The 144,179-nt window shown below is 40.0% G+C and overlaps 2 protein-coding genes and 1 long non-coding RNA gene across 8 annotated transcripts; 1 reads left to right on the top strand and 2 right to left on the bottom strand.

The window, feature by feature from the left end:
• Positions 1-25,992: 25,992 nt before the first annotated feature.
• parg (poly(ADP-ribose) glycohydrolase) lies at positions 25,993-120,400 on the bottom strand. Of its 4 annotated transcripts, none has more exons than XM_033012893.1 (18): positions 120,263-120,400; positions 116,431-116,497; positions 114,434-115,480; positions 108,966-109,125; positions 108,321-108,443; positions 106,676-106,759; positions 105,093-105,167; positions 82,710-82,802; positions 76,476-76,633; positions 66,778-66,857; positions 64,652-64,712; positions 59,554-59,629; positions 55,634-55,781; positions 45,982-46,060; positions 42,430-42,538; positions 28,996-29,101; positions 27,490-27,618; positions 25,993-26,927 (listed from the first exon to the last, which is right to left on the bottom strand). In XM_033012893.1, the coding sequence occupies exons 2-18, from the start codon at positions 116,484-116,486 to the stop codon at positions 26,785-26,787; spliced, it is 2,727 nt and encodes a 908-aa protein (XP_032868784.1). In that variant the 5' UTR covers positions 116,487-116,497; positions 120,263-120,400; the 3' UTR covers positions 25,993-26,784. The 4 variants fall into 4 exon arrangements, with proteins under 4 accessions (XP_032868784.1, XP_032868785.1, XP_032868783.1 ...); XM_033012894.1 differs by having other exon boundaries at positions 120,259-120,362; XM_033012892.1 differs by lacking the exon at positions 120,263-120,400 and adding an exon at positions 119,851-120,100.
• A 1,567-nt stretch (positions 120,401-121,967) lies between these two features.
• On the top strand, positions 121,968-128,916 carry rps24 (ribosomal protein S24). Of its 3 annotated transcripts, XM_033012924.1 has the most exons (8): positions 121,968-122,089; positions 123,350-123,415; positions 124,772-124,981; positions 125,071-125,181; positions 125,714-125,716; positions 126,468-126,487; positions 128,583-128,611; positions 128,835-128,910. In XM_033012924.1, exons 1-6 carry the CDS (start codon positions 122,087-122,089, stop codon positions 126,471-126,473), a joined length of 399 nt encoding a protein of 132 aa, XP_032868815.1. In that variant the 5' UTR covers positions 121,968-122,086; the 3' UTR covers positions 126,474-126,487; positions 128,583-128,611; positions 128,835-128,910. The 3 variants fall into 3 exon arrangements, with proteins under 3 accessions (XP_032868815.1, XP_032868816.1, XP_032868817.1); XM_033012925.1 differs by lacking the exon at positions 125,714-125,716; XM_033012926.1 differs by lacking the exons at positions 125,714-125,716; positions 126,468-126,487 and having other exon boundaries at positions 128,835-128,916.
• LOC116966552 lies at positions 123,633-136,476 on the bottom strand. Its single transcript, XR_004410050.1, has 3 exons — positions 136,466-136,476; positions 135,618-135,621; positions 123,633-123,759 (listed from the first exon to the last, which is right to left on the bottom strand). It is a non-coding gene; the product is annotated as an uncharacterized LOC116966552 (long non-coding RNA).
• Positions 136,477-144,179: the final 7,703 nt, after the last annotated feature.

The following is a 144,179-nucleotide window of genomic DNA, read 5'->3' as shown; positions in this document are numbered from 1 at the left end:
TATCTCTAATCTTAACTAAATGTATCCCATTGAAATTTTCTCAAGGAAAGGAAATTTCAATGGGAATATAAATTATTCCCTAAAGGAGAAGGCATTTGCAGTGTAAAATACTCATTTAAATCTTTCCCACTACTTTGAAACTAGTTTCCCACTGTTTGTTCACCAGCTCTCCCTTCCAATTTTCACAATTTGTTTCGTTCAGATTTCAGATCCTATTACAACATGTTAAAAGTAACAAATCTCGCAGAGAAAAGATATTAACACCACAAATAGCAAAATTACTTTTGAACATTGGATGTGGCCAGTTTGCTGACATATATGAGGAATGACAAATCTCCCATTCCGTAATAATAAATTATGGAGGAAGGTGATGGACAGCATGCTTGACCCATGGAATGATTTGCAGTGACTTCTATTCACATTATGGGTTCCATTAAAAGAAATTTGAAAAAAATGCTATCGTTTAGTTCTATTTCAGACAGGGATATAAAGGAATTCATAAGTGATAGGAGCAGAATTATGCCATTCGACCCATCAAGTCTACTCCGGCATTCAATCATGGCTGATCTATCTCTCCCTCCGAACCCCATTCTCCTGCCTTCTCCCCATAATCCCTGACACCTGTACTAATCAACATATCTATTATTAGTTCCCATGAGCTGATTTAATATACTTGGCACATCAGCTCATTTGCAACATAAAAAATGATGCTGCATTTAGCTAGTTATTACAGAACAAGCATTTATATAATGACATTAGCCTGTGTGAATAAAATTTCAACTCTAGACTATTTTCAATGAAAACATCTTTCTAACAGGCTGAGGCATAACAATAGACAATCGAGCTGTCTGACCATCACTGTGACTTATAAGCAAAGCCACAGAGTTTTATTTAACTGTTGACTTTCAAAGAGAAGTCAACGAACTTTCAAAGACAATGCTCTGAACTGGTAGGGAAGACCAAAGTATAAAGTAGTTCTCATAAAAATAATTCATTCCCGGTTAGACATGTTGCTTGATACAGATAGGAATAATTCCACTGATAATTTATTTACATCAGCTATGCTCCGGGGTAATTGCTTTGGCCTGATATACAGATTGAAGACTATTACACCCAGATTGAGTGGACAAGTACTCAGGAAAAGCCATGGCCTGCATCAGCCAAGGATCAATAGTTAAATCTCAGCAGAACACGCTAGTTCAACTTCATTACAGTGCTTTGGTATGTTGCCACCAAACAAATTCATTAGAAAAAAATCTCAAGAGTTAGCTAGCTATCGCAAATAAATGTTCTTCCTCCAGGATGTACCTTCTGGTTCTGTTGTTGTAGCTGATGCACTACTTTTTGCCAAACTTAATAAATACATAAATATTGGGAACAATTTCAAAATTAACAAATATTTCTAATATTAGTATTATTCTTGCTGTGGATGTTTCTAGTATTATTTTATTGGGGAAACCACAAAATAAAGAAATGTGATAAGTCAATAAATTGTAGAATCTTGTGGGTGAAAACCAACCATGAAAATTCAGCGGTAACCACTCCCAACAATCTGTTGATCATCAGATATCATACAAGATAAAAAGCTATTTGGCTGTCTGATCATGTTTAATATTCCTTTCAGGCAGCCGGTGTCTTCACCCTTGTTCCCTCATTTATTTAGTCAGATTGTGTGAGGGTGGGGTGGGCGGGGAGCTGTGCATTGTTGTCAAGGCCAGCAATGATTGAACTTTGTGTTCTGATGGGTCACTTCACTGTTGTTTAAGAGCCAACATTGGTGGGGTAAACACGGCCTGACACATTTCTTCTCCTGAGGAAGAAGGTAGGAAAATCTCAGTACAATCCTGTAGTTTTTATGGTTACCAACAAGTTTCAGGTCTATAGTAACCATTATAAGCAACCCTCTCTCTCCATCCCACCACCACCCCCCACCTCCCAGTTCTCCAACAAGTCTGACGGTCCCCGATTACATTTTATCTATGCTTTGTTGTTACCTTCTCAACTAACAATGATCTATTCTACATTTTCCTTGATCTCCACACCCTTTGATGTCTCGTTTTCACACCTTACACTTCCTTGTCTCTGTACGTCCCTCTCCCCTGACTGTCAGTCTGAAGAAGGGTCTTGACCCGAAAGGTCACCCATTCCTTCTCTCCAGAGATGCTGCCTGTCCTGCTGAGTTACTCCAGCATTTTGTGACTATCTTCAATTTAATTATCGGAAAATTAGAGAAATCAATATTCATACCGCTGGGCATACTCTATGACTCAGTATACAGAGCCTTCTGAGCGGAGAATTCGCAAGCCTCCAAGAAAAGAAATCCTTCCTCATCCTTCATCTTAGGAAATATTGCAGTAGAATTAATAAGTGATGTGTTCTAAGCATCACACCCCACACCAACCAACATAGCTGCATGCCCTCATTCCAAGTGTTAACTCCTCTCTCTCTCAGCTAATGCAGGTTTGACCTTAATCATTAAGTAACCAGCTTGTAGTTAGTAACTGCAATAGAGGCTGAGTGAGATCCTATTAAATTAGATTAATGTCTCGTTGTATGAAATTAGTATTTGGTTAGACAACAAGAGTCTCCATTATCAAGCGTTGACAGACTTGATTGTAAAATCAATAATGGAACACCTATACCAGTAAATCAAATGTACTTCTAAAGCTGATATGTGTAAGAAAGAACTGCAAATTAAATCGAAGGTTGATACATAATACTGGAGTAACTCAGCGGGAAGGAATGGGTGACATTTCGGGTCGAGACCCTTCTTCAGACTGATTCTTTGGTGTTGATCAGAAGATTGCAAGATAATGTATTGCTGTTTCAAATTAATTTCATATTTCTAATTTTATAAATGACAATAGATTTTGAGCCATGCATATGTTTTCATTCTATATCATTGTATACTTTTTAAATAGACATTCTTCCAGATAGAGTCAAAAGTGTTTAATTGTCATATGAACCAACACCAGAACAATGACATTGTTAGTTGGAGCAGCTTCACATGCTCATAATAGCAATGCACACTGATAAATGTAAAATATTTACAATAACTATATATATAACTTAATATATTTATAATGTAACTGAACTTCTATAGACTGTCCTTGGTTGCACTATGGAGTTAGTTTTATTTTTGATCTAGTGTTATGGTTATTAATTATTCAATTTGTTATAATAAAAATATTCAATAAATGTGAAAAAGAAACCTAGGACAAAATCCAGAGAAGTTCATAGTTGCTGAAGCAAGTGTGTTGTGTTCAAGAGCCTGATTGGAGCTGGGGAGAAGCTGTTTTTGAGCCTTTCCGGCTTCTTCCTGATGCTAGGAACAAAATGAGAGCATGACCAGGGTGGTGTGGGTTTTTGGTGATATTGGCTGCCATTTTCAGACAGCATCTCCTGGAGATCCCTTCAACGGTGGAAGGTTTACTTTATAAATTCTATCATTTATATTTGATTATTATCACAGAAAGTTCTGAGTGACTTTCTTCCATTCCACTGCCCACAACCAGTAGGTCGTTCAGTCTAATGCTAATTGCTCTCAGATTGATAGAATTTTAGAAGGGTTTGAGGTAGTGTAGGGCTGTACTACTGTGGTGAAAGATCAGTCATGATCTTATTAAACAATGTAAAAGACACAAAGGAGTAGCAATCATTGTGCTTCATTTCTTATGCTTTTATATCCTCAGGAGATCTGCCTCCCCATTTATGATTTATGAAGATGTCTACAGTAAATGGAACAAATGGCCATTATTTACTCTGAATAGATGGCCCACAATGAGGAATAAATGAGCTAAATTAGGGTGGAAGAAAGAAACGATCATTCCACCCCTTGTGGTACTTCAAGGATCGTATCGAGATTTATGTGGATGTTGCCAGGTCTCGAGGGTCTGAGCTCTATAGGCAGAGGTTGAGTAGACAGGGACTATTCATAGGAGTGCAGGAGGATAAGAGGTGATCTTATAGAGGTGTATAAAACAATGAGAGGAATAGATCGGGTAGATGCACAGAGTCTCTTGCCCAGAGTAGGGGAATCGAGAACTAGAGGACATAGGTTTAAGGCGAAGGGGGAAAGATTTAATATAAATCTAATGGGTAGATTTTTTCACACAAAGGATGGTGGGTGTATGGAAGGAGCTGCCAGAGGAGGTAGTTGAGGCAGGGGCTATTGCAGTGCTTAAGAAACAATTGGACAGGTACATGGAAAGGACAGGTTTGGAGGGATATGGGCCAAACGCTGGCAGGTAGGACAAGTGTAGATGGGACATGTTGGGCAAGTTGGGCCGAAGGGCCTGTTTCCACGCTGTATGACTATATTAAGGCAAATGGCAAAGCTCAGCAGGTTAGATCGCTGGAAGTGTAAGGCTCTGCCCAGAAACCAGTGTAACTAGATGTAAATCAGACATAGAAGGAGACATTTGGATGGGTGAACAGTTAGCTTTGCATACAGAACTGGAGGAAACTATAGTTTATCACAGAAACTAAATTAACGTGTACAATGGTTCTAAAAGATTCCGCTCTCAACTAAATTGTGCTCCACATATTCATTCTACACGTGCACCACCCAATATTCCCGGCCAAATTCACAAACAGGGCTTTCATCATAAATGGCTTCAGGGGTTGCTGACTTCAGAGAAGACTTGATATGAATATCTAAATGACGATTCAGCTTACAAAACCTGGGTACCTGGGCTGCCTTTATGAAACTCCTGATCTCGATCCAGGGACAGGACTGGGTAGGTAAGGATTGGACTTGTTCCTGTATCATTCCCACACGAGCTTAAGATAGTTAAAATCCCCCAATAAGATAGTAATTCTTCCTCACCATCTGAAGTTGTTGAATGCCGGCTTATTGCAAATACTTCTGTTCAGATTATGAACTATATCATGAAATTTAAATTCTGGACAGTAATCAAGAATGCCAATTATGTCTAAAGAACACAGTGTTAGAGTAACTCAGCGGGTCAGGCAGCATCTCTGGAGAACATGGATAGGTGACGTTTTGGGATGGAATTCTTCAGACTGACGAAGGCTGATCCATTGACATTCTCCATAGATGCTGCTTGACCCGCTGAATTACTCCAGTAGTTTGTGTCCTTTTGAGTCACCAGTATCTGCAGTTCCTTGTTTCTACATGCTGAAAATCTTTCTTATTCCACTGGTTTTTGTTCCTTCAGCCATGGGTACCATGTAATCCCGTGCTACCTGCTCCATGGTTGGATAGTCGACGACTAAACCATCACCCCCTCCTGGTTTGCCAGGTGAGGAGGGGGCTGTGGACCCCCAGCAGGACTAAAAACAAGACCTGTCAAAAGGGTGGATGAGCTCCTAGCGAGCCACAACTCAGTAGAAGTTGTCATACATAGCATTGCCGGGCACTATGCCCATTGATATTCTCAACGATGATGATGATGATAATTTTGTTCACCATCCCACCAACAGCTGGTGATACCTGTGTTAATTCATAGATCACTCAGAATTTTAGTGACCCTGCTGCAGGAAAGCTGCCATTGAGCTTGAAAGAATGCAGAGATTTATCAGGACGTTGCCAGGACTCGAGAGCTTGAGCTATAGGGAGAGGTTGGGCAGCCTAGTTCTTCTTTCCTTGGAGTGCAGGAGGGTGATAAGTGACCTTATAACAGTGTACAAAATCATGAGGGGAATAGATAGGGAAATGCACAGTCTTTTCCCAAGGTAGATGAATTAAGGACTAGAGAGGATAGGTGTAAGATGAGAGGGGAAGCATTTAATAAGAACGTGAGGGGCAACTTTGTCCCACAGATGGTGATGGGTGTAATGGAACAAGCTGCCAGAGGAACTAGTTGAGGCAGATACTATAACGACATGTAAAAGATATTCAGACAGGTACATGGATTGGAAAGGTTTAGTGATCAAGCAGAGGCAAGAATTTCATTGTCCTATACAGGGACACATGACAATAAACTCACTTGAACTTGAACTTGAACTTGACTAGCTTCGCTGGGCCAACTTGGTCAATGTGGAAGTTGGACTGAGGGCCTATTTCCATGTTGTAGGACTCGATGATTCTATAATATGGTGGCCTATAACTATGAATGCAAAATAAAGGAATGGAATATATTTATGAATAAAGTATGCAACACCTGTGCGGCTGTGATATTTAAGGAATTTTAGCACAGTTTTGATATTGAAGCGTTTCCCAATGTTCTTAAAGGCAAGTTTATTTCTTGCTTTCTGGAGTTTTATAATAGTCAACCTGATAAGCTGACAGTTGAAATTACTTGAATATATTACATGGAACCAGAGCAATTTCTAAACAACTGGTGAATTACCTTTAGGCCAGGATAAGTAACGTTGAGATTATAATTACATAATTTATCATCTGAGGGACTAGTTTCATTAAACCTGTGATGTATGGCTGATAGACACAGTAAAATATGTGTTCTATTAAGATTTGTCTGAAACTCTAAATTATAGTTAAGTATACCTTCATAAAGCAAACCCAAATGTTTATTTTAAACCATATTAGAGTAGGTACAGAGAGAGATTATATACTTGATATTACTTATTGATGATATTGAACTGCTAGGCTTTAGTGACATGCTAGGGGAACCTCTATTTTAAGTGATGAAGTTAAACCAGGATTTGCAAAGGTTTTCAAAAAGGCATTTACTAGTATGAAAATCCTAAAGTGAAAGATTTCATGTCTTTGTGCTTCCATAAAGGGTGCTATCTTCATTTGGAAAAATAATTTATGTATTTGATGTGACAAGGGACAGGAACATTTTGGATCATTTTGTCATGATATTGTCACATGTCACCAGTGCACTGAGGTGTTTCAATGCAATTAAAGTCACCATGTCAAGCATTTGTAGGGAAAATAACTTTACGATATGATTTTAATGAAGATTGCAATCCTTTTATACAATGACACATTTTGAATTCCTATTCTGGTATTCTGCATATTTTTCATCTAGGTCCATTACGGGTAATAATTTCAAAACTTGTCGAGATCAAGGTCACAACCATAACACAATCGAATTTATGACCCATTCTGATCGAAATGAAGACTAATTCAAACTTGGGCGGCATAGAACATCGAACAACACAGCACAGGAAACAGGTCCTTCAGCCCACAATGTCCGAGCCAAACATGATGACAAGTTTTGATGGAGCATGGATATGGGCTCTTTTGTCCGTTGAGACCACACCAATCATCGATCACCCGTTCACACGAGTTCTATGTTATCCCACTTTCTCATCCATTTCCTGCACTCGAGGAGCAATTTACAAGAGGTCAATTAACTTACAAACCTGCACGTCTTTGGGATGTCCCGGGAAACCGGAGCAACCGGGGGGTACCAGGAGAAAGTGCAAACTCCACACAGTCAGCACTCGAGGTGAGGATCGAACCTTCTGGCGCCGTGAGGCAGTAGCTCTACCAGCTCCACCCTCTATGTTGATTGTCAGAGGAGTTAATTTAATCTCCTCTGCCAATTTTCATGTTGTAAATTAAAAAAAACTCCCAGGCACAGATTATCTGTTACCATCTTTTCAACGTGGAATAATTAAAACAGTAGAAATTCCGCTCTTGTTTTGGGAGCAGGTGTAAGAAACATTCAAAGCAGCTTTTGTATCAGTAGGGTGTCTGTGGCTGGCTGTTTTGTAAGCTTATGCTTCTTTCATGGGTTTGTCAGTGAAGATGTCGGAGTGCACGAGGTATCCCACAGGGGCAATGTCGGTGGCAGCAGAAGTCTGCATGATTGACGGCTCTAATGCAAACCTCTTCAAGCTCCAGACTATGAGCACAGGTTATCTGTCACCAAGGTTATTATTGCAGGTGTGAGCTCAGCCAGTATTGTTGACAACACCCCAGTTGGATTGTGACACCGTAGTGAACCAAGAACAAAGGCTGATGTATCGTTGGTTCAGGCTGGGTGAAGGGTTACAGTGCATGTTTCAATCTGCTGAGCTCTGAATGGACAAACCTTTAGAAAGGAGATGTGGAGAAAATGTCTTTAGTCAGAGGGCGGTGAATCTGTGGAATCTATTGCCACAGAGGACTGTGGAGGCCAAGTCAATGAATATTTTTAAGGTGGAACCCGATAGGTTCACCGGACAAACAGCTAACAATGGCCTGTTTCCTTTATCATCATATCTTTCATTCATTGTTCTTTATCTCTCCACATCTCTCCTTTTCCTTACCCTAGCCAGTCTGAAGAAGGGTCTCGACCCGAAACGTCAACCATTCCTTCTCTCCAGAGATGCTGCCTGTCCTGCTGAGTTACTCCAGCTTTTTGTGTCTATCATTGGTTTAAACCAGCATCTACAGTTGCTGCAGGACTATAAGGCTGTATGACTATGATTATTAATTATTATTTAGCATCCCCATTGACTCCCAGCTGAATTTCCCTCGTATCCATGTACACTAGGGGGCATCCATGTCCATTAGAGGGGCACGTGTCCTCTGTGGACAATTGAAATACCAACATTTCTTTGGGATGTGGGAGAAAGCTGGAGCATCAGGGGGAAATCCACACGGCCACAGGGAGAATTCCTCATGGACAGACAGCTTCCAAGGTTCCTGGAACTGTGAGGCAGTAACACTAATGTCTGCGCCATTGTGTCACTCAGGGTTATTGAAAGAAGGGTCTTGACCCGAAACGTCACCTGTTCCTTCGCTCCATAGATGCTGCCTCACCCGCAGAGTTTCTCCAGCATTTTTGTCAACCTTCGATTTTTCCAGCATTTGCAGTTCTTTCTTAAACAGGGTTATGGAAATGATTGCCCTTTGCTGCAATTGCTCTCTGAAGCCAACAGCAACTTGAAGACTTCCTCACTGATTAATTTGGACGTCTGTTCAGTGCCGTTGCAGCCGCTAACTGTTTGTAGTCATCACCGCAGAAATCAACAGAAATCACTTAAATGGACAAGAAGCCATTTAGAAACTGTAAAGGAGTCTGTAAAATACTCTGAAGTATTTTGCTTTAGTTCACAATGTCATAATGTGTTTCAAAATGTTACAGTTTGGTTTCTGCTCCTTTCCATATTTACCCATTCACACTTGACCACATAATGGAAGATGGACTTCTGTTAAAGAAGGGAAGAGATGCCTTTTCTTTTCTGCACTTACGTAGACTTACGGAGTAGGCTTGATGGGCTGAATGGCCTACTTCTGCTCCCACGGCCCATGAACTTACTCCACAAATGTGATAAAAATTTAGCTCAGATTTTCCAAAAGAGCTTTGTCTCTCCTTCAGTTCTACACTTTGCAGCTGAAATAAATCTTTGCATGAAAACTCTTTGTACAAGGGGATGCGTAATCTGGCCTTAGATCAGGTAATTCATTTCAAAGTCTGTGGCTTACAGCCCTCCCCCTGTCCACACTGCACTGATTCTCTGAACAGGATGATGCTCCTTTCCCATCGTGCCACTGATGCTCAAAGAGCTTGAATGAGACCCTCGGCTCTTTCATCTCCTCACACCACAGCTGCCACCCTTGCCTCTGAGGATTAGAGCGACGAAATGTCTTTGATGAGGTAACATCATTAGGAGAAGCTTGAAACTAAGTCAATTGACCCGGTTAATTTGGCTTGTGTTTCTCTGATCTTAATGTGCCCTCAAGGAATCTGTGTGTTTGCCTTTTGTTTGTGTACACGTGCACATGCCTGTGTGCATGTATACTTGTGTCTGTGCGAGCCAGTCTGTCTGTGTGTCGGTTTGGGTTAGTGTGTGTGGTTGCGTGTGTGGTTGCGTGTGTGGTTGCGGGTGTGGTTGCGTGTGTGTGTGTGTGTGTGTGTGTAGGAAGAAACTGCTGATGCTGGTTTACACCGTAGACACAAAATGCTGGAGTAACTCACCGGGACAGGCAGGATCTCTGGAGAGAAGGAATGGGTGACGTTTCAGGTCGAGACCCTTCTTCAGATGAAACGTCACCCATTCCTTCTCTCCAGAGATGCAGCCTGTCCCACTAAGTTACTCCAGCACTTTGATTCTTTTTAATGTAAACGCAATGTCTGCAGTTCCTTGTTTTTACTTTCCACATACACTCTCATTTAAGAGCCAGCAAGCTGTTGCAATGGCTGGGGTTAGCAGATGACGCAAAGGAACCCACCTCATGAAAGATTGGTACGTCTGATTGCCTGCTAAAAATATTAAATAATCTGTTTAGCTCATGTCAGGTTGAACAAATACACAATTAGAATGCAATTATAATTCTAACTATAAATCACAACATTATTATTCCATTAGATATAAAATATTAATAAGTCAGTCCCTTTAAGGATATTTCTGAAAATCCATGTCCACCAAAATAGTTAACCAGGGCCTCAGGTAAATATCCTTTATAAATGATTAAACCTATATTAGTTCAAGAACATTATTTTACAATTTAGCCAAACCAATCCTGTTAGCATATAGAAAAGGCAGATTTGCTCAGAGGTTCAAAGCAAAGTGGTAAAATCATCGTGCCTCTTGTGTTCAAGCAGTGTTTTATCGCCATGGAATGGGAGTAATGTTCTGTTTAATACCTCCGCTTTATCCTTCCACAAAGTCAATTTGGTCAAAAGCAGCCAAGTTCTATGAAAGATATATATGAACCACAAGGCAAACTGTGATCAGATTTAACAAGGAGGCAACAGTCCAGAACAGTTGCTGCCTTACAGCGCTTGCAGCGTAGGAGACCCGGGTTCGATCCCGACTACGGGTGCTGTCTGTACGGAGCTTGTACGTTCTCCCCGTAACCGCGTGGGTTTTCTCTGAGATCTTCGATTCCCTCCCACACTCCAAAGACGTGCAGGTTAATTGGCTTTGTATAAGTGTAAATTGTTCCTAGTGTGTGTAGGTTAGTGTTAATGTGTGGGGATCGCTGGTCGGTGCAGACTCGGTGGGCCGAAGGGCCTGTTTCTGCATTGTATCTCTAAACTAAAGGGCATTAATGCTGACGATCACCAAGTTATTGTGCCATTGCATAGCAGACTTTCTAACCGTGAAATGCAAAGATTTATTTCACCAGAGAGGAAGTCACCCATGAAATAAAACACGATATTCTTAAATGTCTGATATCACCATTTATTCCAACCGTATCCATAAAGAAGCTGCAGGAAGATTAAGAAATGGAAGAAGAAATGTTGTAATCACTCTGTTTTATTGCATGGTTTGTTAACTCAGCAAACAGTGCCATTATTTTTAACAGTCGCTGTGGACTGCAGTCAACATTGCTCAAGTTTACTTCAAAGCAAAGTCCCTCAATGAGAGCAATTATTTATTTTTAAAAATGTAGTTAGTGGAAAAAAGGTACTTGATAAAACTTGTTATACAAACAGAAAATAATGGAAATACTCAGCCAGTCAGGCTGCATCTGTGGGAAGAGGAACAAAGTCAAAAAATATTTCACACTGAAGACCCTTCGGCAGAACTGGAAGAAAAAGAACTTAGAATAGATGACACAAAGTGCTGGAGTAACTCAGCATCTGTGGAGAATATGGACAGGTGACGTATTGGTTTGGGACTGTTCTTCAGATTGATTGTGTGGGGGGGGGGGGGGGGATGTTGGTGGAGGGGAGGAAGCTGGAAGAGAGAAGAGGGGCAGGACAATGATACTGGTGAGGGAGGTTTTTGATGGGCAAATGGTTGGACAAAGGCCAGAGATAAAAAAGGTTGAAGAATTGAGAATTGTGAAGCTACAGAAATGAATGTAGGTGGAAGGGGAGGGGGGAAATATGTGCAAGTCCAGGTGGGGCCCAAGGAGATGTGTGAAAGGTGGCGGAGTGTAAAGGAAGAACAGAGAGGGGGAGCTTTTGTAGTTACCTAAAATTGGAGCATTCAATGTTTATACCGTTGTGTTATAAAATACCTGGGCAGTGGGCAGGTGCTATAGACCTGCACAGGAAGGTAGACGCTCCCGCCCCCATGAGTCTCGGGCAGATGGGGCTCGTCAGCCTGGGAAGGCAGTCCATCTAGGAGAGGGAAAACTCTGATTCAAAACCTCCACTGCCTTGTGGCCATATCCAGTCATGGAAAAGGCTCCTGGAGTAAACCTCAAGAAAATCCGGAATCGGAGCCCCTAAAGCAGTTCGTCGTTGTCTATAACCTCGCTCTGGCAGCTCCTGCACATACACACCTTTGGAGTGTGGGAGGAAACCAGAGCACCCGGAGAAAATCCACGTGGTCACAGGGAGAACGTATAAAACCTATACAGACAGCATCCGTAGTCAGGATCAAACCTGGGTCTCGGGCTCTGCAAGCTTCCGTTACGCCACAAGCTAAAAGGAGAAGGGGAGAAAATATCTACAGGAGGTAAAAGAAAAATGAACAGAATCATCCAAGCGAGACAAAGAATTATATTCTACAAAATTCCCTCCATTGATTACACAGTAGAAGATGACGAAACGTAGAGGAAAATCTTCACCCTGAACCATGTTGAGATTGAAACCTCAGCCTTGCCGCTTTGACTTGACTTTGTAATTTTCCAAATTGTTCAATGCCACAAACAAAATAAAAACCATTCTCAAGTCGGTAATGAAGGATCATCATTTCATCATTGTAATTGGACTGCCGGAATAGATTGAGGCCCTACGATTGAATGCTGGCCCGTCTCTGATGAAGACAGGTAATTTCTGCTGCCAACACATGATTGTCACAAGTCAAAGGAGCTACAATTAGGATCGGACGTGGTCTAATCAATATTGGATTGAGTCTCAAAGTGAGAAATTTCTCAGGCGTTGTTAATTCAACATGAAAGTGCTGTTGGTTCCAATACTGTGGTTAAATTATGACCTTTCAATAAACTACAGTTTTGGGGGTCAGAGCTCCTTACAGCACAGTCACAAGCACTTCTTCAATTTAGCACAATGGAAACTGTAAAACACAAGAACAATCACAGTGCAACAGTCTTTCCACATCTGAAGTAATTAACTGTTTCTAAAGCATTGCAGTATAAATCCAAGTTGTAAAAGGGACTAAGCAAATGCACATTTTCTTTTTAATAAGTAGCATTAATCAGTCCTGCAATAAAAGATTGTGGGGAGACGGCAAAGCTTCAATGATTTCATTGTCACTTTGTTGTCCCGTGTACTGAGGTACAGTGAGATGCTTTGTTTTGTGTACAATCATACAGCAGACCTCACCTCGGGAGTCACGGGGAGAACGTACAAACTCCGTACAGACAGCACCCGTAGTCAGGATCGAACCCGGGTCTCCGGCGCTGCAAACGCTGTAAGGCAGCAACTCTACCGCTGCACCAGCGTGCAGCCATAATCACACGCACTTGGAAAACTGGCCTTCAGTTCATGCTTTTGTGCATTGTAAAGTTTTCACAAGTAATGTCATTTCTCATTGGAGAAGTATATATGTTGTTAAACTGCGTGGGTAATTACATCTCGACCCCAAATGTCACCCATTCCTTCTCTCCCGAGATGCTGCCTGTCCCGCTGAGTTACTCCAGCATTTTGTGTCTACTTCTGATTTAAACCAGCATCTGCAGTTCTTTCCTACACATGCTCAAGTTCAAGTTCAAGTTAGTTTATTGTCATGTGTCCCTGTATAGGACAATGAAATTCTTGCTTTGCTTAAGCACACAGAAAATAGTAGGCATTTACTACAAAACAGATAAATGTGTCCATATACCATGATATAAATATATACACACATGAATAAATAAACTGATAGTGCAAATAACAGAAAGTGGTTGGTAATAATCAGAGTTTTGTCCGAGCCAGGTTTAATAGCCTGATGGCTGAGGGGAAGTAACTATTCCTGAACCTGGTTGTTGCAGTCTTCAGGCTCCTGTACCTTCTACCTGAAGGTAGCAGGGAGATGATACATATATATATAAATGATTAAAATATCCGACCAAAATAAAATGCATTCAGACTTCTCAAGATGGAACTTATTCCACTGAAATAGCACACAGGCAGGGAACCAGCACAGGGGGACCATCAATGCCCAGAGAGCTTTTACAGATGAAGTTGCAATCATGTCTCATAGTAACGATTTGCAGCAAAATATATAATTGCAAGCAGACAAACCTGCGCACACGTTTGATTTTGCAAAATAAAAAGCAGAGTAAATGTTAACATCAGTGTGCAGGAGGATGGGAGAGGATAGATACTTTACTCCAGAGCAATCTACGATGAAGAATTGGTATTGGCACTGATTTATAGTTGTCACCTGTGCCAAGTCACAATGAAACATTTTGTTTGTGTGCTATCCAGTCAAATCATACCATGCATCAGGTAATGTAAAAATAAAAATACAGAAAATAGAAAGGGTACGTACATACAGTGTTGCAGATATAAAGAAGGTGTAGTAAAAAAATGTATAAAGGCTGAAACTCGGTAGATGAGAATATTGGGAATTCAACTTAAGCACATGACACATCTGCTCATCATTGGGGAAGAAGCTGTTTTTGAATCCGGTGGTAGGATCTCTCCAGCTTTGACATCTGTTGCCCAACGGGAGAAGAGGGGACGATTGGGATGTGAGTGGACTTGATTATACTGACTGATATCCCAAGGCATGGGAGGGGAGGGGGCTGGGGGAAAAGGGAGGCTGGTTTGTATGATGGACTGTTTAAGAAGGAACTGCAGATGCTGGAAAATCGAAGGTACACAAAAATGCTGGAGAAACTCAGCGGGGTCTGAAGAAGGGTTTCGGCCCGAAACGTTGCCTATTTCCTTCGCTCCCTAGATGCTGCTGCACCCGCTGAGTTTCTCCAGCATTTTTGTCTACCTTGTATGATGGACTGGGCTGATGGTGTAAGTGCAGAAATCAAAGTTATGGACAGATGGTGAGGATACCTGTCAATGCAAGATGCAGCCAGATTATAACCAGGTAACATGAGCTTTCTGCAGACGTCATTTGTCGGATGCTGGTACATTTCACGTATTATGTTCAATAAAGAATGGTCACATTCGGAATCAGATTAATTTATTATTGTACGAACCAGGCTGCAAAATGCTTGGTTCATCAGAAGCTCACCGAGAGGTTGGTACAAGAACTTGTTGACAACGAAGGAGCAATTAGCACAGACCCAAAACTACAGGTGTATAATAAATGATTCTGGACTCGAGGAATTGTTCACCATTGATACATCATTTAAAAAATTAATATCCTATATTTTACAGTCATTCTAATGGACTAAGTAGGCAGGTATCCCAAGATTACATCAGTCATGGGGATTTCAATGCAACATAGAAAAATAGGTGCAGCAGTAGGCCATTCGGCCCTCTCGAGCCAGCACCGTCATTCAATATGATCATGGCTGATCATCTAAAATCAGTACCCCGTTCCTGCTTTTTCCCCATATCCCTTGATTCCTTTAGCCCTAAGAGCTAAATCTAACTGTCTCTCTTGAAAACATCCAGTGCATTGGCCTCCACCACCTTCTGTGGCTCTGCAACCTCAGGTATCTCTGGCAGTAAGCTCAGATGTTCAGCTTTAACTGCATCTACAGATACAGAAGCTGCTGCTGCTGCTGGATTTCAGGGATAATGTTGAGAGCATTGGTAATATTACAGCAAATATGAGTGGCAGCGACAGACAAACAAGGCTTCCAGAGTGCGCTGGGTTGCCTCAGTATTGCCTCTGAGTTACAACTTGATTTTTAGTTTGTCTTCAAGCATTGAACTGGAAGTGTGTGTGTGTGTGTGTGTGTGTGTGTGCGTGTGTGTGTGCATGTGCGCGCGTGTGCGTGTGTGTGCGTGTGTGTGTGCATGTGCGCGCGTGTGTGTGTGTGTGTGTGTGTGTGTGTGTGTGTATGTGTGTGCGTGCATGTGCGTGCGTGTGCGTGTGTGCATGTGTGAGTGCGTGTGCATGTGTGTGCGTGTGTGTGTGTGTAGGCGTGTGCATGTGTGTGTGTGTGCATGTGTGTGTGTAGGCGTGTGCATGTGTGTGTGTGTGTAGGCGTGTGCATGTGTGTGCGTGTGCATGTGTGTGTGCGTGTGTGCATGTGTGTGTGTGTGTAGGCGTGTGCATGTGTGTGTATGTGTGTGCGTGTGCATGTGTGTGCGTGTGTGCATGTGTGTGTGTGTGTGTGTGTGCGCATGTGTAGGCGTGTGCATGTGTGTGTATGTGTGTGTGTGTGCGTGTGCATGTGTGTGCGTGTGTGCATGTGTGTGTGTGTGTAGGGGTGTGCATGTGTGTGCGTGTGTGTAGGGGTGTGCATGTGTGTGTGTGTGTGTGCGCATGTGTAGGCGTGTGCATGTGTGTATGTGTGTGTGTGTGCGTGTGCATGTGTGTGCGTGTGTGCATGTGTGTAGGGGTGTGCATGTGTGTGCGTGTGTGTAGGGGTGTGCATGTGTGTGTGTGTGTGTGCGCATGTGTAGGCGTGTGCATGTGTGTGTGTGTGTGTGTGCGTGTGCATGTGTGTGCGTGTGTGCATGTGTGTGTGTGTGTGTGTGTGTGCGTGTGCATGTGTGTGCGTGTGTGCATGTGTGTGTGTGTGTAGGGGTGTGCATGTGTGTGCGTGTGTGCATGTGTGTGTGTGTGTGTGTGTGTGTGTGCGTGTGCATGTGTGTGCGTGTGTGCATGTGTGTGTGTGTGTAGGGGTGTGCATGTGTGTGTGTGTGTGTGCACGGGGGGAGGGGTTTGGACAATTTTAATTGAAAATGACTTTTTCTTTGTCGGATTCTTATTTTTGACAAAGATGAAGTAAGAGCTTCTCATATTTGGCATCTTATTAATACTATTCATCTTAAATGCCCTGAAGCAAACATGAACGCAGTGATTTATGGAATTGGACATTTTACAACATAATTACCTTGCAATGTTACATGTGGAAGTTAGCCCACTGTTTCTTAATGTTATTCTACTTATTATTTGTTTAAAGCCGCTGATATGATATCGTGTATTACCATGTCCCCAATTTCATCTCAAATGCTCATCTTGGCCAGTGAGTGGTCTGGGCATAAACCGCCCAAATTAATTTTGTTAAGGAATGCCGATAACATAATCAGATTCCAGCCGTCCAATTAATTTGTTGAAGATTCATTCTGAGTCTTTGTACCTTTTCCATAGCAAGGATTTCATATTCAGTGCTCAACAGATTAAGCATAAGAGGAACAAGACACAACATTATGGAGTCATAGAATCATAGAGTTTTAAAGCGTGGAAACAGGCCCTTCACCGCATGTGGGTTTATTTGCCCACGCTGGTTAACATGTCCCAGCTACATTAGTCCACCTACCTGTGTGTGGCCCATATCCCTCGAAGCCTGTCCTACCCATGTACCTGTCTAAATGTTTCTTAAAAATTGCGATAGTCCCAGCCTCAACTACCTCCTCTGGCAGCTCGTTCCATACACCCACCACCCTTAGCGTCAAAAAGTAACCCCTCCAATTCTTATTAAATCTTTCTCCCCTCATCTTAAAACTATGACCTCTGGTTCTCGATTCCCCTACTCTGGGCAAGAGACAGTGTGTCCACCCTATCTATTCCTCTCATGATCTTGTACACCTCTATAAAATCACCCCCTCATCCACCTGCACTCCAAGGAGTAGAGTCTGAGCCTGTTCAACCTCTCCCGATAACTCAGACCCTGGCTACATCCTCGTAAATCTTCTCTGCACCCTTTCCAGCTTGACATAATTCCTATAACATGGTGCCCAAAACAGAACACAATACTCTAAATGCGTCTCAGCAATGTCTTATACAACTGCAACATGACCTCTCAACTTCTATACTCCCTATACTTCCCTCTTTGTATTCCTAAAATAAACTTTATTCATTAAACATATGTAGAAGAAATACTAAAGAGTATGTAGCTTTCTTTCCTTCAACATTGTTGCCAATTCTATATATTCACAGTATATCTCTATATCCTGTATACTTTAGCAACCCGTCACCCAGTGCCTGCATCATCAGACTCAGCAAACCATGGGTGAGAAACCAAAAGATACTGGACATGTGATTCAACAACGTTAAGTTTGTGATATCTTTTACTCAAGGGCAATGCACTGTGCGTAGCCTGGATTTGTTCCACAAGAAGGCCATTATTTCAGGGGACAAAGAAGCTCGCATTCATAATGTCATGTATTTCCTTCTTTCTCCTCTAATAAAAACAGTTGCTGTCCTAACAACTTTGGTCTGCAACCCATTACAGATGTTCCATCTACGATAGTCACAAAATACTGGGGTAACTCAGCGGGACAGGCAGCATGTCTGGAGAGAAGGAATGGGTGATGTTTCGGGTCGACACCCTTCTTGAATATCACCCATTCCTGCTCTCCAGAGATGCTGCCTGACCTGCTGAGTTACTCCAGCATTTTGTGTCTATCTTCGGTGGAAAGCAGCATCTGCAGTCCCTTCCTACGCAGATGTCCCATCTGTTCTCTCCACCCCTCTCCCTCTGTTTGTTTGTTTCCTGTCCTGATGGAAGACTCCTGATCTGAAACACCAACCGTTTCTCCCTCCATCGCCGCTGCTTGTCCTGCTGAGAACCTCCAGTGTTTTCTGATTCTACTTGAAATTTCCAATGTCTACATTTCTATGCTTCAACTCTTGCCATTGAAGGAGTCCAGCGTAGGTTCACAATGTTAATTCCCGGGATGGCGGGACTGTCATATGTTTATAGAATATAATGGCTATGTATACTCTGGAATTTAGAAGGATGAGAGGGAATCTTATTGAAACATATAAGATTATTAAGGGTTTGGACACTCTAGAGGCAGGAAACATGTTCCCGATGTTGGGGGAGTCCAGAACCAGGGGCCACAGTTTAAAAATAAGAGGTAAGCCCTTTAGAACGGAGATGAGGAAATACTTTTTCACACAGAGTGTTGTGAGTCTGTGGAATTCTCTGCCTTAGAGGGCAGTGGAGGCCAGTTCTCTGGATACTTTCAAGAGAGAGTTAGATAGAGCTCTTAAAGATAGCGGAGTGAATGGATAAGGGGAGAAGGCAGGATCGGGGTACTGATTGTGGATGATCAGCCATGATCACATTGAAGGGCCGAGTGGCCTACTCCTATTGTCTATAATTCCTGAAGTTTGCACCCTTTTTATATGTGGAGAAACCAAGATGTTGCCTGGGTTGCAATGAACAAGTCAAATTAAATCACCAAGATAAATCAAGTGACTATCTCATACATGTTTTAAGAGCTTGTAAATTGCAACTATTTTATGTGCATATTTATCTTAAAACGTTAACTAACCCCAGTGAGATGTCACACTATATAACACTAGTCTGGATCGAACATTCTCCCTCCAATGACGTACAGAGCTGACCAGGTTTTGCGTATTCTGTGGTACTCAAGAAGAGATAAAATGTGCAAAATGTCGGTGAGAATATGTCAGGGGGAACAGGAGCATTAGTAGGAATAAATGCCAAAGGTAGATAAAGAATTACAAGTGGACGTTGAGGTGGACACAATTTTTAAATTATATTTGCTTTGTGCACCAGTAATGTTCCCCTCATTGGACTTTCCACATAATTCACAAGACTGGATATGTATTATCATCTGTAAACCTTTGGAATATCGGTAGGAATTTGTCATGGATGTTCTATTTCTTGCTAACCCTCAGGGCAAACAGAATCATACATTGAATTTATTAACATTTTAAGTAACGCAAGTCTCCAAATTAGAAAATATTGATGTAGTGTTAATTAAACAAAAAAAAATCCATTCAGAAAAGCAGAAGGGGCATTCTTTCCATCATTTGTAACCTATTGATGGGCTCCCAGGAAAATGTAGTTTTGAGCTACGAGCTGTGTAAAATTACACATGCAGTGGGATTGCATTAACATACGAAAGTCGTTGTATGTCAGCTTGAAAAGTACTTTACAGCTGAGGTATTGATCCAGATTTCAAATGGAAGAACTATAGTATCACAATGCTGATCCCTGGCAGACCTGCTGTAATAACGGCTTGACTTGATTTATTTGAGCTTTCCATAAAGGATAATCTTTTTTTTACCTCTGATGGTCTCTTCCTCAAATTGGCAAAGTATTTTGTCCTTCAAAAGGGAGCGGTGAAAATTCTGACTGAAGCTCGTATCCGTTAATGCTCCACACTCGGGCAAATTGCATTTTGCGGTTCTGATGGAGAATTAAGTCTGATTAAGGGTCTCGACCCAAAACGTCACCCATTCCATCTATTCAGAGATGCTGCCTATCCCGCTGAGTTGCTCCAGCATTTTGTGTCTATCCTCGGTAGAAATCAGCATCTGCAGTTCTTTCCTACACACTTATGGAGACATTGTCCCACACCTACTGTTAATCGCGTAATGGGCATTACATTAACATTAGCCCCAAGAGCTGAAGAAGAAATATTAATGATTCCATGTTATGATAAGTGGAAAGTAGAACAGACCAGCCACTGAAGTTCAACTCTCAGATGGTAAACTTCTCACTTGCCGGAATCCAGTGAGCAGAGGCCCAACCTGATCAGCCAACCCTCATAAGCTGAACTTCTTATCACAGAAGACAATCTGGTGATCTTCCTCTGAAACACCTTCAACAACACTTTACTTGTTCATAGCACAGTGGTGCAGCGGGTAGTCATAAAATCATACAGCGTGGAAAGTCCCTTCAGCCTAATTTGCCCACACCGACCAACATGTCCCATCTATACTAGTCCCATCACGTAAAGCAATACACACAACCATACAGACCTGCCACGCAGAGCAATACACACAACGCTACCAGTTTGGTGTGTAAAGTTTTAAATAACGCCCTGTCGGCTGCAGTGCTATGAGTTCTAAATCTAGCACTGCCGGCAACAGCACTATGGGCTTTGAACAATTGACTGCTCGGGCAAGATTCTCGTATAACACATGATGTACGCTTTTCAACTCTTATTTTCCACCACACATACCAGGTCTACGTCTTTCTGCAACTTTGTGCGCAGTTCCAAATGTATTTGGACACCCTCTTCCCTTTCTGAACTTGTATCAAAGATCTGATCACAGTCCATCACCATTGTGTTTACTGCCTGGTCCCCGTCTGATTACAGGGCTTTTCTCACTCCTGCCCTTCCCACTATCTAGTTCGCATTTCCAGTCAGAATACATCTTCTAATACTTACCTTGAAGCCCAAACAACCGAAAATCACTCTTATGGATCGAGGAATTAGTTACTGCGGAAGGAATGTTGGGGTACAATAAATTATCAAGGCAGTTTGGATGCTGCACGAAATATAACACTTAAAGGTGCAATAAATGAAGAGGAACCTTGCTGATAAAATTGCCAGTTGCCTTATTCCTGAAGACATGCCCTCTGCTAACAGTCTGTCAGATGTCATTAGCAGATCCCATTATATTTCACCTGCAGCCTGATGTCGTTCATCATGGACATGTCAAGAGTTCAAGTAATATCCCAACAGCAAACTGGCGGCTCAATTAACTCGAAATCGGCAGCAAGCTAAAGTGATGAAGCAATCTGAAACAGCCCCCTGTCATCTGGGGTTCTCTCTTATTCACCTAATGGTCCCTGCCTTCTCTCATTCCAGTCTTTCACATTTACTGATTTACTGCCCTGCACATCCTCAACAGCTGTGTGTCATTCTGGCTGACGCATTCACTGGTGATTCTAGTTCAGTTGAAGGGGATTCCTCCAGCCGTCAGAAATCAGTGCATTTCACCAGCATTCTTATTTTTAGTTTAGTTTAGATACAGAACGGAAACAGGCCCTTCAGAAAACACACCTGTTCTACATTATCCCACTTTCCCATTCACATCTACAAACCCGCACGTCTTTGGGATGTGGGAGGAAACCGGAGCACCCGGAGGAAACCCTCGGGGTCACAGGGAGAATGAGAAAACTCCACACACAGCACCCAAGGTCAGGATCGAACCCAGGTCTCTGGCACTGAGGGGTAGCAGCTCGACCAGCTGCGCCACCCTGTTGATTTGTAAATTCCCTGTCACTTTACAGCAGAAATAGTAATTGAAACATTCTTCTGCTTAGACCACTACATACAGTATATAAAAACGTTGGCGTTAAATATTTAGCAGCAATATACAACTGCAAGTTTAATAGGACAACTTTAGTAGCATTTACCTTGGCAGGTGGAGCAAGAAAGATTTCAGAAGAAAGCAAATGTCTACACAACAATTGTTAACGTACAGCACTCAGCCACCTCCTCATACCAACCCCTTGACCATGACCCCACAAACACCGGGCCATCATCTCCCAGACCATTACTGACCTGACTGCCTCTGGCAATCTCCCCTCCACAGCCTCGAACCTTATCCTTCCCCAGCCCCGCACTGCCCACTTTTATCTCCTTCCCAAAATCCACAAAAAGGACCTCCCTGGCAGGTCGTGTTGTTTAAGGAAGAACTGCAGATGAAGGCAAAATTGAAGGTAGACAAAAATGCTGGAGAAACTCAGCGGGTGAGCGAAGGAATAGGTGACGTATCGGGTAGATGCTGCCTAACCCGCTGAGTTTCTCCAGCATTTTTGCCTCCCTGGCAGATCCATTGTATGTGCCTGCTCCTGCCCCACAGAACTCATCTCCACATACCTTGATTCCATCCTATCCTCCCCTTATCCTGTCCCTTCTGAAACACATCCGAGACACCTCTCTCACCCTTCAACAACATTCAATATCTTTACTGTGGATGTTCTGTCCATGTACACCTCCATCCCCCACCTGGAAGGTCTCAAGTCCCTCCAGTTCCACCTGCCCCTCCTCTCTTCTCCCCGCACCATCAGTCTGAAGAAGGGTCCCAATCCGAAATATCGCCTATCCCTATCGGCTATCCCTATCGGGTCCCAACCCGAAATATCGCCTATATGTGGGCGGCGCGACTTTCGTCAGCAGCGGCCTCTGCAGTCCGTCTGCGTTTTTATTATTTTATGTCTATGTTTTTATGTAGTTTTTGTTATTTTTTGTTGGGGTATGTGTGTGGGGGGGGTGGGGGTGGGGGTGGTGTGGGGGGGGAGGAGGTAACTTTTAAATCTCTCCCTGCACGGGAGACCCGACCTTTTCTTTGTCGGGTCTCCGTTGTCGTTGGGGCTGCAACGAGGAGCGGCCTCCAACAGGAAGACCGGGGGCTGTGGTGCCGACTACTCACCTCACCGTTGCGGAGCTGGCCGAGTCCAGAGCGGGTGGAGCTGTGGTGGACGCTGCTGCGGCCCGACCTCTGGAGATTCGGTGGCTGCAACTGCGGGTCTGGCGGACAGTGACACCGGGAGCCCGCGGGTCCCTGGAGGGAGACCGCTTTTCGGGGCTTCCGCAATGGCGACTTCTCCCGCCCGAGTTGCGGGGTTGAAGAGCTCCTGGAGCGGGGCCTTACAGCACCGCCCCGCGCGGCTTGGAATGGCGGCGGGACTGCGAGCGCACGCCGGGGGCTCTAACACCAAGACCCGGTGTGCGACCTTGCATCACCCGGCGTGGCTTTAATGGCCACGGGACAATCGCCATCGCCCGCCGGGGGCTTTGGCTTTGACTCTGACATCGGGGGGGGGGGGGGGGGGAGTGTAGTGGAGAGATAAGTTTTTTTGGCCTTCCATCACTTCCAGCAATGTGATGGATGTTTATGTAAATTATGTTGTGTCTTGGGTCTATTTGTTTGTAATGTATGGCTGCAGAAACGACATTTCGTTTGGACCTCAAGGGGTCCAAATGACAATAAATTGAATTGAATTGAATCCATGTTCCCCAGAGATGTTGCCTGACCTGCTGAAGTACTCCAGCACTTTGTGCCTTTTTAATGTACTTCAAAATAGCTGCGAAGAACTTTGACACTACAGGTATTTTGAAAGATAACTTAATCATTGAACACTTTTTTATATCAATGGTTGTTATTTTTCAGCTCATTCTTGTGAATGCCATCATTCTATATTGAACAGGCTGACTATAAAAGCCGTTTCCTTGCGTTTAGCCATACTGGCAGCCCTTGTTGCTAAATCCCTATTTATCTACACTGTGCACATTATACGCTGAGAATTATCACAACATAAACAGCACAGAACTAGAAGTGTTCGACTAATTGCTCCTTTGATCTGTAAATTCCCTGTCAATTTAATGTAGGTATGGAAAAGTAGAGTCTTTTGCCCACAAATATGTAACAAATATCTAACAGCAATATACAAGGCAACTGCATGTTTAATAAAACAACTTTAGCAGCGTTTTACTTCAGTAGGCAGAGCAAGGAAGCAAATTCTACAATGGACTTTCCCAGTGCGCTTAGAACAGCTGGCAGCTTAATCTTTGAGCTGTGTAAGAAAGCTTCAAACTCTTTGAAAACGCTTGAGAATTGTGCTCACGATACCATAGATTTATAATGTAATAAATCACAGTACTAACAATCCCCGCAATGACTCAGTTGTACATTTATTCGAAAGAGGACTTGAGGAGATTACTGCCCACTTTATGAAGGTTCTCCTTGAGAAGGTTGGCACCAACAGGAGACAGTGACTCAGACACAGAAGGTGATGAGTGTGCAATTTAATGCAGGCCAAGGCTATCACAGATACAGATGACTGATAGCAGGGAAAAAAGATCGGAGAAATATTGCAAAACTGCATTGGGGAATATTATGGAAAATGGATCGATGGTTTGGAAATATTGATCCTGCTATATTTAGGCAGTTTTCAATACCTGGGATTTAAATAGCAATTATTTTGATAGAATACGAATACGACCAGATTTACAAAAGCAGGCGGACTTCCCTAAAGGTCACAGCAAGCAAAGAGCTGCTCCCCCGTGCTCTGGTTCCTGGTCACATGCTGCAATGCTGTGAACATAATTCATGGGATATGCCTTTGATGTCAGTTAACTTTAAAGAGTTGTTTTTACTTAGCTCTGCGGGAAGATCTGAATTCACCTATGCTGCCCAAGCTTTAAAGTGTTCTAGTTGCCAAGGGTGAATGGGAATCAAAGCAATTAAAGGCAGAATTATTTTCCGATCTGCAGGGGCTTTTGGATTTACTCAGCAACCAAAACGTTGATTATATTGTAGAATAAATGACGATTTGATAGTATAGTCATAAGGAAGGATTTTATATCGGAAAGGTTTATGGGGATAACTCAAGCAGAGCAACCAAAATAAAATGGAACATTAGAAAACTAACACACCAGTTTAGAGAAAAAGCGTGGTAACAGATCCTTCCGCCCCTTCATCGAGTCCGCGCCGACCAGTGATCCCCGCACACTAACACTATCCACACACACTAGGGAAAATGTTTAATTATACCAAGGCAATTAGCCTATAAACCTGTAAATCTTTGTAGTGTGAGAGGAAACCACAGCACCCGGAGAAAACCCACGCAGGTCACGGGGCGAACGTACAAACTCCGTACAGATAAGCTCCCGTGATCAGGATCGAACCCGGGTCTCTAGCTCTGTAAGGCAGCAACTCTACCGCTGCACCACTGTGCTGACTGACCCGCTGAGTACTCCAGCACTTGGGGTCTGTTTTGGTAAGCAACATCCGCAGTTCCTTTGACGACATTTCACCAACAATACCCCGTGTCTACGACAGCCAAGCTACTTTTGGAATCGAATTTCAAGTTGATGCTGGGATCGTGCCAGCATGGCTCCACATTTGGCAGATCAGCCCAATTGCTTTGGCAATGTTAGTCGTCTAAAGAGGCCCAGGAACAGAAGGAATTTAGCAGATCTAAGTTTTGATGTTTTTGTGCGTTCTGTGCATATCTGCTTGATGTAGATGCCAACCGCAAATTTTCCAGAATGTCGGGCCCATCCAACGTTTTTTTTCCATTTTGGAAATGGACCTTTCCAATACCCACTCCATAAAAAATATATATATTTGCAAGTTCGGAGATGAGTCAACTTTTAACAAGTTAATTGACTGATTGAAATGTCACAAACAGGCACAGATTCTGGATACATTTCGGTTTCACTAACGGTATGAACATAGCAATATGAATGTAACAATAGATATCAAGATATCTAAGAAGATCATGAAATAGACAAATTCCTTTTAATCTTTTGATCAGCACAAAATCATTAATTTCAACAATTTATCCTTTTATTATTTTATATTTTTCTTTGCTGCTGCTGCTTGCATTATATAATACCTATGAAGGTAAAGAAATCCCCAAAATCTTGGACTCAACAGAAGACCTTTATTTGGAAAAATTAAAAAAAAAAAAAAATCTTTACATGTCCATACAGAATTCCCCTCTATGACTGACAGCAATCCATTAGACAGCAGCTAATATTCCTGAATATGTTCAGCATTGTGTACCACAGTCTAAAAGAATACACAATTGATGTATGAAATTTTAGGGATTTTTTAAACAAGGAAAATAAAACACCCATATTAATTTTTTGCTCACAATACAAGCCAAAGAGGATGATGTACTTCCTCCTGCAATGTACATTTGACACACTTTCTTGCTAAAATTATCAAAGGCATGCCGTAAGCATGCTGGGATTTTGACTTTGATTTAAATCATTTAGGCAGAGATTATTCCAAAAATAATAGATAACTGGTTTATTCCTTCAGAATATTTGCATTCCTCTTAATTTATATTGGTAACTATTCTTCAATAATAATAGCATAATATGTACTATATAGAATAGGTATATATTGACCTGGTTAGCCTCTGGTTAACAGGTTCATACCATTACTCTCCCCTGAATTTCCACTTTAGGTTTGACTGCTTGCTTTGACAAGCATCTTACCATTCATACCCTCATTCTGATAAGCATGTTACTGCAGTCAATATTCACCGCCAGAATAATGGGCCATGTTATGCAAGATTTTTTACAGCAGTGTGGGGCTACAGCATTAAGAACCTGTGGGAGGATTACAGTGGTGATGAGCCACAAAGCTCAGCCATCTCACTAATTTAAAGACAGCCTTTACATTATCATTGATCTTGAATTGTTATCAATCATCATCTTCATCTGTTGAATCTAGGTACAAACCTACAGAATCGTGAATGAAGCTGTAGAGTTTAATGTTTGGTCTTGAAAAAGAACAGGTTCTGCACACCTCACACCAATATCGTTCCAAAAGTTTGTATATTTGACCTGGAAAAGAAAAGGCCAAGAAAAGTAGATTACTACTTGGTTTGCTTTAAAAAAAAAAAAGATTTGAACAATTGTATCAGACTTTATTCTGCAAATTCCTTATAATATCTACTGCTCTAAAGTGTCACGATGATTACAAGGCAGATATTTTAAGACAAAGGAATACAATACAACACAAAGAAGTTGCACTTTTACCATGTACCGAATTTAAACTCTTTATCAAGGTGTGTTAAAGGGCCTGTTTGCATGCTGTATACTTTGTTTGCTTCATTGAAACATACAGCATGAAAACAGGCCTTTTGGCCCACTGAGTCTACGTCAACTATCAATCACCAATCCACACGAGTTCTATATTATCCCCCTTTCTCACCCACTCCCTACAACTAGGGGCAATTGACTGAGAAACCCACGTGTCATTGGGACTATGACTTGACCTCCGAGTCCATGCAAAGGATCTATTACAATAACCCAGGAGATGTTGCTGCCACTAACAATCTGCTGCGACAAAGCTGGAGTGTAGAGGGTGACAATCTGTAGTGCGTTACAAATGAGATTCGCTTACCGACAGTCTGCTCTTTCTCGCTCAGGAACTTGTGCATATCGTGTATCTCGGTCATTAATTCCTGGTCCCCGAAGGTGAAATAAACCACATCGCGCCCAGCTTCTGCGGCAGCCATCATCTGCAACAAGGCTGTAATACAATCACACGTTGGTCAGTGGCCCTGCTTCTGGTTGCTGAACAAAGAATCTATCCTCAATGCAGACTTCTCCAAATCATCACCCACTTGCTTTCAAATGCTGACTGACCTTTCATGGATTTATATCAGACAGCATATTTAAATATAAATTTTAAAGCTATCTTCTGTCTTGCATTTGACATTATCACTCAGTGTTTGCAGTAAATGTACTTTCAACACTTTCACTCTTTTTTAAAGTATAACATCGCACCAGTTAATCCACGAGGTGTATAAATATTACACTATCATTGTTCGGATCGGCAATTAAATAAATATCGTCCCAAATATACTCATTATCAAGCAAAGTTTAGCACTATAATGAGTCCCCAAAGACCAGGGCTGAACTCTGACATAACATTACTACTGTCAAACTACACATACTGTATAATGAACATTGTATTTCCATTGCTACTTGTAGGTGTTTGCTCCATGGGTGTGGGTGTGACTTTGGCTTGACCTTGTTCCGAGCTTGCCAAACCTAAATGTCTTGCAAAGTTACGTGCTGCTGTTATTTAATGAAAGTCAATGAACCAAAGACACTGTTCCTCTGCATTAATTTTCTGTGTCTAAAAGTGAGCTATATTCATCTGTTATTTTAATGAATCTATTAATTCTTTACATAAGTCATGGCTGTGACATTCATTCTCACTAGGGGCATGTGTGCGGTAGAGTTGCTGCCTCACAGCGCCAGAGACCCAGGTTCGATCCTGACTACATGTGCTGTCTGTACAGAGTTTGTATGTTCTCCCTGTGACCGTGTGGGTTTTCTCTGGGTGCCTCCCACATCTCCAAAGATGTACAGGTTTGTAGGTTAATTGGCTTTGGTAATTGTGTGTGTGTGTACGATAGTGTTAGTGTACGAGGAACGCTGGTCGACATGGTCACGGTGGGCCGAAGGGCCTGTTTACACGTTGTATCTCTAAACCCCAAACACTGTATGATTTAAAAAGTAGATATTTTCAGGATGGCCTTAGAACATTTTGGTTCAAAAATAACTCATGCAATGCTATTTTAGACAATAGACAATAGGTGCAGGAGTAGGCCATTCGGCCCTTCGAGCCATTCAATGTGATCATGGCTGATCATCCACAATCCGAACCCCGTCCCTGCCTTCTCTCCATATCCCTTAACTCCGCTATCCCTAAGAGCTCTATCTAACTATCTTGAAAGCATCCAGAGAACCAGCCTCCACCGCCCTCTGAGGCAAAGAAAATAGACATTTTGTATGCAAGGTTTCCACAAAAAGAGGTGGGATGAATCACCAAAAGATCTTTGGATCATGGCACCTTATAAGATTGCATGTTTGTAAAATTTAACACTGGCATACTCACATTTTAACTTGGCATCACCACCAAATGCTCCACACCCCCAGTTCCCTGTGGCTACAGCCGAAAGATTCCTGGGATCAAAGCCCGGGCGTACAAACCCACAAAAGGCCTAGAAAACAGTTAAAAGGAAATATTTAACCGGCAACATTAGCAAAGAAGAACATATGTTTTTAAACCGTTTTAATTTTGATAATCCCAATGTGTTGTTAAGAAAAATTCTGCAGTGTCAGTGCAATCAAAATATTACTACTTCATTGGTGCTGGTTTCATTAGCTTTATATAGTGTTAATGTGCGGGGATCGCTGGTCGGCATGGACCCGGTGGGCCGTACGGGTCTGTTTCCCCGCTGTATCTCTAAACTAAACTACAGATGCCAACATTTGGCATACTTGGTTCCTGAATGGATTTTTATTCCAGAACCATTCTTTTTCTTGTACTCTCAGGAAAGCACAGTAACTTTCTCATTTTACTTACAGAGATCCTGTTGAGAGCTTTGGGGATTATAGATTTTTGAGTAAACATTTACACAGCAGCACAGCTGCATTTACAATGCTTGGAAGCACACTGGCTTTATGTGCAGATTTTAGCACTCTCAAAGGGTTTCATTCTTACACTTCGGAAATTTGCTTTCTTTAGTTAGATTTTTAAATCCTCTTCTTGTAGTTTGTATATCTTTCAACTTGTACTTCCACAACAACTTGACTAAAATATTGGCAATTCATCACCATGGGAGAAATAACCCCAGCGTCCCAGTGGAAGGACATGGAGAAGAGTCACTGTCGGGAGATGCCTTTTTCACTCGCTATCTGCATTATATATTCAGCATACAGGATGGACACAACATACTGGAACTCAGTAACTCAGCAGGTCAGGCAGCATCTCTGGAGAAAAGGAATAGGTGATGTTTCGGGTGGGAACCCTTCTTCAGACTGTCTTCAGGGGAGAGGGAAACTAGAGGTGTGAAAAGGCTCAGAACAAATCACATGCTGGCACCAATGGCCAGGGAAAGATGGAGCCCACAATGGTCCATTGTTGGCTGTGGAATAGGTGACAACGAAGGGATATATGGATGCAAACAGTGGAACTAGCAGGGTGACTAAGGTGGTGGAGGGGCAGAGAGAGAGATAATGCAAAGGCTACTTGAAATGAGAGAAATCAATATTCATACCACTGGGTTATAAACTGTCCAAGTGAAATACGAGGTGCTGTTCTTCTAATGTGCATGTGGCTTCACTCTGACAGTGGAGGAGACCCAGGATAGTATGGGACTGAGTTAAAATGTTTGGCAAACAAATGGATTGAAAAACCTGCTCTCCTTAGTTGTGCATTGGACATAATGTGAAGGTGGAGAAAGGTAATTGGATTCATAGAGTGACATAGAGTGGAGCTCATTCAATCTCAAACCGTGTAGTTTTTCTAAAAAATATCAAAACAATCAACTCCTGGAGAATCTATATATTAGATAGTTAACAGCTCATTGATTTTTTTTGTGATAGCTATGTGGTTTTCCATGTTATTGTTTCCTCTGTACTATCATTAAACATTTAAACACGGCCTGAGAGCCCCCATGTTAGAGCTTGCAACATTTAAAACATAAATTTAATTCCACCTATCATTTTACTTCAACCTTATTGCATAGCATGCATCACTGACATTTGATAAGAAAATGAATTACATAACATTGCAATATCACATATATTTAAATTAAATTTATAAAGTGCATGGAGGAGGGGTAGACCTCACAGTCTTCGACAACAGCACATTGAACTGGCTACAGAGCCTCGAGGGTTGTTACATAACCTCTGCTGCCTCAAACGCAAGAAGAATATACAGTATATATAGTTAGTTTGTTTCTATAGCTATACACTGCGGTATATGTCAATGGAGATCTGTTTTGATGGTAGTAATGGCTGCCTTGCCAACAGTCTGTCTGTCCCTTCCTTCTTTGTTTTTTATTGTATGTGTTAAATGTATGTTTTTGGTGTACTTTAGCTTGTTTTATGTGGGATGTGGGGGGGGGGGGGGTGTGGAGAATTTTTAAAAATCTCTTGCCTCCATAGAGATGCGATTTTTTTCCGTATCGTATCTCCATCCGCACTGCGGCCTAACATCGAGGAGTTGGCGGCCTTTGCTGGAGGCCGACTTTGGGAGCTCGAACTGCGGGACTTGCCATCACGGAGCTTGCGATCCCTGTCGGGGATCGACCTTGGAGCTCCAACTGCGGGAACTTGGGGACTTAACATCGTGGAGCTTGCGACCCCTTTGCCAGGGATCGACCTCAGAACTCCAACCACGGGAGCCTGCGGGACTTACCATGGTGAAGCTCGCGGTCCCTGGCTAAAGACCGACTTCGGGAGCTCCAAGCCGCAGGAGCTACGACCGTCCCGACGCGGGGGCTTCGATCGTCCCGACGCGGGGGCTTCGATCGTCCCGACGCTGGGGCTTCGATCGTCCCGACGCGGGGGCTTCGATCGTCCCGACGCGGGGGCTTCGATCGTCCCGACGCGGGGGCTTCGATCGTCCCGACGCGGGGGCTTCGATCGTCGACTACGGGAGCTTCGATTGTCCTGACTGCGGATGGTTCGACTGTCCCAACCGCGGGAGAAAAATGAGGGAAGAAGATTACACTTTATTTCCTTCCATCACAGTGAGGAATGTGGGGAATTCGCTGCGGTGGATGTTTATGTTAACTTTTATGTAGTTGTGTGTCTTGTTGCTTTTTTTTTTAGTTTGGCTGTATGGTAATACGAATATCACTGTGCCTTAATTGGTACACGTGACAATAAATATATACCGGAATACAGGAAACGTCCCATTCTTAATCTAAGATCTGGCATCTTTAACAGTGCAGCATCTCCTATGTATTGCTCTGAAGTGTCAACAATACCAGTTTCAGTTGTTGGTTGTAAATAATATGTCTGAAGTTGACAGAAATTCTGTATGAAAACATATTGTTCTTGAATTTTGTAACAGGAAGGCATTGCAAATATTTCAATTGGTACATTTTGATTGAGTTATTAATCAGAATTCTCATTCACTGTTAAAGTGAACATAAAATAAGTCCCGTATTTGATTAAGGATGGATAACAGAACAATATCTATTGCAAGCAGCAGAGATCCATTGGTTAGTTAACTTGTTTTTGTTTGTGGGACCTCTCCATTGGCTCCTCTCTTTGTCCATATTTTATTCGTGGGCTATGCGGCCCTTTGAACACTTCCTGAAGCTCTCCAATATGTTGGCTTCTTTTTTAATTTGATATAATTTTTTAACCAAGTTTGCAAATGAAATGTAAAGACAGAGAGGAACTTTGATGGGGGCATATTCAGGAATCTAACAGATGGTGGAGAAAAATGATAGATGCCAGGGTGAGTAAGAGACCCTCGCAGATGATGAGAGCCCTGAAATAAGATTCTTACATTTTCTAAAAATAATTAATATCAATGGTTTTCACTGCATGATGCAAAGAACAGATTAAAAGTCACAAATTTTAAATTGGAGAATCTCATGATTTACAAAGAGAAAGCCTTGAAGATTACATTTACAGCAAAATAAGCAATACTTTATCACTGCATTGTCCAAAATTACACCTAAACAAGACTTCATTAACTCACATGCTTTTAATTTTTAGCATGTTCTTGAAACCTTTAGCAAGACACTCCGGACTACCAGATTCATTCAGCTGAATTAAAACATTTTCAAAATATTTTTTTCCATTACTGAAATAAACATACATTTTATTCACTTTGCATAATTTAAATATCATGCATTATTCAACATTTGTGCAAAAACTGCATAGAAATCCAATAAACTACACAAGCAACAATAGATCATCTTGCAGTGGGAGTATCATTTTATTGTGATATGTAGGTGTAATGCAATCTATTTTATGCCAGGCTTATCTCTCGCTAAAATTAGTTGTCATATTTGTTCCACTGCAAATGTACAATGTTGTAATAGGTTAACATCAGTGTGTGCCCCAGTCTGACTCAATTACCAAAGAGATGTGTGAGCTTAATAGCCAGCTGAACAGGGCGTTGTGTGCAGTGGCGATATCTCACAGGAGTAATTCAATCCAGGTAAGCTACATTGCCCTTTGGTTAGAGCAACAGCAGTCACTAAATCATAGCATTTTCTAAACCTACACAAAATTAGGGTTATAGGCAATACAAATAGCACATTGTTAAATACATTGTGCTAACATTAGCGCTAATTTTGGTGTTAACAAGATTGTAGAAATACAAAACTCAAATGAATATTAAATATTAAAATGGAACAGTACAATGAAAGATATTTTTGGTGGCAGTAAAGCACAGGAAATATTTAAGTTGGTTAGCCTGTAGTTGGTATTATCTGTGAACAAAAAAGACCGATTATGGTGAATACCAAAAGATTGAGGGTAAGGGGTGACTTTAGAGATACAGTGCAGAAACAAGATGTTCAGCCCACCGGGTCCGCGCCGACCAGCGGTCACCCCGTACACTAGCATTATCCTACAATTTTACAATATACAGCAGCTGATTAACCTAGAAACCTGTACATCTTTGGAGTGTGGGAGGAAATTGGAGTACCTGGAGAAAACCCAATGGGTCACAGGGAGAACATACAAACTCCATACAGACAGCACTCGTAGTCAGGATTGTTCTCGGGCCACTGGCGCTGTGAGGCAGCAACTATACCGCTGCAGCACTATGCCGCCCCTTTGCTGGGAGTGAAGAGAGAGGTGAGGGGAGCATGAAAGAGAGGAGGAAAAGTGGGAGAGAGTATGATTTATTCTGTGCAGAGAAGGAATATCAAGGAGTTGAAGCCAGCAAAGTTCAGCCATGTTCTTATTGCATAGCAGTGCAGGCTCTGGGCCGAGTGGCCTGTTCCTATATTCCGTTGTTCTTTTTCTTGTTCTTGCGTATGGCGTGCACAGCCTAAAGTTGTAGGACAACTTGTTCTGTTTGATCTTATTTGATTGTCCACACCAGGTTGATTGCATTCGTTGAAACAGGGCGGACCACGTGAAGGTTGCAATCTCCCACCCCCTTTGTCCTTCTAATGAATCAAAACAATAACAATCACGGATATTTTGGAAATGATCACTTAAAATATGACGCGTTTTGACGGTACTTAATCTGATGTTTATTAGTTGATGATTGTTGTGTGGTATTTATACTAGTCAGTTAAAGTGAGATCTGGAATATTGTTCATAAGTTTGCGGTGTAAGGAGACACAATATGCAGCCATACCGGGTTAAACAGAATAATTAGGTTTTCTCGTGCTATCACAAGCCCCATTGGATTCTCCTGTTCTATTTTTGCTAATGAATACAAAGACATAAACTGATGACAGACACATAAAGCTGTATCCATTAACTAATGCTGGTTTGATCCTTCAAATATAGAATAAATGCTTTGATAAGAGGTCTGTTTGCAGTAGCCATATCTTTCATTTGCAACAGACATTTTTATTCTGCTCCTTCAAACTACCATCCCATTCTCTCTTTCCATTCTGAGCTTTTTGAACTGAAATTCTGTGGGGTTTGATCATCTCCAGAATATCAGCGCATAAGAGAAAGTATTTCATTTTAACAGGCACCTGATTACAATTCACGGAAGTGACTGTGTTTCAGAAAAAAAGTGTTAATCTAGTCATCTGTTAATCTAATGACATCTAGTGGCAGGCTTTTTGCACAGCCAAGTTTTCACTGCAATTAAACTTGAACTTCTGTAGTGTACATTGCAGGGTGCCTGCTGCACCACACCAGCAAACCTGCAACACCTGAATGAAGAAACGGGTCTCAGTTACGCAGAACAGGAATTGTGCGAGGCAGTCTGACTGCTTTCTCAAAATATTTTTAAGTGGAGTAACTTTGGAGCATTGTGGATGTCAACATATTAAAAGGAGCCATTTTAGATAAGAAAACCACCTTCCAGCAATAAAATTCAACTAATTTGTGCAGCAGTTAGAAAACCTAATTTTTTTAAAATGAGGTGACTGACAATTGTTGATCAGTTGAACATAAGAACATTTAGCTGGTGAGACAGTTATGGGTGCTTACGCATCATTCCTTGCTAATTCAAATTAAGGTATCAGCTGATGCGTTAAATTGGGTAAGGTATTTCAGACAATGCACATTTCATAATAATGCAGAATAAAAGGACACCTGAAGTTGTATCAGCCGCCGCAGCTGAAATTCAGCACTGCTGAGGGGGAGGTCCGAGCTTGACATCTATGATTTGTGCACAAGGGACATAACCTATTGCCAAACACACTATAAGAAATTAAAAACATTACTTTGACCAAACATTGGCCTTTTTGACTGGTAGAGTTACAGCTGAAATGAATTAATGGCTGCAGAGCAGCCAAACCGAGACTGCCGAGTTCCAATGTTCTGAAAAATTGTGATGATTTACTAAACTCAGCTTTGCATTAATGGAATGCAAATTCTTCAGACTCAGCACTTTCCCGAACTTGATGAAATACTGACAAATAATTTATAAAATTGTGAACAAATCCGAGATACTAGAAGCATTCATCTATTTGCAAATGAAACTTTGTCATTCGTAAACCTATCTTAATACAGATGAAAATGCTCGTTATATGATTGAACACTTTGTCAACAAAAAAAGTGGTGGGGCTGCCAATACAGTTTTCCAATTAAACTGCCACCAAACGTTACTACATTCATTTATTGTGCATCCGGACCTTCCATTTTCACCAATAAGGAGTGTGATATTTATCCTTGTTATTTGAAAAAACTGCCAAGTCTCCAGAAAGTACAACCTGAAATTAAAAATATATATTTTGTCGGTCCCATTTTTTTTAACCATATATTCAATTTGGGACATTCAACAATTTGTAATGGCAAAGATTTCTACAATCAGAGAAATAAATGTTTAAAATATAATCTGAACCAAGGTAAAATTCCTGATGTATTAAACAAATGCACCCACTATTAACATCTATCACCAATGGTTAATTCAGCTGTTTTTTAAATTTAAAACAGTATTTGCGTGGTGGAATTAGGCAGTTTATCAGCTTTGATGTATTGCTTCTATTGGTGCTATCAATCACCAGTCTTTAGGCTCCATTTAAAATGGAATTTGTGCCTGTGCAATACATCCTTAATGTAGATTTTTAAATGTGTTAATTTTAATTTGCAACTCAGGAGTCATAGATTTATAAAGCACGGACACAGGGTATTTGGCCCAACAAGTCCATGCTGAGCAAAGTGCCATCTAGTCATCACAGCTTGGTTTCCTGCCACTGAGACAATTTTGGTTCAAATTTGTCACCAATCCCTCAGTCTTTTACTTTTTTGACCAGCCTTCCACAGGTGACCTTGTTAAAAGCCTTACTAAATGCTACATAATCTGCTTCAAACATACTGTCCTCCTCAAAGTATTCAATCAAATTAGTTAGACACGAGCTTCCCTTAATAAATCCATGCTGACTGTACCCAATTAATCACTCCTGTGCTAAATGAAGGTTTATTTTGGAATTCATTTGAGGGCCAGTAATTTGCCCATCATTGCAGTTCTACTAACTGGCCCGCATTTTAAAACGAGAATAAGACACAAACAAGTAATGCAATGTTACATAGAAACATAGAAAATAGGGCAGGAGGAGGCCATTCGGCCCTTCGGCCATTCATTGTGCTCATGGCTGATCGTCCCCAATCAATAACCCGTGCCTGCCTTCTCCCCATATGTTGACAGAGGATTGAGAAAATGTACTCCGTGCCTCTGCAGTTTCTATCTTTGATTCTTTTAACAATTTGGAATACATTTGGACTTGGTAATTAATTTAGTTTCAAAAATGATATACCCCTTAATAACACCTAAAAACCTACCTTTATCCCATGCAATGTTTCACAATGTTAATTACAACATGGGCATTCTCCCATTTTTACAAAACATAATCTCACAATATTCATCACAAACCATACCCACGCCCACTGTCTCCCCAAAGGCTACCTTTGTAGTTCTTAATAAGCTTCTGTAGTTATCTTCCTATTCTTCATGTGCTCACAAAATATATTTTATCTCATGTGACTGAACATCTTCTGTGCAGGTTCCGAAGTTGCCACTCAGCAATTACAATGAATTCTTTAAAGCATTAAATTGCCGACTGAAAATGCATGGAAGCCATGGATACAAGAACAACAGCTTGTTACAGTAACAGCAGGAAGGATGGAGAACAATTAAAATTTCAAAAGAACATTTGAGGTTTTTTTTAAGTAACAGTATGACAGCCAGGGCAAATAATTTATTTTTCAGGAAGAGGTCAAAATCCAATTTTCATGCCTGGAACCTTTTAAAGTGGATCTATTGTGTCCAGGCAAAAATATTGCAACATTAAAAAAATTGATCTGCAGAACATAGAACTAAGCCAGGTTACATATCCTGGTATCAATACCACCAGGTTAACATTCAGGTTATAAAACATTGAACATACAACAGTACAGCTCGAAACACGCCTACAATGTCTGTGTTGCACATGATGCCAACATCATCTAACTGCACATAATCCATATCCCTCCATTCCCTGCATATCCATGTGCCTACCCAAGAGTCCCTTAAATGCCACTATCGCATCTGCCTCAAACAATACCCATGGCAGCGCGTTCCAGCACTCACCAGACCCTTTGCATACACATCTCCTTTAAACGTTGCCCCTCTCACCTTCAAATTATGCCCTCAAGTATTTGATTATTCCATCCTGGGAAAAAGGTTCTGTCTACCCTGTCTCTGCCTCTCGCAACTTAATATACTTCTATCAGATCTTCCTGCATCCTCTGGTGTTCCAGAGAAAACAATCCAAGTCTGTCTAACTGCTCCCTGTAGCTAATACCCCATAATCCACGCATCGTCCTGGTAAACCTTCTGTGCGTCCTCTCCAAAGTCTGTACATCCTTCCCAATGGGGCAACCAGGACTGTAAGCAATACTCCAAATGCGGCTTAACCAAAGTTCTATAAAGCGATTCTAATGACTTCCTGACTCTTATACTCAATACCCTACCATTCATTGCGGATAATTTGTCTTGTTGAAAATTAACCTGCATTTTAAATGTGAAAGGCAATAGTTCATATTATAGCAAATAAAACTGGAATGCAAACACAAAACTGGATTGAAAACAAAGCATGATTATTTGGGGCAGTACAACTTCCTTCCATTAGATTCACATTACGAGTAATTAGTGATCTCACTCATGTTTAGGAAATTTCCAAAACCAGAAAGCTGCAGTAAATTTTGCAACAACACATCACTTGCTACGTTGATGGAAGTCTGGTTTTCCTTCAACTAACAATTTAGACACTGGTGTTGTTTGTAAAATTCTGAGTTGTCAGCAAACCAGTCAGTGAGGTCATTAGCAAATCTGTACGATTTGCCATCATTAAAAATCTTCAATGTGATTGAATATCTTATCTATTATGAATGGATTACAGTTAAAAAATGATGCCAATTTATTTTTCATCCAATTTAATTGCAAAATTTGTAGTTCTTAAAGCTACTGCAGTTTGAAGTATTTCACTGACTGTAAAATACGCTGAAGGATTTACCCTATTCCCTTTCTTTTGCTAGCTCAGTATCGATTCAGTAGGCATCATGTCCAGGTGCGCATTTATTTCCCCAATTGTTTCAGGAATTCCTGAAGATTCCAGGCCAGATTAAATTAGATGTTAGATTCCCATTCTCAATTCCTCTTCATATCCTCAGGTGCCAAAAGGAGGACAAGTTTGGATCCACAGAGCCGAAACTATCTCGATCTTTAAATTATTAGAATTTTGGGGGGGAAATCCTTTCACTGTTGCATTTGGAGAAATATAACAACATGCTAATTGTGGGCTGAAGGGCCTGTTCTTGTGCTGTACTATGTTCTATGTTCTATGAATTTGTTTTCTCTGTGTCTTATAACATTTCACGACAAAGCAGCAAAATGCACAACAGCAGAACAAGGTTCAACTAAACTGTGAATATGTGACTAAAGTTGTACAAGTTAACATTACAGTAAAGCTCATTTGACATCTCCCCGACACTGTAATGACCATTATAATATATTTATGAGAATGTAGTTTCAAATTTCCATTTTTATGGGAAAGGAAATTGAATTGAACAGTACACTCGATGTATTTTTTTCAATCATTTCTGAATCAAGTGATGCAGGAAGGTTAACTTGGACTGTACACTGTAGAAAGTCAAAAATAAGGCAACAACATTATTTTCATCATCTAAAAAATGTAACTTCTCTTTTCAGTGATGAGCAGACCATCTCATTAAATCGAGGTTATATTTTATTTTCTCTCGGCATGGAAGCAAATTACATTGAGAAACAGGAACAAGACAGCAATCATTAAATTCAGTTGGCTAAGTCACTATAATGATATAATGCTACCATGTTAATGTCCCTAACATCCTAACACATGGTGAAACGTTGATTGGAAGAGTACTTCTGGAGAAAATGTTGTTGTGGAAAAGTGTGCTAATAGCCCTGTCCCACGGTACGATTTCATTCCAAGAGCTCTCCCGAGTTTGCCCTAATTCGAACTCGGAGATTTACGGTAATGGCCACTCGTCGGTACTCGTGGCTCTCGTGGACATTTTTCAACTTGTTGAAAAATCTTCATGAGTCTTCCCGTGCTTACCTGCCGTTAGCGAGTCTTCCCGAGTACCCGCCGTTAGCGTAACGAGCCGCTAAGAGACGTCCCCGAGCTACGACATACCCGCTACGTTCATTCTCCTTACCACGAGATTGTTTTTTTTTTAAACTCGGGAGAGCACTTGAATGAACTCGCACCGTGGGACAGGGCTAATACTCTCCAAGAAACAAAGTATCAAAAGTCAGAATTTGCCAATTTATTCTTTGCCTGCATGTGGCCAAGGATAATGCTTCAATATTAAGGAAAGCAAAACACTCAAAACTTTGCTGGGCAGCTGGAAAAACTGCTGCCTAGCAGCTCCAGTCCCAGGTTCAATCTGGACCTCAGGTGCTGCCTATGTAGAGTTTTCACAGTGTGGACTTCTCCCTGTGACTATGTGCGTTTCTACTGGGTGCTCCAGTTTCCTCCCACATCCCAAAAGTTGGTAGGTCAATTGGCTTCTGTAAATTGTCTCCAATGTGTCAGGAGTGGATGCAAAAGCAGGATAAAGTAGAATTAGTGGGGAAAGGGTGATTGATAATGAGTGTGGTCTCGGTGGGCCAAAGGGCCTGTTTCCATGCTGTATATTTTTAAAATCAATCAATTAATCAATCAACTAACTGATTTTCGCAAATGTTGATGCATTACTATTATATCCCCTTTTGAATTGCTAAACACAGTTTAGCACAGTTAAAAGCCACAGCATGACAGGATACAAATAATGGGCTTGATTGCTGTGGCTTCAGTAGTTACATTGAGATGGATTGGAAGGCTTTGAACCAGAAGCTGTGCAAGTGGAGATGAATATCTAAGCCACTGCCACGACTTTAGAAAGAATGATAACATTTCACTAGCGGCCAGTGTTCAGAAATGTTGCCACTGTGGAGGATAGTTTTAGCATCACCCTGGTTCAGAGATATAATTCAAAGTAAGTCTACCTCAGAGACTTGACACTTGATACTTCCAGGAACACTGAACAATATTCTGCCAACCAGTGGCGTCGTTGGCAAAATGGTAAAATAAGGCCTTGGATGGACAATTATCCTCTTGCGTGGACTATTTAATACACTGCAAAATGGAAACCTTTCAATATATTGTTGAGTCTGATGTTTACAGTAAATAGTTTAGGTTGCATGTTGCAGAATTCATAATTAAAGAACCATTTTTATCGATAAAAATGGAAAACCTTTGTAAATTTAAAACAAAAAAGAATTCTTCCACGTTATGTTGTAGTTATCAAAGGGCAGACTTCGATTTATGTTTTTTAAATTAGAAACATAGAAAGCCATTGAATTATTTCTAAAAATAATTGTTAAGTGGCTCAAGTTTTGAAAGAACTATTTAAATGCCAAAAGGGGGAGCTCACTATTTGTAAGGGGAATGAACATTTATAATGGAAATATACATTGAAAAGTTTAAAACCCTCAGATCTGATAAGGTTGATTATATACAAGCATATACACAGAAATATGTAGCACTATAATCAATATTTTCACAATTTTTAAGCAAAAGTTTGGGGCTTTGTTATTGATTTAAATTGTTTTGATGTTTCTCTTTAAACTAATTTTAACAATTCAAACTCATAACCTGAGGCAGTAATTATACATAATTGTTGATACTACAAACATTCATTTTGGTTCATTTAGCAATGTTACAACATTTTGAGATTTTAAAAATCAAGCCTTTAATTTATCCCATCAGATAAAGCATAAAAAGAAGTTTAATTTGACACCTAATTCACTTTCATATCTTCAGTATTAAAAAAGTTATGGCCATTTTCATACTCGGAAATTGGCATCTTGTTCCCTATTGCTTTTTCATTGACTTAACACAAAAGCTGTGATAGAGAACATTTAAAAGCCGATAACCTTCTTAAAATTTAAGAGAACTGAAAGACATTTTCAGTTATTATAGATTGAAGCATTCTGAAACAAATATGAAACAATCTTACATAGATGACTTGAAATTAAAGCATATAATTAGTTAGTTACCTCATTGCAATTACTAGATCTAAACATCTATCCATTTCTTAAGAATAGATTAACATTTTTAAATAGCCTAAGTGTCCAAATAACATTCACACAAGAATTCAGAATATAACATAATTTTTAAATCTCATTGTCATGGGTTTATAGGCCAAATGGAAGGAATTTAATGTTTAATACCTGTAAATTAATGGCCATTTAAATCATTGCGAGTGGGATTTTCTGGAACGGGACCATTTAGAACATTGAGGTTGCCGTGTTTTTAGTCCCCCATATCGGCAGCAAATACACTGCCAGTTCTTCCGGGGAAAATATCACCGTTTCGCAACTTAAAATGTGAATTAAATACATCTTAAGAAACACTTTTATACATAAAAAGAAACTACTTTCTTTTACCTGGTCCTCCATAAAATCCGTCCCTGTTGTCGGCATTGACGGCTTCAGAAAGTGATTTTAAAATCATTCCAGCGATTAACTTGTCGGGTGATTTAAAAAAAACCACACAGAACGGCTGTAGGAAGGAGTCTTTAGCAAAAACTTGCACTCCAACAAATATAATTCAGGACCAGGTCGGGAAAAAACCCCGTTTTAATCCCGCCCCCCCCCCTCAAACGCGCCAAAATCGCGCACACGGCCAGTTGCAGAATGACAGCGCCGCTGAAGGTAAGTTTTGTAACATACCTAGTTCATTCATTATAAAAATTATAATTTTACATTCTCATATCAGGATGCAGTGTTCAAAAGTACAAAGGTGATGCAAGATAAAACAAGAGTCATTAATTGAGTAAAATCAGAAAGTATAAATAATCAGATTTAAACACTCACCTTATTCATTTCTCTCTTTAAATTATTTGGGGAAAATTGATCGAGATAATGCTTGAAAGGTAATGCATCTATGGCCACAATCTCTGTGCTGTGTCTCTGCCAGGCGTCCCTGCATGTCAAGGAAGAAAGACTTTTAAAAAGAGTAATCTAAGTTTGTATGACAAATCCATATAGCTACCAAAGTCAGCTAACACGAACAAGTAGGGAATAAGAAATTCTTATTTCTTAAAAAACAGATTAAAATGGGACATAGCAATTGATAAAATTATGCTGCCCGTGTGTAATGTAATGATGGAATTTCAATGTTATATAGCAGGACATTCTCAGGGGATTATAGAATACACATTTTTTCTCTTGTCCAAAATTTAAATTGCAAGAAAAAGCATATCTTATGAACTCAGGAGATTCGATTGATTAGAGATCAGATTGATTGATTGATTGATGTATCTTATTATGGAAGCACGAAAGGCATTTAATGAATAATCAAAGCCACCCACACAGCCAAGGAGGAGCAACATGAGGGAAAAGGTTTCAGAATGTGACATAATGTTGCAAGAACTAGCATTATTAAAATTGATCATATTTAGTGCTTAATCAGAACTTGATATCAATGGTTCAATTTTCTCTAAATCAGCTGCTACTAAGCATTGAGATTTGTTTCTCCATAGTGTCTCTTCACTGTATAAAGACAGTCAGATAAACTTAAACTACTCATTAAAACCAATCATCCAGACCTGGGCGCAAAAGAATGCCCATTTCCCTTGGGTATGTTGAGAGGAGACAACAGAAGATTATGTTCATTACAGAGATCTTCTGAGCACGATATAGTGCAGCTGGATATCTCATTTTCTGAAAGGAGTGATTGCTGATGTACAAGAGCAGCCATTTGCAGATTAAATGACACCGTGACCTGTTCCTGCATCCCTAATGTATAGAGTTTGGGAGTGTTCTTGGGAAATAAGAAAGCAATGAAATGTAGGAAGGAACTGCAGATGCTGGTTTATATGGAAGATAGACACAAAAAGTTGGGGTAACTCAGTGGGTCGGGCAGCATCTCTGGAGAAAAGGAATAGGTGATGTTTCAGGTCGAGACCCTTCTTCTGACTGAGTGCCAGGGGAGAGCTAAACGTGAGATGTGAAAAGATACACAGAACAAATGAATGAAAGGTCTTTGATTTGTCCTTTTGCATACCTTTCATTCATTTGTTCTCTGTACCTGTTCTCTGTAAGAAGAATCTCGACCTGAAATGTCACCTATTCCTTTTCTCCAGAGATGCTGCCTGACCCACTGAGTTACTCCAGCTTTTTGTGTCTATCATCAATGAAAATATATGTCTGCTTGCAAACATTTACCTGCACTGATCTCCAAGATCTGGTGCAGGGTCATAGGGCTGAAATAGCTTTCCTCTCTACTCCACTGTTATTTGCCATGCATTGTAGATATCCTTACAAATAAATAGCCTAGAATGACATGGTCTCGTGCCTCTGTTTTGATTGGGATATTTAGCTGAGATATCTGCCAATTATTAAACTTCAGATTTTTATAATACACAAGATTAATACCATGCTGCCATGGTGACCTTGATAGTCCAGTCCCAGTATCACTGTCCCACAACTTGGTTTTCTAATCTAGTATCAAAATTCCTCCACTACTGTAACACTGAAACATATCTGTTTAATGGAAGTTGGCGGAGCCATTCATGCTGAGGCTAGTTACTGTTAGTATATTTTATTATTTTGTCTAGATATTTCTTGCAGAATTATTATGAACATTTGAAGGTGGGCTTTTGCTACGTAGATGAACGTTACATATAGCGTAACCACAGGGAGTGGTCAAATCAGACTGGAGTGGGCACGGGAGAAAGAATAATTAGAAGGTGTGGTAAATTGGATTAGTAAGTATGCAGATGATACCAAGATAGGGGGTGTTGTGGATAATGAAGAGGATTTCCAAAGTCCACAGAGTGATTTAGGCCATTTGGAAGAATGGGCTGAAAGATGGCAGATGGAGTTTAATGCTGATAAATGTGAGGTGCTACACCTTGGCAGGACAAATCAAAATAGGACGTACATGGTAAATGGTAGGGAATTGAAGAATACAGTTGAACAGAGGGATCTGGGAATAACCGTGCATAGATCCTTGAAGGTGGAATCTCATATAGATAGGGTGGTAAAGAAAGCTTTTGGTATGCTAGCCTTTATAAATCAGAGCATTGAGTATAGAAGCTGGGATGTAATGTTAAAATTGTACAAGGCATTGGTGACCCCAAATCTGGAGTATGGTGTACAATTTTGGTCGCCCAATTATAGGAAGGATGTCAACAAAATAGAGAGAGTACAGAGGAGATTTACTGGAATGTTGCCTGGGTTTCAACAACTAAGTTACAGAGAAAGGTTGAATAAGTTAGGTCTTTATTCTCTGGAGCGCAGAAGGTTAAGGGGGGGACTTGATAGGGGTCTTTAAAATGATGAGAGGGATAGACAGAGTTGATGTGGATCAGCTTTTCCCTTTGAGAATAGGGAAGATTCAAACAAGAGGACATGACTTCAGAATTAAGGGACAGAAGTTTAGGGGTAACATGAGGGGGAACTTCTTTACTCAGAGAGTGGTAGCGGTGTGGAATGAGCTTCCAGTGGAAGTGGTGGAGGCAGGTTCGTTGGTATCATTTAAAAATAAATTGGATAGGCATATGGATGAGAAGGGAATGGAGGGTTATGGTATGAGTGCAGGCAGGTGGGACTAAGGGAAAAAAGATGTTCGGCACGGACTTGTAGGGCCGAGATGGCCTGTTTCCGTGCTGTAATTGTTATATGGTTATAAGATTGAGGGGGGATCTTATAGAAACTTACAAAATTCTTAAGGGGTTGGACAGGCTAGATGCAGGAAGATTATTCCCAATGTTGGGGAAGTCCAGAACAAAGGGTCACAGTTTAAGGATAAGAGGGAAGTCGTTTAGGACCGAGATGAGAAAATCATTTTTTACACAGAGAGTGGTGAATCTCTGGAATTCTCTGCCACAGAAAGTAGTTGAGGCCAGTTCATTGGCTATATTTAAGAGGGAGTTAGATGTGGCCCTTGTGGCTAAAGGGATCAGGGGGTATGGAGAGAAGGCAGGTACAGGATGCTGAGTTGGATGATCAGCCATGATCATATTGAATGGTGGTGCAGGCTCGAAGGGCCGAATGGCCTACTCCTGCACCTATTTTCTATGTTTCTAATACAGTTTTTACCAGATCACATAGTAAGAATGGAAAGCTACCATTTGAATATGAATAAAGAGGATCTGGTATGTTCACTTCTTTGTTTGTACAACTACTTCAATAAAGAATTAATTAAACTGGAAAGAATGACTGGAGGATTTGTTTTTGTTATCATCTGCATACGTTCTACTCCCCCCTGCCTGGCAATGAAGCTTGGAAAAGTTTGAAATTGCCATTACAGAAGCGATTCATACATTATCTTATACGTTAAGGAAAACACTGAAGCTTTTTTAGGAAATGAGACATAATTTCTGCAGTACTATCTAAAGATAAATATTCTTTATATAATACCTTGGAATCTGATCGTTGCAGCACCCCACCCATCTGTAAGTATCTGCGTAGCCTTCATAGACGCTGTACTGCTCCGTACCTGAAAATGGAAAGATTGTTTGTAACAAATTATCGTTCTTTTAAATCAATCAGCAGAGATCTGGATGTTATTTTTGAAATGCCAGAAAATTGTCCCCATGGAGCAGAATGATTCCATCATTTGCTGTGATAGGTCTACTTTGTTCACAGAATTATTTTAAATAATAGTGAAAGGCTTGTATAGAGCGGATATGGAGAGGATGGTTCCACTGGTGGGGAGAGTCTAGGACAAGAGGTAATAGCCTCAGAATAAAAGGACGTTTCTTTAGGAAGGAGATGAGGGGGAATTTCTTTAGTCAGAGAGTGGTGAATCTGTGGAATACATTGCCATAGAAAGGATGGATATTTTTAAGGCAGAGATAGATAGATTCTTGATTAATACGGGTGTCAGAGGTTATTGAGAGAAGGCAAGAGAATGGGGTGAAGAGGCGAAGATAGTTCAGCCATGATTGAATGGCGGATTAGACTTGATGGGCCGAATGGCCTAATTCTGCTCATATCACATAAACATGAAAATAGATAGTTTAAATAAAGGCACGGATAATGGAATAAGAGTAACATTTTGGATAATTGGCCTACACATGTGCGTTTCAGTAAAGCTCATTCAGAACTATCCTGCATTTTAATATTAATGAAACAAATTAAAGCAGATTTTTGTGTTTATTAGTGAAAGGTGATAAAGGTCCTTCTGGCGAGAGATATTGCCAAGAGCACGAGTACATTGGTTACTTTCAATGACTTTCCCTCAATCATCAACAAGGAGGTGCCCCATTTATACCCTCGCCTTAAAAAAATAGTTTGCAAATTCGGAGATGAGTCAACTTTTAACAAGTTAATTGACTGACTGAAATGTCACAAACAGGCACAAATTCTGGATAAATTTCAGTTTCATTAATGGTATGAATATAGCAATATGAATGTAACAATAGTAACAGTATAGATATCAATTGTGTAATTGGGGCCAGCATGGAATAGACAAATTCCTTTTGATAACACAAAATCCTTCATTTCAACAATTTATCCTATTATTTTATACTTTTCTTTGCTGCTGCTTGCATTATATCACACTGTTGACATGATGTCATTTTAATAATGGCTGTCTATTTTGTTGACTATGCTGCAGCCGTATAGAATGGAAAATACCTATGTCACTCAAGCTTGTTGCCCATGTGGCTGTTCGAAAGAGATAGATTCATACACAGAATTTATGAGCAACTGTCTTCCATCAACTATCTTTTTCTTAGAAAAGAGGAATTATGATGTTGCTGTACGTTGAACAGTTTGCTGCAAATCATCTGGTTCTTCCTGTCTAACGCAGTGGGATGTTGTCAATAAATAATGTTAAATAATTTCATGGCCTGGCTTTTCCCTGAAATGACCATGAAAAATAAATCCTGCCTATAAAGCTCTTTTGATTTCTAATTAGGCGCTATGACAAGGAATCTGTCACATGAACAATGATCTAGTTAAGATGGTCTGGTAACTAACAGGCTGAAAAAAATGTAATTGGCAGTATAATGAGAAGTAAAAAGCAGTGATATTACTTAATTTAAAACCGTTTTACACAAAGCAAAAATATGGTTATTAAACAAACATGGAATTAAACTAATCATCGAAATAACATTCTGATTTAAAAAAAAGTCTTAAATTTAAAATCAAGTAAATTTGAAGATCTCTTGTTGGTGTGAACATTTAGATGGGAGGCAGTTGTACAGTAAATAGAAGCCTTCTGAAATTATTGGTCACTATATATGAGTAAACTTTCACATTAAGGGTCAACTGCAAGAAACATCACTGCCTAATCCAATTGTGATCTGATGTTTCGATATTCTCAGAAGTCCGGTAACTGGTTAACAATTAGGATGATTTAACCTGGCTTAACTCCCCTTATTAAATAATAAGACTTGCAACCTTCTCTTCAAAGTGTTTTTTTAGTCTCATGAGCTGTGCAATATCACTCAAATATATGTGCACCATCTAAAAACAAAATTGTTTATTAAAATATCATTTTAAAATTCATAATCACAAAATAAAAAATAATCTACAATTATTATTAGCAACACAAGTTGATGTAATTGATTCTGATGTTCACCATGAACTGTGTAGGTGCTATCCTCTTGCTATTCATGATCTTGTTTCAAGTCTGAGATTAGATTACCGTTTTGCAACCCTATTAGTTTTGAGTTGCTGAAAACAATGTAAAATAATACAACTCCAAATGTAAACACCATCTGTCTGCAAAAGAAAAGCGCTGTAGCTTTCTGTTTTAGCAGTTGACATCAAATTGCACTTGGTGATAATGTTTCCGTCAGGATGTTCCCCAGTGATCCAGCTATATAATCTACTCCCGTCAGTCTGCACTGAACTTGACAAAGAATTAAAAAACACAAAAAGATAATTGGCAAACCTTTATGCGATAGTTCCCTTTTAAGTGAATGATAATTAGTAAATCACATTAAATTGAAGCCTCATGCTGCAACGGCGAAGTAGTCAAATTGTTGACAGCTACAAATACAATAAATCTTCAACTCTACATTTGATTCCTGACCATCGGGATATAATAGATAGAAGTTTATAACAATCAAATGGTTTGGTATATTCAAAAGTCTGCATGTTTAAAACCACAGTAATTTAGCCAAGCTATTATGGTATATGACTGGCAAAACAGATTGCTGCTGTTGGAAAGGCCCACTTTAGCCCCCTCTTCTGTTGAGACTCAAAACTGCTCTTACTTAATGCAACTTTGTTCCAGTTTGAACAAAGACAGCCAAGCTAGTCGTTTTGTATGTCACTTGTTGAAAACACGTCTAATAGGAACCATAGATTTGGTAAAATTTTCCTCAAATAACTCCCTGTAGATCTGACCGTTTTGTTGAGAATGAGATTGAAACACATAATTTCACCATCTTGGACATATTACGTTGAAGATTCTTTGGCAGAGCACCATCAGCTGATTGATGTTCAGAAGAGAAAGGCAAACCAGACTGCATGAAGCAAAGTGAAGATATCAGGAAAAATTATTTGCTGCAAGTATTTCCAAATGCAAAACTGTTGAGACCACTTTCATAATGAATGACAACTCATTTAAATTAATCTGTTACCAAATGTAAGTAATTCTGAACTGCATCACAGAGCTGAACTACTTCTGTAGTAATGTAGACACTAGTAATGGAGAGGAGCCATCTCATGTACTGCAACATCCTAGAAGTAATTTTTCAAGTAAATGACATAGCGTTGTCAATATTTACAGGGGGACAGATGTCTGTAAAATCATATGACATTTTCTAGTCTTATTGAACTAGTACCATCTGTATAATCACATGTGAGGGCAGGTAAAGCAAAGTTCAACGGCTCAATCACAAAACAGTTCAATCTCATTACAGTTCTTCTACCACAGTGTCTGACTGGTCAATCCCTGGTATGTGGATGGAACCCACAATTTCCTATGTGGAACCCTAAAGTATTAATAACATCACAGATGGCTGCATATACTCATGTTATTTTAAATGGCTCAATATAAATAAATTAAAATATCAAGTTGATCCAATTAACGGGAGCACAAAAATCCATTAACATGATGCAATGCACTCTGCAACTAGAAACATATACAGATGACAGGAGATGGTCATTTGGCCCATTATGTCTGCACCAGCTCTCTACCGAAGCAATTCATTCCTGCCATCCACTCCTACCCCCTTCTCAGTACCCTTCCATATTTTAACTTGTTTCGTACCATATAGTAATCTAGTTTCAGCTTGAAGTTACAATGGGACCAGTTTCCACTAAATCTGAAAACAGTGAATTCCAGATTCTAACCGCATGCTGCATTAAAGATTTTCCCCGTGACATTCTTAATTCTCCCCCATTTTATATCTGTTGCCCCCAAATCCTTAATCCTTCCACCGATAGGAGTAGCCCTCATCGTTCTCCAAGTCTCAGTCCCTATAATCCATCCTTACAACTGTAGCTTCTCTGTCCTGGGAATCATTTTTGTAAAATTATTTTCTTGTCACTTCTGGCACTTCTCCGAATTATACTTTACAGGATTTATGTCTGCTATTCCACCAGGTTTTATCCTTTTGCAATTTAATCACTGTCTTGCTTACAGTTCACAATCATAATCATACTTTGTTAGACAAGTATGTTTTGCAACATATTACCAAACTCTGCATAACCTGTAAATTTAGGAAATGTGGCTTGCACCCATACATCTAGGTCAATAATAAAAATAAAAAGCAATGGTCCCAACACATATCTTTCAGGAACACCATTATTCACCATCCTGTAATCTGGAAAATGGTAATTCACAACGGTTTCCGTACTCAGTTGCTGTGCCAACTTCGTACATATACTATTAATGTCCCTTTTATTCCTTGTTCTTCAACGTTTATTGATAAGCCCGTTGTACGACACATCTTCAAAGGCCTTCTGAAGGTCCATGTCGACTGCATTACCCCTATCCGTTACAGTAGAAGTCAATCACTCAATAGGATGCTCATCGAGCCAGAAGTCACTTTGGGGAACTGAAATGCAAACAGGAAAATACCACTCTGGCCAAACCCAATTGATGGAGTCACGGCTAGACCAAGGGCAGGCCACAAGAGGACTAGTACGCTCTTTCCAGTTTAAAACAATTTTTTGCTTAATTTAGTTTAGAGGTAACAGGCCCTTCGGCCCACCGAGTCCGCACCAACTAGCGATCCCCGCACATTAACACTATCCTACACACACTAAGGACAATTATACCAGGCCAACAACCTACAAACCTGCACATCTTTGGAGCGTTGGAGGAAACCGAAAATCTCGGAGGTCACGGGGAGATCGTACAAACTCCTCACAGACAGCATCCGTCGGCGGGTTCGAACCCGGGTCTCCGGCGTAACAAGCGCAGTAAGGCAGCAATTCTACCGTTGCCCCACCCAATTGTTCGGGTCCTCGAGCAATAAACCAAAACTTTGACAACTGGCAATGGAAATCCTGCACTAATTCTCTCATCTTTTCCAAAATCAATGACCCGATGTTGGGGTTAAACAATTTTCCCATAATTGACCCACCATTTAGGAGAGGCACCTCATGGTGCAGTACTGCCATTTGGAGGTTGGCATCTGTGTTCCCACTTTGCTCCACACAACTCCTAAAGTCAAATGGACAAATCTAGCTGAGGAAGCAGAGGGAAGCTTAACAGTGCAAAAGCTGCACTGCTTTGGATAGTAACCGTACAATAATATCCCAAATACACTTCAGGCCTTGGTTCTGCTATGCTGCACCCGGTTCCCTGCACCTAATTCTGTGCAGTATGTCTACGGATTGGTCTTCAGAGAAAGAGTAGTAAAAATTAGATAAATGGAAATTCTGCATCAGATTAGTCAATGACTTGATGTGCAGACTTAAACATGGCAATTGATTTTCATAAACTTCAATTTTGGCTAACCATACGAAGGTAAACATAACTTTAAGAGTTGCACATTTTATGTGACAGGACATTCTTAGAAATTGATATCTTTGTTATAAACAATATATTAAAGCAGGAAGCATGGAAATACAATTATTTCAGGAATAGGATTAAGTTTAATATGCTGAACAATGATTTTCTGTTTCCTTGCCCACTGTCTGCGTTTTATTAAACCATTTAATACAGATATATTACCTGTATTTCCATACATAATATTCAAAATGACAATCAGGCAATGTCTGTAAGCTGACAGACAAAAAGAAAATGCATTTTAATCATGACAGAAAGATCCTGATATCAGCTTCATGTTTATTTACTGCTGTGGGCAGTGAACTTCAAACACCAGCAGCTCCTTACTACTAAAAATTCTGACAAACTGACAAGCTGGAAAGGAACGTCTCTGTTAAGTGAACAGTAACAAAAGCAAGAAAAAAAAAGTGTGACCTTTTTGTCTGCTCTCCAAGGACAAACTCAGAATTAAAGTGTAATGAAATTTAAAAATTGTTTTGCAATTAACGAGTTGAACAATGTTTTCAGCTCCTTGCAACTTGTTAAATACATAACTTAAAAATATTTTAAATTGTCACACAATAAAATGTGCTAATTTAGCCCTAAAGTCAGCTATAACATACCTTCCAAGGAAATCCAGTTGAGATTGACCTCCAAGGACAGTTCAATTAAAGCCCCTTTCTATTTGTCTTCAAATAAATACTTATTTAATAAAATCTACAATCTAACTTCAGCATAATGATCATGTTCCTAATATCACCTCCATTCCCCCAAAATAATAATCTGCTGCTTCTTGATGCAATACAAATGTATCACCAGACAAGAAAATTATTTCTGTGTAAGAAAGAACAGCAGATGCTGGTTTAAATCGAAGGTAGACACAAAATGCTGGAGTAACTCAGCGGGACAGGCAGCATCTCTGGAGAGAAGGAATGGGTGACGTTTCGGGTCGAGACCCTTCTTCAGAATGAGAAGTCTTTCCATTACTTTCAAGCACGGTATTAGTGCGGGAAAAAATAATTGTGTGCTTTTGAAATGCTCAGTCCCTTCTTAAAAGGTAGCAACTTGATTGCACCTATTAAGCCTTTGGCAAGATTTATCGCAGTTAAATATAATGAAAATATCAGGCAGACGTGACAGGAAGGAGACTTGGTTAAAGCAGGTAGAGAAATAAATATGCTGCACTTTGAATAACAAGTGCAATGAAATATTCCTCTCCATTAAAGTGACCACAAGCATAACTGTTGATAACTGCATAATAACACTAAGTGGCCCTTAACTAAATCCCTGAAAATGGCAAATCAACTCGCTGAACGCGAGCCATCACAACCCATGGCCATTTGGTTTAAAACACAAGCTGCTTGAAGGATGATCAATATGATTTCCATACCAGTTCCAAATCATTTGTTTGTTATCAATTAGACTTCCAAGTAGAATTTCATGTACAGCCATAAAGCTAAACACAAAATTATGCCCACTCCTATGCCAATTTTTGCCAAAGACCATCTATATCTAAATTTACTGTCAAACACATGTCTAAAATTGCATAACAAGTAGGAGAATATGTTCCAAACTCAATCCATATAATTCCATTATAAAACAAAAATTAAACATTCAAGGGGATAGGGAACAGCACAATTAAGATCACGCAGCCCTGGCACTTACTGAATTTATAACTGGATGTACTAATGTTTAACAAAATGCATTTACCTAAATAGTAAAATTAATTGCAAAGTTTGGGAAGGATAAAGTGAAAACAGACAAAGAAGAAACGAGAAAGTGTTGTGCCAAAATTATGGCCTTATATTTGCAGCTGTTTTGAACCAACGTACTTGCAGGAATGTTTTTGTCTCGTAAGGGAGGCAAAATGATGACTTGAATTATCAATGCTGACCAAATAATCTGAAGGGAAGTCACAGAAAACATTCCAAGTACTGAGTGGAACAAGCTGAATTCTGAATTCAGTCTGAAGAAGGGTCTCGACCCGAAACGTCACCCATTCCTTCCCTCCAGAGATGCTGCCTTTCCCGTTGTTACTCCAGCATTTTGTGTCTTCCTTCGATTTAAACCAGCATCTGCAGTTCTTTCCTACATACATTAATATAATAATTAATTTCTGGTTAGTGGATGTAGATTTTTTGTTTTGCAACATTGCATGGGCAATGAAAGATCTACAGAGGCTGATCATTAAGGACGAGTGCATTTAATAATATGCTAACACTTAGTCCTTGTCTAAGTCTTGCAATGAGTAACTGTTTCCAATATATCCCAAGTATTTTTCACCTCCCAACAATTATTTAGCTTTCTATCTCAATTTTATTTTGAACTACACAATCAAAGAAGATGCATTTCCTATTAAAATAAATAATAGAGCCTTGAGCAAGGATTACTGTTTAACATCCTTCAAGTGAAGAGGAATAAACTGTTTATTTCTTTTTTAAAAAACAGATGGTGCTTATTCTGTTATCAGAACAAAGGTAAATTGGATTTGTTTTATGAATGACTAATCAGCAAATCTAAGCAAAATATTTGCAAGAACTATTATCATTATTTTTTGCATATCCTCCATTCATTTGTCTGAAGTACTGTCTATATCTCTTGTTCCGCTTTCCCCAGACTCTCAGTCTGAAGAAGGTTCGCGCCCCAAAACGTCACCTATTCCTTTTCCCCAGAGATGCTGCCTGGCTCGCTGAGTTACTCCAGCTTTCTGTGTCTGTCCGGTTTAAACCAGCATCTGCAGTTCCTCCCTACACATATTTGCAAAAACCTTGGAGTTGGATTTAAAATATTTTGCCAATGTAGTCCTGGTGTCTACATGTATGCAGTGGACATGTGGCTTTGTCCGTTCACCACCTCTCGCAAGGCATCCATTGAGCAGATCGAAGCTACTGTATTTGATTTCTTGACCTTCGTATAACCTTTATTGTTATTGAAAAGAGCACAAAATTCCCCCCAGCAATCAAAAGTGCTTCCTTGTACCACCACAATCATATTGCACACTTCCACTGCTAGGCTTGCCCCTCTGATGCCCTTGCATGGGCATGTGCCTTTCATCTCTGAACCCAACACTCTTATGGCCTTCTGTTAGCCTCTGAGTTTCAACATAAACATCACTTGGTCCAACCTCAGTAGAATATACTACCCACACAAAGCTCTGCTTGTTTATCACTGGCATCTATTTGGTTCAATACCAAATTTGTAATTTGGAAATTTTGTTTAATTGTTTAATTGCGGCCATTCTATTACTGCTGCATTATCTACTGCGATGGACACTGCCCGGCCCATCGCGGGTACTGACCTGTCCACCATCAAACACATCTATAGGAGATGTTGCCTCAAAAAGGCAGCTAGCAACATCAAGGACTGACGCTCTCATTTCACTCCTGCCATCGGGAAGTAGGTACAGGAGTCTGAGACCTCCATGTTCAGGAATAACAACTTTTAACAGACATTTGCAGAGATACATGGATAGGAAAGGTTTAGAGGGATATGGACCAAACACAGGCAGGTGGAAGTAGCATAGAGGGGTATCTTGGTTGGCAAGGACAAGTTGGGCTGAAGGGCCTGTTTCCGTGCTGTATGACTCTCTGAGATGCTCGTCAACAAATATTCGGCAATGTCGGAGGTCAAAACAGAGAAGGTCAGAATGGGAATTGCAGTAAAGTTAGTTTATCAATTTTGGGGAAGGATTACTCCTGCCCTTTTTTTTCTTCACAACATTGCTAACAGATATTACCAACTTCCATTAGAAACATTGTTCTATGGTGTAGAAATGCAAAATATGAAAAAGGGAATCACTACACAATGAAGCAATCTAGAGAAAGCGATCTACAGAACTATCTCATTGACTGTGGTGCAAAAAATGTATTAAAAGGTTTAAATCAATTCTTTCCAAAAACATCAACTAAACTATATTTGAAGTAGAATTAATATTCAGAAATATACCAAGTTCTAACAAGATTTATTATATCTAGTTACAATTATGAAAAAACAAAGGCAAGTAGTTTTGTTAGCTTTAAATGATGCCTCTTTACATTATTAAACAAAATAATTAGATACAATTTGCAACGTTATAAAATATTATATTAACAACTCCAAGAACAGAAAACCAACCGGTAATGATGAGACATTCATTGTGGTCCAAGGCTTCTGTAAACAGTCGTGAAACAATGAGTTCCGGGTTTATTAAAAAACGTATTTCTTCCTGCACAAGGCCACTCCGTGTGACACCACCTCCGACAAATTTATTTGCAAAGTCCACCTGCAAAGAAAGATAGATTACATGTTTAATCTTTCGATTTTGGGGTAAAGCACTCCATGCAATGCCAACTTCCTACAAACATCGGTACACCATAGCATAGATGGAGCATCTTGGTCTGCATGGACAAGTTGGACCGAAGGGCCTGTTTCCATGCTCTATAACCATGACACATGGGTGAGTATTCTGGGTTTGGAATGTCCATTAGGGTTATTATAAAACAGCAGATGTTTGTATAAATGAGAATATTACCTGTGCTTAGATTGAGTGAAAATGCAGTGGAATGATGAGAAGGAATTGAATTCCAATGCCTTGTTATCAAGCTTGGAGTTATGATCTTTCCAAATGGCTTCTTCAAGTGTAAATTTTATCCAATTTCAATGAATAATTTCAACTTCACTTGGGTTATTATCAAATTATTGCCCAGGCTGATGAAATAGTTTGTTCACTTGCACAAATTACATAAGAACAAAATAAAACAGGGGTAGGGGTAAGCCACTCAGCCCCTCAATAACCCCGCAATTTCTCCGCAATCCCAATGATCCAGCCTCTATGCTCCTTGATGTTGAGAATTCCTGAAATTCTACCAACAGAGGATGGCAGAGTTTCTGCATACCTCACTTTTAACTGGCCATCCGCCCTTCTCATTCTGGATTCTGCCATGAGTGGAAACATCTCAGCGTCAACCTCGTCCTGCCGCCTCAGGATCTAGTATTTCAATAAGATGACCCCCTCATCCTTCCAAACTCCAAAGAATATAGATCTTGTAAGTGGAACAGCACACGTTAATTAACAATACCCATTACGGAATCACTTTGTCCGTGCCCTGCATTTCACAAATTCAGTCCAGTTGATAAACCTCACAACTAACCAATGTGAACAACAACAAAGCAACATGCGACTGGCTAATGGTTTAAGTCAACACAAATCAGCCAAAACTGGGAGCTAATTGGTTTCCAATTATACTCTGCAGCTTTGTTAATTTATATTAATTTACTTCTTACCCTCTCCATTGAATGTCTGGCTTATTGAACACTTTTGCTTTGTAATGCATTTAGCTCTAATAGATACTTAAAAATAACCTATTAAAGACAAACCGAATGAAAACCATTTCTACACCCCAATAGGGACTCTTAAAAGTTTTGATAAAAAGTGCAATCATTATTCAACACATTATTTCCTGGAAATATTCTTCTAGCATGATAAATAAGATCACCAAGCCTAGAGTACAACTACACTCACAGTCAGCAGGATCTGTTGGGCTCTGTTCCACGCTAGATGCAGGAAACATGTTCCCGATGTTGGGGGAGTCCAGAACCAGGGGCCACAGTTTAAGAATAAGAGGTGGGCCATTTAGAACAGGGATGAGGAAAAACTTTTTCACACAGAGTTGTAAATTTGTAGAATTCACTGCCTCAGAAGGCAGTGGAGGCCGATTCACTGGATGCATTCAAGAGAGAGTTGGATTGTCTTCTATCACTTATGACCCAGTCATATTCAGTAATCAGAATTTAATAATGGATGAGATTGAACTAAATTTGAAATAAACAGAAGTAAAAATGTTGCTGTTCAAAAAAACATGTGTTTCATTTGCTCATGTTTTCCATAGGTTTCTAATATTCAGCATTATAGAGTCATGTAGTCATACAGCTTGGAAACAGGCCCCTCGGCCCAACACATCCTTGCAATTTAAATTTACCCACCTTTGGGCCATAGTGCTCTCAATTGTAGGTGAATTTCTCTGCGGTATAACAGTTTTTCAAAAACATACTATTGACGTATAATTATATGTCATATTCAATAGACTCAACCACGGGTCCCAAATAAGCACTATTTTCAATTTTGTTCCCCAATGCATTGTCTACTGTCCATAAGCTAAGAGTGAAAATGCCTTCCTCCCCCCCCCCCCCCCCATGTCACACAAATGAATATAGGACGATGTAGGGAAAGAAGGACTGCATACTCCATGCTGTCACTGTTTGGCATCAATATAATCTGAAGTGAAAGATTAAAGACAAATCGGTCTTCTCATATTTAATGCCAAATCAATAAAGCTCCCAATTTCAGGCTGTAAGGGTTAATTGGCAGACTCACACTTCTGGGCTTCAGATTAAATCTGCACTTCTGCAAATCAGTTCTGATGCTGTCATGTTGAGAGCAGAGTCCTTTAAAAGCTCTCTGCACATTCAAAGAAAAAAAGGGAGCAAACTGATATGAGGCTATGATCCCATCACAGCTTTGCTCTGGTCTGCGACTTGCCAGATGACAGCTGCCATTGCAGTTCCTTCAAGCATGCTAAAATGAAGTGTTGAAATGATGGAGATTGCCGAGGGCCTAACATTTTTCAATGACCAGTGGCATCTTCAATTTTTTTGCAATTCATTCAAATTTGCGGCAAGCATACAATGCACTTTTAAAAGGCATTGCATTATTCAGATTCTAATCTGTATCCCTCGGCAACTCGAGAAGCACTTTTCATTTCTCATCTCTGATCATCACATTAAACTGGACAGGCTAAAAAGTTACACAAACCACTTAATTCTTGATAACTTGATATTTTGTTACCAAATTGTGCATTTCTTGAAATAATATCTTACGAGAACAGGGGGTCTGGAATTACAACAATATTGCACTAAATTCTTAAGGCTTTACAAATATTGTAACAGACTATCTACCTTTTTGATGCTACCAAAGACTACTAGACGTCAGACTTTGATCTATATTAAAAAGTTAATCCTCGGTGCAGTATGATAAATCATTTGCAGTACTTCATGGAATAGAAGACACAATTCTCTTGACTGCATTTGGTTCAATTCCCTTGTGTTACATGTCTATGCATTATCCTATTAGGCATATCTCTCTAGCTCTATGAAAATCAAATACAATATATCCAGCTGTTTTCTTTTTCCTGTCCATCTTTTCCCCACCAGGAGAGAAAAAATTAGGCTGATGGTTTCAACCACCTGGTGGTGGAATAGCTGACACCTGTCTTTAAGCTTTGCCTCAGTGAATAGTGAACTCTGAGGAATAGTAGAAACAGCAGACTTATCACAGTAGTTGGTAGACCCATAAACCAACCACAAGCTACAGGCAACAGGACATCATTCAGACTGCAATAATAATTCAACAGCAAAAAAAGACTACGGCAGCAATTTAAAATCAGCCTCCCTATGTACAGATCTACTGCCATTTAATAAGAAAAAATGGGTTACAAGAAAGAGTTGTGAATCTAAGTTCACAATTTAAATTTCAATTGCCCTCCACATGATACCTTTGATCAAGAAGTGTCATGGGTGAATTCACACATAGATGGGTTAAAGGCACAACATCAGTCGATAAATGTTTGAGAAAGGACTGTATATATATCACTGGAACTCAAAGAAACAGTTGTATCTAAATGAAGATACAAGGAACAGCAGATGCTGGAATCTGGAGCAAAAAACAAAGTGCTGGAGGAACTCTGTTGGTTCAATGAGTCTGAAGAGGGGTTCTGACCTGAAATGTTGTCTTTCTATTTCCCTCCATAGATGCTGCCTGACCCACTGAGTAATGACAGAATCTAATTACAAATGGTCTACATGTAAAGTGAAATATTAAACTAACATTTGCTTTGTAATTAAGATTTGCATTGATCTTTGCCTATACTCTTACAAGCAATAATGTACAATGAAATATTAAAATATTATTGCTTGAATAAATACGGACAAAGACCAATGCAATTTTGGTGATCAATTACATTTATCATTTATTGTATGTATAATTATTATATTTCTACCTGTAACATCCCACGTCCATTGTCTTCAATTGTACCTTCACACGTTATGTGTAGTCTCATCAACTTCTTTGTAGACCTGTCGGAAAAAAATATCTTATTCATTCAATCAGGTCACCAAGGAGTGGTCACGCTGCTTAAAATTTATAACTAGGGATCTTTGGCCACTCTGGATACTTATCGATATTGGTTTAGTATTATTAATGTCACACGCATCAGGATACAGTGAAAAATATGCAGCGTGCTGTCCAGGCAAATCATGCCATACAATAAACAAGAGTGCAGAATATAGAGAAAGTGTTTGATTAAAAATAAATGCAAAGGCTGTAACGAGAGATAGAACAGGCCCTTCGGCCCACAATGTCTGTGCCCAACATGATGGCCAGACCCAATCTTTTATGCCTGCACATGATCCATTCCTGCCATATCCATATACCCCAATCATCGCCCTGGGCAGCGTGTTCCAGGCACTCACTGTTCTCTGTGTAAAAAACACTTGCCCCGCACATCTCCTTTAAAGTTTGCCCCCCTCTCCTTTAAAGCTATGGGCTCCAGTATTTGATTTTTCCATGCTACGAAAATGTTCATAGCCTACCTTCTCTATGCCCCTCATAATTATATATACCTCTATTAAGTCTCCCTGCATTCCAGAGAAAACTATCTAAGTCTGTCCAACGCCCCCCTGTAGCTAATACCCCTGAATTCAGGCATCATTCTGGTAAACCTCCTCTGTAACCTTCCCAAAGCTTCCACGTCCTTCCTTTCATGGAGTAACCAGAACTGCACGCAATACTCCAAATGCGACCTAACCAAGGTCCTATAAAGCTGCACCTTGACTTCCTGACTCTTATACTCAGTGCCCTGACGAATGAGGACAAGCGTTCCATATAGAAACATAGAAAATAGGTGCAGGAGTAGGCCATTCGGCCCTTCGAGCCAGTACTGCCTTTCAATATGATCATGGCTGATCACCCAAAATCAGTTCCTGCTTTTTCCCTTTATTCCTTGATTCCTTTATCCCTAAGAGCTAAATCTTACTCTCTCTTGAAAACAACGTTAATTGTCCTCCACTGCCTTAAAAAAAAAAAATTTGTCCTCCACTGCCTTCTGTGGTAGAGAATTCCATAGATTCACAACTCTCTGCGTGAAAATGTTTTTCCTCATCTCAGTCCTACATGGCCGATCCCTTATTCTTAAACTGTGACCCCTGGTTCTGGACTCCTCCAATATCGGGAACATTTTTCCTACATCTAGCCTGTCCAATCCTTTAAGAATTTTATATGCTTCTATAAGATCCCCTCTCATCCTAAATTCCAGAGTATACAAGCCCAGTCGACCTATTCTTTCAACATATGTCAGTCCGTTCATCCCGGAAATTAACCTTGTAAACCTACGCTGCACTCCCTCAATAGCAATAATGTCCTTCCTCAAATTAGGAGACAAAAACTGCACACAATACTCCGGGTGCGGTTTCACCAGGGCCCTGCAGTAGGACCTCCTTGTTCCTAAACTCAAATCCTCTCGCAATGAAGGCCAACATGCCATTAGCTTTCTTCTCTGCCTGCTGAACCTGCATACTTACTTTCCGTGACTGATGTACAAGGACACCCAGGTCTCGTTGTACCTCCCTTTTTCCTAATCTGACTGTGACTGTGTGTGTCTGTGTCTGTGTCTGCGTGCGTGTGGAGGCTGGTTTGCACGATGGGCTGGGCTGCATTTATAACTCTTTGCATTTTCTTATGGTCGGGTGCAACAGTTACCGTACCAAACTGTGATGCATCCAGATATTTTATATGCTGGATCGTTTCGCCGAACACCTCCGCTCAGTCCGCAATAACCAACCTGACCTCCCGGTGGCTCAGCACTTCAACTCCCCCTCCCATTCCCAATCCGACCTCTCTGTCCTGGGTCTCCTCCATTGCCAGAGTGAGCAACAGCGGAAATTGGAGGAACAGCACCTCATATTCCGTCTGGGGACCTTGCGTCCGGATGGCATTAACATTGAATTCTCCCAATTTTGCTAGTCCTTGCTGTCTCCTCCCCTTCCTCAACCCTCTAGCTGTCTCCTCCCACCCTCCCATCCGCCCGCCCTCGGGCTCCTCCTCCTCCTCCCCTTTTCCTTCCTTCTCCCCCCCACCCCCCATCAGTCTGAAGAAGGGTTTCGGCCCGAAACGTCGCCTATTTCCTTCGCTCCATAGATGCTGCTGCACCCGCTGAGTTTCTCCAGCAATTTTGTGTACCTTGCATCCAGATACGATGCTTTCTTTGCTGCATCTGTAATCTGATATTCAAGCATTTTACTAGAATCTACTAATCTTATTTTCTGCTTTTTGCTTTAATCTGCCATTTGTTCCTGTCTAATATTTTATTGATAGTGACTGCAAATTTATATTCAAAGTAAATTAGCTTACAGTAGAATTCCAAGTCAGCCTTTTTTGCTAACATAAATGCAATGATATTTTTCTTATTCATCTCAAACTATATCTTGGAACTGGTTAGACAGAAATTACCTCTTTCAAAAAAAGGCACCATAAAGGAAATGAAGAAACTTTCAAATGATTAACATGACAATCTGAAATAAAAACCTGGCCAATTATAAACAGAGTAAACAGCGGACAATAGCTTGGTTCTAAAATTAAGCACGGCATTAAAACAATTTGCACAAATCAAAACATAATTACATTGCTGTTAATCACATTACCTTTTCCGAGAACAAAATATGGAAAAAATATCCAAGTATATCCTTCCAAAGCCCCATGTCCGTATTTAGATTGTCATGCTGAATGCATTTTTAAGTACACTAAAGGTATGACTTTTCATTAAGTATGGACAAATTAATTCCTTTAAAGGAGATTGAAGCTGGTTATACCCAGGGAAATAAGTGCTGGAAAACCTTGATCTTTGTGCACTTATAAATTACATCGGGATCACACATGCAAATACATTCAGCGTTATTCCTTTCAGAAATGAATTTTCAAAAGGCAAGTTATTGAACTCAAACTCAAAACAACAGATTGAGTGCCACAATTGAAGATAATGGGTGGATAATGCAAGAGAAGCACTATAAGAAATAATCCTGAGACATAGAGTCAAACCGTGGAAACAGCCCCTTTGGCTCAACTTGCCCACACCGGCCAATGTTCCATCTATACTCGTCCCACCTGCCTGCATTTGGCCGATATCCCTCTAAACCTGTCCTATCCATGTAGCTGTCTAAATGTTTCTTAAACATTGCAATAGTACCTGCCTCAACTACCTCCTCTGGCAGCTTGTTCCACATACCCACTATCTTTTATGTGAAAAAGTCACCCCTCGGGTTCTTATTAAATCTTTCCCTCCTCACCTTAAACCTATGTCCTCTGTTTCTCGATTCCCCTACTCTGGGCAAGAGACTCTGTGTGTCATCCCGATCTATTCCTCTCATGATTTTGTACACCTCTATAAGATTACCCCTCATCCTCCTGTGCTCCAAGGAATAGAGTCCTAGCCTGCTCAACCTCTCCCTATAGCTCAAGCCTTCGAGTCCTGGCAACATCCTTGTAAATCTTCTCTGCACCCTTTCCAGCTTGACGACATTAATAAACTAAACTAGATAAACGTACATAAACTATTGTACTAAAGCAGTACCCACTGAATGGAAAGAGCAAGTTAAAAACCAAGCAGCTAATAATAGGTTACCTAATTAATATGTTTTACATTAGGACTCAAAAGTAGGTGACTGCAATTTCTTTGAAATGCTAATTTCGTCAATGGGTACATTCGGATTTACATCATAAAGTGAGTTAGAAAAGTAGGGTGATCCACTTTTCTCAGTTTCTTTCCTCATCTTGTAAGTGAACAGTTCCCACTTTTAACAGGTGGATATCTCACATCTCATCTCCGCTTAGATCCTCTCACTCTACCTTCTATGTTTTAGTTATTTTCTGTAGTTCATAATACGAGAACATTGTCAGACCAAAGATTTAACATTGGCAATGTAATATTACATTTTTTCTACAAAAATTTAAAACTAGGCAGATTTTGTTCAGGAAAAGTTAACTTTACAAAAGGGTTACAGCATACTATAGCCCATGTGCAACGCATTACTATACATCAGTAATTCTATTTCATCTATTTCTTAATATATATTATTAGCAGACTACCCTCAAGTAGAAAAGTATTTCACATCAGGACTTCTTTGAAGCGTAGAAATTGAACATATATAATGGAACGGTGCTAAATGCACTGCAGGAATTGTACTGGCTTTCTTTGCTTACTACTTAGCAATCCCATCCTTTGTCTATTCCTCTGAGACCTTTTAACTGATGTGAATGCTTGTGTTTCATTGCTCATACTTGCAATGGAACCCTGAAGGTACATGTCTCTGGTGCACTTTAGTGAATTAAATACACAGTCTAACAACGCTGCAGGAGTGAGATGCTGCCTCTCAACGTGTCTTCTTTAAATCACATTGCTCTTAAGTAAACTCCAAAATCACCTCCTTAAGGCTATCCATTTGTCAAGCACTAACAGCAACTAAACAAAAACAAATTCTTGCAACATTCTGATTTATGACATTAGTCCTTTTTATTCTATATTTCAATGCCAAATCACAGCAGATGTCAGTTAAAAAAATTACATATATTTAATGTGTAGGAAGGAACTGCAGATGCTGGTTTACACCGAAGATAGACACAAAATGCCAGAATAACTCAGCGGGTCAGGCAGCATCTTTCTGCCTTCTGGATCCTGAATCTTTCTCTCCAGGGATGCTGCCTGTCCCAGCATTTTGTGTACATATATTTAGTGTATGTCTTTTAAGTAGCCAGTTTCTTTATATGTTAGTTTCTTGTGAAATTTTACTTTTGTCTACTAACAAGGAAAATAAACAACTGTGCTCTTTCATTAATGCTTAATCTAAACCACAATTGATAGCTATCTAATGACAAACATCCTGAGACTTGGAAAATTATAACCATTAAGCGTGATTGGATTAATGACAGTAACTTTCCACAACAGAATTACACTGAATACAGTCACACCATGCTAATATGTAAGCTTAGATAATGGTAGGTGGGTTGAAATTGCCCGTACAAAAATGTTGATAAAGCTAGTTTATTACCGTTCCCATTCCGGAAAGTTCTGTAGACACTGTCTCTGAAAAGTTACTAGACCAGTGGGCTCTATGAGAATTAAAAAAATAATTAAAGTGACATAAAAATGATACATACAAATAAATATTCTCATTAAAGTGTAGCATTGTTTGATATGTATATTTTAACCTACCAACATAATTCACCAAACAGAAAATTATCATTACAATTATTGTTCAAATCCCCTTTTCAAAGGTGCTGGCCCAGAATTTGGTGCTCAAAAAATTGTTGATCGGAGAAAACCCACGCAGGTCCCGGGGAGAACGTACAAACTCTGTACAGACAGCACCCGTAGTCGGGATGAATGCCAGGTCTCCGGAGCTGCAAGTGCTGCAAGGCAGCAACTCTACCACTGCGCCACCGTGCCGCCCTGAGTAACTTGTCAATAACTATGTAATGGCAAGGAACTGTAGATGCTGGTTTACCAAAGAAACACACAAAATGCTGGAGTAACTCAACAGGTCAGGCAGCATCTCTGGAGAATATGGATAGGTGATGTTTCGGATCTGAACCTCTCTTCAGACTGAACTTCAGAATGTGCAAGTTTTGTTGTCCATAGAGCAGATATGGAGGAGCCAAATGGCCTAATATGCCTCTACTTCTTATCTTATGTTCTCATATTACCTGGTCGTTATATGGCTTTATGTCATCATTAGGATGTATAGATCTGTATGGACACAAAAAGATGGAGTAACTCAGCAGGTCAGGCAGCATCTCTGGAGAAAAGGAATGGATGACATTTCGGGTCGAGACCCTAAGAAGGGCCTCGACCCGAAACGTCACCTATTCCTTTTCTCCAGAGATGCTCTCTGACCTGCTGACTCCAGTTTTTTGTCTATTTTCAGTTTAAAGCAGCATCTGCAGTTCCTTCCGACACATCCTATAAATCTGTTAACATAGACCAGACTGGATAGACTTGGTTTATACTCTCTAGAATTTAGTAGATTAGGAGATTGAGAGGGGATCTTATAGAAACTTACAAAATTCTTAAGGGGTTGGACAGGCTAGATGCAGGAAGATTGCTCCCGATGTTGGGGAAGTCCAGGACAAGGGGTCACAGCTTAAGGATAAGGGGGAATTCCTTTAAAACCGAGATGAGAAGAACTTTTTTCACACAGAGAGTGGTGAATCTCTGGAACTCCCTGCCACAGAGGGTAGTCGAGGCCAGTTCATTGGCTATATTTAAGAGGGAGTTAGATGTGGCCCTTGTGGCTAAGGGGATCAGAGGGTATGGAGAGAAGGCAGGTACGGGATACTGAGTTGGATGATCAGCCATGATCATATTGAATGGCGGTGCAGGCTCGAAGGGCCGAATGGCCTACTCCTGCACCTAATTTCTATGTTTCTATGTTTCTAGGATGGTATATCAGAAAAAATGATGTTTCTCCAAACCGACATCATATTTTAAACTCAAACGATTTATTTTAAAACATCCGAGCGTTATTAGCGAGAGGTCATATTTTTATTTTGCCTCACTTTAAATACTTTTTTTGCATTGGCCTTTTTCCCTCAGATGTATCAAAAGACTTATTATGCAGAAAGCGCCTTAAACATGCACTTAACCACGGATGTAGGTAGCCTGCCTTCGGGAAGAGATTTGAGACCTAGCTGATTGAAGGATTGAATACTCAACCCAACATTCAAAATTCCATTTATAAATTGTAGTTTTATAGTCAATCTTAGTTATTTTAAAAACTAACAAGATTTTGAAAGGATGCTTTCTTAATCGAAAATCTAACATTATGTTCCTTGTGTTTGCTTTTATAACCCAATGTCACTCTCAAAACAAGTGGTCAGAAGCATGATGCAAGAGGAACTGGGGCTGTTTCTGGATTCATGGTCAGGACAAAGACATTGATTTCTCCTCGCAACCTTTATATAAAGGCTAAGTTGAGAATTTCAGACATGCAGACTCAAGAAAATGAAACATTTCATTACTGTATGGCCTTCAATTTCTATATATTTAAATCCTATTGCCATCTTTATAGGATTTCACCTGTGATTGTGAATTAATGTCTCTATCTTTCAACTTTATTTTATTTGCAAAAACATTAATGAATAATATTATTGCTTAATCTTAGCAACTTGAACTTACTTTTCTCTGTGACTTTTCTGAAATAACAAAATAGTGTTTTGAGCTTTTCAGCTTTCTTGTGTGAAGATCCTTCAAACAATCTGAGAAGATAATTAAGGCAATATTTAAGAAAATGAATAGCTTACAGAAAAGAAAAAGAAAAAACCCAAAAAGATTAAAATTTGCCTAGATGGCTCAATGCTCATGACAAACACGAAGCTGGCTCTATAAATGACTTTTGCTGCAATAACCTTCAATATTGTAATGAAACGTAAGTATTTGAACTGTAACAAAGAACTACACGTTAATTCTCATCATATGTTGAAAAGTTTTTAAAACATGAACATTCTGAATGAATTGTGCACTTTCATGCTTATTAAATTTTGTATTAATGCCTCCTCCCTCATGCAAAATAACCAAATACTCCATCTGAAAACCTTGAATGTCTTCTGTGTCTGATCCCAAGTAAATGCTAATCTTGTATATGGCAAGCATTTCCTCCATCGTGCAGCGGCACAGGTTATTTGGTTGCTTTCTGCATCATGTCATTGTTCCGAGATATAAATATCACTCTCAGGACCTTTCAAATAACAAGGCTGGGAATTAAATTGCTAAATCTAGGCTGATGCAGTAAAAGCCCTTCAGGCTAGAGATATAATTTCCAAAAGCTGATTCCAATATACGACAGATTTCATTGCCAAACTAAAGTGACATGATGTTTTTCATCAGGTGAGTGAATTGCTGCATGCCTTATGGACAAGCCATTTCCTCTGATAGAAGATGGCCTTCAGGACAATGAAACTTCCAGAGTAATCCCTACTCCAATTACTTGCAGTTGGTAGTGACAGCATTATTTAAAACTGGTAACAGAATATTACACCTCATTTCTGGTGTTACTTATAATAAATTCACGATGTGCTAAAATGATTACGTTATTTCCAATTTGCTTACTCATATATTTAACGTATCCATGCTTTCCTCAAGACCTGTATACTCCAATGCTCTTTCAATTAATTATACTGCTATATAAGCAAGCTATTTTCAAGTAGCAATTCTCAAGATTGGTTTTCATATTTTCATTCTTTATTGCAAGAATATCTATCGGGAATATTTTAATGCTGCTAATTGTTCCGTTTACTATGTGTTGCTCAAATGTAATTGTTCAAGGGAACTTTTACCTTTTAAAATTAACCTAAAATTCATGATTAGGTTTTGTACCTGGTAATTTTTTTCATATTTTTATGCGTCAATGTATAACAATTGAAATCCCACTTAGGGCACACGGCCTGTTGCACACATCCATTTTTCTTCAAAGTAGAAACCATTTGGGGTGCAATTATACTGTGATTTGTCTTCCAATGTAAAACAATTTAATTAGAGAAATGTGTCAAACAGAAGTTAATATCTTTCCAAAATGCATTTTGAAAACTCCTTGGGGAAGTGCTTGCATACTTTAGTGTCTTTGGGATCTGACACTCTGTGAAATTAGTTTGGGGGCTATTGTATTGACTCCATATTGGGTTTTCCCATGATGAGAATGCATTCACTGTCTGTGTTCCCAAAGTAAAAATGTTCAGATTCAGATTAGTTTATTGTCATATCCAACAAGGTGCAATAACATGTATTGTTTGCATTAAGTTCACAGAGTAAATACAATATATATATACAGTAATGATAAATACAACACTAAATACAGTGAGTGCAAAACAGCAGAAAGGTGCAAGATTATGGCGCGCAAAAAAAGTGTAGTAACAGAATAACCAAATGTGGTAGAATAAAGAGAGACTATAGGGCCTGTCCCACGATGCAAGTTTACCCAAGAGCTCTCCCGAACTCGTGGTAAGTACGTAGAATGTACGTAGCGGGTAAGTCGGAGCTCGTGGATGCCTCGTACCGGCTCGTAATGCTAACGGCAGGTATTCGAGAAACGCGGAAACTCGTGAAGTTTTTTCAACAGTGTGAAAAATTCCAGGAGTAGATACTCGTGATGAAGTACCACGAGTTTGATTTTTTTTTTAAACTCGGGAGAGCTCTTGGGTGAACAAGCATCGTGGGACAGGCCCTTATGGCAGCATCTCCAGGAAGGGGATATGAAAGTGGTGATGAGTTCAGGATCATGGACAGCAGTGGGGAAGAAGCTGTTCTTAAAGTCTGGACATTCAAGCTTTCAACCTTCTGTATCTTCTCTCAGAAGGTAGAAGAGAGAAAGGAGGATGGACAGGGTGGCAGGCATCCTTGACAATACCTCAAGCTTTCCTAAATTGTGGGATCGGGACTTTAGCAAAGATTGAATCTCCTAGTCATTCAAAGTTGGTCATAGTACTAGATTGATGATCCAAAGGCAGCAAACAGATAGCCACACCAAACTGAAATTAATGTAATAATTCTGACAGTGTTGATGTTGTCACCAGAAAATAAAAGGAATATATAGCAGGATTATTCTAAAATCCAAAAACAAAAGTCATGGAAGGGAATCTGTCAGGTTTAGCATGCATATAATGGTGGTGATCCATGCATGCTGAAATGCCACAATTTATGGAAACATCTATACACTATGCGACAAAACTGGTACGACTGGTTATGGGTACGAAGGAATTGCAGGTGCTGGTTTAAACCGAAGATAAACACAAAATGCTGCAGTATCTCTGGAGAGAAGGAATGGGTGATATTTCGGGTCGAAATCCTTCTTCGACCCGAAACATCACCCATTCCTTCTCTCCAGAGATGTTGCCCGTCCCACTAAGTTACCCCAGCATTTTGTGTCTATCGACTGGTTATGGAATGCCTTCAAATTTCAAACAGGACAGTACAACCACAGGCCAAAGGTCCCTTGGAATTTTGAATAGCGGTGTTTACTACAGTGGTCTTAATATAAATCAGATGGAAGCCCCAAGTGAAGAAGGGTCTCAACCTGAAACATCACCCATTCCTTCTCTCCAGAGATGCTGCCTGTCCCGCTGAGTTACTCCAGCATTTTGTGTCTATAAGTCAGATGGAGTTGGTTCATTAAACGGTGGGGAGACCAGGCTTTATCTTATTGACGGTCCATATCAACATTTTGATTAGTTTTACAAAATTTCCCTAATGGCAATAAAATTAACGAACTAACACCATTATTATTCTTAAGAATCACAAAGTGACTGGTTAATGATATGCAGTATCTTGTCTCCTGGGTAACAACAGTCCTGCTTTTACCCCAGATGCTTCCTGTCTTATGATTACCAACATTTACTATTTTCTCATTTCAGATTTCCATCATCTGCTGTATTATACCTTTCTATTATAAATGTGGGTTGTGTGTGATCACCGATTCCCCCTATGGACATTTTTAGTTGTAACTATTTTTTGTGAAGAGTCACGCTTCTAGATAAGCCTAAAATAAAATCATTGTGATGATTAATTTAGGGCTGGGCTTACAAGTCACATATCGCAGCACCAGTAGATTTACAAAATCAATTTACACAGATGTCATGGGCAGCAAATATAGCACTGTGTGGAGGGTTCCCAAATTTGATACAGTGCAAAACTCCAGGTTACTTTGCTGAACAACAGTGTTCCATTTCTCACTGCTTCCCCAGGCATGTTTTTTTATCCACTGCAGATTTGAGGATATAGAGCTGTTAATCATTCAAGATAGACACAAAATGCTGGAGTAACTCAGCGGGACGGGCAGCATCTTTGGATAGTAGGAATAGGTGACGTTTTGGGCCGAGACCCGTCTAAGTCCGCGAGCATAGCCACTTTTCATTTCACTGCACATCTCGTATGTGTATGTGACGAATAAACTTGACTTGACTTGACTATACAAGTCTTCGAGATCATTGGCACTTATAGGAGCAAAGACAGTAGAAACTAGCTTGAATATTTAACACAAACAAAAATTAGCCTGATAAGTAATCGGGATAACTGTTTAAATGTGAAAGCACTCAAATAATTACAGGTACCATATATCAAGAATGCTTGTTCCAATACATTCAATTTTGAAGATTTCTTTTAAGAAATGTAGTTATTTTTGGAGTCACTAATGTCTTTTTGGCACTGCTTTACATCAGAGTACTATACATCTAATCCAATTAGCTGCCGAAGAACACCATGAAGGCCACCCCATCTCGTCTCTGACCTTTTCACTGTCAGTGTGGAGCCACTGCATCAATGCTAATCAAATATATTCCTTTACTTGGATAATCAGAGTCTGATGCAGACAGGACAATGACATCAAATACAACATTGTTAGTCATTAGTATGAAAAGCACAAACTGAGCAGAAGAAACAATAAAAACAGTACAAGACTGTGTAACAATATTCAGAATTAGCATTCAAATCTTTTAGTTATTACGGTATCATTTTTGTTTAGTAAAAATAGTAGGGTGTGTATGTGCGTGTGTATGATAGAAATGTACTAGGGTTCATGGACCATCAAAGATTAATTATATATTATTCAGTAATAACGGGAATGTGATTCAAAAGCTGTTTTTAATCTGTAGTTATGGTGGTGACTGTTTATTTTAGATTAGTAAATCCTTAAAGAATCATCATTCAGACAATATGGACGATCAGTTCATTCAAAAATAACAATGACAAAAGAAAACAAATCCTCAATTATATTTGTATTTGATCAGTTAATTAATACAATATCCCACTTATTGGCTGGATGTATAGTTCATCAGTCAATACATTCCAGCACTTTTTGTTGAATTTTAAAAAAAACTTAATTTTAGATTCTGCAACTTGATGTCTTTTTCCAAACCCCTGAATAATTTCCAACAAAACAAAAGCATACTTTAAGACATTAATACACACCGATTGTTTTATTCAAAACCAGATAAGTCAGTCCTAGGTTATGGAACGATTCCATTCCTGAGAAGTGTCTATAATCTGATTTCTCCAAGTCAGAAACATCCATTTTGCATTGCTACCCACATCATATCACTCGGCATATATTTGCTCTGATTCCTTTATTGCATTGAAAATTCACTCTAACACACCCCAAATTAACGAATGGAATTATAGATTGTATCTTATCATTAATGAATAAGATATGTTTACTATTGCTATCTTGAAAAATGTTTTAAAAATGTATTGGAGTACTTGCATAAAGTTACATTTCTACAAGTCATGTCATCTGTACCCCAAGAAAAAACATGTATCCTTAATTTTCTTCCATTTGAGGCCTGCATAGGTGCTAGCATGTTGCATGCCTCTAGTTAAAATGCTAACCTCTAGAATGGGAGGTCTGAATTTGTGTATAACGACACATGCATAAGCACTTTCTTGGGCCAGAAATTATAAAATGCCTTGCAAAAACAGACTTGTCAGGCCTGCTGGTAGCTGCATTATAATTGCACCCTTACGGAAAGATTTGTTCTCTGGCTGGAGTATATTTATCCATAAACACACAGGGAGCAGCTGCCTAATAAAAGCCAGGAAGCTAAGACGGCTATATTTGAACACTTTATGGGCCTTCAACAAAAATTATAATAAGACATTACTCTGTTACTTTATAACTATGTTAGATTAATTGAATTGGTTAATTTACTCTTAAGAATCACCAGATGATGCTCATTACCGCCATAATTAATGTTGTTCTTGGTAATACGTCTTTTATAATCATTTCGTAATACAAAATTGAAAATTATTCTTGATACAACATGTTTAATTACCTTTCCTTCAGGCAAACATGAACGGAAGTGTCTTATGAATGGAATACTCATGCTTATTTGCTTCTCATTCATAACAGAATGTTTTTTACCTCTTCTTCAATGCCACAAATAAAGCTGCTTATTGTAAATGGCAAAACATGCATCGAAAAAAAAAATATACCTTGAGCTATTTTTCATTTACATACTGATTTTATCACTAGTTTTAATTTATTAGGAATGTAACCAATATTGCATGCCAAAGTAGTGATGTGTGTTGGTTATATTTTTAAATGGCCTATTATAGATGCATCACTTAAAGTTAGCCTACATCAAGCCGAGCAATGACCTCTTCCACCAGGAGAAGCTACAAAACTTGCAAGCCCTCAGGCACACTCCATCTACTTGCCTATCGTAACTGTGAGATGTTCCCAAGATTCCATTCCCGAGATGAAAACAGATGAAAACAGAAGCTGGAGCAGTTTGAAGCAGATCCATAAGATCATGACTGATTTTCTTGTCTTAGTACCACTTCCCTCAATTCCCCTAATATCTAAAAATCAATGATACTTTCATTGAGAACGCTCCACAGCGAGTTACCAGAGCCATTTTGGGATGAACATTTAGGGATGAACATCTCAACATTACTATAGCCATTCTCATCTCAGTCCTGAAAGGCCGATCCTTAATGTCACACAGCGATTTCTAGTCCTCAGCACTGGAGCTAAAAAAAACTATCATTTCCTCATTTACTGTCACATCTTAAGACATATTTAATAACTTCAGGTGGAATCTTGTCAAGACCTCCAAATTGGTACACGTGACAATAAACAAACCGTTGAAACTTAAAAATGTTAGTAATAGCTCGTTGTCTTATCTTTAGACAACGTTTCCCAATTCCACAGCCAACACGCATCACATGCCTTCGTTATTTGTGTTAGTAAGATTTATGATTCCGATTTCAGATTGATCTAAATGATTTCTCATTTTTATTTAAAATTCTATCACATCATACTCACAGTTCCCTACAGATTCCTTAATTATCAGAACACCAATTAATTATTTCACTGCACAATGCCAGGTCCAAAATAGCCTGTTCCCTTGTTGGTTCTGCAACATACCCATCTAAACAAAAAACTTTCATACTTTCCGCCATTAATATTGCAATTAACATTTCTGATATACTGAAGCATTTAAATAGTGCCAGTGGTCGTTGTTAGCTCCTGCTCCGTGGACATTCAGTGACACAAGTTCCAGGGAGGACATTAACAGGCACACCGCACTGTGAAATAGCAGCAACAACGTTTTGGATCCGCCTGTTCTGCACATATCATCACCAGAAATGTTCCACTTACTGTTAACCTTACTAAGATGCACACAAGGACACAGAGTGCTGGAGTAGCTCAGCAGGTCAGGTAGCATCTCTGGAGAACATGGATAGGTGATGTTTCCGGTCGAGACCCTTCTTCAGACTGTAGTCTGACATACTTTGTGACAGAGGAGTATGTGCATGGGGCATAAATGCAACTGCCCCCTCCCAAGAAAAGGTGCCAACAAGTCTATTTTCTCTTTTTTGGTTCTAGACTATCTTGGGGATTATTTTCATACATAGCACTAAAATATATCAAAGTTAGAGCATGCAGTATAGAACATATTAATCAGGGATCATGTCACTACTTGCTTTCCTTTCCAGAAACTAGTTGCAAATCAACATGGTTAAAGTGTGTTATTTTCAAATGAGCCAACTGTGTGGATTAATGGAATTTTATTGTAAGAACAAATTGATACCATTGTATTCAAGAGATCAAATCTGCATCATTTTGTTCAGAATATAAATAACCATTGCATACTCCTTAGAAGTATTTAGTTGAGGTCGCCTGAAGACACCAGCATCAGAGCTGCACTGTTTAATCTTGCAGGTCTCTTTAAGGCCTGAAGACTATGTGAATCAGAAGATAAATCTTGTGTTTACCCACCCAATGGCTCCCTGTGGGGAAGCCTGCATGTAGACTCACATTGTGTCTATTTGATACGATTCTTGGTTATTGAATTTTCTTTTAAAGACATGCTGTGTTTATCTGTCTTCCATGCACTCAGCTGTGACCAGATGCGTTTTCTTTATGAGCATCATATCTATGCCAATTGGTTTCAAAACATAGATCAATACAATTATTCCATACCAGGAAAAGGGCCTTAAATTGGTGCGCAATACAACATTACACAATAAAGCACACACAAAGATTTAACCTCATCTCCAAAGCTGTGGGTCAGGTATTCAAGATCAAAATTGGGGGAAGCATGAGCAGGCTCACTCTGCAGGTGAAGGTCTGAATGAGATAAACACAATGAAGGGAAATGCAGGGAGGACTAGGGGTCCATGCAAGAGAAAATAAAATCTTAAAGACTTGCCTGCAGGAGCATCAAACTCTAGGGTTACAAACCAACAGTTCTACAGGAGCAGATCTCTCAGGAGATGTCTGAAACCATTCTACAAGCAGGTAGAGCTGAAACCTCCCAGCTCCAGTGAGCAGTATTCAATCCTGACATCCAGTGCTGGTGTTGTGGAGTTTAACACATTTTTTCCGTGACTATGCAGGTTTTCCTTTTTCCTCCCACATTCCAAAGACTGGGTTAATTGGTCACTGTATTTCTGCTCTAGTATGCAATAGAACTTTGGCGTTGGGAATGGCATTGATGGGAATGTGGAGTAAGTAAAATGGGATTAATGTAGGATTGGTGTAAATGGGTGTTTGATGTTAGCACATATTCTCTGGCTGAAGGACCTGTACCTGTGCTCTCTGACTTTATGGTTGAGTGCTCCAGGTCATTTGTGGACCACTCTCTGCCAAGGTGACAACTAAATGTGTGCTGTTTAGTACCACGACAAATATCCCAGCATCAACATATGCAAGTACATGGATGATCTAGAAACAATTAGGTGTTATAGACACAATTTGTGAAGTAATGTTAACAGGATTTTTGATGAAACTTCAATAGTGCAGATAAAGATGTGCCCTTAGAAAGACATTTCTAAACTATAGAATTTTAGTTTAGAGGGGTATGGGCCAAGCACAGGCAGGTGGACAAGTCGGGGCATCATGGCGGACATGGGCATGTTGAAGAGTCTATTTCCATGCTGTATGACTATAAATCTATATGCACATACACTATACAATGTTCAATTAAAGATATTTTCAAGTATTCTTATGGCTATTACATACACAAATGGTGCTGGGAAACAAAAATGTATTTTCCCCTGTGATTTTATTTTCTCCAAGCATGATAGCCCCTCCAATTACCTTCTCACACATTCAAGCCTTATAGAAATATAATCTGCCTACTAATTCTTCTAGGTACTACATCATGGGGCCTGATGTCAATCGTACACCTGAGTTGCATAAGTAACAATTCACAAGATTCCGCTGTATCTAGACTGTTCCATCTTTATCATTAAATGATTCAATATCCAGACAAACAAGTTAAATTACACTATATCCCATTATATTTCAATGCACTGACAAACGCAAACTCCCCAGAGAAGTACTCAAATCAAACGTGTTCTAAATTGTGCAATATAGTTTAGATGCTTGTATTCCCTTTTACCTTGTTGTATAAATGCTTGTTTCTTTTTATTTTAAAATATGTTATTTATTTTACTCATTCTTTGCACACTCTCTCTTTCTCTCTGCACATCGTATCCCTTCCTGTCTCCTTCCACAGGCTCTCTGCACAACATGCTGCTGAAGTTAGGACAATGAGCTAAAAATCATTTTCCAGAACTTCACCACTTCTATTCTTTACCCAATCACATGACCATCACCTTTCCCTTCCTTCCCTCAAGAAACTACGATATGGTTTACAAACAAGAGCCTGATGGGCAAGTGATGGGCACAGTGATGTGTAAATGTGTAAAAACAACAGGACATCTTGAAGTATGATTGAAGCAGTTTGCCATCCCTGTAAAATTATGATAGAAAACCCAAGTAGTAATAATATCATAAAACCATGACACACTGTGCAAAAGGGTTTTTAGAAAACTTGTACATTGTGCTGCATGCAATCAAAGGAATTGTTTGTACTTACTTCTTGAAGTTTATCTCCGGGAAATTAGAATACTCCGGTTTTAGTTTGTTACTCCGTCGAGGGAATGTACAAAAAAAGGCATTGGCCAGAAGGCAGGCTATTTGTTCTTGTGACATTGTGATGGAGTGATTCATCTTCTGCTTAAGCAATGGTATCGGCTGGCACGGAAGGAGGCAAGGCAGAGGTCATTAGTTTATTAATTTAGCAAACAGAAGCAAAATTACATTTACCAAATGATAGTACATACAATTTAGTAACACTGCTGCAATCTACAAGCAGCGCGGTGATAGTAGTTTCATTTACCTCACTTGATTAGAAAAATCATCTTATTTGAAATTTTACTGATTTCCAATATTTTAGAATATCCTTAAATTAACCGTTATAAACGGTACAAAAGCCACAATATAGAATGGATGCTTTGATTCCTTTTTATATTGTAAATTATCTAAAAATATGATTAAGATTTTGATGAACCATGAAGATATTATTTTCTCTCTCGCCCTCTCTCCTTCAAGAGTTCGATTTTTCAAGAGAGAGTTCGATTTACCTCTTAGGGCTAAGGGAATCAAGGGATATGGGGAAAAAGCCAGAACGGGGTACTGATTTTGGATGATCAGCCATGAACATATTGAATGGTGGTGCTGGCTCGAAGGGCCAAATGGCCTACTCCTGCAACTATTTTCTATGTTTCTATGTTTATTGTAGCTGCAAAACTAGCCTGGGGGAGGGAGGCGTATGTTAACATTTTATATGAACCTCTACAATGCAGAAAACTGAAAAGAGTAGCCAACAACCATCTCTATCTCTCTGGACCTCTCCATTGCTTCCAAATTGTCAAACTACTATTCTGACGCAGCAAAGCAAAAGCAGATATTTCATTCAATTAAAATAAAGCTATTCTGCTCAATCGCCTCTCACAAGCTCTATTCCCTACCCACAAACTCTGTCTGAAACTCAACCATGCTATTTGCAACTGTGGTGTCATATCAGACTCTGAGCAGAGCTTTGCAGAACACATCAATCCCATCATTAAGTCTGCCTGTTGTATTGCCCAGATCTACCTGTGTCGGTTTGTCCACCATTGAAAATTCATCCAAGCCTTCATTACTTCAAAACCTGACTATTTCAGGGCACTCTTAGCTAGCCATGTTCACTCTAATGGGCCAATGTAAAAATTGTTGCACTAATTTGCATTGATTTATTCATTCCATTATCTCACACTTGCTGACACTCGCCACTTAGTTTAGCAATGCCCTGATTCCCATCAACCCATCCCTTGGCTCTTCCCTGTTCTTGACCTTTTTTCAATTCTACAATGGTCCATCTGTTCCCCTCAAAAGCACCACATCTGGCATCTTCTCTTGAACTATCTCTCTCCCTCCCTCCACCTTTCTTTTGATCCTTCCAATTTTCTCTTTGATAAAATATATCCCAATATCTCCTTGTGGTCTGCGGTCATATTTTGTGGTAACATTTCTACAAAGTATCTTTGGATCCGCTGGTGCATAAAGGCGGTATTTAGTGATAGTTTTCATTGCTTCTGCGGCAAAAAATAAAAATATGTTCAAACGTAATTTCAATATTTTCTAGTACGATGTGAAATGCGACATCATAACATTGACCATGAAGTAAAATCTTGTGACAGTATACAAACAGAGGAACAAGGCTGGGTGGGAGGCTGAAGTTAATGTGCGCCATCACCAGTCTCTCAAAGTACTTCACGATGGTGAATGTCACAGCCCCTGGACGTAGTTAATAAGGCACGCTACTTTACTTTTCTTGGGCACTGGAATGATAGTGGTCTTTTGAAGCAGGTGGGGACTTCAGAATGGAGTAGTGAGAGGTTAAAGTAAAATACCGTATGAATTTGCCACCTACACTATTTTAATATGTTAAAAGCAATAAAAGAGCAATAAAAAAAAATAAAAGCTATGAAGGTAGATTTGTGAGATGCACTCCCACGTAAATAATTCTTTTAAATTTAAAAGATATTAGATTTACTCTGAACCAAATACTGGCCTTAATTATGAATGAATGAATGTATCAAGCAAACATTCTGTAAATTTTTATTAAGACTATTTAAAAAAAATATATATTTTTTTTATACAAAAAAGAATTACTAATAACAATTATTGTTCCACTGTAACAATTGGTTGCTTTGGCCAAGAACCATAAATCAAAGTATGTAAGAGCATTTGGTATGATATTATCATTAATCTCTGCATTATGTCCTTGGCAATCACCAATAGATTCCAATCAGACCTGAAGAACGAGCAGCATCTTTATTGATCCCCACGTGGCCATTCAATTTTCTGTCCTATTAAATCTGCGGTAGGTCACAGGCACAAAGAAACCCCTTCAACAACCTTGTTACTCTGGATTTTGCACTTAATCACATGAAGTGCTTTATCAGTTGTGAAATTAGTGGAATGCAATCTCCAGAAAAAATAACATTAAAGTTACTGCAGCACTGCTCCGATTCATTAACTTAAATATGTCCACTAGACCACTGTCACGTGAAAGCAGTTTAAAGGAACATCAATGGATAGCGGGGAATGGTTTCTTTCTTATTTCATGCTTAATAATGAAAATTATTTCATTTAAAATTTAATAGCTGGACCAAATAACCATCTGAGATTAAGGGGAAACAAAATGCCAATGCCAGGTTGAATAGTCATGCTTTAAAAAAAATATTAATACAATTAATAAACTGATTATTTTACTCCCACTTCTGAAAGCTTTTCACTGTACCTTGATACACGTGAGAATAAACTAAACCGAACAGAACTAGTAACTCTGAAGAATATAATGATACCTACAAAAGAGAATATTTGCACATTTATTGCATATATTCAAGTGCACTGTTGAATCCCAATCAGGATTTAGAGACTTCAGTTGAACTTAATCCGGGGTGAATTCGGTAAACAAAATATCTATCATATAACTATAAAAACTGTCTTCGTTAGTTTGTTTGTTTGTTTGTTTGGTTGTCATTCACATCTCCACCAAAACCAGACGCAGTAACGGAGACATTTTCACATATTCTGGTAGAGATTTACCTCATGATTTCAGAAATCCCCTCATCTGAAAATTTGGTTAATTATTTCCTGACTTTTTTTTTAGTAAAATTGTTCACAGATCTGACTTTTTTTCCTCAAATCTAACCGTTGGCCAGCTGATGACGTCACAATGCTTTGTTCGTGGCCCAGCCCCCCCCCACTCCATTCTTCAAAAGGCGCAGAACGAACGAGCGTAGGCTCTGTTATGCAGTTCCCGAGGTCACCGGTGCTCACCGGCTTGCTTTTGAAGCACTTTCTCGTCGCAGCCTGTGCAGCGAGTGAAGTCATGCCCCGCCCCCATTCACCCGCTGCTAACCGCTCCTATCCCACTCCTCCCCCGCTGAACCGGCTCCCCCTCTTCGGGTTTTCCGAGAGATGCAGAGAGTCGGGCCCTGTACTCTCTCTCTGTCTCTCACTCCCAGGGTTCTCTCCGCTTTTCACAGCCTACTCACCCGCCTGGCTCTCCTCCACCTCCCCCTCTCTACCTCAACTATTAAAATATTATGAAGTAGATTTATTCATGAATAAAAGAGTACATTAATTTTGACTCACCTTGCTGGCAATGATCTAAATGATGAATATGCCTCGGTAATGAATATGACTATTTATCCAACACAGAGAGCTGACCGATCACAAAAAAATTAATGCAGACGACTCAATCAATCCAATATGTTCAGCAGCAATTAATCCAAAGCAATTTCAAAGTCAAGATTTCCTCCTATCACGTTATCCAAATGCAACTTTATACACCAAATTAGGACCCATATTCAATGTTCCCCTAAAATTACTTCAAGACTGCTCACGATTAAAATGACTCACGACTGCCAGAGATAAAAATGCATATGGTTACCTGCAAACAGTTTATTACTGATATAAGTGGAGTATAAATCGGATTAGGTGAGCTTCTGGTCTTAAAGAATGAAGACAGTCATTCATGAAGGAACAGCTCAGCAATTTTGACAGCACATTAATTCTCCAATACAACTACCATCAAGTTTACTTGTGCATTTATCTAGCACAGGTTTTGAAAGTTAATGTCCACTCTGGTCAAGAACTAAGGATAGCACACTATCAAAAGTTGCATTCAATTATTCTCCAATCCAAATGGAGAAATTTACATTGAAATTGGAATAAAATTGTGACCACTTCAATAGTCTTCAGGCTCAAATCAAACAACCACATGCAACTGACCGCACACCACAGCAAGCTAATCCTCCAATTCATTCACTTCTACCCAAATAGATATTTAAAATTTCTTATTAGCCCAATGTGGCAACAGAATAGGTTTGATGTTAATTTAAAGAATGGATCTCGCCCTGGGAGCCACGGTAATGAACAGCAATTTGTTAAAGTGCTCTTTTTAAATGTGTGCCACAGACAAGATTAATGTTTCTGATGGTTAATTTCATTGCTGCATCCTCTGGAGGCCCCCACCGTCACAAAAGCAGGTCTTCAAATATTTAGATGCATTTCATATGATATCTAAAAATGTCCAAGATACTAGATACAGCAGAGACTGTAAGTCTTCAGTGCTGAAGACTTGTACTCTAGAATTGGTTACTTCTAACCAAACTAATTCAGTACATAGTATTTACTTGACAAATGTTCAGGCAAGTTCTTATATAGTCCTATATGATCAATTACCAAGTCTATTTTCAATGATCAACAAAGTGTTGGGAAATGCCATCAACAATGTGAGCATTGGCTCACAAATAAGCTACTCTCTCATGTTCAGATTAAGATTTTTCAAAACCAAATGGCTCCAGATTGTATTAAGATTGTTGTTCGGCTAAAACAGGGCCAATGAGACTGCCCTTGATATCAAGGCACAAATCTGATGAATGAAATATTAAGAAATTATAGAAAAGATGGCAAGTGGGAATTTCTGGCAGAAGTCATACCGAGCACAAAGGAAGATGGATGACTGTTGGAGGCCAATCATGTCAGCCCAGGGCAGTGTTGCATAAATTCCTCATGTCCCCACCTTTTTCAGCTGGTTCAATGTCCTTATTTTCCATCACAGGGACAGAGGTGGGGAGCTTTGCTAAAAATTCCATTCCAGCTCTCAAAATAACGCAGTTTTACTCGCATGCATCAAGCAGGATATATGGGCTAATAAATGGCAAGTAACACTAATGCCACAACATGTCAAGCCATGGCCATCTCCAGCACAGTTCTGGGATTATCCCAATTTTCGATGATAATCCATCACCATTGTGGGGATAACCATTGACCAGAAACTAAACTGGACGGCCATAAAAATACTGCAGCTATATGAAGTAACCTGTGTCATGTAATGATTCTCAAAGTCTCTCCATCTAAAAGGCATAAGTCTTTCCATTATGTCTAAGGCACAAATCTTTCTATTTTCTCTAAGGTACAAGTCATTTTATTATCTCCAGGGCACAAGTCTTTCATTATGCCTAAGGCAGGAAAGTGATGAAATATTCGCCATCTTACCAGGACATGGGTGATGACAATATGTCCTCCAAAGCAACCACTTGATTGAACATCCCACCCACCATCTGAACTATTCATTTCCACATCCACTGCGTAGCGTGATTCCAATGTGTACCCTTTGCAAATTGCCTTATCATTAATTGCCATGCCTATTCCAACAGCCTCCCAATTATAACACTACTGGCCAAGGTAAAGGACAGCAAAAGCGTCAGAATACCATCACGATGCACGCTCCCCTCGAGAGCAAAGTAGTTTAAATTTGGGAATATATATGTGTTTTTGTAGTCTTTCCAGGAACTCTCTGCTTAACATCATCGTGCAACTATTTTAACCAGATGCACTGCCATTGTCCAAGGTGCCATCTCACCTTTATCTTTTCAGAGGCGAGTGGGGCTGGGGGGAAAATGCTGGTACTCACAACATAAACTAGAGGAACAATGCATTTTGTACACAGTAAATCATTCATATGACAAAATGCTGTTCCTGAACATTGTTCTCACTTTATAACAAAAACATAAATAAATATAAAGAGCACAGATTGTTAAAGACTTCTTTCACATTCTACTGGCATGGTGTCTCATTTTAATGTGCACTGCTGGTCTTAATTTGAACTCACAAAAGATGTGATAATTACTATTTCTAAAAAAAATATATACCAGTCCAGCTCTTGTAACGCAAGCTTGCAGAAATAAACGTACTAGTTTTTGTAACCTACCTGTGTACAAACAGTGTCCAACCGCAGAGCCAGTTCAGCCATTTCCGGCAAAAGGGACTGCAGAAGATGCTGTGTTTCCACATCATTTAAATCCTTAGAAAAAGAAAGTTTATCATTGTTGCAGTGTTGCAATACTGTGTGTACAGCATATAAATAAAACAAATGAACAATACAGATAAAATAGATATACAAAACAAATACCTAAGGGATATTTTTAATTTAATATCTTATATACAGTCATATCACAGTTCATAATACTATGCAATAAACTTAGTAAAAATATTGCCACGGTAAATCCTAATGCTCCATAATTTAATTCATGTCTTAAATTAGCTTGATTCAATAAGTAACTATAAATGTTAAAAAAAGACCATCTTCCTTAAAACCTGGTGTCATAAAATTATCGGTGATGTCTATTAATGGCTTGCTTCAGTTTCAAATAACTTCAATGCAAGGATGAATTTTACTGGTCATTTCTAAATGCTTGTGTTATATTTGTGAAATCAAAATTAAAAAGCAGGTTTGTGAAATCATAATTAGTAGTAGTAGGCCCCCCCTCGGTCATGACTGACCATGGGTTATGCATCCTAGTTTGCAGGTGATGTGTGGTCGGATGCAAGCTTGGGTGATGTCATATGGAGGTCAGGCTGTTGCCCATGCAGCACATCCCCCCTCTCCACGTCGCTGATCGATCTAAAAGGAACAGCAGGGCCGTTACAGTTTGGCACCAGTGCCGTCGCAGGAGCTGCCAGAGCGAGGTCGTAGACAACGACGAACTGCCTTAGGGGCCCCGACTCCGGATTTTCTTGAGGTTTACTCCAGGAACCTTTTCCATGACTGGATATGGCCACAAGGCAGCGGAAGGGTTAAATCAGAGTTTCCCTCTCCTAGATGGACTGCCTTCCCAGACTGACAAGCCCCATCTGCCCATAATAGTGCTTATAAAATGAGTATACCCACTAGATTGGATTCGGCAGCAATAATAATAGCAAAGCTTTCAGTACTGGATATTATTACAAGGTACATGTGACAGTAGTGTCTGGTGTTCATACATACGCTGCTAAACACCCAGATCCAGAAGTTATTTTCAAGGATGTGGTTTCCAGTTTTTGTTAATAGACTCTCTTACTAGCATTGAGTTTTATTAAATGTTTCTCCTCCTGTATTTATGCATAGGATACTACTTATGTTTTATCATTTAAAATATTGCACAAAGTGTTGGCCAATTACTAACAGGTTAATCCATCTTAGATTATAGTAAAACACTTAGCCCTGAATATGGACCCAAAATGTCCAACTTGCAGGTAATGCATTCCAAGGGGGGGGGGGGGCAAACCAAGGTTAGTGAGCCAAGAGTTAATGTACTTTCAGCATGGAGGAATTAATTACACAATCCAGCCTGTAATACTTCAAATCCCAAGTACCAAAATAACTCATCACAACCTTAGTGTAGGCCTTCAAATACGATATAGCCACAAACAATATAAAGAATGGAATTACATAAAAAACCAAGAGATAGAACAATAAAGGAATAAAGAATTAGAGTTGGATAGACAGCGGAGTTTTATTTCTATGGAATAAATGAGGAAGATGCTAATTTATCCCTTCTAAACTATCTAAACACTGCATCCACCTGCACTGTGGGAAGTACAAGACTTTTAAGGCCCAATGGTAGCGCACTGATCTTGCACTCTGCTGCTGGGCACTGTACATCATGTATTGAGCTGGAGGGCTGATATACTTCATATCCAGTCCCTATTTATGCCAACATAGTGGGTGCATCCAGTGTGGCCTCATTATGTTGAATGTCGCTTTTAAAATGCTTTCAAATTTAAAATAATTTTAAATATGTGTCAGCATGAGGTACTTCAATAAAAAACATAATAAAGCAAATTAAATGAATTAAATATGAAAACTAACCACTTACTTTCCCCCCCCCAGAGATGATACCTCTTGACAAATGTGTTTGCACCATATTTAACTTGCCACAGACTCAGCAGCAGAGATTTCCCAGCCTGAGCGCTTTTAAACCAAGGGAAGGCAATGCGGCCTCCTGGAAAAATCTGGGCAAGTCCCAACATTAACACTGATGTCGAGGTAGCTATATAGCTGGCAGTTTAGCCATTTGTTTCAATTCTATTATCCTCCCCTGTGATTTCAGTCAATAGCATGTCATTTTTTTAGTTATTAGTATCTGACAATCTTAAATCAAGGAAATGAAGTTCCACACTTGCGCAACTTTACAACCATGACATTTGGTATTAGCTAGACCGTTTAAGTACTGACAACTCCTGAGAAATACTGGAGGAGTAAAGACAATCAGCCTTCAGATTGTGACCAAAAGATTGCAGCTTTTTATTGTCCGATTGATTTCTAACACCTGTCGGTAGCTTCCATACAGTACACAATTCTATCATTCAAAATTATCAATTATTCTTTGGGTACTAACATTTTCCACTTTTCAATGCAACTGTGGAATACAGAAAACAGCACCAGACTCATAAATAGGATCCTGTAGTCGAAGTTCCATCAGGCAGGATAGCCGTTTCTAGCGGCAATGTACAAAATACTGTATTTCACGAAGATGCTCCACATAATTGACATATCAGCCTCAGTATCGTGTAGATATTGTAGATTTTTTTAACATGGTTAACAGGGTAATTAGACTGGAAGGAAAGTCATGGAGTTATAAGAAAATTCTTGCCAACAGTACTGGGTTACGATCGGAAATAAGAGTGGCCAACTCTGCATTAAATCTAAACCAAATGCATTCAGAATCCTGACCTGCGCAAGTATTGATTTACGGAGATATTGGCTGGAACATGTCAGCACAATCAATCATTCAGTAATTTTATCACGGCTGTTTTTCAGGATGCTGATTAAATGGAGGCAATGCAAATGGCTTGATTTAGTTGGAGGTTGGCAACTTCCTGGGCAGACAGCCTTGACTAGCAATTTAGGAAAGTGAACATTTATATTGCTACAAAGAGGCTTGACTAAATACTGTCATAACTAATGACTGCTTGTCACTGTAAAACTGTTCTAGTGTGGGTAATGAATGAGTACCCCTGACGGGAGGAGATGAGAAGGCGCTGAGGCAGCATGCCTAGCAGGTTTAAATCAAGACTTGACAATGCATCAAATCAAGTAAACCAAGATATGTCACATGACCGTAGGCATTTCCATACATCACAAAGGAGAAGCAGTAATCAAGTAAAAAGGCAGGTTTAATGCCCCTGTGTACATAAAGGTGGCGATTTACAGTATTGTATTTATCCATGCCAATAACCTGACTTGGTTGATTTACTTTGACAGACCTTGACAATAGGATGAATGAACTCTTTGAATGGCTACGTTCTAAACATTTCAAGTCAAATTTGTAATCAGGCATGCGCCAAGTAAATGGTATTTCAAAGAACCAAGTCCACTGAAAATAAACATATCCATCAGGCTTTGACTTTGTTATCTTGTGGACTGTAAATCCACATCTGCATTTCAGCTCAACCACGTCTTCCCTTTTGCTCAGGAGCAAGAATGACAAGCGTATTTTTTAAGAAGTTATTATTCATCCTTCTCTGCTGAGAGCCAAAAGCATCAGTAAATAGACAGCATTCCTTTGTTACAAGTCCCCAGACTGTTTAATACTTCACTGTCATCAAAATTGAGACTGCCGCTAGACTTTCCACTCACAAAGGTTAAGATGCATTTTTCGAGAAAAATGTAATTTATTGATTGTAAGTTACGTTTGGAAACACGTGGTTACTGCTTTAAGGAATGTAACAACCATTAGTGATTGTCATTATGCTGAGTGCTTTGTCCAACACAAATTTATTTTTTGACATGGACCAATTTGGTGCAAATTCCCAAGAATTTTGTCTTTTATCTCCACAGCATTTAGAACTGGTTTGTTCACATCAAGCAAGATTGGTGCATGTGGCACTTGATTTTAGCAGCATCACAGAAAATAAAAATCTGGTTTAGAAACAATACATTGTGCATTAAATTTTGCTTATCATGTGGTAAACTGAAGACCACTTACAAGTGATTTTTGTTGAACTACAAGGTGGCAATAATGGGAAGATTTCCTCTGCACATTCAGGTTATCAAAATTATAATCATGCATTCCACTTCATAGCGCTGAGAGTTCAATAAAAATAATTTCCCACCGTTCAATGTTGCTACCGATGAATGCAAAAGTCATTTTGCCAAAGTTATGAAAAGTTTGGTAGCAGAACACAACCTTCCTTGGTGAAGCAAATCATGTAAAAATAGTGGAGAACCAAATATACAGTGGCATATGAAGAAAAAAAACAGCTGAAATTAGTCCTGAACCCTCACAGAAAGGTAGTGAAGACATAAGATATTGCAGTTACTGGAATCTCGAGGAAATCACAACGTTCTGGAGGAATTCAGCGGATCAGGCAGCATCTGTGGAGGGAATTGACAAACGACGCATTGGGTCGGGACAATTCGTCAGACTTCAGTTTCATTGCTTATGTTGCCAATTTCCATCCTGCCATTTCTTTATTTTCTGGATCTGTGTCTCTATCTCAGGAGATACGGTAGAGAAGGGTCTTGACCCGAAACGTCACCCATTCCTTCTCTCCAGAGATGCTGCCTGACCCGCTGTGTTACTCCAGCATTTTGTGTCTACCTTGAAAGGTGACCACAAACATCTATTAGCAACACTCTATTACAAGCCTATTGACTCCAGATATCTTGACCACCCTGCCTCCTGAAAAGACTCTGTTCCATTCTCCCAGTTCCTTGTCTCCGACCTATTTTCTCCAAGGAGGAGACTTTCCATCGAGAGTGTCTCCCGAAATGTTTTTCATTCTGAAGCATGGCTTCCCTGTTAAGAAAGACCTTGACAGCATCAGCCACTTATATCTCACGCCTTTGCCTATCTTTGGTTTAAACCAGGATCTGCCTACACATATCTTTTTTTCCCCCCAATCTCCTTTCAGCATATAGCAGGGACCACTCCCTTCAAAGACACCTTGGTCCACACTTCCATTCCACCAACCATCTCATAAATATTGCACATAAGGAAGGAGTCTGGAGAAGGGACCCGACATAAAACATCACCTATCTATGGTCTCCAGACATGTTGCATGACCTGCTCAGATATTCCAACATTTTGTGCCTTTTGTTCTGTAAACCAGCATCTGCAGTTCTTTGTTTCTACACATTACTACCAGCTCTGCCAATCATGATCAAGAAAGCCACCATTTTCTTTCTAGTTTGCACCACATTAACTAATATCAACCCAGGAAACATTATGAGATTCTGCAATTAATATCCGGGTGAAAAGAGAATAGTGGGAAAAAAGTTTAAGAAGGAACTGCAGATGCTGGAAAATCGAAGGTAGACAAAAGTGCTGGAGAAACTCAGCGGGTGCGGCAGCATCTATGGAGCGAAGGAAATAGGCAACGTTTCGGTCTGAAGAAGGGTTTCGGCCCGAAACGTTGCCTAGTTCCTTCGCTCCATAGATGCTGCCACACCCGCTGAGTTTCTCCAGCACTTTTGCCTAGTGGGGAAAAAAGTGGCAGGTCTTAAAATATATATAATTTTTTCGAGATTTAGAAAAAGAGTTTTTAATGTATAGGACATGGCAATTAAAGAATAGGTCCAAAAGTAGGGTAAGAAAAAAGAGAACTAAAGCAAAGTGTTGCAGAATACTGCCAGGATGGTGAAGGTCACAATGGTCTTTCATTTTCACTGATTAAAAACCTAGTATGGAGCCACTGGGGAGAGAATATTTTTGTTTTTCAATGATAAATATTTTCAGACTGGCCTTTATTACCTGCTGGTACGAGGGAAATGCAAAATTAGATGTCTTCATTAATTAAGAGATCTTTAAAGGTAGACATCATCTGTGATACAATATAGTGTTTTATAGTCATCATTTAGCCGAACTGTCAATCTCACCACCACTCAGACCTCCTTCACCTCCAGGCTCAACCTCGACAGGGTCAGCAGGAAATAATTAACTGAATCTTTTCGTCTTTATTTACTTGCAAGGTAATAAACTCAATTCTATTAGTGTGATGTGAGACATCCACAAATGTCAACCATGCTCCTCAATTACTCTGCTTTCTGATTAGAAGTAAGAAGATTGTAAAATAATTCTGCACAAAAGTGCATCTATGATTTCTACATTTAATTAGAGCACCAAATTATGCAGCTTCCATTCCACTCCATAAAAAGGTTGTGTTTTCCCCCCACACAAAAAACTCAACTCGAGACTTCATTTCAAAAGAAAATTGTCAAACATGACAAGATGCACTAATTAAATCATCCCATTAAAATACTGACATAGTGATCCCAATTATATTTGATATTTATTGTTTGCAAACATCTTGTTCGAATACAAAGAAAATATGTATAATTAATTCAGGATCATGTGGGGTTTTTTTAATGCACTTTTATTTTCTTCCCAAATGCAAATTTAAATCAATTTATATATCAAGTTTCATAGAAATGAAAAGATATTCTAAGTCAACATTATTTTTTAAATTTATCATTAATTTCAGGATTATTGGTATAGTGTTACCATGTAGGGCATGATCCTTTTGTTTTAAATTCCAATTGAACACTGTCAAGTAAACTTTTCTGTAAAATGCATTACTAAAGCATAATGGTTTAGCAACATTTTGGTTGGGATTAAGAAACAACTGAGATCCCAAGTGCTTCGTCTTTCACATTTTTCAGTTCACGCAGGGGTGGGTGCTGAGAGCATTTGCTGATGACACTGAGATATATGGCCAAGGGTTGAATGCAAGGGGACTTGATACTATTCAGAGACATAGAAAATGATTAAGTGAATGAGCCAAGAGGAAATGGACACAATTTAATTTAAGTAAATGCGCAGGAAGGTAAATCCAAGGTTCTGATTTAATGACAAGAATTAATGCTGGTGCATGAAGAAACTAGGATGTTGTGGGAGTTGGAGGAAAACAGTGGAATGAAATGTATATTTTACATTGACACAGGAATAGAAAGGTACAGCACAGGAACAGTCCCTTAAGTTCACAAAGATAGACACAAAATGCTGGAGTAACTCAGCAGGACAGACAGCATCTCTGGAGAGAAGGAATGGGTGATGTTTCGGGTCGAGATCCTTCTTCAGACCACATCTGTGCCAAACATTACACCAGGTTAAATTAATCTCCTCTGCCCGCATTGATCGACACCCTTCCATTTCCTGCATGTCCACATGCCCATCTAAAAGCCTCTTCAATGCCACTGTTATATCTGCTTCCACCACCACCACTGGCATTGTGTTCCAGGCAGTCACCGTTCCATGTAGAAAACAACTTGCTCCACATAAACCTCCAATAGGCAATTCATTTACAAATAGATTACTTCATATTTTCAGTAGATCACCTGAAATAGCATTGAATGGATGGAGAGCGTAAAGCATTCAAAAAGGAACTGTATTTACTTCGCACCTTAACATGTCCTGGCAAATCAGATACAACAAATGAAATATAATGCAAGAAATTGTAAAATTGTCCATTTTGGCAGGAAAAATAAAATGTGAATTATCTAAATGATGAGAAACAGCAGAGTATAATTGAAGGCGATTGGAAGCAATGCAAAGAAGGTTTAGTAGATTAATTGAATGTGTGGATTGTCTAAAAAACAAAAGTTGAACAGGCTAGGCTTGTAACCAATGGAGCTTAGAGCAGCCTGAACTGAACATAGTGATCCTGAGGGTTCTTGACGGGATGCAGTTGGAGATATTTCCCCTCGTATGAGAATCTAGAGTTGCAGCTTCTTCATGCTCACACAAGGGGAAACATATCCACAACAATCCTGCCAAGAACTCTCAGGTATGTCTCTGTCCAAAAGCAAAGCTGGCTGCTCTAAACCTCAGTAGATACAAGCCTAGCCTGTCCAAAATTTACCTGTCAGACATTAAAGGCAGAGATAATGATTTTTTAAATCTCTCTCGAGGATCATGAGCATTTTGAACTCTCTTGATCAAAGGTCAGTGGAAGTAGAGTCCAGGTCGGGAGATGTTTTCCACTTGGATACAATCAACTTCAATTTTACCGGGACTTCTTAATGCCAGACTTGGTCAAATGCTGTCTTGAGGCAGTAATGTTCACCTCATCTGTAGATTGCAAAGCACTCTATTCGAGCATGAGAGTTGTACAAGGGTACTGACATGCTTCCTGGTTGTAAATTGTTTATTTTTAAGAAACTGTGGCCGTAGGAGTCTACTTGAAAAGAAAATTACAAGTATCTGTTAAAATGTCTAGAAAAATACATAGGCTGCTAAACAACTTACTACATTCCGCTTCATACCACTCGTATTTAATTCCATGCACGCCAAGCTATGTTTCATTAATTGGGCACCATGGGCCTGAATCTCGTTAAATCTATACTCAAATTGCGCTCTTTAAGTTTTTTCGTTTTTACATAAAGTGCATGGCCTTTGCAAAACATTGTGTTCTAACTTGAGTTAGATTTTGTCAAGGAACTAAACTCCATTTTATTTTGGACCCCAATAATACAATGAGGAGCAAGTCGGACACCTCCTTCCCCCACCACCATCAGTCTGAAGAAGAGTCTTGACCTAAAATGTCTCTTATCCATGTTCTCCCGAGATGCTGCCTGACCTGCTGAGTTACTCCATCACTTTGTGTCTATTTTGTAAATCAGTTCCTTACTTCCATGTTTTTGTTTAGTTTGTGCTGCTGAAAATTTTCTGTTTTAGCTTTCTCTTATTTGATCATCCACAAGGTCCTTTTACTGCAAAGATCTGGTTTCAACGAAGCAGTTTTTAAATGACTAAGTGTCTCTGATAGTGGTTTAGCCGACAAATCCAAGTCAGAATCTGTGACTCTTCAATGTCAAACAAAAGGTAATCATAATTTCCCCTGTACGTTGAATTTAGTTCCCAAACAAATGAATTGTTAACATGTTATATATGAACATAGGATGCTTGCAGTTTGTCTCAAGACATGCATGAACAATTTTTAATATATTACAGATGGAATTAGGCACAGAGCCTCTTCCTTTATCGTCATAGTCATTGTACGATGACTCAAAAGCTAATCAAATTTCCATGGAAATCCTTTATTCAATTTCCATTGATAAGAAAAGGTTTTAAGCTATTAGCTTTCACTTATTTGATTATCCACAAGGTCCTTTTACTGTAAAGATCTGGTTTAGGCTAAGCAGTTTTTAAATAAGTAGAATTTATACGTAAGTGTCTCTGAGAGCAGATCAACTATCAAGTCCAAATCGGAATTAATGACTTTCAATGTCAAGCATTTATGCATTTTGCCAACAGCCAAAACAGAAGTGAAACTGTAAGATTACTAGGATTTGAATGAAACTATTACAGGAAAACATCTTAAAATTCTTCACTATGAATTACCACTGAAGAGTGCTAATATTTACATTAAATGTGGCAGTGATTGCAGCAACTGACAAAAAAAAGAGTTTGGGGCTGGGGGAATGTTAAAATTCTCAGCATCACTCATCCATTCTCCCCTTCAGATGTAGAATATAGAACAGCATAGCACAACAGGCCCTTCAGCCCACAATGTTTGTGCTGAACATAATGCCAAGACCACCTTTTATCAGCCTGCACATAATGCATACCTCTTCATTCCATATGCTATCCAAAGTCTCTTAAATGCCACTATCATATCTGCCTCAACCACCACCGCCAACACTGTGTTTCAGGTGCACACCAACCACCCTTTGTGTAAAAAAACCTGCCCCACACAGCTCCTTTAAACATTGCCTCACTCACTTTAAAGTTATGCCCTCTAGTACTGGTTTTTCCATCCTGGGAAAATAGGATCTGACTGTCTGATCAACACTGAACCTCCTCCGCACACTTTCCAAATCTTGTAATGGGTGAACAGCTCTGCACACAATACTCTAAATGTGGCCTCACCAAGGCCCTATAAAGCAGCACCATGATTTGTTGGCTCTTATACTTAATAACCTGACCTATGAAAGTAAGCATAACATATACCTACTTTACCACTCTATCGACTTGTGTTGCCACTTTCAGGGAGTTATGGACCTCTAGATCCCTCTGCACATCAATGCTGTTGAGAGTCATGCCATTAATTAGCTATATTCCCCTTACATTTGACCTCCCAATGTGCATCAGTGGCTCGGATTAAATGCCATCTGCCATTTCTCTGCCTATTTTTGTAGCTGATCTATTTCCCCACTGTATCCTTTGGCAGCCTTCCTCACCATTCGTAATCCCAGTAATCTTGGTATCATCTGCAAACCTACTAACCAACCCATCTACGTTAAGTTCAAGTCATTTATATACATCAAAAACAGTCATTTATATAATTCAAAAAAAGTCCCAGAACTTCCTAAACTTCCATTCTTTCCTATACAAACTGCACTCCACATACCGATTAATCTGTCCTATGCTAAAAAAAAATACAAATCAATAATAATATTAATGAGGAAGGAACATAGTCACAAAACTGATATAGATTTTAGAATATTGTATCAGGATCTTTCTCCAAAGACAGATCATTTAAAATGCATATGAGCATAACTTCCCTTTGAAGTCACTGCAGTAACTAAGCAAATGTGTTCAGAAACTTCAAGGTAATAGGTTTGAAAAATACCTCAGATTTTTCGATCGGCAAAAATCTACAAAACTAAGTCTAATATGAAACCTGCAGTTATGGGAAATATATTATTCAATTGGTGGTAATGGCATTGCATATTCATTACTTATGATTTGATGCATGTTTATGTTCTAATCATTCTAATGCACTTTTAAATGCAATTAATCAATTATGTAAATATCAGTAAGATGGGTTACGAAACTACTGAGGTAATTCTTTAGCGACGAAGTACACATGTCCCAAGGACAAAGGGAAAAAAAAGCAAAATGACCGAGCAGTGCCATCTGTTGGCAGGAACACACTAGAACAGGAACAGAATTTTAAATGGAGATCAGTCGGTCTATTGACAAAAGTCCTGATGCAACATTCTAAAATCAACATCAGTTTTGTGACTACGTTCCTTCCTCAATAATATTATTATTGATTTGTAATTATTTGTCTTTTAGCGTTGGACAGAGAGGAATTGGTATGTGGAGTGTAGTTTGTAAAAGGAAAGAATAGAATTTTAGGAAATTCTCGGACTTTCGCTGTTTTGACAATATTCAACGGAGCAGAATTATCTTTTTCCTCACTAGAGGGCACAAGACCCAAACCAAAGTATGAAACTTCACCAGCACCATAGAACCCAATCCCTTCTTTAAAATATCTTCATTTTGAACAGATGACTGGTGCAAAATTCAACATGGCAAATTTTCCTTTAAAGGTACAAATGCCAAATAGAGCTGCAGCATGCACATAGAGCGGTGTGCTCAGGCATTTAACTACAAACCAGAGTGGCAGCATCCCACAGCCTTTACCTTGTGGAACCACTTGAGAGAGAGTGTACATACCACCAAAGTGTGTGGCCCCAAGATTTGAAGTGTGCTATGTAAATAATCACGCAATAAATTTATTCCTTTGAATATTTTTGATCCTTGATATTTAGAAACATAGAAATTAGGTGCAGGAGTAGGCCATTCGGCCCTTCGAGCCTGCACCGCCATTCAATATGATCATGGCTGATCATCCAACTCAGTATCCCGTACCTGCCTTCTCTCCATACCCTCTGATCCCCTTAGCCACAAGGGCCACATCTAACTCCCTCTTAAATATAGCCAATGAACTGGCCTCGACTACTCTCTGTGGCAGAGAGTTCCAGAGATTCACCACTCTCTGTGTGAAAAAAGTTCTTCTCATCTCGGTTTTAAAGGATTTCCCCCTTATCCTTAAGCTGTGACCCCTTGTCCTGGACTTCCCCAACATCGGGAGCAATCTTCCTGCATCTAGCCTGTCCAACCCCTTAAGAATTTTGTAAGTTTCTATAAGATCCCCTCTCAATCTCCTAAATTCTAGAGAGTATAAACCAAGTCTATCCAGTCTTTCTTCATAAGACAGTCCTGACATCCCAGTAATCAGTCTGGTGAACCTTCTCTGCACTCCCTCTATGGCAATAATGTCCTTCCTCAGATTTGGAGACCAAAACTGTACGCAATACTCCAGGTGTGGTCTCACCAAGACCCTGTACAACTGCAGTAGAACCTCCCTGCTCCTATACTCAAATCCTTTTGCTATGAAAGCTAACATACCATTCGCTTTCTTCACTGCCTGCTGCACCTGCATGCCCACTTTCAATGACTGGTGTACCATGACACCCAGATCTCGCTGCATCTCCCCTTTTCCTAGTCGGCCACCATTTAGATAATAGTCTGCTTTCCTGTTTTTGCCACCAAAATGGATAACCTCACATTTATCCACATTATACTGCATCTGCCAAACATTTGCCCACTCACCCAGCCTATCCAAGTCACCTTGTAGTCTCCTAGCATCCTCCTCACAGCTAACACTGCCCCCCAGCTTAGTGTCATCCGCAAACTTGGAGATATTGCCTTCAATTCCCTCATCCAGATCATTAATATATATTGTAAATAGCTGGGGTCCCAGCACTGAGCCTTGCGGTACCCCACTAGTCACTGCCTGCCATTGTGAAAAGGACCCGTTTACTCCTACTCTTTGCTTCCTGTTTGCCAGCCAGTTCTCTATCCACATCAATACTGAACCCCCAATGCCGTGTGCTTTAAGTTTGTACTTTTTTAAGGCAGAGATAGATTCTTGATTAGTACTGGTGTCAGAGCTTTTGGGCAGAAGGCAGGAGAATGGGGTTAGGAGGAAGAGGTAGATCGAATGGCGGAGTAGATTTGAAGGGCTGAATGGCCTAATTCTGCTCCTATTACTTATGACCTTAAATGCATACAATTAACAGCATTTTTTTCCCGTGAATTGTACCAGCTGATTGTTCAAGTTCAAATTTATTGTCACTTAACCAATGAAGGTACTGTGAAATTTGAGTTACCATTCAGCCATACTAAGTGAAAAGAACACATAAAATAAAATTTAACATAAGCATCCACCACGGCGGAATCAACATTCCTCAGTCAATAAAGTTCAGTCATCTTCCTCCTTTGTTCACCAGGCGGGGCCTTTGAACCCTCTGCAGTTCACCGCTATAGACGGTCCGATGTTCAGGCCCTCTCGTCGGGATGATCGAAACTCCGACGTCCGGACAGATTAGAACCCACCGCGGCATGGAGTTCCCAAGTCAGCCGCTTCTTACCAGAGACCTTCACGGTGTTAAAAGTCCACAGGCCCTGCGGTCGGAGCACTTCTTCTGGCGATCCTCGGCAAAGGATCGCAGCTCCGCGATGTTAAAGTCCGTGCCGCGCCTGCCGCTTGATGATCCAGGCCGGTCTCCAGGAAAGGCCGCACCACTCTAGTTGTTAGGAGATGCGACTGAGAAAGTCGCATCTCCGTCGAGGTAAGTGCCTGAAAAACGTTTAAGAAGGAACTGCAGATGCTGGAAAATCGAAGGTAGACAAAAGTGCTGGAGAAACTCAGCGGGTGCCGCAGCATCTACGGAGCGAAAGAAATAGGCAACGTTTTGGGCCGAAACCCTTCTACAGACTGAAAAACGTTTACCCCTATTCCCCCCCCCCCCCCTCCCCACACATAAACTAACCAAGAAACATTGAAACACACATTTAAAACACACTTAAAATAATAAAAACAGAGAAGGGACATGACAGACTGCTGGCCAGACAGCCATTGCTGTCGCCACCTGGTGGATTGTTGCAGTTTTTAAGACTTTTGCAAGCATGTGTGTGCGCACTTGAAAAATGTTTAAACATTCTGTGCAGGGAAATATCATCTTATATTCCCTAGGGAAAATCAGTTGTTATCCATAATATAATTGTCATGTCTATTGCTGAGCTATACTCAACATTCCTAAAAGAAATACAAACCATAAGGATTGTTCAAATAAGGAAAATCAACTGGAAAATGCTTGAAGTTAAGCAGTAAATGGGAAGATAATAAAGATAAAATTCATCTTTTACACATATGCGCTGTTCAGATTCCAATATTCAACATGCACTTTGCAATATCTCCTCATTACAAGTGGAGAAATACCACTTTCAGTGATAAGATTAATAAATTCATTAGTTCTAGTGTCCATCGAGCATTTACTGAAACGAACCAACCAACAGTCACAGAAAGTGACAAATTAAATACTCTATTGGGTCATTCATAACGTGTAAAAATACTTAATGTTCTTCTTGTGAGAAAGAGTAACAGCTGCTGATTTCATGCTCCATCTCTGCACCTTGCCTAATTAGTTGTCAGTCTACTTCAATCTCATAAAAACATAAAATGTATACTTGAGTTGATAGAGTGCTCAGCTTCATCAACATTATGATGAGCTCTGTTGCAGACTGTGCAGTCTCTTTCACTGCACATCTTAGTAAAATGAGAGTGATAAAACACACAAAATTGTTCATCCCCCCAGACGATATTAATGATGATTATGTAATGGTACTTTCATATTTGCAAAAGCTTTTCACAGTACCTCGTGGGGGGGGGGGGGGGGGGGGGGGGGAGGACCAGAAAATGTTTCAGATTTATTATTAAAATCTGAACTGGTAATAAAAAAGTGGTAACGAAGGAGGGTGAGAGAGCCACGGGGAATATCTGTATCAGGCAAATATATGAATGGTGGAGGTGGTGCCAGGTGAAAGTGGGTGATAAAAGGGTGGTACATGTTTTGGAAGCAAAGCATTTCCCCACCATCTGTCTATCACTAAACGTTCCCATCAGCTAATATTAACTCTGCTTCTCTTCACAGATGCAGGCAAACGTTAAGCATTTCTACTATATTTTTATTTAAACACTTAAAAGTTAGTGCTCCAATTGAGTTTGTGCTCCAGTTCTTGAGGAATTATTCGATAATACCATCTTACAAATAAATGGCTGCAACTTAAAATAGAAATTCATTAATAAAGTTTTCCCATAAGTGCTTCAATAAAGTATATCAAAGATATATTTTGCCCTCTGCAAAATACCATTAATTTTTCAGCCACATACAGAACACCTTTCATGGATGTGGCAACACAAATTACAAAAAACAATCAAAGTTCAAATTAAAATGGGTGAGATTCGCTTACAAAGCTGCATCTCTGGGATATCTTGTGAATTTATTTTTCTTGGCACTTTCAGATTGCTAATTAACCTTACCAGCTGCAATGTTAATGGACTGTTGTCAGAGTGACGAAGTGTGCGCTATGTAAGTGTCCATCTCAATTCAATATATTGGCATATATAGGATTCCATGCTTGCGTTTGAGTTTCATATTGGCAATAGTGTCAGTCTCTTTTTAAAGAAGTGTTGGTATAATGATATACTTTGCTTGCAACATGTCACTGCAGACAGTTGCCTTTTTAAAAATGACATTTAAAAATGTTTATATATATACACACGCACTGAACTTTATTTTATTATTTATTATATTGTTTTGTCATGCTGCTGCAAGTAAGAATTTAATTGTTCCATCGGGAACATATGACAATAAAACCCCCTTGCCTCCAACATTTCAAAAATGATTATTTTACTTGGAGTGCAAGTTCACAGTTCCCTGAAAATGGCAACACAAGTAGGTAGGCAAAGGTGCTGGAGAAACTCAGCGGGTGCAACAGCATCTATGGAGCGAAGGAAATAGGCAACGTTAAGGGCCGAAACCCTTCTTCAGACTAATGGCAACACAAGTAGATGGGTAGCACGCCCCATGCTATCCTTCAGCAGTCAAGATATAAACATTGAGAAGTCATGTTGCAGCTGTATAAAGTGTTGGTTAGGCCACATTTGGAATATTGTGTTTAGTTCTGCTTACCATACTATTTGGCATTCAGACAAACTTGGTAGCCATGCTTTAAATACCTTTGCAACAGATAAATGATGGTGGTGGGAAGATGTTGTTGAGCATGGCAGAAATAGCTTGGATGCACAACTAAAATGGACATGGAATTAAGGCCACAGAGGGAGAATGCTTATGGTAGCTGCATTTTCTTTTTGGTTTCAACAGAGTGGTAGGTGCTTGGAACATGCTCTCTGGAGAGATGGTAGAAGCAGATACAATAGCAACATTTAAGAGGCATTTAAACAGTCAGCCAAGCAGATTTTCTTTTCTTTTTTCACCCATAAAGAATGATATTTTCAGCGAAGATTCTTCAGAGTTAAAGAAAAAGTTTTGAACATCAAGGATCTATCTCATGGGACAAAATCTTGCTTCACCACATTCAATATAAGAGTGCTGCCACAATTTTAATTGGTGGAAATCTGTTTCAAAACATATTTCTATAATTTCCCGTGAAAAAGATTGTAAATACAAGATGAGGCAAAAATGGAAAAATATTTAGCACATTACCCTAGATTGGAAGTTAGAAACCTGAAATAGAATCTCTGCTTTCTTTCTCACCATTGTTGCAGTCTGACCTGCTGAGTATTCTGTTTTCAATGATTAATTCAAACAGGTCAATTCTTTCAGGGGTCGCTTGCTTGAAACGTTGAAAAGAAAACAGTGCTAAAAAAAATCATGATCTTCAGAAGCCACTTCGGCAAGTCTGGGAGAGAACTATCATTCATCAGACAAGTCAGTCATTAGGCTCAAAAGTAGCATGGTCTGTAAAAAGGGTGCCCTGGATTGGCATTCAAATGAAAAGGTTACGGATGAATTTTTCATAGAGACAATTTAGAAAGATTTTTGTTTGATACCAACCAATTCTATTTCAATATAGCTTGTGTGTATATTTGTAAACCATAAATTTTATCTCCAAATGGAGTTGGAAGAAGTATCTTCTCCTCCACTTGAAAAATACAAAAGAAAAGTCACTTCTGATTGTAGTGTTAGATTAAAAAAAGACTTCCCACTATTGCAAACATTGCTTTTGATTGTACAAACCTTCAGGCAGACAGTAGCTTAAAATAAATCAAAGAAAATATGTTTATTGTAGCCAGTGCAGATTAATAGAGATGCTGGGTCTTGTCACAGGGCATCACTCAGAATAAACATTACAGAAGTGAGATTCAGCCAAAGAAAAAGGAGACTGCAGGCAATGATGATATAATGCACATTAAAGTCAGATTCGGTTAGTCATTTAAAAAATAATATTTTGAGGTTAGTTTTCCATGCTCTCAATTTTCTGTGGATAAGAACAGGATTTAAAAAATTGGAAAGTTTGACAAAATTATTTTAAAATTTTGTGTTATGTCTACTGTTCCGTAATAATATCTACCTGTAAAAATAATAAAATATTTGAGATTATGTTAATGTGGAAACCAAAGATGTTCACTAGATGCATCAAAAATATGTATTTAGCTTATATAGGGTGGCATGGTAGTGCAGCAGGAGTGTTGCTGCCTTACAGCATCAGAGACCCAAGTTCGATCCTGACTATGGGTGCTGTCTGTGTAAAATATGTACGCTCCCCCTGTGACTGTGTGGGCTCTCTCTGGTTTCCCCCCACACTCCAAATACGTATAGAGGTTTATAGGTTAATTGGCTTGGTAATTGTAAATTGTCCCTAGTGTGTGGGGATCGTGGTCGACACGGACTCGGTGGGCCGAACGGCTTTCAACGTTGTATCTCTAAACTAAACACAACCCAAGTGTTTTGGGTATTATTAGATGGGTAACTATTTGTCTACGGAACTGCTTCCCTCACTTCACAACCAACTGAGAAACGGCAGCAAATGCCACACTGTGATCCCAGTTTATGTAGCTCTATTGGAAAGCAAAATCCAAATATAGACTCTTTACATTTCATGGCGCAACTCAGCTTCAGAAATACTTGACATCACATACCAGTTGATTATAAAGGAATCAGTAGGGAAGTGAAAATTAAAATTAAGGTAAAGACAGTGCCGAGACAAATAAGAATACAGAAGAGCACCGCAGTAGAATTAATTAGAGAGTTGCATGGAATAGCAAGAGTCCTTATGGACAAAACCGGGAATTTGTACATAGACGTTTTTAAGGTAGTTTAGTTTAGAGTTCCCGCATGGAAATAGGCGCTTCGGCCCACTGATTCTGCACTGACCAACTAGTCCTAAGTTATCCCACTTTCATATCCTCAACACTAGGGGCAATTTACAGAAGCCAATTAACCTACAAACCTGCACGTCCCCGAGATGTTGGAGCAAACTGGAGCACCTGGAGAATACCCATGTACAAACTCCGTACAGACAGCACTCATTGCCAGGATCAATCCCGAGTCTCTGGCATTGTAAGGCAGCAACACTACTGCTGCGCCACTGTGGGTGAATGAGTACTTTGCATCCATCTTCATCCAAAAGAGGGAGCTTCTGAAGTAATAATGAAGGAGATAGTTGAGACAGGGTTATAAATTGAGCATTTATACTGATGAAGTTGGCTAAGATACGTCAATAGGATAAGAAGGGATGGAATGCATCCTAGACCTTTAAGGGAAGTATGGAGGAAATCATTGGGCACTGATTATAATCTTCCATGGAAAGGGAGTGGTACCAGAGGGCTGGAGAATACGTGTAACTCTCTTGCTGAAAAATGGCCATTAACTACAATTTAACTTTGATATTGGGAAGCATTTAGATGCATCAGTCTGGGGCAGAATTAAGGAGAAAAAAGAATTAAGGCAAGCCAGCAGAGTTTTGTTTAGCGCAAATTTTATTTAATCAATTTATTAGAATTTTTGATGAGGCAATAAAGTTGAAGAGGTCAATGCAATTGGTGTTGTGTATATGAAATACCAGAAGGCTTTTGACAGCGTGCAATATTACAAGGTTATCAGTAAAGTTAAAGCGTGTGGCATTAAAAGGGACACTGAGTGCATGAAAGTGAGATTTGCTTAAGTAATTGGTTACAGAGGATGATGGTGAATGGGTGTTGTTTTATGGACCCTAGGTAAGGTGGACTGGTGCTCCCCAAGGATAGCTTTTTCTGATGTACATTAAGTGACCTAGATTTGGGAGTGCATGCCACAATTTCTACATTTTCTGAAGACACAAAACTTGTGAACTGCAAATAGGACAGTTATATTGCAGCAAGATATAAACAGGCAAGTAGAATAAGCACAAAAGACACAAAGCGCTGGAGTAACTCGTAGGTCAGGAGACATCTCTGCAGAATGTTTCAAGTTGGGACCCTTCTTCAGACTGATGGGGTGATGGAGGGGAAGGAAGCTGGAAAGGAGTCTCCTTCAATATTACATTAGCAGCTCCCTATTTTGGAATGGGAGGGACCCGTCGGGCCATGGCCCGGCAACAGGACAAGTCCGCTCGCCTTGGAACCAGTAAGATTTGGTTTCAGAAACAGTACATCTATGTGTACGCATTTTAAATTTGATTTGAATTTTTATTAAAACTGAAACTAATAGCCTGATTTCTTGCTTAAAATGTTACTGCAAACTCATTTCAATTCACCGGAAAAACATGAAATACCTTGCCAGCAAACCTTATTCAGATGCAGTAAAATACATGGCCATCCCTCATTGTCAATATATTTAGAGGTGGGAAAAAAACCCTGGAGAGAAGGTTATCTTGAATCTAGTGTTCATGGCCAATTAGAGTTGTATTAAAATTTACATTCGGCTTACCCGATAAAATTTAATTAAATGCATAGTTATTTAATTTAATAGTAAGTTTGTAAACCCATTAATATTGCTCTTTTCAATTTGCAAATTAAATCATTTTTTGAACTCATTTCACATAGCAGATATTTGATAGAAATTTAAAGTATTTGATTATAAAGTAATATCTGAAACTCCCTTCTGGCAAGTGGTTTTCTAACTACTTCCCCCTGCAGCAAGGAAAGACATTTCTGCAGTATTAAAAACTATAGTACACATTAAAAACTAAATACAAGTTAAAAATGGCATTAATTTATTGCAATTCCATATAACCTTTAAAATAGTAAAATATCATTAACTTTGAGAATGTGGTAAATACTGAGATAACACTTCACTTTCCTGATTATTGTATATAGAGGTACACCTGAACTTTTACATTGTCAACTGTTCACCAGCAGTTAAGAGAGCATGACAGTGCCTGCAGGGATGAGCTGTACAAAACTGTACATCTTGTGACTAGCTGAATGTCGACACTGCTTTTCCCTTAAATGGATCACGACTAGGATTATACCTTCAATTCGCCATTTTGGTTTTCAGTTTACAATCGATAAAGTAGGAATGTGAAGCCCTTGGGTGCAAGGTATTAGGGAGGATAAATCTTGACGCAATTGTACATTTTGATCATAATATAGAATAAATTGACGATCAACTAATTAAAAGAAAAAAAAAATTTAAGGAGACAAAAAAGAGGAATATGTTGAGAAGATGAGATAATAATAATAATAATAATGTCTTTATTTATATAGCACATTTTTAGTCAACTTGCATTGACCCCAAAGTGCTTCACACAATTACTTCCATACAGACAGGCAAAGGTGGGTGAAGTGTCTTGCCCAAGGACACACACAGGCAAAGGTGGGCGAAGTGTCTTGCCCAAGGACACAACGACAGTATGCACTCCAAGCGGGATTCGAACCAGCTACCTTCCGGTTGCCAGCCGAACACTTAGCCTATTGTGCCATCTGTCATCCACATAAAGAGCAGGAGAGGCTCAAATTAAGCTTGAAGGGGGGGGGAGGGTGGGGGGGAGAGAGATCAATTGCCCATCTGAGACAGGTGGCGGTTAACCAAATAATTAAATAATAAGAGAATTACACTGAACTTCCATTTTAATTTCAGGTGCATGTTCCCGATGAATGCAACAATGCACACACAAGTATGCAGCAAAATCCTTTAAGCTTGCATCAACTTAAAAATGTTCTATCTATAATCCAATTACTTCCCCAACAGCTTGAAGATGTTTCTTTTAAAAAAATATAATACACTTAGGAAATTAAATAACCATCTTAAATTTATACTTGGTGTAAAATGATAATAGACCATCTGCCTTTAATGGGGATTTTGACAATTTTAATGGTAGGCAATGGAGATCAGTTTCTCTAGGGTTTGTGTACCTTCTGTTGCCTGACCTCCCCTTGCATTGAATCTCTATACAAAACACAGCAGAATGTTGATAAATGATAAGTGAAGTGGAAATTAACTATGAATTAACTTGAGTCTGAAGAAGGGTTTCGGCCCGAAACGTCGCCTATTTCCTTCGCTCCATAGATGCTGCTGCACCCGCTGAGTTTCCCCAGCAATTTTGTGTACCTTGGAAATTAACTATTCCTGGATTAGAAGGAGAATGGTAATTGGATTCCACACTAAGTTCTAAAGCAATGTGCAAGCAAAGTTATGCTTGCCACAAAAACACAGCAGCTACTGGAAGCATCACTAAAACTGAACTGTATTCAAAAATCAATATTTACATCAGAAGTGCACAGTAAATCTCACACCAAGTACCATGTTGGTTTAAGTTCTTTCACATGACTGAATAGAAGAAATGGATGTGGGCGTAGGCTATACAGCCCATCAAACCTTTAGATCTTTTATATCACGACTATGTTTGAGCACTAGCTTTATTTCCCTTGATTTCCTTGTTTCCAGAAATCACAAGATCAAAGTTATTTTATAGAAACATATCCAAATTACCCAATAATGTGAATTAACATAACACAGCAAAATAAGCAAAATATAAGGAGTATAACACCTTGTTAGCTGGTCCTTGACATACTGGTCGTTTATTCATTCATCAGAAGAGCCAATTGAAAAAATCAGTTTCATTGTTCCTTTCACGATGTGACAATAATATACACAAACCTGAAATACATTCCTTGGTCAAGTTAAGAAAGAAGCAGTGGCCAAAACGCTTCAGAACTCCTGCATTTCAATATATTATCAACATAATTTCCTCTTGCGGATCTAACATTAATAACTCACTGCCAATACATGTCATCCCAAAAGACAAGCTGACGTGTTGGTCTGGTGAGAGAGAGGGGTTGGGGGGGGAGTCAATAATCCTACCCATTGCTTCTCCTCTTCATGAGCTGAAGATTTCTTAAAGTGCAATTTTAAAATTAATTTAATATTTTGAATTTTTGGATATGTAATTAAGAGCTTCTTTGTAGCAGGAAGATTAAATCCACTAAAATGTAACTGATTTTCATTACATACATCTTAACATCAACTGACATTACCAACTTATTTATTAAAATAAAGTGATTTAGGTTAGCCAATGCCATGCCAAAGAGTAAATTGTTACAATAATTTTAAAACAAGCTGGAAGAGAACTTGTAACATTCTCCTTCACAACACACGATCTATGTTGCAATTTTTCAAAAGCAGCAACATTAAGGGCAAGTCGCCCGAAAAAAATTGCATAAGTGGGACTGGCCCTTAATGCCAACAGTGAATTTGAAAAGTACGTAGCCCCGTTTCATGTCCTTACAAGCTCATCAGTATTTGTCTTACCTCAGTGCAAAGGTAATTCAGGGTAGTGAAGTCCCATTTCTTTGCATATCCTGCATTGTACTTCAGTATTGCATCCTGAAAAATAAAATCCAAGCAGTAATTATTTAACTGGTTTCATTTGAAGAATACACTCACTACTTGGAGAGTTTGTTGCCAAACATCCTAAGAAAACTATTAAGGATAGGAACATACTTAAATTCCGTAATGTCAGAAAAGACTTAAGTAACTCCTCCCCTTTCCTCCAAATCCAAGGCGTAGCTATGGGCATGTGCATGAGCCCCAGCTATGCCTGCCTCTTTGGAGGGTACGTTGAACAAACCTTGTTCGAGGCGTACCGTGGCCCTATCCCCGAACTCTACCTCCGCTACATCGACGGCTGCATTGGTGTTATCTCCTGCACCCATGCAGAACTCACTGACTTCATCCACTTCACCACCTTTCATCCGGCACTCAAATTCACCTGGACTATTTCCAACATCTCCCTACCATTTATAGACCTCACTATCTCCATCGCAGGCAAGACTTCTGACCGACGCCTACTATAAACTACTGACTCCCATGCTATCTGGACTACACTTCTTCCCACCCTGCCTCCTGTAACGACTCTATCCCCTACTCTCTACGCCGCATCTGCACCCAGCATGAGGTGTTCCAAACCAGGGCATCGGAGATGTCCTCATTCTTCAGGGAACAGGGATGTTTAGGGTGGTAGAAGGAATATAATTCAAGTAACCTACTTTGCCTGAATATTGTCACACTTCCAGTATTATTGAAGTTGCACTCATAAAGGCGTGGAGAACTTTCCTTCACATTCTTGAATTATGCATTGGAAATTGTGAAGAGGGTGGCATGGAGGCACAGCTGGTAGAGCTACTGCCTCACAGCACCAGACACCCATGTTCGATCCTGAACTCAGGTGCTGTCTGTATGGAGCTTGCACCTTCTCACTGTGACTGCATGGGCTTCCTCTAGTTGCTCCAGTTTCCTCAAACATCTTTAAAAAAAGTGCAGTGTTGGCCTCAGTAAAGTTCATCTAGTGTGTAGGGAACTGATGAGAAAGTGGGATAACATAACTAGTGTGAACGGGTCGTGGATGGTCTCATGGAAGAAAGACTTTTGAGTGCCAAGGACCAAATCATCTGCTGTATCCAACATCCAAGTTGCCCTTGTATGTAAAGTATTTATGACTGGTTTAGCCAAGTTTCTGCACGGCTGGTCTTTAAATGTGAGCAGTTCTGTATATCATTTCTTAGGGAGAATAAATCGGCTTCGGAGAAAACACATTGTCAATTCACTAGTACAGCACATGGAGAACATGGAAAAGTGCCATTTCATGTCGGGACCCGTGTTCAGTCTAAGGAAGCACTTTGATTCTTTTTTTTTGTGAACCAGCATCAGCAGTTCCTCGTTTCTACATACTGACTGACAGTGTTGTACATAAAAGTCCGAAGCTAATAACCAGGTAGATTAAAGATGTTGCAATATTTACTGAACTAAGGTGATCAAAAGAATGACTATAATTATATTTCCCTCTCAAGCCCTGTAATACATTGCAGCACATTTAATCTAATTTCACACCGCACCTTTACATCCAGCGAGTTATCAAACTTTCTCGACAATGCAATGTCAATCAATTTCCATCGACTGCTCACATTCTTGCTTCCATCCTGAAGAAAAAAGGGATTGACAATGTAAGGTGACAGCTGGTCAGAGGCAATGTAGAAGAATTTACATAACATTATCAAATGAGAAACATTATTCCAATGTTTATGTGTAGGAAAGAACTGCAGATAGATGCTGGTTTAAACCAGATAGACTCAAAAAGTTGGAATAACTCAGCGGGTCAGACAGCTTCTCTGGAGAAAAGGAATAGGTAACATTTCGGGACTTGAGCCGAAATGTCACCTATTCAAAAGTTCATCCTTTAAATCTCAAGATTTACTTGGAAACCAATTAAGTTTCTGAAAAAGAGTAATCTTTCCAATTGTAAAAGTGAGCTGTGTCATCGTTAAACTATTAAGCCCTTCACTCAAATACAAATCATGTGAAAATGCCCCCATTTAAAAAAAAGCTGTACTAATGAGCCCGCAAAATTATTTCTAAGTTCCTCCAGCAATTTGTTTTTGCCAATTTTGATACTAATCTTAAAGAGATACCTGGTGACAAAAGTTAAAAACTGCAATTGCGAAAAACAGACACTATAGAAAATTCTGATTTGTTTTCTATTGATGCATTTAAGTGCAAGTTAACCAACCAATTTTTAAAATAATCGTTCAAAGTTGCTACCCTATGGAATATCCATCATTTCAAAGCCAAATACTGAAAATCTAGAAATCTAGAAATAAAAAGAGATAAAGATAGAACTATCAAAATAAGTCAGACCATGTTTGTGGAGAATGAAACTGTGCACAATCCAGGTCCTTATTCAATTAAGAAATTTAAGCAAACTGGTTCTAATTGATCTGGCTTTTCACTATAATTGCTTTGGCTTTTAAGTATGTCTCAAAAGCTGAATCACCAAGTGATACATATTATTTCAAATTAAGCTTAGGCCTCGAGAGAAATCGAATGAACAGCACATTGCCACTTGTTGCATTTGAAAGATCTGTGATACTAGTTAATCAATTGTTGATATATGCAAGTACCATTGGAGGCTCAGAAAAACGATTAAACTCTGGATTATTGTTCCAACTGTAGTGCTACATCTATTCCAAGATATTGCAACTACATTCTATGGTTAAGCCTTGCCATGCTTTATACATTCAAACTTGCTAACTAAAGGGCCTGTCTCACTTATGCGATTTTTTTCGACAACTTGCCGGCACCCGTCATAGTCGCAGCAGGACGCCGAAAAATTAAAAAATGTTGAAAATCCAAAAAGGTATGACTCTTTGGGCGACTACTCACCACCAACAGGCATCACCCCGGTGAGTAGTCGCCCAAAGAGTCATACCTTTTTCTGGTCGCCGCTGGATTTTCAACATTTTGAAACTTTTCCGTCAACCTGCTGCGACTATGACGGGCAAGTTGCCAAAAAATCTCATAAGTGCGACAGGCCCTTAACTGGTTACCATTTCAGGAAGCTGGTACCACACATGTTTAAAAACGTGCAAACATGTGAAAATTGGCCACAAATGAATTCAATAACCAACAATACTACTCTATTCTGATTGAAGCATACAACATGAAAACAGGTGCAGTGGTGTTTGAGTTATGGGTATTCTTTACCTCGTTTTCAACAGGAAAAAGATTTAGCTCAGAGCAAGGCATCCTCACATGCTTGTCATCCCAGGCATCTTTGAGATATGTGGGATAGGGTCGAGGAACATCACCACTTTTCAGCAAGTCTGTCTGCAATACAAGCATAGAGGTTGCAGTAACCATTACAGGAGAAATTAGGAAAAGTAAGTATACATATTACATCTAATGGAATGCAAAATTGATTTTTCTGTCTTTAAATATTAGGAGGAGGCAGCACACTTAAGCAATTTAGAAACAGGCTTAAAATAAAATAGGGAAAGGTATCATGACAGTTTCTAATTTATGGATTATAATTTGCTAAGAAGTATTTTCAGCTTGTAGGTGTTTAGATTCACAATTAAATTTAGAAAATAAGGTAATTTTGTTAGATTTATACAATCTATTTAGAAATTAATGCCATTCATCTTTTTTTAGGATTTCATCCCAAAACATCTTAAAATGTGGCTGATGAGTTATTATTATAGGTCAGCACTGTCACAAAGCCTCAATATACCCCATGGTTTGATTAGATAAGGAATAGCGAAGTTTGTATTGCTGCTTCATAAATAATGAATGGGTTTTCTCATATTTTCAAAAAAAAATTGTATATTGCTTGGATAAAGACTAACTTACTCGGATGGTTACTGAATGGTTGCTAGATGGTCTTAGTGCTGGCAAAGTGCCACTGCAATCTGGCATTCTTCTCATCTCACAGATTGGAGTTCCAAGCCATTTAACATCTGTGGCAAACCTTCCATGAGACAGCCTCTTATCATCCATGCAATTTCCTCTTCTAAAAAATAAATTAAACATTTGTTAGCATAACCAGACAATAACCTACATCAGAAATTCAGTCACTAAATTGTATATATTCCAACAATCCATACAAATCAGAAAATGAAGATAATAAACTTAGCTTACAGCACTTGCTTTCTGTGAAGATTATTAATTGCAAAGCTCAACAGCATAACCTTGCAGGGGAGCAAACAAATACTTTAATTTAATCTTCATATTTACCGTTACAATGAAATCAAAATTGCAAAGAAAAGATGCAGTTAATGTAAATAGTATACCAGATTCTGTTATTGTATAACAGGCTCGACGATGTACAGGCGACCACTGTGTAACTAGGTGGGAGAGGGCAGGGTAAGGGTTTGCATTGACATTTTGCATAACATTAAGCTACACCGCCTGTACATGTGTGTAGAAACAGTTGTTGCCAACATGTATATATTTACTTGCCCCTTACCCCATCCCACATAAATTCCATGAGAGCGATTGCTAGGGTGACAATTTGTGAATTCTATCAGAGTAAATTTCCATCACTCAAACGGTTGCGATGTGGATTGGGTAATAGCGGTATGGAGTGATGATTGGGGAGCACCTGTACAGCATGCGATTTCAGTCAGAAAGATTAGAGCTGCATGTAACAATAACCACACAAAGGTGTACTCTACATACAGAGAAGGCAACCCAAAATTTCAGGAATAGTACTGAGGACAAATTCACAGAGCATTTATGAGAGTACTTTTTTATTTCAACACAAGCAAGGAATCTATAAGGGAACAAACTATCTTAGACCCAGCATTCTGCAATGAGAAAGTGTTCATTAATAATCTGCTGGTTAGGATGCATTGAGAGAAGTGTAAGCATAATATGACAGAACTTTACATACATAGGGAAAGCGATGTTGTACTGTCTGTAAAACAAAATCTTAAACCTAAGTGCAGCAAATTACAAAAGATACAGGTATGAGTTGCCCACAGTAGATTCAAAAATATTATTAGAAAGGTATGACAGTAAATGAGCGATGACTAACATTTAAAGTTAAAGCAGTTTGACGCACATATTAATCCTTTAAGTCACAAAACCCACGAGAAAAAGTATTCTAGTTGTGACAAATAATCTAAAGGCAGATCAAACAAGGATGCTTTGATGTATTTAAAGACAACGGTTTTTAGGACATTATTTTATGACCATGTGATCTTATTATTTTAATGTTGTTTTTGAAAACTTGGCAATGTGTTTTTCGATGGTTTCCCTTTTTCTTAGGTGCGACAGGCAGGACTGGTTGCCATGCCTCGAGTTAAACCCCAATGTTGAATGTGACCATAAATCATTAAGAAAGTACATGAAAAAGGAGAACTATTTAACCTTTAGTCTCTACTGTATAAATATAATGCATGCATGTTGCCTCAGAAAAAAAGAATGAATGCCAGTCAACCTAAGGCACTGTTGGCTTTAATCTTTACAAATGCTCCAATCAACGTTATTACTTATTTACCATACTTCTTTCTCATCCCCTTATCGCCTTTGGAACTGAATGCCAAAGACACTAGTGTCTTGACCTAAGACAAAGTCTCCCATTGGTAGTCATATTCTCCCGTATCTAGTAAGAGCAACAGTAGTATATGGTGGACCTCTAAAGAGAATAGAGGTGTAACTAGTGAGTTAACATCCAGAAGATACTATTCACAAAAATCACAAACCAACATAGGGATGTAAAGAAAAGGTAGGTCACATCATTTTGGCTCAAATGGATGACAATACTGCTTGTCCAAGTTCTGAGCTATACAATCAATGATATAGCACTTCTAACTTTGACCAACAGACTTGGAGGCAGGAGATGCCGCAGATACTGGAAACTGGATGGGAATAAAAGTTGCTGGAGGAACACAACGGGTCAGGCAGCATCCGCAGAGGAAAATGGACAATCGATGTTTCAGGTTGAGTCCCTTCACATGGACTGAGAGAGTAGTGGGGAAATAGCTGTAATGTAAGAAATGGAGGAAGGTGTGTGGGGTAAGAGTTGGCAGTGATAGGCTGATTCAGGAAACTGAGTGGTTAAGAGCAGAGAACAAAGGGCTGCTGATTGTGGAATTTAATATGGAAGGAAGGTCAAGAGTAGAACTGAAGGAGTGGTAGCAGATAGGAAAAGCAAGAGGGTGAGTAGTAAGGGGAAGGGTATCCAGTTGGAGTAGTGTGGGGATGAAGTCTAATAGGATTGGGGAAATAAAGAGTCTGATATTAGGGGAGAAGGGTGTGTGCGAGATGGTCTGGATGGATCGGGCAAGAGAGACAGGGACAGACAGGTATGAGTTTCATGCTGCTGGATTGCAGACTAATCAAACAAACATGCAATGCTCCTACTCTAGTTTGTGTATGGTCACACCCTGGCAGTGGAGGCAGAGGACAGACTGTTACTTGTGGGATAGTGGCTTCTTAGAAATATGTATAATGTTTCAAGATCAAGTTATGACAGAAGATGCACAATGCTGCAGATGTATTAGGGGTGTTAAAAACACAAACATTCACTTACAGATTTTTCCATTTTTGCCGGCACCAGATGAACAGCCCAGAAGCTGAGGAGTGCTCCTGATTTCTATTCTTTCCATTGCTGCACATACACATTACTGCAGCACCTCTGCAGATGTACTTCACTATCTGTCAATTATACAACATGCTCAATTCAATGCAAATATACCTCGGAATAAGCCAGACTGCGCAGAAACCTGGAGCCCTATGACCCGTTTGAGAATCTTATATTAATGACTTTATGAGCACTATTATGCTAATATTTCTCAGTGACATTTAAAAATACCCTGACCAAGGGGTTCCAGCAAAAAGTACATATGAATAGTGCTAAGTTAAAGATTTACTTGAAATAAAACGGTTAAAAAAAATGTAGTACAAAAGTAATTGAAAGGTTAACTAACATTGATAAATAAACCTTCAATTGATTAACAAGATTAATTTAAAAATAGGGTGAAATACTCTAGAAGCTGTCTGCAGTCAGTATGTTGAAGTTCTATTGCCAAATAGGGAGTGTTGCTAGTGTAGTCTCTTCAAACTCATTGTAAGCATTGACACAAGAGCCAATATCATGCTGGCAAATGGCATGAGTTAGTGGGAACCCATCACCGGTTTGTTACAAATAAGGTTGATTTCTTCCATTTTTAAAAGTACCGATATCGAACTGCTTTAGGATCGTAATCTCTGGTTAATGTGCTTACTGTTTACTATCAACTTAGATGTTTTAATAATGAAATACAATAACTTTAACATATTGTGTAGGGAGGAACTGCAGATGCTGCTTTAAAGCGAGTAGACCCAAAATGCTGGAGTAACTCAGCGAGACAGGCAGCATCTCTGGAGAGAAGGAACGGGTGATGTTTCGGGTCGAGTCCTTTCTTCAGACTCAACCCGAAATGTCACCCACTCCTTCTCTCCTGAGATACTGGCTGTCCCGCTGAGTTACTCCAGCATTTTTTGTCTAACTTTAACATATTTTCTGATTAAAACTTGGCCTTTAAACACACTGATTTGTCCCATTTCATTTTCTCTTTCAAGCTTTCAATTCATGCATAAACTCAGAAGTCTAGTTGCCTTTTTTTGCCTTATTTGTTCGTAAGTGAATGGACTTTGGCAAGGGTATAGTTCATGGGCACTCAAATACTTTGTCCAAGTGACCATTATTGTAAGAGCATACACAATGAGTAATCATAGGCTCTTTATTTACACATAGTCAATATCAATATTTAATCTCACCCAACTGGTTCACCTTCTAGCAAGGATGATGCATAGCAGTTCCTTACCTACTGGTAAGAAGAACTTTGCCTGACTTACTTTGTTCCCAAGAGGACATTTTCCCCCAAAGAGTGGGGTAGGTCAGAATTGGGAATCAGATAATAAGACTTTGTTATCTTTGTTAACTTAATTGTATTAAGATGCAAGGACTAGCAGGCAAACCATTACGGATGAGTAAATTTCATAATTTATATTATTATAAATTTCATATATTTAACATGATTCATCCAAAATAGTATTAAGTTTTCCTTAAAGTAAAATTATAGATTTTTGTGGGCTTTTACTTTCAGATTACTTCTAGAGTGAATCTATTAACTGGGTAATGAGCTCATTTTTTAACTGAAATATATAATGCCACTAACATTTCCCAGTATCCCTGGTTTACATGAACAATGCCACAAGGAGACATAGCGGTACACAATTTTGAATCTCACCAAATTTGCAAGATAACCGAAGTAAAATTGAATTGTCATTTTAGTTTCACTTTCATTTGTAGCTCCAAAATGGGAAAAAAACAAAAATAAGGAATGATCTTTATTTCACAGCTGCTGCAGGCTCCGATTTCTAATTTAGTTCTTCAACATTTAACTGGAGAAAGATTTACTTTTAAGAATCCTGACCTCACTAGTTCTAGTCAGAAAGTAGGAAGATTCTTCACTGTGAACTAGTGCTGCGATGCATTTTATCAGAACCTTCTGTAATATGAGACAACTGGCACAACAATATAAAATGGCTTCTCAAAGATTTACAAAGCAATTGTTTTTAAGCCTTCTTTAAACCTTTCTTAAAGGTTTGTAGATGGCGCCAAATAAAAGTAGAATATTGTTATGTGTACCCTCTCTATACTGTACACTACAGACCAACTCTGTAACTATCCAGTAAACTATCAAGTTCAACAAAACTGCAACACCAAACCAGCAGCACCATCACTACAAACCTTCATGATTTTAAAACACAATAACTACAAAGCAGCAGCATATGGTGTCCAATTCACAGCAAGTTCAGCTAACTCATTGTGCTGCACTGCAGCCCTCATGCCTCGGCAGTTCCTGCAATCTGTTCAGCAAATCAACTTCACGCACACACAGAAGCTACCGCCCACGGTTTACTTCCTGCTTGCGTAACAGACCTGATCAACGCAGGATCTTTGCTCAGGATGACCATTACAGTTTAGACACCTTGTGTTTCACTCGTAACTATTTTGCAATCTTATAAATTTAAAAGCAAACGAGCTTTATTTCAGTAATATCATTTTTTTTATAGACATTGAATGTAGATAGACACACAAAAAACTGTTCAGCGGGTCAGGTAGCATCTCTGGAAAAAAGGACTAGGCGATGTTTTGGGTCGAGTCCCTTCCTCAATGTGTACACATTGTGTAGAATGTTATCTGCACAACAATTCCCATATTCGGTTACACAACTCCATGTGGAGTTGCTGTGTAGCTCCGCCCTGATACTCTCTCTTTACATTTGAATGACTGGAACAAAGAAAAGTTGAAAAACAAACATTACCTCTTGTCATTTATCCTATGAGGCTTCCTGACCAGGTACTCAAAATGATCGGTGATTTTTGTAGGAACCTTTGCAGTGCCTTTCCAACTTCCAAGCTGTGAAGGGGAACTTGTCGAAGGGTACGTTTTTTGTTCCGACTTTACTGATCCATCCTTTAAACCACGGAATGGTTTCTGTTTTGTCTTTGGGAAGGAATCCTCACATTGACATTGCACATCCTTGTCCACCTCCATCATATCTTCATCGTTTTTATTATCAGAGTAAGGATTAACACAATAAGACCTGCGGCACGGAGAAGCGTCCTCAAAACCTTCTGAAACTTTGGCTGTAAAACACGCAGGTTCAGTGTCTGATTCGTGAGGGCTATTACCAGCAAAGTCAAAGTGCGCGGGAAAGATGGACTTGGTCTCTTTCTTAACAGTGAGCCAATCTTCTGAATTTTCCTTCCCATGGTCTTGTTTTTCACCTCCACTCGTGCCAGGGGTACACTGTTCACACCCAGAATCGGAGAGCGGACTTTCAGGAACAACATAAATCTCATCCTGTGAATCTTCATTGGAGTTCATGGTCTCAAGCTCTCTCAAGTGATGTTCCTCTTGGTTATTTTCACCAGCCTGAGTGACTACAGTGTTCATTGAGCCTTTTGAACCAGGAGGCTTTACCACCCATTCCTCAAGTGTTTTGCATTTCTTTATATCTGGAATAATGTTCTTAGCTTTGTCTTTACAACCAGTGATTTCTAAAGTGGGGTTCGGTGCTATTTGGTTACCTCTATCATTTTCAGAAGCGTACCTGTCTGCACTTTTAACTAAACAGACAGAGGACTGTTCAAACCTTTGAGCCTCCACGCCAAAGGGATTTTTCCACTTTTGTTTCTGAATCTTCTCATCAGACTCACAGCACTCTGTTGATTTGCTACTCCTAGACTCAGTGCCTGAAGAATTAACCATCCCGTCCTGTTGCATAAACGGAACTGTCCACGTATCCTTGCATCCTCTCTCAGTGTCTTCTAATCCTCCATCTTTGCCTTGTAGTTTGTTCTCAGTGCTGCATGACACAATGTAGAGAAGAATGAGAAAATACTTGAAAACAAATGTGCGAAATTAGATCTTGATAAAATTACCATTTTAAATTGAACCACATTTTTTTTAACATTTTCTGTCTTTAGCTATTTAACCAATCTTTTTTTCAAGCTTCGGGTCTATTAACTAGGTTACAATGCTTTATTCAATCATCAACTCATTTTCATCCTGACTAAATTTCACGTGTTAAATCAATTGCAGTGGGATTTTTGAGAGCCAACTACAGATGGCATGGTATAGGGTTGATATCATGAGTGATTTTGTTAAGGTCTATGATAACATCCTAGGACCATTAAAAATGTATGCTACAGCCCACTCAGCCCTTTGAGCCAATTCCTTCATTAAACATGATCTTTTAACTAAACACCAATCTTCTTATTCTACCACATCAGTTGCTTGTTTTAACTTCTATAAATCCATGTCTGTTCTGAAAATAACCACTGATTACTAATCCACTACCACCCGAGGCTCAGTTGGAAATAAAACTTTAACCTGGTTCAGTTCTTTTCACTAATTGTCTAATTCCATTTTCTGAAAACAGCATGCTATCAAGACCATATTATCATTGGGAAGGGAAGCAGCGGATTTTCGGCTCTGTTATGCTCTGTGGTTTCTGTTGAACAGGCTCATGCCTGGTCAATACTTGGACGGGAGACCATCAGATTCGGTGGTAGTTGTTGTCTGAGAAAACACAATCCAAATCAGCAGACAACATTCATATTGAAAAAGGTTTTGTGGTCCTACGGCTAAAAATAAAATGACTGGGTCAGAGAATCAAACATTATGGCTAGAATGTGAATCTTTAAGCAGGATTTCATTGTTGTACCAAATACTGGGTAAAGATGCCTGAAACACAAACGAGACATGCTAGATTATACACAAAATTGCTGGGGAAACTATAATGCTAGATTATACCTGGCTTGGTCCATCCTTAAACCTTTACTTTTCTCTGTGGTCAAATCTGCACACATTTCGTCATAACCTGCAAGAATTCAAAACCTATATCAATACACATTTCATTATTTCAAATATAAAATCAGAAACCCCTGTTGCATTTTACCGCTATTGTCCGAGCTTCTGGCACAATACCTAACAGAATAGTCATAACTTTCAAAAACGTGGATTTTGTTTTCCACTGACGGTATTTTTTTCTATTTCCAATTAACTCCACAGAAGCTGTTCCCTAATGTAACTGCATCATCAACAAGAGGTACTGCACCCTTCCAAGTAACAAATTGTCAAACATTCCCCAAAATCAAAGAACACAAGAAAAATATGTTCTTATTCATTGAGCTCATTAGGTTCAATCATCCTGAGCAGGAAAGATTCTTGACCTACAGAACAAGCTGCAAAATGCTTCCGACACAAGTTCATTCCAAAACGAAAGAGTTTGAAATGCAAATCTGCACATCCTTTATCTTTTTAAAGCCACTGATCATGAATATCTGACTGGCTTGGATGGCTTCATCAATGGCATAGCAAGCAACTTTTATCCGGTCACATTAAGTCAAGTGACATTGAATAATTTTTTTATGTCAAAAATATAGGGTTTGAATTAAGAATGGAAAAGAGACCAGACCATAGTTGGAAAGAGTAAGATTTGGGGGTTTTCATCACCTGAGCCCAATTGGGAGCGCACATATGCCTCGGGAATAGCCAGTAATAATTAGTGATATTATAGATAATAAAAACAAATTTCCATAAAGAGCTCAGATAATTATCTTATTTGAAGAGCAACCATCTTTCCTGCACATGCTGTATAGTTAGGTGACAAGAACACATTACACCAGCAAAACACAGTGTTTTGTAGCGCAGATGGTGTTTGGTTGCAACCAGGCGAAATGTTGATATTAAGTAATTAATTATTGATATTGCATGTGTAACTTTCCCAATTGCTCAGTATATTTATTGTCACTGAAGCACATGGCAGGAATGGCCTCTGTTTGATTTTCAGATGTTAATTGGATACAGCAACCCCTATTTGGACAGTTCTAGAAAATTGATCCAAGTGTGCTTCTGAGCACGATTCAGCATCTCTCAAAAAAACACATTAAATAAAAATAACCACGTGGTGAAATATCTTGTGGTATTTTGTTTTACACTTGCAAAATAGGTGCTCAGAAGGGACACAAATATATCGACAGAAGTTCACCGAAAAGGTGACAAATATTAATTGGAGGGAATGAAAATAAGTTTTTAAAGACCCAAGGCTAGGTAGTACTGATCAGCTATTGGACATTTTGGTAAATGTTTTAATTATACAAATTTCTTGCTATCCCATTATAATTTGTTAAAGGATTGCTTTCAAAAGTAATTTTCCACTTTACAATGTGCAGAAATAAAATCTGTAACCAACACTGCTTTATGGCATGAAATAATCTGCAGAAATTACTGCAACATTTATTGGAAATAATTTGCAATGACCAATCACATTGCATGGAAGCAGCCAACATGGAAATAACGCAGCACATGAAACTGCATGCACATAAACTGCAACAAATGCTGTCACATTGCAAGGAATAACTGTGCCTAATTGTGTGAAATGAACTCCCTGCAAACATTACCCAATTTGCAGTGAATGCTAGCGTTGCGTTTATGATTTGTATTGTGTTGTAGTGAAATGGTGTGTACGTGGAAACAATGGAAGTACAAACGTTACTGCATGAAGATTGCAATATGCTGACAGGTTGCATGGAAATAATCGCCTTTGCTCCCACTCGCCCTAGTCGCTTCAGAGCCCCCCTAGTCCTTACCTTCTACCCCATCAGCAGTTGCAGACAACACATAATCCTCCGAATTTTCCACCACCTCCAACGGGATCCCACCACAAGCCACATTTTCTCACCACCACCTCTTCCCGCCTTCCGCAGAGACCGTTCCCTCTGCAACTCCCTGGTTAACACATCCCTTCCCACCCACACCACTCCCTCCCCTGCAACCACAGAAGATGCAACACCTGTCGCGATACCTCCTCCCTCGACGCTGTCCAGGGACCCCGACAGTCCTTTCAGGTTGGGCAGAGGTTCACTTGCACCTCCTCCAACCTCATCTACTGTATCGTTGTTCAAGATGTGGACTCATACATCGGCGAAACTAAAACACAGGCTGGGCGATCGTTTCGCGGAATGCCTTCGCTCAGCCCGCCTGAACCAACCTGATCTCCCGGTTGCTGGACACTTTAATTCTCCTTCCCTTTCCTACACAGACCTTCCTCGGTCTTCTCCATTGTCAGAGTGAGGCTAAACGCAAATTTGAGGAATAGCATCTCATATTTCACTTGGGAAGCTTACAGCCCAGTGGTATGAATATTGATTTCTCTCACTTCAGGTAGCCCCGGCATTCTCTCTCTATATCGCTCCCCCACCCAAGTCGCATCAGCTTCTCTTTTTCCCCCTACAAACAGCTAACAATGGCAGTTTCCTTTATCATGTTACTTTTTTGCGTATCTTTCATTCATGGTTCTTTATCTCGCCACATCACCATCTATATCTCTTGTTTCCCTTATCCCTAACCAGTCTGAAGAAGGGTCTCGACCCAAAACGTCACCCAATATTTCTCTCCAGAGATGGTGCCTGTGAGTTACTCTAGCTTTTTGTGCCTATCTTCGAAATAACCAGGAGCTGTGTGTGTTTTGTGTTTATGGTGTATGTTGTGTTTATTGTGTGTGGTGTGTTTATTGTGTGGCATGTTTATTGTGTGGCATGTTTATTTATTTATTGTGTGTGGGTGTTTGTGGGTATTCCGAATTGAATTGAATTTCCTTTATTGTGCCTGCCTTACATATAATAATAAATAACAATAACACACAATAAACACAAATTAACATCCACCACAGTGAGTTCACCAGGCACCTCCTCACTGTGATGGAAGGCAAAAGTCTTAAAGTCGGTGTGGTGTGTGTATTGTGTGCATATTGTCAGTGTGTGTGTGTGTATATGAATAGTGTGCGTCTATATTGTGTGTGTATATTGTCGGTGTGGTGTGTGTGAATATAGTACGTGTGTATATTGTTGATGTGGTGTGTGTGAACATAGTGTGTGTGTGCACACATATAGTTTGCGTGCATTATGTGTATATATTGTGTGCGTGTGTATATAGGGTGTATAGTGTGTGTGTGTATTGTGTGTGAATGTATCTTGTTTGTGTATTGTGTGCGTGTGTCTATAGGGTGTGTGTGTATGTATGTATATTGTGTGTATGTATATTGTGTACGTGTGTATGTATGTTGTGTGTGTATGTATATTGTGTGTGTGTATGTATGTTGTGTGTGTGTATGTATGTTGTGTGTATGTATATTGTGTGTGCACCAAGGCCGGGCACTGCCTGGTTACAGACCTTTGCTGCAGCCTGCAGTGCCAGAGCTGCTCTCTCCCGGCCCGGCCCCGGCCCCACTGTGAGAGGAGAGCTGCTGCGGGCAAACCTCGGGCCGCAACCTTTTCCTCGCCGGCTCTGCGCTCATATTAATTGGGATGGCAACTGCAGTGGGGTGGGATGGGTCGGGGAGGGAGGGAGGCGCCGGTGCTGCTGCACCTCAGGCCGCCATGACAGACGACAACCGGCAGCAGCGGCCACCTCAAGATGGCGGCGGGCGAGGGGGCGGGCCCGGGCCCAGCGGGCAGATCCCGCAAACTCGGCTTTACAGAGGTTCAGGCGGCCGCTGGCGACAGCGGAGACGCTCCACTACCGCCCGAACATCTTCACCGCCTCGCTAACCGCCGTTTCCCACCGGCAATCCTATTTTACCTGCCTTGTCTGCGTCCCCGAACGCTGTAGTTTCTCACCGTCGTGGCGGAGCCGGGAACCAATGGCCGGAGCTCCACAGTGGACTACAGATCCCGGCATGCCTTGCCTTGCCGGCCCGGCGACGTGACCGACGGCCGCACGCACCAACCAGGGAAGCGCGCATTACGTCACTGGAAGAGTGGGTGGCGCCAAGCTGCAGAAACTCCAGCCATTCATAAAAAATATATAGAAACAGAAAAACAGGTGCAGGTGTAGGTCCACAAAAATGCTGGAGAAACTCAGCGGGTACAGCAGCATCTATTCAATTCAATTCAAATTTATTGTCATTGCACAAATACGAGTACAGGTACAACGAAATGCAGTTTAGCGTCTGGTCATAATGCAAGATAGTAGAAATAAAAATACTGGTTAACAATGTGTGGACTGTGGATGAATTAAACTGGTACATAGGCAAATAAATGTATACAAATGGGAGATCTATGGAGTCTGAAGAAGGGTTTCGGCCCGAAACGTTACCTATTTCCTTCGCTCCATAGATGCTGCTGCACCCTCTGAGTTTCTCCAGCATTTTTGTAGTGTGTGCAGGTGTAGGTCATTCAGCCCTTCAAGCCAGCACCGCCATTCAATATGATCATGGCTGTTCATCCAAAATCAGTAACCCGTTCCTGCTTTTTCCCCCATGTCACTTGATTCCTTTAGCCCTAAGAGCTCTATCTAACTCTCTCTTGAATACATCCAGTGAATTGGCCTCCACTGCTTTCTGTGATTCAGGCACCATCTCTGAAAAAAGACACAAAAACCTAGAGTAACTCAGCGGGTCAGGCAGCATCTCTGGGGAAAAGGAATGGATGACATTTCGGGTCCAGACCCTTCTTCAAAATCTTTTCTCCAGAGATGGTGCCTGACCCGCTGATCTTTGGTTTAAACCAACAACTGGGGGTTCCATCCCACTCAGCCTCTCTGGAGAAAATAGATATGTGGCGTTTCGGCTCGGGAATTTTTTATGATACAAAAAAGTCACTAATTTCAAATTAATTAATATTGTCAAACACCCATAGGTATATTTTTTTTAATACATGCAAATAAGTCACTAATTTCAAATTAGTGTATAACGTCAAACATCCATAGGTATATATTATATATATGCAAATGTCACTAATTTCAAATTAGTGTATGTATTCAAGCATCTGTAGGTATAATAATAATAATAATAATAATAATAAACTTTATTACGGACTCAAGGTCCAGACATGGGGCAACATTACATTAAAAATGCATTGCATATTAAATATCATAAAATACATATAAAATCTTGGTATATCACTTATAAAAACATCAAAATGTATATATTTTTTAAACACAATACATTGTGTTTAATCTGGATTTTTTTAAACACAAGTTAAAAATCCAGATTAAAAGTATGTTTTTACATTTGCAAATAAGTTAAATTGGTGTATATTGTCAAACATCCAAAGATATATATATTTATATATGCAAGTGAGTCACACATTTCAAATTAGTGTATATTGTCAAACAATATTTTACTTATGGGAAAGTTTGAAGGTAAAATAAAAGTAAGTCACACATTTCAAATTACTGTATATTGTCAAATAATATTTTACTTATGGGAAAGTTTGAAGGTAAAATAAAAGTAAGTCACACATTTCAAATTACTGTATATTGTCAAATAATATTTTACTTATGGGAAAGTTTGAAGGTAAAATAAAAGTTTTAATCAGGCAGCAGCGTGGCCGTGCCCGAGGTGACTTGTTTGACGTGCGAGGGGTCCTTCGCCCTTTGGTAGCGCGGCGCGGCGGCGGCAGCAGAGATGGTGAGTGAGGGGTGGCCGCCATCCGCGCTCAATCCCAGCCCAATCCCCGCCATCCGCCGCTACACTGCCCCGACATCGCCGCCCCTGCCCAGCACCACCTCCACCCCGGCTGATGCCCGCTCCATTTCATCCCCAGCGCGTCGGATTGTTGCTTTTAATGGGCCCGCGGCCTGGTCGTGTAGGAAGCCTGGGCCTCGGCTGCTGATGCTGCTGCAGACTGGGTGGGGAGAAGGGGAGAGGTGGCTGCTGATGCCCTGCCCTTGCTATAGTCTGGGCTAGAGCCTGATCTGCTGGTACTACTGCCACAGACTGGGGACTGGGGCAAAGCCTCCTCTACTACTACAACTACTACTACACACTGAGGGAGAGCCTGGGCTGCTAGTGTTGCTGCTGCAGCTACAGACTGGCCTCATCTACTGATGTTGTTGGTGCCTGGCCTCATCTACTGATGCCTTGCCCATGTTGCACACTGGGCCAGAGCCTGGGATGATGCTTCTACAGACAAGGGGGTGGGCAGAGGTGTCTGCTAGTGCTGCTACTACCACAGACTGAGGCAGAGCTTTATTTTATGTGCTGTGTGTGTTCTTTGCTTTTCACTTAGTATGGCTATATGGTAACTCATATTTCACTGTACCTTAAATTGGTACATGTGACAATTAAATTGGATCTTGAATCTAGACTTGGCTGCTAGTGCCCTGGTGGCTGCTGATGTTGTGCAGTTTTGTTCTCCTAATTTGAGGAAGGACATCCCTGCTATCGAGGGATTGCAGCGTAGGTTCATCAAGTTAATTCCCGTGATGGTGGGACTGACATATGAGGTACGAATGGGTTGACTGGGCTTGTATTCACTGGAGTTTAGAAGGATGAGAGGGAATCTTATAGAAACATATAAAATTCTTACAGGATTGGAAAGGCTAGATGCAGGAAATATGTTCCCCGTGGAGGCCGGTTCTCTGGATGCTTTCAAGAGAGAGCTAGATAGGGCTCTTAAAAATAGCAGTCAGGGGATATGGGGAGAAAACAGGAACGGGGTACTGATTGGGGATGATCAGACATGATTACATTGAATGGCGGTGCTGGCTCGAAGGGCTGAATGGCCTACTCCTGCACGTAATGTCTATTGTGTTGGGGGAGTCTAGAACCAGGGGTCACAGTTTAAGAATAAGGGGTAGGCCATTTAGTCAACAGTAAGTAGTTGGACTACTGTGTGATTTTGTTTAATAAGTGAGCTCTAAATATTTGTTACTTTTTGTTTCCCAGAATGACACCGTGACCATCAGAACGAGAAAGTTCATGACAAACCGCTTGCTCCAACGCAAGCAAATGGTGAGTAGGAATACTTTGTCTTTCCTTTTAAAATGCAGGCGGTGTGGGCTTTTGTGATATTTTTTGTTCCTCCATAAATGCAAGCTTCAGGCTCTACCCATTCATTAGTTTCATTCAGTTTATTGATGTGATATCCTAGTGCTTTGGCTTTGCTTGCTTTTTATCAAGGGTCAGAAGTTTAACCTAAGCTTAGATGAACTAAGCAAAAAATAAAGTGCTGGATGACCAGGAAGGAAATGGACAGGTGATGTTTTGGTTCAGCATCATTCTTCAGAAGAAATGTCATCTGTTAATTCCCTCCACTGATGCAGCCTAACCTGCAGAGTTCCACCAACACTTTATTGCTTTGCACAAGATTCTAGCATCTAGTTTTCTGTGCAATTTTACGCGTAGATGAACTGGACAGCACAAAAGAGAAAGTTTCATAATCCCATCTGCAGCTGGGGCAGCCCAGTGAAGCAGCGGTAGAGTTACTGCCTTGCAGCGCCAGGGACCCGGGTTCGATCCTGACTATGAGTGCAGTCTGTACGGAGTTCGTATGTTCTCCTTGTGTACATGTGGGTTTTCTCCGGGTGCTCCAGTTTCCTCCCACACTCCAAAGACGTACAGCTTTGAGGGTTAATTGGCTTTGGTAAGTTGTAAATTGTCCCTCGTGTAGGGTAGCGCTAGTGATCGCAGGTCAGCACAGACTCGGTGGGCTGAAGGACCTATTTCCCTGCTGTGTCTCTAAAGTCTATCCTAATTCATTATATTCCATATGTGCATAGGCTTCTCCCTCCACATCTCCGTTTCTAGCACTTACCTCCACACTAGAGGCAATTTACAGGAACCAAATGTCCTCCCAGCCGGCATGTTTTTGAGATGCAGAAGGCAATACTGTCTATGAGTGCAGATTCCTCACTGAGAGCACCAGAGGTCGGAAATGATCCTGGATTGCCGGGGCTGTGAGGCAGCCAGTATTTGATTAGGCCTGAAACAGTTGATTCCTTATTACAGATGATTCATTAAGTTTAAGAATTGTACGGGTGTTTTCAATAATTTTGATTCTGTTGCCTTTAAAGGAAAATGGTGGGGGGGGTGGTATTTTAAAAAGGCACCTTCGACCAGCTGTGAAGTAGGAGAGAATTGCTGCCTTTTGAAGGTAGACAATAAAGCTGGTGAGGCAGTATCTATGGAGCGATGGAATAGGCGACATTTCAGGTCGAGACCCTTCTTCATTGCCTTTTGAGGTCATTCTTTGCCGTTTCTAACGTGTTCTCTCTTGACACAGCGATGTTCTTGAAATCACAATTCGATGTTCTTGAAATCATATGATTTTTGATTCTGGTCTCACCCATTTTCTCATTTTATACATAGGTTGTCGATGTCCTCCATCCTGGCAAACCTACAGTTCCCAAAACAGAAATCAGGGAAAAGTTAGCCAAAATGTACAAAACAACGCCGGATGTTGTGTTCGTTTTTGGCTTCAGGACACAGTTTGGAGGAGGCAAAACAACAGGATTTGCCATGGTCTACGATTCCTTGGATTACGCGAAGAAGAATGAACCAAAACACAGGCTAGCAAGGGTGAGAAAGCAAATTATTTACCCCTGGAGTTTTAAGAATACATGCTGCTCTCTCTGTATTTTCATTGATTTGTGTCCATTGTTTTTCAGCATGGTCTGTTGGATAGGAAAAAGGTATCTAGGAAACAGCGAAAGGAACGAAAGAACAGAATGAAGAAAGTTCGCGGCACAGCTAAAGCTAACGTTGGTGCTGGCAAGAAGGTATGAAACTGTTGGTGGCAATGAAAATGTAATCCTCCTGCATTTTGTGTCACAATTTAGATTCTTACTCTTAATATTGACCCTGCAGCTAGCTATCTGATCAGCTACATCCCTATCAGCTTATCCCTGAAATCTCTCCATACATCCCTTGCTGTCTTCCTCCATACCTCTATCTAAACCTGCCTTCTTCATTGGCCTGGTTTCGGCCCGAAACGTCGCCTATTTCCTTCGCTCCATAGATGCTGCTGCACCCGCTGAGTTTCCCCAGCAATTTTGTGTACCTTCGATCTTCCAGCATCTGCAGTTCCTTTTTGAACACTTCTTCATTGGCCTGTTGGTCCTCGATCTTGCTATTTTTCTGACTTGCTTCATATTTTGCATTAATTTGTTTTTACTATGGTTTGTTCGTTTGAAAGTGTTATTGCATTAACATTTGTTTGAAGTACCGTACTGCCACCTTGAGAAATGTGCTTTTCAGTTTTTGTCTTTCTTTTTGTTCATGTTTGCTATCTTTTTCTTCTCTGGACCACAGAAGGTAAAATTATTTGTACATGTTGGAGCTTCAGTGTTCTGTTCACCAATCACTTTAGATTTTCAACAGCTGAATAGAATCTCTAATATAAACGTGTGTTTTTACAATTGATTGGTACAGCATGGTGCAATGTGAACATTTATCCCACTGACTCAGTTGTAAAAAGTAGAATGGTTCTGACGATGGGCTTAAAACAATAGATATTGGGGGTGTTGCAGTTTAGTGAGGGGTTGCTCAGCTGTGAGTCATACCCCGTGATTCCTTTTGGCCCCATGCACCAAATAATTACCTTCAGCTTTTTAGTTTCGGGATCACGTACATTGACAGGTGGTGCAAAAATCTTAGAGTTGAAGCTGTACATTTTCTGTCATTGTGGACAGCAGAAGCTCACTCTTGTGTACGGGGAGCTTGTCTCTTTTTTGGTTTCCCTTGCCTTTTTCCCCCAAAGAGGCTCATCTTAGTGGTTGTGACACCTACTTCTGGAAATGGCTGCCAGGGAAGGCTATCCCCGTATTAACGTGCCCTGATAATTCTTTCACCCCAAAAAAGAATCTGGTAGCATGCTAAATGTGTGACTAGTGGAACTTTGTCAACTAAAATAGTTGGCAGGTGTTGTGTTTTGCGGTGAATTTTGATGCTCTTAACTGTTTGCCAACTTCTCTTATTAAGATTTATTTATTTGACTTGTTCCTGTATAACAGTAATTAACTTTGTTTTGCCTCTTTTTAATGCTCTTATCGAAAATGTCCATCAGAAATGAAGCATCAGTGGCAGGTACTGACGCCTATGCATGAGTGTGATGACCCGCACAGCACGTGACTAATTTGCCTTGCTCAATGTTGCTCCGCATGCTGTTTTTCAAATGGGATTGGTGGTGGTTTCTGATCAAAGCCAAGCAAAAAATTATCTGAAACATCTTATTGGTTGAGGCTTGAGTAGTATTGATGAGCTGCATTGGTGCCCAGCTAGATCCATGTTTAGTTTTCCCTAAATTATGTTAGAAGTAAAGGCCATAGTTACTGCTGTTTGGAATTCTGAATAGTTATTACCTTATTGTCCTTGCATAACCTCTACCAAAATATCATGCCAATTCTTGCTGGTTTTGAGATAGTATGAATAGTTTTGATTGAACTACAGTTTCACTCATCAGAGGCTGGAATTGTGAATGGTGCAGCTTTCACAGATTTATACAGTACAAGGCTATACCCTAATTGGAGTTTAGTATAACCGTAATAGTTTTCATGCATCATGAAATTGAACCAAATGTATCTTGTGAATTGGCATTTTGTTCAAAGGCTTCACATGGAACTAATTTATGTTTTAATTCATATTAAAGCAAACATTTATTACGTTCCTAATTCATATAAAGCTAACATTGTACATAATATGTATAATGTTATATATAATGAGAAGAGAGAAAACCTAGACACACATATATCTACAGGCTTCCTTCTATAAAACTGAATTACACTAAAATGAAATGAACATAATTAAGTGCAAAGAGTTGAGTGATGCAAGATAAAGATTAGAGTGAACAGAGGCTCTAGAAAGTTGTCCTCTCAGTTATATAGTGCTGGTTTGTTTTAATGTGTATGGGTTTGAGTTACTGAGGATGTACATAAAAGATATTAACATGATAAAAAAGTTTGTGGCATTATTTTGGATAGAATGCACTTGTTCTGGCCAATATAAATAATGGAGCAATGGTATTTTTCTGAGATTACGGTTTATTGTGCAAATTTGTTGTGGAATTATATTTTATAATGATCAGTTGGCGCTATGTTTAGTGGGTAGGCTACTTGTGTGAAGCTAAGGAGTCGAGAGTATTTCAATGTGGTCTGTAGCAACATGGAACACCAGGTTATTAGGCCTGTAAAAGCAAGACACAGATAATATGGTGGTGGTCTGTCGCTGACGACCACAGCATGCTTGTGCAGTCTCATGTCTTGTGGTATCCAGTTGTTTTAAACGATGCTACTATATTAAATGGTTGCGAGGCAAAGATAGATCGGCCATGATTGAATGGTGGAGTAGACTTGAGCGGCCGAATGGCCTAATTCTGCTAGAACTTATCAACTTGTATAGCGAAATTAATCTTGACCCTCATCTGCAGTTTGGGGTAAAATGGAATACAATTGTTTTTTCTTTTTAGGGACAAACTATGCATGCTTTATTTCAAGTTAATCTTAAAATTAATCCTGGCGTGAAATATCATTCAAGGCTTTCAATCTTTTGCTTTCTGCTACCTTGTGTTAAATTTAATTCCCTTTAGAATGTTTGAAGGTTAACAATCATTTTCTTACAACAAATATGTGAGCAATCACTCTTGGAGAGTTCACATTTTTGCTTCTTGTTTAAAACGCACTACAGTCTTGATAATTTGAGAATGCTTATTTCTGTCCCGCTTTTGTTTTAAATCATTGTTCGTTCCTGCAAAACTTTCAGTGCCGGATTTTGTCATGCTGCTTTTAATTATTGATTATGTGCCTGATATTGTGCACCAGAGCTGTGACTTTGCAATTTAGATTATGATTATTATTACTATTCCTTTCAATCATGTTTGTGTATACAGGTGACCCCTGCGTTCAAAAACAAAACTTGCCACAATATCTATGCATGCATCAAAAAATGCAAGTGGATAAAATATGACGAGACAAAATTTGCCGTTTATTTTGCATTTTGTCTTCATTTAATTTTATTGGGCATCTCAGATTTTTTGATAGCTTTGATTAGCCTCCATAAACTGGCCATAACATGGGGGCCACCTGTAGTGGAATGTAGAGAAAACTTTTTCTCCAATAAATGATGACAAAGCAAGAAATATTACTCAATGTGGTTATTTTATTTTTCTACATTTTGTTCCCTATAGTAACGTGACTTGTGAAGGTTCCTTGAAATGTGAGTATTTGACTGAACTTGCTGATTTTCATGAGATGGCATAACTTGTTGAAGAATTATTATTAAATCAAGTGTGGCTACTTGCTGTTTCAAAAATGTATTTCATAATTGCAACATTTGTAGTTTTGCTCAGTTTATGAGGAGGCAGCCCTGCACATTACAGAACTCTCAGATAATTGTTGTTTAAGATGCAGACTTTAATTTTATTTCTTTTCACCAACAGGCTGATTTAACCATGGATCGTCATCTCTGATTATTTGTCCTCGTGCTCAAATAAATGCTATAAAAACTGGAAAGTTGTCCTCTCTTGGTTATATAGTGATTTTTTTTAATGTGTATGGGTCTGAGTTGCTGAGGATGTACATAAAAGATATTAACTTATGATAAAAAAAAAAGTTTGTGGCATTATTTTGGATAGAATACATTTGTTCTGGCCAATATAAATAGGGCAGCAATGGTCATTTTCTGAGATTAAGGTTTATTGTGCAAATTTGTTGTGTGATGGCATTTTATAATGATCAGCTGGCGTGCAGCTAGTGGGTAGGCTACTTGTGTGAAGCCAGGGAGTCAAGTGATTCATTGTGGTCTATAGCAACATGGAACACCAGCTTATCAGGCCTGTAAATGCAAGACACCGAGATAATATGGTGGTGGCCCGCGTAGACGACCATAGTATGGTTGTGCAGTCTCGTGTCTTGTAGGATCCAGTGTGGCTCAGGAGTCCGATACGCGAGCCACACGGGAGCACATGATGGGCGCTGTGGGGGGATTCAGGGCTGCAGCCTTTCCTCCTGTCTTGGGAAACCATCGAGTCGGCTTCAGCAATTGCCCTCAAAACTGCTGACCGCCTTTCTAGTGGTTGTACACCAGCCAGTTCTGTCACTGGCACGGGTTTTCATATAATATATAGCAATCAAAACATTCAATAAATTAGTGACTGTAATCTTAGGTGGTCTTGGGTAATATTAGATAGATTCATGGTTGCTGAGGCTAGTGTTGTGCAGTGTTCAAGAACGTGACGGGTGCTGGGAGTAGCCATTCTTCAACGTAGTGGTCATGGTTTTCCAGGGTCCTGTGTCATCTTCCTGTTGGTACGAGCAAAATTAAAACATGGCCTGGGTGGTGTGAGTCTTAGATACTGGCTGCCTTTTTGTTGGTTTTATTAGTTTGGGCTACATTTACTGCATCTGTTCTATAAGGAAAGAAATATTCAAAAAAACTTGACTTTCACTGAAATTTGAGGAAGTGAGTTCCAAGCACATGCAGACAGTGCTCTCCATAATGTTTGGGACAAAGACCCATCATTTATTTATTTGCCTCTGTACTCCACAATTTGAGATTTGTAATATAAATAATCACATGTGGTTAAAGTGCACATTGTCAGATTTTAATAAAGGCCATTTTTATACATTTCGGTTTCACCATGTAGAAATTACAGCAGTGTTTATACATAGTTCCCCCATTTCAGGGCACCATAGTGCCTGGGACACATGGCTTCACAGGTGTTTGTAATTGCTCAGGTGTGTATAAATGCCTCCTTAATGCAGGTATAAGCACCAAGGCTATGCCGTTGAGCATTTGATAAAATAGTCGAGAATGTATTATTGTCATGAGCTGAACAAAACAATAACATTCTTACTTGCAGCAACTTAACAGGTTTGCAAACACTACACAATAGATAAAATAAGAAACAAAGAGACACAAAAATGGAGTATTAAAGAAGGAACTGCAGATGCTGGAAAATCGAAGGTACACAAAAATGCTGGAGAAACTCAGCGGGACTGGCAGCATCTCTGGAGAGAAGGAATGGGTGACGTTTCGGGTCGAGACCCTTCTTCATTCCTTCTCTCCAGGGATGCTGCCTGTCCTGCTGCGTTACTCCAGCTTTTTGTGTATCTTCGATTTAAACCAACATCTGCAATTCCTTCCTACATGTAAAAAACAAAATTTTTTTAAAAATGGCTAAATGTGTAAGGAGGAGCTGCAGATGCTGGTTAAACCGAAGACTGACATGAATAGCTGGATGGAGCGTAAAAATGCTGTTTGTTCAATTAAAACAATATTGTACTAAAGGAAAACCATGGCCAAAGTGCAATCAAGGCAATTTGTAGTTCGCTGTTTGGTTGGAGTTTGGAGCATTCAATAGCCTGATGATGGGAAGAAGCTGCTCCAGAACCTGGACGTTACAGTTTTCTGGCTCCTGCACCACCTTCATGACAGCAGGAGCGAAATGAGTGTGTGGCAAGGATGGTGTGTGTCCTTGATGATGCTGGACAGTGGCGCAGCGGGTGACCAGATCAGCTGGTCTGTAAACGGCTGTCATGTCAGATGTGGACTTATCCAATTAACATCTGCTCCCATTTTAATAATAATAATAATGTCTTTATTTATATAGCACATTTTTAGTCAACTTGCATTGACCCCAAAGTGCTTCACACAATTACTTCCATACAGACAGGCAAAGGTGGGTGAAGTGTCTTGCCCAAGGACACACACAGGCAAAGGTGGGCGAAGTGTCTTGCCCAAGGACACAACGACAGTATGCACTCCAAGCGGGATTCGAACCAGCTACCTTCCGGTTGCCAGCCGAACACTTAGCCTATTGTGCCATCTGTCGTCCACATTTACTCTTGTTTAAGAAGGAACTGCAGATGCTGGAAAATCGAAGGTAGACAAAAGTGCTGGAGAAACTCAGTGGGTGCGGCAGTATCTATGGAGCAAAGGAAATAGGCAACATTTCGGGCCGAAACCCTTCTTCAGATTTCTTCGTCTGAAGAAGGGTTTTCGGCCCAACACATTGCCTATTTCCTTCGCTCCACAGATGCTACCGCACCCGCTAAGTTTCTCCAGCACTTTTGTCTACCTCCCATTTTACTCTTCCTAGCACTCATCTAATAATGCTTTAATTTGCCTTCCTTCGCATTAGCACTTTGCCCCAAGTTCCAGATTTATCCAGACTATCTTCAAACTTAAGGCATCACCAAGGCTCTATAGATTTGATCAAATTCTCTAGCAATACAGAGTACATGCACTTGCCCTCCCAAATGCACCACCTTCAGGGCATACCCAAGGTATGCAAATAGCGGCCACCTACGGTGCTGACAAAGTTACAAAGTACGCTGGCTTCCCCTTTGTTCTCCCTCCCCCACAGGTTCTCCATCCCCAACACCGGGAGTCTACTGTTCCCCCCCCCCCCCCATTGTCCTTCCCCTCCCCGTCATGGCTGTTCCCCCACTCTCATCGTCCATATCACACACACATGATCCATATCCCTCCATTCTCTGTACATCCATGTGTCTTATCAAAAAGTGTCTTAAATGCCACTAACATTGCCTCCACCACCACCTCTGGCAGTGCTTTCTAGGCCCACACCACCCTCTGTAAAAATAAATACATATATAAAAGCACGCCATGGACATCTTTAAACGTTGCCCCTCTCCCCTTAAAGTTATGCAATCTTGTTTTTGAACACCACCAGGGAAAAAAGTTCCAGTCTCCTATCCTTCTTATGCCTTTCGTTACTTTGTATACTTCTATCAGGCCACCCCTCAACCTCTGACAATCCAAGTATGTTCAAGATTCAAGAGGGTTTATTGTCATGTTTCCCAGATAGGACAATGACATTCTTGCTTTGCTTCAGCACAACAGAATATAGAAGGCATGAATACAGAACAGATTAGTGTGTCTATATGTCATTATATAAATATATACACACATGAATAAATAAAACAGATAAAGTGCAAATAAACAGATAATGGGCTATTAATGTTCAGAGTTTTGTTTGAGTTGAGTTTAATAGCCTGATGGCTGTGTCCAACACCACATAGCAAATACCCTCTAATCCAGACAGCATTCTGGCAAGTCTTTTCTGTACCCTCTACAAAGCCTCCATCTCTTTCCTGTAATGGGGCAACCAGAACTGCACACAATGCTCCAGATGCTGCCTCACCAAAGTCCTATTAAGCTGCAGTACGTCTTTTGCTTCCGACACCCGTTTGGTTTGAGGATAATGAAAAGCAAGAGCCTCATTCAAGTGTTCTTAAAGGCTTGAGAATTCAATTTACATGGGTAAAGACAGTCTAAATTACACGAGATCAAGGGCAATGTCTCACATTTTAATTGAAAAGTTCTGTGATATAATCAGAACATGGAATCCCATGTCAACGGAGAATGATTCCATTTATGTCAAGTAGTCATCCTCAACAATCATATTCAACCTTTTTTTCCACATCGTAAGTTTACAAGCCAATGGTTTAACAAAATAAATGTTCTAAGAGATCAGATATTTATATAATAATACTTGAGCATTTTGTTCTGTAATTCGGGCTTGATTTTTCAATTTAAAATGATTAAGAAACAAAAGAACCTTAAAGCTGATGGGAAATCTAGGATTTGGAGAGTTTTCATTGATTAAAAAAACTCCTTTTTCTAATCCATAAATTTCATTTTGTTTGAAGAATTCCAGCTATGAACAAAGGGTACAAACCAGTGGCATTTGTCTGGTGGATGTTAGTTGCATGATGATGGTTAAAACAAAAATCAATGTGAGTGTGTGATGGGGTTGCTGCCTTACAGCGTCGGAGACCCGGGTTCAATCCTGACCATGGGTGCTGTCTACGTAGTTTTTACGTTCTCCCCGTGGGTTTTCTCCGAGATCTTCGGTTTCCTCCCACACTCCAAAGACATACAGGTTTGTAGGTTCATTGGCTTGGTATAAATATAAATTGTCCCTAGTGTGTGTAGGATCGTGTTAGTGTGGGGATCACTGGTCAGTGTGGGCCGAAGGGCCTGTTTCCTCGCTGTATCTAAATTAAAACTGATCGGAAAGGTGTTGAAAAGTAATACGCTCACCATCACTTGAAAGAAAGTAGCTTTGTCATAGAAATAATTAAAAGTTACAAGTTACACATCAATGTGACTGAAATGTCTTGAGTAAACTTTGTTTTAGTTATGAATACTGCGTACAAAACACCGATTTAAAAACTAGAAAGCTTTTAACTCCCTTAAACTATGCAAAAGTAAAACAGCAAAACTCAAGCCCAATTTCAATACATCAATTTTCTTTTAATACCATGTGCTATGTTATGGTAGGGGGCACTGTAAGCCTGCTTTCAATACTTCATAAAAATGTTTTAGCAAACAATAACAAGCATTGCTTGCAAATTGTTCCTTTTCGTTTACAGTGCTAGAATCTCAGAAACGGTATCATTTTTAAACTGTATTTAATCCTGTATTTTTAAGCCCATTTTGTTCAAAGCTGACCCAGTGATGGTTCATAGAGTCACAGAGTTTAATTTAGAGATACAGAACGGAAACAGGCCCACCGAGTCCATGCCGACCAGCGATCCCTATACACTAGCACTATCCTATACTTATCCATCCTGGGGACTTTTCAATTTTTACTGAAGCCAGATTAACCTACAAACCTGTATGTCTTTGGAGTGAGGGAGGAAACCAAAGCATCTGGAGAAAGCCCATGCAGTCAAGGGGAGAATGTACAGATGGCACCCATAGTCAGGATCAAACCCGGGTCTCTGGCACTGTTAAGCCCCTGTCCCGTTTAGGAGACCTAAACAGCAACCTCTGGTGACCTTGCCCGCCACCCAAAAAAAAATCAAGGTCGAGGTGACCTGCAACCTCCTACAACCTCCCACGCACATGTTGAAAACCTTCCTCGACTATGAAGAAAACCGGCTTCGACTAGACCTGCGACGAAAAAATTATTGATTTTTAAAACGGCAACCTATTTTTAGTCGAGGCCAGTTTTAAACATGATGAAAAAATAGCAGCAACCTAGATGAAGCCTCGACCACTTTAAACCATTAGGGAGACTGACTAAAACCTCCAGTGACCTAATGGAAACCTTGGGTGGTGGGCAAGGTCACCAGAGGTTGCTGTTTAGGCCTTTGTGTGGTGACTATTTGCATACCTTGAGTACCTTGCAAAACAAAGGATATCACAAAGGATGCATGTGACAATAAAGTTCGTCCATTCAGAACCCACAAAACTGGAGTGAAAGCACATCATCCTCGATCACACGGGAATGTCGAAGCAGAAGAAGATTGTCACTATTTTCTGTCGAAAATTGTTCTATTACCAGCTTTAAGGTATTCATTGTGTTTTCCCATGTAAAAGAGGGGACTACAAAATGTTTTAATCTTCTTAATTGAAGAGCAGACATAGTGTCTTCTCTGGAGTGTCACAGGTTGAGGCGAGACCCGATAGAAGTATGTAAAATTGTGAGAGGCATAGATAGAGTAGACATTCAGAACCTTGTATCCAGGTGAAAATGTTAAAGACTAGAGAGTGTTGCATTGATGCCAGAAGGGGAACATTTTTTACACAGAGGTTGGTGGGTGCCTGGAACGTTCTGCCTGGGGTAATTGTGCCACAGATAGGATAGTGACATTTTAATGGCTTGTAGATAGGCCCCATGGATATGCAGAAAATGGAGGGATATGGCTCAAGTGCAGGCAGAGTGGATTGGCTTCATGTTCAGTACATACATTGTGGGTAAAAGGGCTTGTTCATGTGCTGCACTGTACGTTCAACTTTTACTTGGTTTCAACTTGTACAGGGGTGGAAGATTGCAACCTTCACATGGTCTGCCCTGTTTCGACTAATGCAATCAACTCGACGTGCACAAACAGATGATCAAATAGAACAAGTTGTCCTACAACTTTAGGCTGTGCATGCCACACAAAAGAAGAAGAAGAACTTGTACAGAAGGTTGTGGTTTGTGCTTATTTGAGCTTGAGCCACATATCCAGGTGCGGCAATCTGTCTGAATGGAAAAAGAGACGAGTCCTACCGTAAATGCGTTATGCATTTTAGTCATTGCATCACTGATGAATGCCCATCGTATGTTTACAGGGGACCGACTGACATTATATAACTTTAATGTCCTTAGCTGATTGAGTTGTTAGATTGCTTTGGTGGACATTACTAATGGCATTGCTTCTACTCAATGGCATTGAGTATTAATATCCTCCAAACATTACATTACATTTCTCTCAGATGTATGAACAAAATGAGCAATATTAATATTTAATAGCAGTTAATATCTTTTAACTGATGTAAATAATTATAATGTCATTAATATAATATATTGGATCCATATATACCCATTGCTGCTTGAATTTAATAAAAATAATATATCACAGATTTGCTCATCTGTGTGTCATCAATTAGACTTTAACTAATAATTTTCTTAGGATAATTAAACATTGCAGTCCATAAATGTTGATTATCCAATACGTGCCTAAATATTTTTAAAGTAACTTAATTATCTGACTGCAATATTAACTGAAGACACAAGGAATGAGGCAAAATACTAAACATTTACGGTAAACACACTTTAATATGTTTTATGTAAAATGGTGGATGTGGTCAGCAGGATAGGTCACACCCATAGAGAGAAGTAGACTTAATGTTTCTGGTCAGCACCTCTGAACTGAAGAATTTACTGTTCTGGACTCTATTCTTAAAAGGACACCGAGGTAGAGAGACAGACACAAATGCTGTAGTTGTCTTCTTCTTGCGTATGGCGTGCACAGCCTAAAGTTGTGGAACAACTTGTTCAATTTGACTTTATTTGATTGTGCACGCCAGGTTGATTGCATTCGTTGAAACAGGGCGGCCACGTGAAGGTTACAATCTCCCACCCCAATGCTGTAGTAATACAGCGGGACAGGCAGCATCTCTGAAGAGAAGGAATGGGTGACGTTTCGGGTCGAGACCCTTCTTCAGTCTGAAGATGGGACTCGACCCAGAAACGCACCCATTCCTTCATCCCGAGATGCTGCTTGTCCCGCTGAGTTACTACAGCATTTTGTGTCTATCTTCGGTGTAAACCAGCATCTGCAGTTCCTATCTTCAAGAAAATGCAGATATTGGAATCGTGTGCAAAACAAAAAGTGCTGGAGGGTCAGGCAGCATCTGTGGAGGGAATGGACATTTCAGAACAGGATCCTTCAGTAGACTCAAAAATTAATCGGCATTAATCACATTTGTGTCTATCTTTGGTTTAAAGCAGCATCTGCAGTTTCATCCCACACATATCACTATGTACATTCTTCCACTCTTAGCTTAATTTTTCAACAATCCAATCTAAGGGAGTGAAACAGATATACTGCATTGAACATTCAAATAAGGCAGGAGTGAATTAAATTGAATTAGTGGAACAGGGGCATAGAGAAGGCAGACTGATAGGGTGGACCTTTTTCCCAGGATGGAAATATCAAATACTAGAGAGTGCAGCTTTTCGATGAGAGGGGCAAAGCTTAACGGAGATGCTCGGGACAAGTTTTTTTGTACAGAGGGTGATAGACCTGGAACGTGATGCCAGGGGTGATGGTGGAGGCAGATACGGTAGTGGCGTTTAGAAGACTTTTGCAGAGGCATATGGATATGTTGGAGGATATCGATTCTATGCAGGCAGGTAAGAGTTGGTCATGGACCAAAGGGCCTGTTCATGTCCCGCACTGTTCTATAGTCTATGTTCTTGGATTTGATTCTGAAAGTCAAGAGCTCTATATATGCAAATAACTTTCAGGGTTCAATGATTCAATGATCATTTATTGTATCATGTTAATCCATGATACAGGGTAGGTTGTGTAACCTACCCTTCAAAACATATGCATCATGTCGAAAGAGTCCCAGCCGAAACATCGCCTATCTGTGTTCCCTAGCTGACCCACTGAGTTATTTGTGTCACTATGTCATAATTTAAAGATTGCATATTTTATGCACTTTTGTTTTTCGAAGCCATTCGATTCCTGGAGGCTGGAGGCAGGAATCAAACTTAACTTCCAAAGCTTGTACAAATATAGAGAAGCGTTTGAATCGAATTGAACAACCTCCACATCAAATTTAGATGATTGGATTTGATTTGGGAGTTAACCTTTCTTGTTCTTCAATCAAGTGAGTCTGAACTTCAAAGTGTGAAGAGAGATGAGAGCAACGTCACACAAAGTGCCACAGGCACTGAATGCAAAAGCTGAGCGGCCTCGAAAAGATAAGCGCCACATGCTGGAGTAACTCACCTGCAATGGACCTCACCTCTACCTTATTCTCCGCTCGATCCACACCTTCAATCAACACAACAGGAGTTCTCTGAGTTGTCTTTACTTGTCTGTAATTGCAATGCTTCAAGCCGCAGCCTTGGTTTAATGATAGGTTGCTCTTGTCTGAGTTACGAGTCCGTGTTCAAATCTCACCACACAGACATAATCTAGGCTGGCGTTCTCATGAAACTCTGAGGAAGGGCTGCACAGTCTGAATTGCCATCTTTCACATGTTCCAACCAGAAATGTCACCCATCCTTCCTCCAGAGTTGCTGCCTGACCCGCTGAGTTACTCCAGCATTTTGTGTCTATTTGTATGAGATCAATTATCCTTGCTTCTGAAGAAGGGTCTCGACCGGAAACGTCACCCTTTTTAGACAGAGATATATATATTTTATTTTATTTTACTGTTCATTATTCTATGTTGGCTCTTCTGGGTGAGATGCTAACTGCATTTCGTTGTCTCTGTACTGTACACTGCACAATGACAATATAGATTGAATCTGAATCTGACCCGCTGAGTTACTCCAGCACTTTCTGTCCATCATCATGTTTGACTGAGTGTGTGTCTTTGTTGCAGTTGATGGGAGTGGGTGAATTGGGTTTGATGAAGGTTGGTGAGTGCCAGAGATGGTGGCGAAGACAGATATCATAGTGTCATCTAAGAGGGATTTCGATGGGCACATGCATATGCATGGAATGGAGGCAAATGGATCATTTGCAAATAAATGAGATTAATTGATCTTGGTATCATGTTCATCACAGACATTGTGGGCAGAAGGGCCTGTTCCTGTGCTGTATTGTTCTAGGGCCTAAAGTACAGATAATTAGGAAATAGCTCAGTCCTAAACTGGGGTCAAGGAAAGAGCATTCACGTCGCGGCCCAGTTTACACCAATCTTTCCACCACCACGCACAAGAAGCACAAGATGGACACCATTGTATGCAGATGCCGAGAAGTGTTTAAGAAGGAACTGCAGATGCTGGAAAATCGAAGGTAGACAAAAGTGCTGGAGAAACTCAGCGGGTGCAGCAGCATCTATGGAGCGAAGGAAATAGGCAACGTTTCGTCCCGAAACGTTGCCTATTTCCTTCACTCCATAGATGCTGCTGCACCCGCTGAGTTTCCCCAGCACTTTTGTCTATTGCCAAGATGTGTGTTCAGCTCTGGCTGAACAACTTCTAATCTTGTGTGTGGGCTCGATAAGAAGAAGTCCTACACTGTTGAAGAAATGAGAAGTTTCCTTATCTGTGGCTTTTTTCATTAAAGTTCTGAACCGTTAGAGACTCCAGTTACTCTGGGATCAGTGTCTGAAAGAATTGCTTCAGGTCAGAATGTATTTGAGGAGCTAGATCGTATTCTCCATATTGTTCATTGTGGACTCTGATCCAGGAGATAGGATAAGAACATCTATCTCCCTGATGTTAAAGGCATAGTGTTGATGTCTGTCGGCAGTTTAGTTATAAAGTCTGTGGGAGAAGTATGATGTCAGGGGAGGAACTGTGTGTGAATATCCATCCATGAAGCCAGTGTAGCTCGGAAATGGGAGCATGGATGTGTAGGAAGGAACTGCAGATACTGGTTTAAACTAAAGATAGACATAAAATGCTGGAGTAACTCAGCGGGATAGGCAGCTTCTCTTGATAGAAAGATTGGGTGACATTTCGGGTCGAGACCCTTCTTCAGACGCAAGGATAACTGTTCTCATACAGACACAAAATAGACAATAGGTGCAGGAGAAGGCCATTCGGCCCTTCAAGCCATTCAATGTGATCATGGCCGATCATCCACAATCAGTACCCCGTTTCTGCCTCCTCCCCAAATGCTGGCTACCTTTTTGAGGCAGCGAGTCCTGTCAATCCCTTCGATGGTGGGGAGTGTCCATCACTCTTTGCAAGTCTGAAGAAGGGTTTCGGCCTGAAACATTGCCTATTTCCTTCGCTCCATAGATGCTGCTGCACCCGCTGAGTTTCTCCAGCTTTTTTGTGTACCTTCGATTTTCCAGCATCTGCAGTTCCTTCTTAAACTCTTTGCAAGTAGTTGCTTCCGCTTTTTCTTATCCTTTTGGTTTGCTTGCAGCCGTCGATTAATATTGATGTCCAGGCTATTCCAAGCCATTCCTGGAGACCTGGCTGCCTTTGGAGTTCCTGCTGCAAGAATTCTGATACCTGAACAACACTGGCTGTGGGCAGTTGCAGTGTGAGGGAGAGACCAGCAGGTGGAGCCTCTGCTTCTGATGCTAGTTGATGTCTCTCCCAAGCAGTTGTACAGGGCCTTGGTGAGACCACACCTGGAGTATTGCGTACAGTTTTGGTCTCCTAATCTGAGGAAAGACATTCTTGCCATAGAAGGAGTACAGAGAAGGTTCACCAGACTGATTCCTGGGATGTCAGGACTTTCATATGAAGAAAGACTGGATAGACTCGGCTTGTACTCGCTAGAATTTAGAAGATTGAGGGGGGATCTTATAGAAACTTACAAAATTCTTAAGGGGTTGGACAGGCTAGATGCAGGAAGGTTGTTCCCAATGTTGGGGAAGTCCAGAACAAGGGGTCACAGTTTAAGGATAAGGGGGAAATCTTTTAGGACCGAGATGAGGAAAACATTTTTCACACAGAGAGTGGTGAATCTGTGGAACTCTCTGCCACAGAAGGTAGTTGAGGCCAGTTCATTGGCTATATTTAAGAGGGAGTTAGATGTGGCCCTTGTGGCTAAAGGGATCAGGGGGTATGGAGAGAAGGCAGGTACAGGATACTGAGTTGGATGATCAGCCATGATCATATTGAATGGCGGTGCAGGCTCGAAGGGCCGAATGGCCTACTCCTGCACCTATTGTCTATGTTTCTATGTTTCTAGCAGAGGAGGTTAGTTTAACTTGGCATCATGTTTGGGGCAGTCGTTATGGGTCAGACAGAGGGCTAGTATCTGCTGTACACTGCCAGAGAGTCATACAGTCATACAGCATGAAAATGCGCCTTTTGGCCCAACTTACCCAAGCGGTCCAAGATGCCCCATCATCCCACATGCCCGAGTTTGCCCCATATCTCTCTCAACCTTTCCTACCTGTTCAAGTGTGTTTCAAATGTTGTTAGAAACATAGAAACATAGAAAATAAGTGCAGGAGGAGGCCATTCGGCCCTTTGAGCCAGCACCGCCATTCATTGTGATCATGGCTGATCGTCCCCAATCAATAACCCGTGCCTGCCTTCTCCCCATATCCCTTGACTCCACTAGCCCCTAGAGCTTTTTCTAACTCTCTCTTAAATCCATCCAGTGATTTGGCCTCCACTGCCCTCTGTGGCAGGGAATTCCATAAATTCACAACTCTCTGGGTGAAATTGTTTTTTCTCACCTCAGTTTTAAATGACCTTCCCTTTATTCTAAGACTGGCCCCTGGTTCTGGACTCGCCCAACATTGGGAACATTTTTCCTGCATCTAGCTTGTCCAGTCCTTTTATAATTTTATATGTTTCTATAAGATACCCCCTCATCCTTCTAAACTCCAGTGAATACAAGCCTAGTCTTTTCAATTGTTCCTCATATGACAGTCCCACCATCCCAGGGATCAATCTTGTGAACCTACGCTGAACTGCCTCAATCATAAGGATGTCCTTCCTCAAATTAGGAGACCAAAACTGTACACAATACTCCCGATGTGGTCTCACCAGAGCCCTATACAACTGCAGAAGAACCTCTTTTCTCCTATACTGGAATCCTCTTGTTATGAAGGCCAACATTCCATTAGCTTTCTTCACTGCCTGCTGTACCTGCACGCCAACTTTCAGTGACCGGTGTACAAGGACACCCAGTTCTCACTGTACATCCCCCTTACCTAACCTAACCCCATTGAGGTAATAATCTGCTCCCTTGTTTTTGCCACCAAAGTGAATAACTTCACATTTACCTATATTATACTGCATCTGCCCACTCACTCAACCTGTCCAGGTCACCCTGCAACCTCCTAACATCCTCTTCACAGTTCACACTGCCACCCAGTTTTGTGTCATCTGCAAACTTGCTAGTGTTGCTCCAAATTCCCACTTCCAAATCATTAATATATATGGTAAACAGTTGCGGCCCCAACACCGAGCCTTGTGGCACTCCACTCGCCACTGCCTGCCATTCTGAAAAGGACCTGTTCACTCCTACTCTTTGCTTCCGGTCTGCCAACCAATTTTCTATCCATGTCAACACCCTACCTTCAATACCATGTGCTCTAATTTTAGTCACCAGTCTCCCGTGTGGGACCTTATCAAAAGCTTTCTGAAAGTCTAGATACACCACATCCATTGGCACCCCTTCATCCATTTTACTTGTACACACTTGGTGTGTGTACAGAAATAGAATATACCAGGCATTGCTGCAGTGCCTCTCCATTCGTAAGGAAAAATTTTCTGGGAATTGGACCAGTCTGCCTGCCATCCACACGTTCGGATGGTGGACCTCTGAAGATGCCCGCACTCTGATATCTCCCACACTGGGCTCGTCTGAAGAATGGTCTCGACCAGAAACGTCACCCATTCCATCTCACCAGAGATGCTGCCTGTCCTGCATTTTGTGTCTATTGTGGTTTTAGCCAGCATCTGCAGTTCCTTCCTACACATAAGGTGCACAGCAGACAAGTTTGTTTTCAACATTGACCTTGTGAATGCTGTTAACTCTCAAGTAAAAAGCAAAATTGTCAGAAAAAGGGAACAGTGGTATTTATAATAGTGGTAGGTTGGTTATTTTTAATAATTCCAATATATTGCTTGCATCAGCTGTCTGCGATGTGTTTAGTTTGGAGATCTAGCGTGTTCACATTGCATTTTTGGACGGAGTCCGTTCCTCAGCTCCAAATATCACTGTTATCTCTAGCGACTAAGAATCCATATCTGATGTTGCTGGTGTAACAAGCAAATAATTATTCCTCCAGAGAGAGTGGTGGTGTTCAATTTTCAAAAACAATCTGGGATTTATTTTCACAGATTTTCCATTGTAAGGGAGGGGAAGACTTGATTACAGCAACAAAACCATGCACATCAGCAGCAAAATGGATCTATACAACAAAATCCATAAAGTTATAACAGGAATAGGAACCGGGTGGTACTGCAGTCATTACTTCCAGCTGAAACCAGTGTCGTTTTAATGAGACCTTCCTCCAGCAACTTGTCTTCACTTTTTGTTCTTTGCACCAATAAACACAAGATGTCAGCTTTTCAAAAGATCTTTAATCAATATCCTTCCACTGCACCATATAGAAAAGCTGACTGCATCAAATTCCAATCACTGTAGAGTCAGTCATCCCAACTGCTCGTTGTTCCCTGTGTGCTTTTGCGCAGTATGTGTGTGTATGTTTGTGCACGTGTGCATGCGTGTGTGTGTGCGCGCGCGCGCTTGTGTGCGTATGTGTGTGTGGGTGTATGTGTGTGCGTGTGTGTATGTTTGTGCGCACGTGTGTGTGGTGTGTTTGTATATGTGCGTGTGTGTGTGTGTGCGTGTGTGTGTGTGTTTGTATATGTGTGTGCGTGTGTGTATGTTTGTGTGTGTGTGTGTGGTGTGTTTGTATATGTGTGTGTGTGTGCATGTGTGTGCGTGTGTATGTTTGTGTGTGTGTGTGGTGTGTTTGTATGTTTGTGCGCATGTGGTGTGTTTGTGGTGTGTTTGTGTATGTGTGTGTGCTTGTATGTTTGTGCGCGTGTGTTTGTGTATGTGTGTGTGTGTGCGTGTGTTTGTGTGTTTGTGTGTGTGTGTATGTGTGTGTGTGTGTGTGTATGTTTGTGTGGTGTGTTTGTATATGTGTGTGTGTGTGCATGTGTGTGCGTGTGTATGTTTGTGTGTGTATGGTGTGTTTGTATTTGTGTGTGTGTATGTTTGTGTGCATGTGGTGTGTTTGTGGTGTGTGTGTGTGTGCATGTGTGTGTGTGCTTGTATGTTTGTGCATGTGTGTGTGCGCGCGCGCGCGTGTGTGGTGCGCATGTGTGGTATGCGTACAGTTTGGTTTATTGTCATGTGTACCAAGGTACAGTGAAAAGCTTTTATTGAGTGCTATCCTGTCAGTGGAAAGATGATATATGATTACAATCAAGTCATTTACAGGTAGACACAAAATGCTGGAGTAACTCAGCTGGTGAGGCAGCATCTCTGGAGAGAAGGAATGGGCGACGTTTTGGGTCAAGACGCTTCTTCAGACGAAGAAGGGTCTCGACCCGAAACGTCCCCATCCCTTCTCTCCAGAGATGCTGCCTCACCAGCTGAGTTACTCCAGCATTTTGTGTCTACCTTCGATTTAAACCAGCATCTGCAGTTCTTTCTTACACAAGCCATTTAAAGTGTATCGATACATGATAAGGGAATAACTTTAATTCTTAGATCACTGGGATCTGTTTTGGGGTAAGGGGGAACTGTACAAAAGGGACGGATTGCATCTTAACAGGTGTGGGACCAGCATTCTGGCAGGCAGGTTTGCCACTGCTACACGGGTGGTTTTAAACTGAATAAGGGGGGTGGGGTGTCGAATGGGA

This window comes from Amblyraja radiata, chromosome 37 (genome assembly GCF_010909765.2).
Source record: "Amblyraja radiata isolate CabotCenter1 chromosome 37, sAmbRad1.1.pri, whole genome shotgun sequence".
Classification (NCBI taxonomy): Eukaryota; Metazoa; Chordata; class Chondrichthyes; order Rajiformes; family Rajidae; genus Amblyraja; species Amblyraja radiata.
The sequence above is the reverse complement of the archived record's forward strand: the minus strand, read 5'-3'. Positions and strand labels throughout refer to the sequence as shown.

What these genes read in the sequence shown, in the direction of transcription:
- parg (XM_033012892.1), bottom strand. Translation starts at nt 119,974, where the DNA reads ATGAGCGCAGAGCCGGCGAGGAAAAGGTTGCGGCCCGAGGTTTGCCCG. An exon ending in CATAGGATAAATGACAAGAG is followed by an intron (nt 109,126 to 114,433) that starts GTAATGTTTGTT and finishes TTTATTTTTTAG; the next exon opens with AAGAGGAAATTGCATGGATG. An exon ending in ACCATTCAGTAACCATCCGA is followed by an intron (nt 108,444 to 108,965) that starts GTAAGTTAGTCT and finishes CTTGTATTGCAG; the next exon opens with ACAGACTTGCTGAAAAGTGG.
- rps24 (XM_033012924.1), top strand. An exon ending in TGCTCCAACGCAAGCAAATG is followed by an intron (nt 123,416 to 124,771) that starts GTGAGTAGGAAT and finishes TTTTATACATAG; the next exon opens with GTTGTCGATGTCCTCCATCC. An exon ending in CAAAACACAGGCTAGCAAGG is followed by an intron (nt 124,982 to 125,070) that starts GTGAGAAAGCAA and finishes ATTGTTTTTCAG; the next exon opens with CATGGTCTGTTGGATAGGAA.